Raw genomic sequence first — 144,179 nt, forward strand, 5'->3', positions numbered from 1 at the left:
CAGGAAAACAACAGAGTGCCAGCCTGTGGGCAGCTGTGGGTGGCACTGGGGGCTGGCTCTCGCTCCGCATTCCAGGTTCTCTGGTTCTCAATCCCTCCTTCTGGAAGAACGACCGCTCCAGGGGGTGAGTGACTTTCAAATGACTTCTTAGGAGCAAATCACAGAACACTCAGGAGCCCACGTCTCTCAGGCCCTCTGCCGGAGGCGCCTTGAGGGGCAGAATGCCGGCTGGAGGCCGGATGCTGCCTGCCTGGTTCACACAGCCCAGCACTCAGATTGGTGTTCAAATTTCTAAAGACTGGGAGTCTACGGGAGAAGGACAGCTCGTGCCAGGCGAGAAGTAGTGAGGTTTGAGCTCTGTTGCAGCATGGTGTCTGCAGCGCCTCCAGCTCCCAGAGCTGACCGAGCAGGTGTCAGACCCCATCCCGAAAGCACGCCCATGGGCCTGGAATATTAGCCATCTGGGTGGGGTGGGTGGGATGGGTGGGGTGGGGGTGGGGTGGAGAGTAGGGTGGAGGTGGGTGGGGTCAAGGTGGGTAGGGTGGGGTGGGTGGGGTGGGACTGGGTGAGGGTGGGGTGGGGTGGGGTGGGGGACCTATCGTTTCAGAAAGAGCCTCGCGGTGTTAGCATCAGCCCTGGGCCTGCAGCCAGGTGGCCCTGCCGTGATCCTCAGGTTCGTGTGTGGCTGTAGTGCTTGGCTGTTCTCATTCACTTGGTGACATTTGTGGAAGACACAGTTGTTTCTCCCACGGCCAGCCTGGGGTTCTGGGGCCTGAGGGAGCCTTGGCCTGGCTCCCTGCTCCCGACCCCCAAAGCCCCATGCCCCAAAGGCCTTGCATAGAGCTGCTTCTCTCCTGCGTGTTGCAGGGCCTCCTGGCACGCAGCTTCCACTCTGTGGGTGTCCAGCCTGCCCAGCTCCGGGGTCCACTGAGAATGCAGGCTCCTTCCCTCCCTGCCAGGCCCTCCCGAGGTGCACATGGCAGGAGGCTCAGGCACCACCAGGGACTATATGGCCACCCCCCGCCACTCCCCAGCCCCTCCTGTCCCTCGGCCCTGCCCCTGGCAGTGTAAGTGCCAGGCATGCGAGGCGGCCAAGAATGGAAGGGTGGGCTTGGGGAAATGTGGGGCCCTGGATAGGGCCCCTGCCTCTGCCCATTTCTCCTCCCCTCTGCACCAAAGCTCCAGGCTGGTCAGCATCACCAGCTTGCAGAGGAGTGGGCCCCTGGGTGGAGTCCCAGCGCCCTCTGGTGGTCATGATGGGGCAGCGCAGGCACGCCCTGGATGGGGACCTGGGCCAGTGCACAGGGGAAGGCCCTGCCATCAGCTGGGGGCTGATCCAAATAAATATCAGAAGTGTCTCCAAGGAAGGGTCGTCCCACAGATGGCATGTCGAGACCTGACGGGTACAGTTAGTGCGGGCAGTGTCGCCCCCTGCGTCCCACCCGGCACCTGGCCTGGCTCCCTGCGGAGAGGGGTCACTTAATTCTCAGATGCCAGGGGTCAAAAAGGAAAACTAAAAGCTGCCGCGCTGGGGAAACTGAGCCTTTAGGGGGAACAAGGAGGTTGAGCTCATGAGTGGTTGGAACGCTGAGGGTCCCAGGGCTTAGGCCCTGCAGAGGGTGGCCCATGGGGCCCTGAGACCCCGAGCAGCCCCGCCTATTCATCTCTCCCAGGTTCTGTAATTTCATGTAAACAAGCCAGCACCCCTCTGGGACCCACCGCCGCCAGGTCCTGAACAGCTGGGTGGCCACACCTGAGCTGTTTATAGGCGGCTCTGTGTCAGCCCTGAAGTCTAGGGCTTCAGTCAGAAACAAGCTTTTTCGGGTCAGAGACACGAGTTTAAAAGGCTGTCGTCTGCCTGAGCACCAGGCGGAGGGCGCAGCCTCTGCTCTCAGGCAAATCCGGGGCTTCGCAGATGGACCCCTGACCGCGGCCTGGCACCCACTGGCCACCCCGGCAGGGTGCCTGCTCTCTCAAAGGCCCCAGCTCTCAAGGGCCTGGGAGCTGGGAGCTCCCCTGGCTGGCCTGTGGCCCCCCCCACCCCCCCCGCCACCTTCACCAGGACATCTGGTTCAGTGTGTGTCTGTGTCTGTGGGCCAGACCGGTGGATGCAGGTACATGACTGGTGGCAGCTCTCCCTGAACGGAATGGACGGTGTGGTGAGGCTGGCCATACGCTGATTTGGAGTGAGGTCCAGACCACGCCATCAAGGACACCCAGATCCAGTGACCAGAGCGGCAGCTGCCACAAAAGAGCCAGCTGGGCTGTAACTGCCATGCCCCAGGGTAGACCACACACAGCACCCCTTGCCACGTCTTCTCTGACGATACGAAGGGCTGGGGCGGGGGGGACCTTCAGACAGGCAGGGGGCCCTGGGGCACTGGAGGGGAGGCAGTGATGGTGATCGGGGCAAGGGATTGAGCGACGGGGTGCACATCCCGTGGGAGCGGTGGAGGGCCTGGAGAAAGCACTGGCTGTTAGTGGTAAGTGTCTGGTTGGGTCCACAGGTCTCGGTTGGCACTGAGAGGCCTGTTTCGGGCACCAAGGAAAACCTTAAGGGATCCCCGCTCTGCCTGCCAGTCTCTTCACGCCCAGCGGGAAAGCCACCTTGCTGCCCCTGAGACCAGGAGAGGGTGCGGCCCTCCTCCTCAGGCCCTCTTCCTCTCCTTCCTGCCCTTGTCCTCCGTCAGTGACAGCGATTCTGAATCAGGCCTGAGGTTCTCGCTGCGCAAGTTAGACTGGAAGAAAAGCATTTTCCAAGGTCGCCCGCCCAGGGCAGGAGCCAGGGGCGAGTCTTCCACTCTGGGACTCACGGTTCATGGTGTTCATTAACTCACCCGGGTGGCGGGGGGGGGGGGGGGTGCCCAGGGAGAAGACCAGACCTCATACGGCCGTGCCCCCAGGGTCCCTGAAGGCAGCTGAGAGCACCAGCCAAGTTCTCAGAATGAACATGGCCATGTTCGGAGTTGGCCTCGATTGGGAAATGGGGTCACATGGAGTGGAAATGACTTTGACCTTTACTCACAATTGGAAATAAGTTCTCCTAGCCTTGGGGTTTCACTGGTTCATTGATTTGGCAATCCCACTTTCTTAGAGTGGACACCAAGGACATGGCCACAGACTGGCGTGTTTTCCAGTGGTTTCTACAATCGCGCAAACCTGGGCAGTGGCCTCCGCATCCACCGCTAAAGAATTAAACCAATTACTTACTGTGTGCTGTCCAACAGACACCACTCTGCTATGTAAGATGACACAAAATAGTCAGTGTCATGAGAAACTATTCACAACATACTATTACATGGGTGAAAGCTGTTTCCAAAACATTACATACAGCGGAATCCCAATTGTGTGTAACTGTGCACACACATTTGCATGCAGGTGTGTTTGTATGCTGTGTGTGTGCATGTGTGTACTTGTTTGCATGTGTGTCTGTGTGTGTTCCCATATGTGTATACATATGCATATGCATTCTTAGAAAAAATTGGGCAGGATACACACTGACATCTTCCCAGTGACTCTGTCTGGGTGGTGAACTTACCAAGTGACCTCAGCTGTCTCATGACAATTTAGTAGTGTGAGCAAAAATAAAACATCTTAACTTGAAAAGGTTTAAGGAGTTTTTTGTGTTGTTTTGTGTCCCCTCTAAGCCCATCCTAATGGCTTCGGTTACAGTAAGTCTGGGACAGCCACCGAGACGCTGCTGACCTGCGGCCGTGCGGGCCCTGCTGTTGCCGCCACTTCAGAACCTGCCGTGGGCTGTTTAAAAGAGCATTGGCGAGGTGGTGCATCTTCACCTCTGAGGGAGCCCTCAGAGAGGGGCCCAGCAGGTCCGGGTGAAACGGATGGCAGGATGTCCACCAACTGATGAGACTCGCCTTTCCAGACTCCAAGGCATTCCCCAAATATTCTCATTGTCGGGCGACTCCCGGGCTAAGCTGAGGAGCCAGGCTCTGATCTCAGATCCGCACAAGGTGAGCGGCGTCCTGAGTGGGCCATGCCCACTCTTCAGGCCCAGGCCCCCACATGTGATAGGAGGGATCGATCCCCAGACCGAGGTCAGGCCCAGCTCCGACATTCCTAGCTTGTCTGACCAGGTGCCTGGAGAACTGCGATGTTCACTGGGGCAGCGCTGGGACCGGCTGGGTCTGTCCTTGCTCTGTCCTCGCTGTCGCTGCAGGAATGCCACGCGGGGGTCTCTCTGTAAAGAGTGAGCTGGTGGAGGAGCGAGTGAAGTGACTGAGTGACAGCGCGGGCACTGCCAGGGCACCACTGCTGCTGTGCTGGGCCCACAGGCCTAGCCCAGGGAAGCCATGTCCCTGTCGTCGGGCGCCACCTGCTGGGCAGCTCTGAAACTGCCGTCAGGAAGACCCACCACAGGGCCTTGGAGCCCTGTCTCAGGAATCAGCGGAGAGGAGGGGCCCTCGGTCTTCCTGGGAAAGTGAGGGCCGCAGCACCCCACCTCCCAGGGACTGCTGTTGGGCTCACTGTCTTGGGGAAGAGCAGGGGCCTGACCCAGATAATCCCGCAGAGGCAGGGCGCTCAGGAGCCTCCCCCAGAGCAGAGAACCTCCAAACAGGTGAGGCAGAAGGAACAGCACCTGGAGACGGCAGATGAGGAGCATGCGCACGTGACAGCAGTTTCCTGGGACCCCTCACTTAATGTGGTCTTATGTTTTCAACAAAAAAGGGGGATTTTCAAAATGTGGGGCTCACTGTGAATTGTTTCTGTGCCTTCATAGGACTTCACAAACCAGCAACACTTCATGCCTGTGTCCCACATCGTGGCCGACAGTGCAGGTGGTCATGGGGGCTTTGGGAGCTAGGGGACCCATGGCACCTCGGCAGCGATGTCGCCTGCTTCGAAGACGTGTGGAAATGACATGACGGGAGGAACAGCAGAGAGAGCAATGACCAGATCAGCCATCAGGAAGAGCGAGACCCTCATCAGGGAGGGCAGTGACGTGGGTGGAGGTGACCCTGGTAGGTGACCACGGGTGGGAGGCTCAGGCAGTTTCACCTCTGGTTCTTCCAAGGATCTGGGTTCTCAGGAAGCAGCATGAGGAGAAAGGACCCTCCCTCCTCCGCCCCTCCCCCCCCCCCCCCCCCATGGCTCCCAGAGCTGGGGCAGGAGGCAGAGCAGCAGACCTCCCAGGCCGGCACTGTGGCTGTGGGCTGTGTGAGGACAGGCGCGTGGAGGACAGGCCCAGGTGCAGGGACTTTGCTGGGCGCAGGCAGGTTCGGTCAGCAGGAGACACTGCAGCCTGGAACCTCGCCCCCGCCCGCCCGCCCACCTCAGTGCCAGGACGGGGGAGGTCTGTCATATGATCTATGCTCCCACCCGCCTGGTCTCAGCCCTGGGTCCTGCGCCCCACCACCAGCTCAGGGTAGGACACAGGTTCAGTACTTGGTCAGCACCCAAAGCTACCTTCCCATCTCAGATCTGAGTCCCTCCTCCAAGTCTCTGGGACCACAGGCTGGTGAATGCTGCCCTGGCGCCCAGCTCGTCGATGCCCGTCTGGCCATCATGGGGCTGAGGATCCCTGAGGGGCACAGCCAGGCTCAGGGCAGATTTTCTTGATTGGACCCAACTGAGACCACAGACGGCTTGCTGCCCCTCAGCACAGTCCCCAGGCACATCGGGGGCAGGGACAGAGTGGAGTCACAGCGTCCAGGCCGCGGCCCGCCGCACAGCGCCCCCCTTGGGCTCCCCTTCTGTGGCACTCGCTGAGCACGCCTGGCTTCCCTCCAGCCAGGACTGAAATCATCTTCAAACGTGGAAACACGCTTTTCACTGAGGCCTGTCAGAGGACACAGGCAGACTGGCCATGGGTGGCACCTTCAGGGACTCGGCCGCAGCCCAGGACAGACATGGTGGAAGGGCCCACGTGAACTGCTCCCGCCTCCCGGGGCCATGAGGCTCTGCTTGTCACAACACCCTCGTGCCCACGATGCGGGGACACAAGTGTGGAGAGGTGCACCTGCTCCCAAACCCAGACCCCCACTTCTCCCCAACCCTCGAAGGTTGTGGGCCACCACTCGAAGCGAAGACCAGGTTTTAGACCAAGTGCCTTATGCGGGGAACATGGACTAACGTGAAGGAGACACTGGGCGTTTCAGATCCTTAGGTTGTAACTCCATCCCTGTTCAGTTTGTCTCCCGCTGTCGGCCTCCCCTTGCCTTCTTCCTTCCTGAGAACCAAACGGAGGCCCTGGTCCTCACATCGAGGGAGTGGGGAGACCTTCCAATGACATCTTTGTCTGAGAAGCAGGGCGAGGGTGTTTGGAGGGTGCTGGCCCGTCGGTTCCACCTGTGCCAGAGTCCCCAGATTTAGAATATGTGCTGCAGGTGAGCCACACTGTGGCGGGACCTAGGCCTCGACCCTGCAGCATGCTGTCCCACTTAAAGGAGCAGCCTCACCACCCTCACTCCTGGGGGAGCACAGGGTTCCCTCCCAGGAAGGGCATGGGATCTCAGGCAAGGAGCCCCAGGCCCATCAGCTCCAGGGACAGAGGGAGATGTGCTCCTGGGGGCTATGGAGGTCATGTGCTCCAACACCTTACTGTGTCCTCTTCACAGGGTAAGCCCCTTTTTCCAGACAAGAAAGGTGGAAGCAGTGAAAGCCGGCCACCCGAGTCCGGTGCTGACACCAACGCAGGACCAGCCTGGGGACAGCGCCACCATGCTCTGTCTGTCCACATGGGCGAGAGGCTCTGGTGAGTGTGAGCATGGTACAGGCATCCATGTGTGTGCGTGTGAGAGACAGAAGACACCTGGTTTCTTGAATGTTTCCTTTTTTTAAAAGATATTATTAATTTCAGAGAGGAAGGGAGAGATATAGAAACATCAATGAGAAAGAATCATTGATGGGCTGCCTGCTGCACGCACCCTGACTGGGGATCAAACCCACAACACGGGCATGTGCCCTGACCGGGAATCAAACTGTGACCTCCTGGTTCACAGCTCAACGCTCAGCCACTGAGCCAAGCAGGCACACTGACTAGGCTTGAATGTTTCCTTTAACAATGTTTCCTGGAGTGCTTTGTTTTTAAAAACACTTTACTTTCAAAACAGGTTATGAATTATGCCCAATTTGTGCAACATGGCAAATGCTGCGGGTCCACTGAGCATGTGGCACACGGGTGCGGGCAGACCCTGGGGAAGAAGACAACTCGTTTCCAACAGAAACCGTGCTATGACGCCGTTGCGGGTCCGCAGATGCAGGCAGCCCTCCAGGGCTGAGACCAGGCCTCCCTGCCCTCATGCACCTGGTCAAGGCCACGGCGGCCCCGGGGGACACCCAGGGAAAGAACAGTGTGTCCTCCGGGGACATGGCCATGCTGTCCACGGGGGAAGAGGCGGCTGGGACGAGTCTGAGTGGACAGATAAAATAAAGGCTGCAGACAAAAGCAGAAACTTCAGATACTTTATTAATACATCTTGTACATTACAATACAGGTCAGAACACAGTCCAGCACGGAGTCACACAATGATACACAGCAGACATTTCCAACCCTCACTCCCGCTCTCCACATCTATCCTGAGAGGCTGTCCCAGTGACGGGCGCGTGGGAAGTGGGGTAAAGCGAGGCAGCACCCCCTGCCAACGGGAGTGCAGTGCACTCGGTAGGACGGACACACGAAGTAGGTCAACCCAGAGGAAGGAAGCAGTTGGCCGGCTCCGAGCACGCACGGTGCTCACAGCTTCACACGGGTCAGCGGAGCTGCCCACACCCGCTGCAGCGGCGCACTAGGTTGGGAAGGGTCCCAGGCAGCCTGAGCCGGCACCTCCCAGCAGAACAATAGGCGCGGCTACTACTAACACTGAACTCATGCAAAAGCGGTCCTGCAAAGTAGAGGGCAAAACAGAGGGTTAATGACACGCCAACGGCTGCGGCAGGACGCAGGCCTCCTGGTCACACTGCAAAGTAACAGAACCCAATGTTATTCTCTCCAACCGGAGACCTGGGGAGTAAGTCAGGCGTGAACCTGTCAAAGCAAAGCTGCTGGTCATCCAGGTGTCCACAGTACACACGGAGCAGGAGCAGCCCCACCTCGCAAAGGAGGGCGTGGGCAGAGATGGGCACCAGGGGCGGAGGTGGAGGGAGGACTCATCTGGAGAGAAGGCGGGGGGGGGGGGGGGTGGAGGGAGAGCGGAGGGGTTCGTGGGGAGTCCCGAGGAGGTAGGACCAAGAGGCCCGACCTGGCCCAGCCACCCGAGCAGCAGGAGCAAGGAGAGAACCAGTTCAGAAATGAGAAAACATTGGTTGGGGACTTGGTTGTTGTTGAACCTGAAAATTAAACAGTGGAATTAAAGCCTTAGTTAAAACCCTCACAGAGGAAAGACAATTCTGGACCCCTCGCCTGTGAAAAGCAAAGCTGAGTTATGAAGTCCAAGGACCACCTGCTCTTCGGGCGGCAGTGTGAATGCGCACACAGAAGCCCTGCGTGGTGTCCGCCTCCTGCAGGACACAAAGCGATGCAGACAGTCCAGAGGCAGCAGCGCCCACGGTGCTCGCCCCGGGCTAGAAGCAGCGGGAGGGAGCCCTGCTGAAACAGGCGCAAGGCAGCTGCCAAAGGGTATTAAACAACGACACACCGAATATGTGAAAAGAATACATCTGCCCACTCTGCGGAACCCACTAAAATTTAAAAACCACAAATGCTTCTTTATGCTTGTATTTTTCTGCATGCCTTTTAAAATTAGTAAAATGAAGCAAGCAGAACGCCCAGCCTGGGGGCCTTTCACATCTCAGCGCTAGAGGTGAAAGCGCCTCACTAAAAGCGCTGCCTCACTAAAAGCGCTGCTCTCGCTGTCCACCGACTTAAAGGACTTCCTACCAAAACACGGCCCTGAAAAGAGGTATGGTTTGTAAATATTCTCTGGAAAAGGAGGTCACTCCGCGTAAAGCCAACGACCCTTCCCAACCATCCATCAGCGGAAGGTATACCTGGGATCCAATATGAATCAGCAGGTTTTGCAGTTTCCAGTGCACAGAACCACGGCACTTTAAGTGATAAAAATTAAATACTAGTAGGTTGCAAAAGAACCTTACACAAAAATCCTTAGGATTTAATAGTAAATCAAGGCCACACGCCTTTGGAGAGTCCTTATTTAAGAATGTCCAAATAACACTTCACAATTTTTAAAAATAGTTGAAAAGATCAACTGAAATGTTCATTAAATAAATAAATAAATAAATAAATAAATAATCTAAACTTTTAATTGATCTGACTCTGTGGCTTCCTTCCTAGGGGGGTCTCCTGTCCCATCTCTTCCCCCCACCCATCCCTGTTAGTGAATTCCCCTTTAGAAAGAACACATCACTGAGAAATGTGTGAACCAACAATACCTTAAGTATTTTCTCTAAATAAACAATCACACAAGGGGGAGGCCTCTACCTGACTAGAGGGGAGTAAGAGCAGGTCTAACAGGACGCGGAAGCCAGGTGGGGGCCTACGAGCAGGGAGGAAGGGCCCTGGCAGCGCAGGAGCCCACAGCCATCAAGCCATCTGCAAGGACGGCCCAGCCGAGCGGGGCGTTTCGGACAGCCGAGCGCTGCCTCTCAGGGCTCCACGCACACGGACCTCACTCCAAACCTAAAAGTCCTCAATAGGGCCCCATCAGTCCAATGGTATACGAGCACGTCAAGCTTACCTTCGATTCAACAGAAATAAAACACAAAATAAACACAACAAAACTGAAAGCCAAAGCAAAAGACTTGACAGCTGCTCAAAATCAGCTCGATGAGTAGGTCTCACTTATCTACCCCACAAGAGCCACCTGCACTCCTATGGGCCAAGCAGAAGGGCCACCTAGTGCAAGATGGCTCTCCATCCGCCCTCCCACCTCCTGCGGGAGCGTCCAGCAGACACCTACCACGCCCATGCGCCCACTGCCCGCATGCTCCTCGACTGCACCTCCTGCTCCCAAGTGCGTGTGTCAGGAGACGGGCCATGATGACGTCTCATTACAGCAGCTTCCTTCTGCAAAATCATCCTCTCCCACAGCTCCCCTTCCTCCTGCCCCTTCACCCCACACCTCCTCGACTCCTCCTAGCAACAAAGTCCTCTGTTGGTGGAATTAAGCAAAATGCTGTGTGAAAAGACCCCAGGGTGCAGGATCTACACTCTGTCACAGTTCAGAGATGCTACAGAACCAATGATGAACAATTGTTTCTCAGGACCTTTACACATCATGATGAGGACGACCCAAATTAAAAGAGCTTATGATGAAGCCTGCTCCTCTCCCTCTCACCCCACCTCCCCGGGGCCGCGGCAACAGGCACCCACTTAGGATGCTGCCTGTCCAGACATGGGACCCTCAACATTTCTTTTGGGGAAAAAAGACAAGATTTTTCCTTTAGAAGAAGATCAGTATAAGGACTTAACAAATGTGGCCAGACCAACAGCAATGCAAGCTTATGCTCAGATAGGCAGCTAGGTGAACTTGTTACAGCACAAAACCAAAACAAGGTAATGCGAAAGGAAAGTAATGGCTCCACATCATCACCTACTGCATCTACCTTATGAGATATACTGATATTTACTGGCTTTAAGCTTCTTGAATTTGTGAACAAATAATACACAGGTCAGGATCAATGTATTGACTTACTCCCATCTTTATAAAAATCGGATATACACACGAACACGTCAACAATTATGGAACTGCATCCATTAAACTTTGATGAGACAACACAAAAGAACTAGCAAAGAGCTAAGGTGTTGCTGAATTGAAAACATCTCCAATAACACTTCAATTTTAAAAGGTCCGTATTTACACAGTGTGTTGGATGCATCTGCGTCTCATTTAAATGCATGATAAATAAAGAACAGAGATAATGGTTGCAACAGATCTTCCAAGAGGGCTCAGCTACGGTGTCCCACTTCCCTGCGAGAAATGCACCACGAATGGAAATAAAATCACTTTCTAGTGCTGCTGCTTTCCTTTTCAGCAGTTTCCTCCAAGGAAACTCAACTTTGTCCTCAGGCCAGCTGCACTGCAGGGTCCCCACCCCGCGGCCCCATGTGGAGCGTGCCCACCTGGGCTCTGGAAAAGGCCCACTTCCCCCTAGAGGACGGGGCATGGAGAAAAAGCATGCCCATGTGTGCAGACAGCACAGATACACATCCATGCAGCCATATCATATCATGCCAAACGCAGGCCCTGAAGCACCGTGAGTCTGTCTGAAGTAGCGTGGTGCCAGACAGGTTGGCTCGCCATCACTGATGGGAAGAAAGGATGCTACACACCCACTCTCCAGAGCCCACATGTAGGGTTGTGGCTTCCAAGCCACCGCACACTCAGACTATTTCAGAAAGCAGCAAAGGTTTGTTCAACTCATCTTGTGTGGCAGGAAGTCCTTGGGGACAGTCCATTGACTGAGCCTTCCTGCTGGCAACAGAGTGGGGAGTGGTCTGGGTCTAACTAGAGCTTCCAGCTACCTTGTCACTTCAATGCACTGCGCTACGCATTTCTCTGTGAGCTCCCCTGCAGCTGTGTGAGAGTGGGCAGGGAGCCCGCATCAGGCAGCTGCTGGGCAAAGGGCACTGACTTTGGGTGGGGCTGGCCAGTCAGGGGCTCTCAGGAGCAGGGTGCCACGTGCCCAGTGGGCGGTGTTCCCGGGGACCCTAGGAGTGCCTGCACTTTCCTGAGCTGACCTCTCCTGGGAGCGCCATCAGCAGCACCCTCGTTTTCCAGGCTCACTCAGCACACCATGCCATCTGAGAATCAACACTACACAAGGTCTCACAGGATCTGGATACTCCCCTCCAGTTCTGCTCACTTACTTTGAAAAAGTAAAATAAAACCTCAACTGTACAAACACGATGGTACAAGCTCCCACAACCTGGGTCTCAGCTCCCACGAGGAGGCCAAGTCTCAAGGAGCCATCTCTGCACAGGCCTCCGGGCTCCCAATATGGTCCCCGCTGGACGAACCAGACAGTAAGTGGCAGCATGCTTCTATTTCTATCACTTCTATGGATAACTCAGACGTGACGTCTTAGGTATAAAATACAGCTAAAAAGTCTAAGTGTACCCCAGTACCATTCACTCAGTCAGGTCCACGTTAGAGTAACTCCTCGTGAACTCCTCTGTGAGCAGAAATGCAGTAAGGCACTTTTCCACACTAGCCCAGAATAAATTCTCCTCAGCGTGCTCTGTGGGAGCACAGCCCCACCTAAAGGAGCCCACGCACAATCACTCATGGGTGACACAAACTTTGCTCTGGATCGCACTGTCCCTGTGAGACAGCCTCCCTCGCACCACACGCCGTGAAGAATGGCGTGCTGGGGTCTATGTCACCTTGCCCTCAGTCTACTGAAGGACACGCAGCGCCACTCAAAGGCCTTATAAAAAAAACAGATAATTCAAAGCAATGATAGCCAGCTTCCCCAAGAACGCTGCATGTCAGAGTCAGTGACATCTGCCGCTTTGGGCTGCATTTAAAGAGAAAAAAACCAACCAGGTCTGTTCAAGCCTCAGGCTGTCCCTCTGCCCGGTAGGCCCACTGTGCACCCCACCAGGCAGAGAGCTCCAGTGAGGGCCCGGCCAGAGCAGCACCCCGGCTTCTCTGCCCCCAGGGAAGCACAGTGGCAACCACCTGGTTCTCGCCCTATTTGGGAAGTTAAAAATGGGTGGGGAGTCCCCTCAGGAACTTGGAATATGCAACTGCACTTCTGGAACCTTTATAGGAAGCAGAATCTGCCACACCGTGCCCCTGCCCCACCCGCCCTCAGGCAGCTGTCAATCACAATCACCCACATTTTCGCCTGTTTTTACAAGCACCAGTAGAGGGCTTTCTGAGAAGACGCCTCTGGTCTAGCCTGCACTGAAGATAAGTGCAACCATTATCAAATATTCTTTGCTGTGGAAAGTACTTAGAATTTGTGCTGCTAATGTTCCTCCCTGAACCTAAGTCACGGTGAGCGATCGATCAGATGGTAAAATTACGAAGAACAGTGTCTACATGCATTGTAAGCACTTTGAAAACAAAAGAAAACAAAAACAGGAGTTCTCGGAAGTGGCCACAGAACTTGAAGCCATCAACACTGAACTCCAGCCTGCCACATCCTGCAACTTCAGCTCTCCAGGAACCAATGCTGGGCCACCCGGCGCTCTGGACAAGAGTTAGCAGATGGACGGAGACCTCGCTGGCGGATCCTGTGCCGGCAGCTTCCTTGAAGAAAGTCCACAGCTGTGTGTGCAGTGTAAGGTCAGCCTCCCTGCTAGAAATCACTCCACAATCAGGGCCACGTTTATGTGGGACAAATCGATCATGTGCCTGTGGAGATGGAAACGAATAGCCCAAGTTAAGTGAACTCTGCACAGAGCAGGCGACTTATAGAGGCAGGAGAAAGCTAGAGGGGAATGGTGGGCCCTGAGTGACAGAGCATTGGCATGAACACCAGGGACAAGAGTCCACATGAGAGGAGGCACTGTCCCCTGTGCATGAATATGCATCTATAGAGTGACTGGTGCACACACAGTAGCATGCGAAGCAACAGCTACGTGACCGAGAGCAGATCGCAGAGGAGAGGTCCCCGCCTGCACCCACGTCACCAAAACCATGGAATCCACCGCTACCTGTGGAACTTCTGCTGAAATGCTAACGCATGGGCTGGCTCCTTAAACTTGGCTATGGCTTTCCGTTGCTGGGGAAGCATCTGTAAACTCTAGAGGAAGGAAACAGAGAAACGTTTTAACATCGTGCTATATATGGTTAAAAAAAAACATGAACATGCAAACATTAGACTTAATACAAAATTTAAGTTCAGGCTGATACTTGGATCACTAAAACAAACTAATTCTATTTTGTGGGAATTTTTCTTACCCATCTAGATAATATATCCAAAAACTCTGTTCCAGAAAGTCATTCCCCTGACCAGCACTTATAACCTCCAAGCCTGGCATTAAGACCTCGTATCGTCTGACCACACCAGTTGCCCAATCTTCCCTCTAAACTTTCTCTGAGGCTTGGTGGCAAGTACCCTTGGAGAGTCACTCTCTGTTCTCAGGCATTCCCATCAGGTAACTGTCCATGGAATCTAGATTTTGGAAATACTATGCTCCTCTCCTAGAAAAAAAAAAAGTTTCTAGATTTCTGGGGTGCCTATCTCCTGTGTGTGAGTCGCCAATGTGAAGTGAAGGCATGAGCTTCGTTTTTACCATTTACCATATGAGAGGATTCGTGGGTGTGTGTCTGAGTGGTTTAAATCCCAATCTGATGGAGGACTATCCGTCAAGACAGCATAAATGGCAATGAAGTTCTTCAACCTCAAGAATGACTGGCTCTCCAGTGGTCAATACCCATCACGAGAACATTGCCTACAGTTGCCTGCTGGCTGCTCCCCTTTATTTACATTGTGGTGCCCTTTCAATAAGACAAACCCTCATTTTCTAGACTTAAGAATGAACTGTAGAAGTTGTCACAGTCAACCTATCAAGATGATAATATTAGTAATTTCTTTGAAAGAAGGAAAAACATGTTTCACTGAAAGTTGAAAGGCTAATGATCACTGGTTTCCACATTTTCATATAAACACAAATCACCCAGAACAGACCAAATGTTAAAATCTGTCTCAAGTCTCTACTGTTCACTCTGACTCCCCAACCCGCCCCCAAACAGCTTCCTGACTTGCCACACGGCTGCACTCACCAACCTTCCCGAGGTGCTATCCATTCTTTCGAGACAAGACGCCTTCAGAGAGTTTCTGAGAATACGTAATTGCTCTGCTATTCATCACAAAACACTAGCTGAAGTGCTCAAGTTGGCCCTTCCTGTGCTCACACTCAAGTCGCATCAGAGCCACGTGACTGCACTGTGTGGGACACTCCACTAACCGCAATGTGCACGCAGTACAGAAGCCTGGCCTCCCCCCCCCCCCCCAGGACCGTCCTCTTTCTGGGAGGAGCCTGTGTGTCTGTGCTGGACAAAGAAATGAAATGTTGTGGGGAATGAAACCGACTCCGTCCTGGCAGACCGATTCCATGCTTTCCCCTCTGGTCGATGATTCCTCACCTTCAGGGATGACCTTAAGTTAAAACGATACCAACTCTTTTAAAGACAACAAGAGTGGAACTGCTTCAAAGCAGCCCTGTTTAGGGGGGACCGTGTGCGGCCCTCTCCCCACTTGACAGCTCTGCAGCCCCCGGTGGCAGTCAGCCTCGCCCCAGGACATCTTTGCTCCTCCAGGCGCAGTGCTTCTAGTAGATAAACAAGTAGGACCTTATTCTGGAAGTCTCCCTATGCACGGTTCACTGGCACTCTTGCTAGTAAGGGGGCAGGCAACACTGTCCGGAGGGGTCCGAGCAGAAACACGGGAAAGTTTGCTGCAGAGCCTCGGGCAGCCCCATCCTACGCCCACTGTCACAGAATCGTCGGCACTTTCCCATCCTGCCTGGTCTCTGACACAGATGCTGCGTGTCTCCTGAGTTCCAACGGGTCTCCTGAGCTTCTTCATGCCCATCCACGTCCACCACCGGTTGTTCCATGTTCCCTGTCCTCCTCAGACTGATCCTTCGGACACAAGGGCTCCTCAGAGCTCTGCCTCCCACTGCCTCCTGAGAACCCACATGGCTTCCTGGCTTACTTACAATGGTTCCGAGACTCTCTGCGGGGCCTCCAGCTAACCTGTTTCCATGACAACTGCAGGTCCTATGGACCTTCTTTAAACCTGGTGGCGAGGGGTTCCGGCAGCCTACGTCTGACCATCCTGCTGTTTGCTTTCCCAAATGTTCTGAATGCAAAATGACTCACTCTTTCACTGGAGATGCCAACGTCTTCACGTCACCCACCAGCCCCTTTCCTGGCCAGTCAGAACCAGATGCAGTGGGTGTTCTTGCCAACGCATGTCCCCTCAGAGGTCAGATTCCCTGCGGTGAACCTGCCTTCCTGGCTGCTTGGGGGACTCCCGTCTGGGTGGATGGAGATGTTGTCTGAGGCTGGCAAGCTGGTGTCCTGAAGCAGCTGCACGAGGACAGCCCTCGGACAAGACCTGCTGATGTAGGTGCCCCAGCGGGAGGGGCACATGCGCTTTGTCCTCCCTGCTTTCACACGCTTTGTCCCAGTGACATGGGCCTCTGTTTCTTTAGCTTCCCTCCCTGCCAGGTTATGCCAGGGAACAATGAGGTGCGGGCAGTGTTTCCAGTCTTTTGTGACTTATGAGAGCCTGAGGGAAACACCAAGATTCACGGAGGTCAAGTGCTCAGCCTGAAAGTCGCACACAAAGAAACGGCAAAATCGGGACTTCTGCTGAAGCCTCATCTCAAAGCCCAACTCCAGCTGCTACCAGCTGCAGCCTACCTCCCAGCTGGTCAGGAAAACAATACAGCCACCAGCAGAGACATGGTAACGGCACAAGCCAGGCACAGGCAGGCCACATCTACGCCCCAGCCGTTATTACAGGGTGAGGGTTGTGGGGAACCTTAAGTGATCACCAACTCCACTCTTCTGAGGAAATGACTTTTTTTTTTTATACCATGGTGTTTCATTCATTATAAAATAACAAATGTTTAACACAATTTTAGGCACAAACCTGCAAACAGGGAAATAAAGATAACGAAGTGAAGGGGCCTAGGAGGCTGTGACGCCCCTGCTCCCTGATCCTGACAGCTGAGCGGCTCGGTCTTCCGGAGCAGGAGGGGGGCCAGTCCAGGAGCATGCACTCCTGCAGCCCTACCCCACGGCCCCTGCACCCAGAAATGCTGGTGACACCGCCTGGCGGACTCACACTCACCCTCGCATCTGAAATTCTGAAACTTGATACTTCTTGTGTCATTTCTCCCTTCTGGTTACAATATTCTAAAAAACCTTATCATTTTTTCTTATAGTGTAAATAATGAGTCTATAGACAAATGTCTCTTCAATGGACTTTCTAGAGAGGCTTGTGATTATGGTCTAAGGCAGTGGTCGGTAAACTGCGGCTCGTGAGCCACACAGTTTGCCACTCTATTGACTAATGAGTTTGTTGACCACTGGCCTAAGGGAAGAGCAACGTGGGCGCCTTGCTCCACACTGGGCAAGCCTCTCAGATTCCACAGCTAAGCAGCAGACCTTCCACTGCAGTGCAATCTACAGACCTTGGCACATAGAAACCCACACCTGAAACCTATATGATCATATTAACCAACTAGTGGCCTGGTGCATGGATTTGTACACACTGAAAGGAAATTAATTAGAAGAAATATTTCAATATCGCTATTTGCCCTTTCTCTGTAATAGAAGTGTCAGAAATGGAAGAAAATTAGTAAAATGTATATGAAAATAATAAATTGATTAATAAACAATAACAAGCTATAATAACTAAGATGATATAAACCAAAAACATGTTATAAAAACATTGATAAAAACAATGACTGATAAATTGATTAAACTTATTTTAATATCTCCCTGTATGCTTTAAGAGTAAAAACACTTTCAGAGTGCCTAATTTCCCTCATGATGAAGTATTTGAAACGTTAACTTTAATGTCACACACTCTTTAAACTCGAGAGAAAGCAACATGTAACTAACCATGTCCGAAAACGGGTTCAGGTAGGAATATTCCTACTCTGTCTAGAGCAGCCGTGGGCAAACTACGGCCCATTCGGCTGTTCTATCCGGCCCGCGGAGCCGAAAGAGTGGAGGGTTCTCTTGCTCTCCCCTCCGCTCCTTCACCACCAGCAGCAGTGTTAACATGGCAACGTCGGGAAACACAGCCACAGCTCCTTCTTCTGAGTGGGCGGATTTATATCCGCCCATTCAGTAAAGGAACAACCTCTCAATCTTCCAGAAGCTCCTTGTAATGCCCGCGGACGCGTCTCCCGACATCAACCTGGGAATGCATAGACACGTTATCGTGGTGATGTAGGGAGACACGCCCCTGGAGAGCACAGTATCGGAGCCTTTCTGAGGTAAGATTAAGAGCTCTACTCAAACACAATTTTTTCCTGTTCCCACATTCTGTACATCACAATGACTTGTTAATAAAAGAACAAAGACTTTTAGCTTTTAGGGCTTGTATCCACTGCAGTTTTTTTTCCCACTGCGGACGTGTGCAGCAGGGAAAAAGACACACAGAGGACATGTCACACTAGCCATGCTGCGGCTGCATTTTTTTGCTGATACGGATGTGGTATCAGTAACGCTACCGTGGCCACTAACCGCATGTGTTAGCGGCAAAACAAATGCATTTTGCGCTGCGTTTGCTTCTCCCCCTTGCGCCTGTAAAAATGCGTGCTACAGGGCATTTGTGTTAACATGCACCACTGCACATTAGCATCAACGCAAACATGATGGGAACCTGTGTACCCTGCATTAACCCTAGCTGCGCTGCATTGCAGTACTGCACCACACTGCAACGGCAGCATGGCTAGTGTGAACGAACCCTAATTCAGTGGGTTGAACAAAAAGATTGTATAGAAATGTGATGAACTAAAGATTTTATTACAAAATCGCTTAATTTCAGGGTTTCAGAAGTAATTGGACAAATGAAAAACTGAAAATCAAATGTTCATATCTAATACTTGGATGAAACCCTTTCCTGGTAATGACAGCCTGAAGTCTTGTACTTATGGACATCACCAGATGCTGGGTTTTCTCCTTTGTAATGCTCTGCTAGGCTGTCACAGTAGGGGTATATATATAAATATCCTGCCATTTCCAGCTTTTAATAAGAAAAACTGTTGCAATGGGCATTTAAAAGTGGCACTTGGTTGTTTTTATAGAGTCCAGTGGATGCAATCTGACATTGATAATGGGCTCTTTCACACTATGTGCACTGCGGCTGTTTTTTGCCAGTAACGGATGTGCTAGTGGTAACTACTGGTTACCCATGTTTTGCACTGCCCTAGCACCTCCCATACAAGTGTGTCTGGAAGACACAGCAATGTGCAGCTATGTGTGTTACCATAAACAAAGGGCCTGTGTGAAAGATACACAGGTTTCCTATGGAGGAAAGGGGTTGTTCTCTATGGTCAGGGTGTGCCTCTGTCCCATGTCTGAACTTTTTCAGATGATTTTGTTATATATATATATATATTTTTAGAAGACCAAAAATGTTATAGTAGAGCAAATTTAATCACTTGTTTTTATACTTTACTGTCTTATTTTAGTAAAGAATTTAATAAGAGAACAGTACTGTTGGTTTTAGCCCAATATTAAACATGAGTGGACCAAAGAAAAGGAAAGTGGACAGTGAATGCCGAGTGTTTAAGAGGGAGTGGACAACAAAATATTTTTTCACCGAAGTCCGATCAATGCCGGTATGTCTGATATGCCAGGAAACACTTGCAGTCTTCAAAGAGTACAATCTCAGCCGTCACTTTGCCACAAAGCATGGCAACTATGCTAGCAAGCAGTCACCTCAAGAACGGGAGGCTACTGCACAGAGGTTGATGGCTAAATTACAGGCTCAGCAAAATGTCTTTCACAGACAAACTGCAATTCAAAAGACAACTACCAAAGCAAGTTTTATACTATCATTCAAATTAGCAAAAGCTAGCAAACCTCTCTCTGAAGGCGAGTTTTTGAAAGAATGTATGATAGAGACAGCAGGTCTCTTGTGTCCAGAGAGCAAAGGCAAGTTTGAAAAACTCAGCTTATCGCGCAGGACAGTGATTCGTCGAGTGGAACTGATTGATGAAGACTTGGCCAGCAAGTTAAATAGTAAGGCAGAGTTCTTTAAATTTTATTCACTAGCATTGGATGAAAGTAATGATGTAAAGGACACTGCTCAGCTCTTAATTTTTATCCGAGGGATTAGTGACAATTTTGAAATTACGGAGGAGTTTTTAGCCATGGAGCCACTGAAAGGAAAAACACGGGGAGAGGACTTGTATGACCGGGTGTCTACTGTCACCGAGAAAATGAAGCTACCATGGAGTAAACTTGCTAATGTCACGACAGATGGATCTCCAAATTTAACTGGAAAAAATGTTGGACTGCTAAAAAGAATTCAGGATAAAGTGAAAGAGGAGAACCCTAACCAAGATGTTATTTTTCTTCACTGTATTATTCACCAGGAATCATTGTGCAAGTCTATATTACAACTTAATCATGTTGTTAATCCAGTTGTAAAGCTTGTTAATTTCATTCGAGCAAAGGGACTTCAGCACCGTCAGTTTATTAAGTTTCTGGAGGAAACTGATGCAGATCACCACAACTTACTTTATCACTCTCGTGTCTGCTGGTTGAGTTTGGGCAAAGTTTTCCAACTAGTGTGGGAGCTCAAAGAAGAGATTGGTGCATTTTTTGAAATTAAAGGGAAGTCTGATGAGTTTACTGAGCTGAGTGACAAGAATTGGCTGTGTGATTTTGCATTTGCTGTAGACATATTTTCACATTTGAATGAGCTAAATGTGAAGCTACAAGGAAAAGATCAGTATGTACATGACATGTACACTAATGTGAAAGCCTTTAAATCAAAGCTGATTTTCTTTTTCAGACAAATTTCAGACAAAGTCTTCACTCATTTTGCCACACTAGCCACACAGAAGGAGACCATCCAAAACGTGAAGAAATACAGCAAATCACTGGATGACCTGCATGCAGAATTCTGTCGTCGGTTTTCTGATGTTGAAAAATTGACCAGTCACTTCAACTGGTGGCCTGTCCTTTGTCACAAAACCCTGAAACAGCACCAGAAGAGGTGCAACTGGAACTCATCGATCTTCAGTCTGACTTTGTCCTAAAGGAGAAACTCAGCTCTCTTGAACTAAGAGACTTTTACGCTTCACTTAATGAAGCCACTTTTCCAAACATCCGGAGGATGGCACAGAAGATACTGGTGCTGTTTGGGTCAACCTATGTTTGTGAGCAGACATTTAGCGTCATGAACATCAACAAAGCCCCTCACAGATCCAGCTTAACTGACGAGCACCTCAGATCCTGAGAATAGCCACAACAAAACTAACTCCAGACTTTGATGCATTAGCTAAAAAAGGAGACCAACAACACTGTTCCCACTGAAGTTGATGTTTTAAAGACCAAAAACCTTTCAACCCAGTCTACATTGCCATCTACATCTACGTCCCGGGCATAATTGGGAAGTTGCACTAAAGAAAATGTTTAATTTACTGTTTACACATTTTGTTCTTTTCTATTTGTTTTAGTTTTAAATTATTTTATTATATTTTAAGTTTAATTTGAAAGGCTTTTGTACCTTTCCTTTGTTAGGCAATTTTATTTTGCCTTTGCCATCTTCAATATAAGGTATGTTATTGTGCTATGATTCCTCCATTTTTTGAAGTTTCAAATTATAATAATTAGTGTTTACATTCTTCTTGTTAAAATGTTTGAAATGAATAAAACTACTGAAATAATAAAAAAAAAGACCGTACCCTTTTATGTAATGATGTTTACTTTGAATTTATATTAGTTCACACAAACACTCCATCCATGCTTTTGTTCCGGCCCTCCGGTCCAGTTTAAGAACCCATTGTGGCCCTCGAGTCAAAAAGTTTGCCCACCCCTGGTCTAGAGTTTGTCCTTGTGATTTATTAATAGTTACTGCAAATGCTGGCATCACAGGACACTGTCTTCAAATTAATTTAAATGGAAGGCCAATGTCAGATGGGAACAAATATCTTGCATACGTGAGAAACATTTATTTTTAAATTGCCAGTGCGCATCATATGTACTGGGCAGTCGGTCGGACGGACGGACGTATAGTCAGTCACTTAGCCTTTTATATATATATATATATATGTCACCCAATAAATTTTATTAGAAAAGAAAAAAAAAAGGGACGCATTGCAGACACCACCACCACCACTATTATACCACGTGGACTCGAGGTGGCACCACAGTCCAATGCTCACAGGCTTAGCTGGGTCATCACAGCGGGAGCCCCCTCAGCTCCATCCCTGCCAAGTCTATTTACATTTAAAACATAATTATAACAAGACATTGTTATAAATATATTTTCAAAATTTATACTCACAATGTCATTCTAACACTACTGTAGAAGCTTGATCTATCAGTGTGGTTACAGACTTAGCATCTTAGCATGTGTGGCTGCAGCTTAAATAGCTACACCCTCACTCATAACCATCCCAGGAGCAAGACTGGCAAGAACGAAGAGCACTCAGCTCAGCCCCAGGCAGGTGCACAGGCTCTGGCAGAAGCTCTACACCCAGGGACTTCCACAGGACATGGGGGACCTCGCCTTGTACTTCCTTTTAAGGGTCAGTGATGTAACCTAGAAAACTTCTTTCTTGTTGTCCTCTTTTCCTCATTAAACAATCCAATATTGTTTTTGCTTCGCTTCAAGTATCCTCAAACTTTATTATTTATAATACAACTAGAGGCCCAATGCATGAAATTCATGCGAAGGGAGGGCAGGGGTGTCCCTCCGCCCAGCCTGCACCCTCTCCAATCTGTGACATCCCTCTCACAATCCATGACTGCTGGCTTTCAACTGCTCGCCTGCCTGCCAGCCTGATCACCCCCTAACCACTCCCCTGCCAGCCTGATCGATGCCTAACTGCTCTCCTGCTGGCCCGATTGCCCCTAACTGCCCTCCACTGCCAGCCTGGTCACCCCTAACTGCCTGCCTCTTCCGGCCTGGTTGTCCCTAACTGCCTTCCCCTGCCAGCCTGGTCGCCCCAACTGCCCTCCCCTGAAGGCCTGGTCACCCCAACTGCCCTCCCCTACAGGCCTGGTCACCCCTAACTGCCCTCCTCTTCCGGCCTGGTAGCCCCAACTGCCCTCCCCGAAGGCCTGGTCACCCCAACTGCCCTCCCCTGCAGGCCTGGTCGCCCCCAGCTACCCTCCCCTGCTGGCCATCTTGTGACGGCCATCTTGTGTCCACATGGGGGCGGCCATCTTGTGTGTTGGAGTGATGGTCAATTTGCATATTACCTCCTTATTATATAGAACTAGTGGCCCAGTGCACAAAATTCATGCACAGGGGTCGGGGGTGGTGTGTCCCTCAGCCCAGCCTGAACCCTCTCCAATCTGGGACCCCTCAAGGGATATCCAACTGCCGGTTTAGGCCCGATCCCACAGGGACAACCCCCTTGCAATCCGGGACTGCTGGCTCCTAACCACTCACCTGCCTGCCTGCTTGATCGCCCCTAACCACTCTGCCTGCCAGCCTGCTCGCCCCCAACTGCCCCCCCTGCCGGCCTGATTGCCCCCAACTGCCCTCCTCTCCTGGCCTGATCACCCCTAGCCGCCTCTGCCTCAGCCCCGCCACCATGGCTTTGTCCAGAAGGACGTCCAGAAGGTCTCATGGTCTAATTAGCATATTACCCTTTTATTAGTATAGATAAAATATGACATACCGCCATAACTATAACATATCTACCAGTATTACTCTATGAGAATACGTACTTCATGCAATAGGAATGCATCTAATACATTCCATTGTATATGTTGTAAGTAGTAGGAAATAGTGTATTTGTAGCAATAATATACACCCTGTGACTTCCCTTCCTGATTTGTGAATGGTTCCCCAGTTCTTTGTACGTTTCCTGGCCCCTAATGTATTTTTTTTTTTTTGGTCATTCAGTATAACTTTATTTACTGTTTATTGCACGTGATTTGATGTCTTTAATTTCTAACCACCAAAATTCAAAGGACTATTTTTTCCATGAAGTTTAACATAAACATTAGTGAATTCATCTATTCATGTGTTTTTATTATAAACATCTGAATTATTCACATTGTTATAGATCCTGAACTCATAAGCATGGACCATGCACAGGCTGTCAGCAAGCCAGGAAGCCATTCTGCAAGCAAACAGATACTCTGAATAAGGAGAAAAGTCATAGCACAATGTTTAATGTCCAACCTGAGTCACCTCAGAATGTTACATATATTGACTTCTTAATTCATATTGTATTGGGAACTCAACTGCTTGGTTGGTGATGGGGTTGACCTAGTTTGGGGAGGATTATTCCTGAAATAATTAAGGAAAGGGGGCTCAATCTTTCTTCTTGGTTGCTTGCTCCTCCCCAGCACCTTCACCTTTCTTCTTATCCTCAGCTTCTTGGGTTATCTTCTCCTTCACCTTCACCTCCTTCTTCCTCCTTTGCATCCTCAAATTCTTCCTTGGCACCTTCTTCCTCTTCCTCAGCCTCTTCCTTCTCCTTCTCCTCCTCTTCAGCTTCTCCTTCAGAGGGGGGTTCATCCTTAGCTTCCTTGGCTTTTGCAGCCTCAATGGTCTCCTCCACCTCGATCTGCTCCTCCTGGACGTGGCTGGTGTATTAAGAAGGGAAGGAGTGAGCGGACATCAAGCAGGAGCTGGTCTGTAAACCACCGTAGGCAGATCGGCCAAAGACCTGGGAACTCTGGGAGTAGCCGCTGGCTATGCTTCCCACGATGGTGAAACTGATCCGGGTCTCCTCACCTTCCAAGAGTTTCCTGTAAGCTGCAATGTCAATGTCCAAAGCCATCTTCTCATTGAGGAGGTCCTGGTATTCTTTTAAATATCGTACCATTTCACTCTTGGTAGTTCTCAACTCATTTTCTTATTTGTTGATTGTGTCCTGCAGAGCACTAATGTCAGCATTCTGCTTATCCTCCAGCTCTTGCAGCTGCTTTTCCAGTGCTTCGTTCATGGCCCGGCATGCTTTGGCCTTGAGGCAGCGGCTCTCGGACACCTCATCCTTGGCGGCATGCACCGCGTAGGTGTTCTTGGCAGCGCTCTCAGTCAGCATGGTGAAGCGGCTCTTGAACCATCCTCGGCATTCTGCATGTTCTTGGCAGCCAGGTTCTCGTACTGGGCGCGGATGTCCTTGAGCGTGGCGGAGAGGTCGGACTTGGAGAACACGTCCATCTCCACAGAGATCTGAGTGTACTGGATCTGTGCCTGCAGCTCCGCGATCTCCTCTTTGTGCACCTTCTTCAGAAAGGCAATTTCCTCCATCAGGCTGTCGATGTGCTTTTCAAGTTGAGCGCCAGCGAGAGCCTCCTCGTTTGCACTTTGCACGCCTCCAGCAGCCAGCCCTTGGCGTCCTGACGGTTCAGCACCTCTTCTTCGTAGCGCACGTGCAGGTTGCTCCCAGCCCCTTCCTAATGGGGTCTGAGGCTGCACCCATGATTCCACTGCCTTCTCCTCGCCAGGGACGGAGTGCGGTGGGGCGGGGCACAGGCATCCCATTTTCATTAAAATGTTCAACCCAGGCCCGCTCCACCAGTGTCCGCAGGCGGCCTGGGGGCAGACAGTGATCCTAGAGGCACTGGCCGCCCCGCCAGAGCTCAGCCACGATGGATGGTCCGGGGTGAGACAGCCCCACAAGGCCTCGTGGCTGCGATGTGGACTCGCTTCCTTAACCAGGGACCTGGCACTGGGCAGGCAGCAGCAACGCTTCCTCCCCAGCCCATGCTGGAGCGGGTCCCTGCGGCTTCAAAACCGAACTATGAGGGCCAGCCTCCCAGGCAGCAGAGGCCCTGAGCCCACCGGCTCTCCCTGGATCCCGCCAAGGCTTGCTTCCCACACTTGCTGAAAACCTTCTCTGTGCACTTGCCATAGTAATCAGTTCGGGCTGAAAGTACTGGGGACTCTGGCCGGCCTGAGGGGATTGGACGCCACCATCTTCTGGCTATGGGTGCCGCCATTTAGTGTCGGAGTGATGGTTAATTTGCATATTACCCTTTTATTAGATAGGATGACCTCTAATCCTTCTTCAGAACAGAAAAAAAACATGGCAAATGGGAGGGAAAATAGATCACTCAACAGATCTAGAACTCCAACATACAAAATTCAGTTTTCAGGACAGAAAGACCAGTGCAATGCAGCCACTGAACCTCCCTCTGTCAGTGCCATGGATTAAGCACTAGCCACACAGACTCCAGTCTGGAAAATGGACAGGAGAACTACCAAGGATGCACACTCCCCCACCACAGAGACAACGGGACACTGGGCTCACCGCTGACCTGTGATCTGACCCCAAATTCTTAGCTACTGTTGGTCTGAGGGTCTCTGATCAAGATGACCACATTTCTGCACCTGAAAACAATCCTCTAGTGTCAGTTCTATGCCTGCAAAGTAGCCCAATCACTACTAACTGTCAGGAAACAACTACCCCTATGCCCTGCCCACGCCACAGAAAGCCACTCCTGAGGACAGAGGCCAAAGTTCTTGGTTCACTTGTCATTACTACGTACAAATAAAAGGAACCCTAACATCTCTCTCAGAACCAAAAAGTGAAAGGTGGTGGAAAGGTTTAGTGTTTAGAAAAGTATTTGTTACTGTTCACTTTTAGGAACTCTCAACAGTACAGGGAGATTCCAAACACATCAAGAATGAATTACCTGTATCAGCTCTAGCCTGAAATGTTTCCCATTCACTCCTGGAGCAGAGAGCACTGTGTTACTCAGAAACCTTCTCATTAGTCAGTGTGTAAGTGCTCTGTCTCAGGCAGGCCGCCTGGGGCCTGGAGTGAAAGCACTGCTCCACCTGGCAGGAAGGGCAGGAGCGAAAGCACTGCTAGAGGAAACCAGGTGGGCTGCCTCCTCACTGGTTTACCGACAGGGTATAGAAGCTGCAAAGACAGGGTCCTGGGGAAAACCTGGTCTACAGTGGACTGGAGACCCACCATTTGCTGCCAGCCCCATGGAGACCCGTAAGCACTCAGAATTAGCCAGTTTTAAGAGACCAAAATACAGTCCACATTATTTCCTATTTGTAAAATCTAATCCAAGTCCCACAGCTGTTAATGTGAAAGGCTATTTCTGTAAATTAAGGTCAAGAAGGCTACTTTAAAAATTTTTAATTATCCTAATATATAAAAACCCTGGGTCGTAATGACCAATAATGACCAGAGGCTGACCAACCAGAAGTCAGTGCTCTATGCAAGCAAGCAGTAAAGGGCAATCAGGCAGGCAGGCAGAGGGGTTAGGGGTGATCAGGTAGGCAGGCCAGCAGTTAGGGGAGATCAGGTAGGCAGGCAAGCGGTTAGGGGAGATCAAGTAGGTAGGCCAGTGGTTAGGGGTGATCAGGTAGGCAGACGGCCCCTCGCCGGGCTGGCCCCGCCCCCAAGCAAGCTGTTAGGGGCAATCAGGCAGGCAGGCAGAGTGGTTAGGGGTGATCAGGTAGGCAGACCAGTAGTTAGGGGTGATCAGGTAGGTAGGCGAGCGGTTAGGGGCGATCAGATAGGCAGATGACCTTTCGCAGGGCTGGCCCCGCCCCCCAGCAAAGAAAGAGGGAGGCCCAGGCCAGCCAAGCCATTGCACCCCAGCCTGTCACCTGCAGAGGGAGGCCACCGGTGGCAGGGGATGGGGGGCAGCACTGCACAGGCCAGCTGCCTGCAGCCCGGGGAAGGAAAGCCCCGGTAGGCCCTGATCTCAGGCCAGGCCTAGGGACCCTACCCGAGAGTGAAGGCCGGGCTGAGAGACCCTCCCACCCACCCAGTGCACGAATTTTCATGCACCGGGCCCTTGTTACAAATAAAATGTGTGTGACTGGGAAAAAAAAAACTATATATACATGTGCATATGTGAACTTTAGGATAATCTGAGGATTTCTATATATACATGTGCATATGTGAACTTTAGGATAATCATCTGTTTAGTTGGAATAGTTATTCCATAAAGTTTATATGTAAGCATCTGAAAATTCCCAAGTAATCGAACTCTGGGGTAGAAGTTCTGACAGCAAGTGTGCACAAGAGATGTAACACCTGCCTCCTCCTTAAAAGCATTATTTTAACATGAAGTAGCCAGCACTTCACGATAAACCAGGAAGTGACTGAGTCACAGGCTGGACAACTGGCACAGGCGCCATGGAGCAGGTGCCCACCTGGATGGGTCCCACTGACATAAGCAGGCTCTTCAGCTGGGCGTCAGTGGTGGATGACGACAGGCCTTCGACAGACACAACGCAGGGCTGCGGCTTGCACTCCACCACCCGCAGGTTCTGCTTATTTGGCATCGGGCGCCCGCGGCCCATTGGCCCTGCTGTTCCCCGGCCTCTCCCATGCATGACGACCTGCCAACGATAGGAGGAACTGTTCAATTCAAAAGCTTTAGTTATTTTGCACAACTACTAAGATATACCAGTGAGCAAATAACTCAGAATCCATTAAAATACACCATGAGCTACAGGATTTCCTATAGTTTTTGCTGTGCTCAGAAAAGAATTTAATGTCTAAAGAGGATACCATCACCCAGCAAACATGAAAGGAAAAGAGCTGATTTGGAGCCCAGCAGGGACGAGGCGGCACCTCTGTTCCCTCCATGCTAAGGATGAAGCAATAGGTCCACGGGATCCAGCAACACACATCAGCAGCACACTTAGGGTTCAGGTTGGTCCTAATGGCCCCAGAGCCTGAGTTTCTCCCTCCGTACTCCAGGCCAACTCCACAGGGATGGTGCAACCCACTGCCACCATACAGGCACCACAAGCCACAACCTCACAGATCCAGCTCACGTGGTTAAGTACACATGTGCACTGGCACCCTGAGAACTGAAAGGCCACTTCTGTCACAATGGTCCCCTGGCTGCTACCCTTTACATTCACCTGCAGAGCTTTAAATCAAACCAAAAGCCCAAATCAAGGACACAGGGCCTCCACCCTGACCTCCAAAATTATGACATCACTGGTCTATGGTGAGGCCCAGACCTCAGGAGTTTCTAAAGCTGTCCAGGGTTCAAAACACTGTTCTGGGACCTTTTAATAAAGGGGACAGAGCTAATCTTTCTGGTCTGTTCTAACTAGGAAACAAGGCAGAGCACTGGTGCCAAGTGTTTCCTTGAAAACAGAACTCATCCAACACAGAACACACGTGAGAAGCAGCCACAGAGTGGGTGGAACCGAGCAGCACCAGACTTCCCAGGCTTCCTACCCAGACTTGGCCCTAGAATTTTGGGTAGAAAGAAGAGCATGCTGGCTGGCCATCTCCAGGGCACAGCTCAGGGCAGCAAGAAACCACCGCACCCTGGGTAGTGGGTGCTGTCCCAAAGCTGAATCATTAAAAAGTCATGACAGGAAGCATGCAGGCATTCCTTCCTGTCAGACCATTCTAGCATCACACTCACAGCACTGGTGAGGACACAGCTGTACCTTCTTGGTGGGGTGAATCCCTTGGATGCTCTTGATGCCCGGAGGGCCTGCTGAGTACACATGGGCCCCGACCGGCAGGTGCTGCGGCTGCTGAAGGGCCCCCTTGGTCAGCGTCACCTTGCGGGCAGGCTGCTGTCTCACTTCTGGAGGCTGGGGTGGCCGCTGGGGCTGGCCGTCCGGGTGAAAAAAGCCATCGCTCTCTTCTCCCTGCTGAAAGGAACAAGCAGCATACTGGTCAGTATCTGCACAGCCAGACATCCCTCCCCACCATTGGACAGTGTCCCACTGAGACACAAAACCATCAAACGCTAGAAAACCAAACCTGTTGTTTCACTAGAGCCACTAGGACATTTCTCACCCGACAGTATTTGGGTTTAAATAACAGTTTTGAAATGAAAAAGAGTAAGATCTTGGATTAGTATACCCACTCAAGAGGTCTGTAATTAAAGGGAAAGCTGTTTAGCTCAGTAAAATATTGCTTAATTTGAAAAATACTTCATACTCAACATGCATTTCCCATCTGCAAGAGGGTGTGTTAGAATCTGAGAGTTTGAATAATCAATGATTTTAACTCTTAACTCCTATTTAAATTTAAGGGAAGCAGGCTACCATGCTCCCTCGTCCCCTAGTTGTGGTCATGAATCCTGGGCCGTGTCCAGCCCTTCCTTCCTCAGATACAACCCTCACATGGACTCTAGGCACAGGGGTCCTGTTGAGTCACAAGTGCCATTACCAACCAGAGTCAATAACTCAGAGGAGGAACTCCTGCATTCTAGTAAGAGCTTTACAAGTATCAGAAATCTAACTTTTTGCGTTTTACTAATGTTCCCTCATTTCAGGACCTTAAACACTATTAATCAGCGAAGAAGTAAGCACACACTCAAGCTACACTGAGAGTCCTAACTCCACCGGGTAGCAAAAAGCCCTCCAGCTGTGCCCGTCGGCCACTTTCAGTGTGAAGTGTAGCATCTTCCCAGCAGGGAGCTGGTGACCAGGACGGAAAAGTGGATACAAGAAAGTCAGACCTGGACCTGCCAAATTATGTCATCTTAACAGAAATGGATGCTTGAAGGTGAAAATAGATTCAGACTTCTATGAGCACTACACTCTGCTCCCGACATAAACAGAAACATAACAGTCAATGGCTAACCTTCCCCATGCAGACTGCTGAGTTATGCAGTATTTCCAAGAGGAGCTTGGCAAATTAGCCCAGAAGCAGCCCCTATATTTTCTGTCTCTTTTCCCTTTAAATGTATCTTTTGAAGACAGTTTAATGGAACAAAGGGAAGGAACAGGGGCTGGAGCAAGCCAAGAATAGGTAAAATGTTTGCAAAAACTGTCCAAACTAATGAGACCTAAGGAAAAATGAGATTAAAAAGTCACAGACAGTCTTCTGGCTATGGAAGCATGGAGAGAGCAGCAAAGCCTGCCCACGCCCAACTCGAAGCATATAACTGGGCAAAATAAGAATTCCAGGACTTGGAAGTGGAGCAGCAAGAGCAGTGGATATAGGGCTGTGGGATAGGAAGTCACAGAGAGCTGATCTGAAACGTCAAGCAGCACTGTCAGTGAAGTCAGTGGAGGGGACAGGAAACACCCACAGATCTGATGGCCTCTGATCTTGGTCCTATTTGCAACAATAGTCGACCAGACAGAAGTCCGAGAAACTGAGGAAATTCTGGCCATGAAAGAGCTACTGAAGGTGTAGGTAAGTCCTTCCCATGCAGCTGACAGGGTCTCAGGCAGCTAGCAGGAAATAAGAGCCTGAGTGGACTGCGAGTGCCCACTCTGACCACACAGATTACCTCCAAAGGGCCCCAGGAACCTGGACACAATCTCTTCCTGATCAAGTGACTGACCACTGAGCTATGCAGCAACAGGGCCAACCCCTAGGAAACCAGGCTAATAAGAATAAAAAATGGACAAAAACTATTTTGAACTGAATAAAAATACAACTTATCAAAATCTAGGGAATGTAACCGGCCGGTGTGGCTCAGTGGTTGAGTGTCGACCCATGAACCAGGAGGTCATAGTTCAATTTCCAGTCAGGGCACATGCCCAGGTTGCAGGCTCCATCCTCAGTAGGGGTTGTGCAAGAGGCAGCCAATCCATGATTCTCTCTCATCACTGATGTTTCTATCTCTCTCTCCCTCTCTGAAATCTGTGTGTGTGTGTGTGTGTGTGTATCTTAATAATAAAGAGCTAATATGCGCTAATGGTCGGGATGCCATAATGCATAACGATTGATCGCAGGAGGCTGCCTGCACGTGCGAGGCGAGGCATTGCTCCGGAGACAGAGGCTGAGACGGGGCTGAAGCGGGGAGGCACCCAGAGGAGGCAGGACCATCCCATGCTGGGGAAGGCGGGGGTGAGAGCCCATAGCACAGTGGTTCTCAACCTTCCTAATGCCGCGACCCTTTAATACAGTTCCTCATGTTGTGGTGACCCCCAACCATAAAATTATTTTCATTGCTACTTCATAACTGTAATTTTGCTACTGTTAATGAATCGTAATATAAATATCTGTGTTTTCCGATGGTCTTAGGCGACCCTGCTAGCGGTTCTCAACCTGTGGGTTGCAACAGTCCTTTGCCACCCACCGCTCGCACTCAGAGTGCCACGCCACCCACCTGCCAGGGGAAGGAGCACAGAGCAGCAGGCAGGAGGCTTCCATGCTCTCCCTCCAGCGCCATGACGGGGCGGAGCCACCATGTTGTTCTGGAGACAGGGCGTAAGCAGGGAGGTGCCTGGAGAAGGCCAGAGGGGTTGGGGGCTGGGCCAGGCGTGTGAAGCTCTGCATAGAGAGGTTCGGGTGGATGGGCGGGGCTGCGCAATTTAGTGTGCTGGGCTCCTAATATATACATGTATATATATATATATATATATATATATATATATATATATATATATAATCTAGGGGATGCAACTAAAACAGTTCTATCAGAAAGGAAAAGACACCTATAATCAATAACTTAAACTTTTATTTGAATAAACTAGAAAAATACAAAGAAATCAAACCCAAACAGAAGAAAGGAAGTAAGATCACAGTGAAAGGCAATGACATAGTAAACAGAAAAACAATAGAGAAAAATCAAGAAAACCAAAGTTGGATTTTTGAGATCAACAAAATTGATCACCCTTTAAAATGACCAAGAAAAAAGAAGAGAAAACAAATGACCAAAATTAGGAACAGAAGAGGGATTATCAGAACGGGTACTACAGACATTAAAAAGGGTGACATGAACAACTTTATATCAACTAATTGGATAATTTCAATGAAATAAACAAACTTCATAAAAGATGCAAGATAGCAAAAAGAGATCATTAAAAATCTGAGAAGAGCCCTAGCTGATTTGGCTCAGTTGGATAGAGCATCAGCCTGCGGACTGAAGGGCCCCGGGGTCGATTCCAGTCAAGGCCATGTGCCTGGGTTGCAGGCTCAATCCCCAACAGGGGGTGTGCAGGAAGCAGCAAATCAATGATTCTCTCTCATCATTGATGTTTCTCTCTCTCCCTCTCCCTCCTCTCTGAAATCAATAAAAAAATATATATTTTTTAAAAATCTGAGAAGACAACCAACTCATTAAAAACCTCCCAGAAAGAAATGTCTAAGCCCCAATGGATTCAGTGATGAATTCTATCAACTATTTAAAGAAAAAGACCACTCTTTCAGAGAACAGAGGAGAGCCCTGCCCAGCAAGTCAGCCTGAGCACCGAAGGGTCATAGGTTCAATTCCTAGTCAAGGCCATGTACCTGGGTTGCAGGTTCAATCCCCAAGCCTGGTCAGGGTGTGTCCAGAAGGCAACCAATTCTATGTGTCTCTCTAAATCCATCTCTCTCTCTCCCCCCCTTCCTCCCCCCACTTCTCCTCCCTTCCACTCTCTCTAGTGATTCCCTCACGCTCTGCCCCATCCAATTTGATGCCCCACCCAAGCTGTTTGAAGCAGCTTTTCCATATGAATGGCCTATCCTGGCTCAGGCTTCAGACATTGCTAAAATCTCTTACACAAGCAGCAGCTGGAGTCAGCATGCCCCAAACTTATCAATAAAAGGCCCAAGACCCAGCACTAGCACCAGCCTACCTTGCATCACATCTGGGCCTCACCTGGGGACTTCCTAGCCCAGCTGTGGGCAAACTACGGCCCGCGGGCCGGATCCGGCCCATTCGGCTGTTCTATCTGGCCCGCGGAGCCGAAAGAGCGGAGGGTTCTCTAGCTCTCCCCTCCGCTCCTTCACCACCAGCAGCAGTGTTAACATGGCAACGTCAGAAACACGGCCGCAGCTCCTTCTTCTGAGTGGGCGGATTTATATCCGCCCATTCAGTAGAAGGAACAACCTCTCAATCTTCCAGAGGCTCCTTGTAATGCCCGCGGACGCGTCCCCCGACATTACCCTGGGAATGCTTAGACACGTTATCGTGGTGATGTAGGGAGACACGCCCCTGGAGAGCACAGCATCAGAGCATTAGCTAAAAAGGAGACCAACAACACTGTTCCCACTGAAGTTGATGTTTTAAAGACCAAAAACCTTTCAACCCAGTCTACATTGCCATCTACATCTACGTCCCGGGCATAATTGGGAAGTTGCACTAAAGAAAATGTTTAATTTACTGTTTACACATTTTGTTCTTTTCTATTTGTTTTAGTTTTAAATTATTTTATTATATTTAAGTTTAATTTGAAAGGCTTTTGTACCTTTCCTTTGTTAGGCAATTTTATTTTGCCTTTGCCATCTTCAATATAAGGTATGTTATTGTGCTATGATTCCTCCATTTTTTGAAGTTTCAAATTATAATAATTAGTGTTTACATTCTTGTTAAAATGTTTGAAATGAATAAAACTATTGAAATAATTAAAAAAAAAAAAAGACCGTACCCTTTTATGTAATGATGTTTGCTTTGAATTTATATTAGTTCACACAAACACTCCATCCATGCTTTTGTTCCGGCCCTCTGGTCCAGTTTAAGAACCCATTGTGGCCCTCGAGTCAAAAAGTTTGCCCACCCCTGTCCTAGCCCAATACAAGTAGCAGCCATCTGCAGATCACTCTGTGGTTCCTGCCAGGTGGCCCAAGGCAGTGGCAGACTTTGCACCTCCCAGGAAGCCCCAGAGCCAGTGTACCCAGTGGACATCTTCAGACCATACCAGAGTATAACTCTACCATCCCCAAGCAACACACTCAAGGGGCAGATTCAGTGAGCACCAAAGCCCCACTAAAGCAAGTCCTGCTCCATAGTGGTGTCTACTGCACAGCAGCTCTTTCATTGCAGACATGCCTGGTCCTCACAGCCAGTTGGCCTGGAGGTTAATTCCTCCCAGTGACACCAACAGCAATCAAGACTCAACTACAACAAGACTGTGCAACCAGCCCACACAGGGGCACACCTAGAGTGCCTAGCTCAGGTGACAGGAGACTGAGCCACTGAGCCCTACAGGATACCTAATACACAAGGCTGCTCTACAAATTCCAGGAGACATAGCAGCTCTACCTAATACTCAGAAAATAACATGGGGAGGCAGCCAAAATGTGAAGACAAACACCACGAATGAATGAAATGAAAGCAAGCAAACTCCTGGATACAGAGTTCAAAACGATGGATATAAGATTGCTCCAGGATCTTAATGAAAGCTTCAAGGGACTTAGTGAGACTTTCAAGGAAATCAGTGAGAACATCAAAGACAAGAAAAAGTACCAATCAGAAATGAAGAATACACTAAATGAAACAAAGAACAATTTGCAGGGATTCAAGAATAGAGGATTTTGAGACACAAATTAACAATTTGGAATATGAGGAAGCAAAAAATAGCCAATGAAAAGAGCAAAAAGAAAAAATAATCCAAAAATATGAAGATTAGTGTAAGAAGCCTCTGGGACAACTTAAGTGTACCAACATTTGCATTATGGGGGTGTCAGAGGGAAAAGAGAGCAAGATATTGAAAAGCTATCTGAAGAAATAATGACAGAAAACTTCTCCTAACTGGTGAAGAAATAGACTTACAAGTCCAGGAAGAGCAGAGGAACTCAAGGAGGCCCACACCAAGACACATCATAATTAAAATGCCAAGGGTTAAAGACAAAGAGAGAATCTTAAAGGCAGCAAGAGAAAAAGCAGTTAATTACCTACTGTTGCTGATTTCTGAAAAGAACCTTTGCAGACCAGAAGGGAGTGGCAAGAAATACTCAAGGTGATGAATAGCAAGGATCTACAATCAAGATTACCCTACCCAGCAAATAATCCTATCATTTAGAATTGAAGGTCAGATAAAGAATTTCACAGTCAAGAAAAAGCAAAAGGAGTTCATCACCACCAAACCAGTATTACATGAAATGTTGAAGGGTATTCTTTAAGAAGAGGAAGAAAACGAAGATGAAGAAGAAAAAAATAATAATAAATCTAAAATATGAACAATAAAATGGCAATAAATACATATCTATTAACAATTGAAAATAAAAATAAATGAACAAGAAATCTAATGAACAAAATGAACTGATGAATAAAATAGAATCAGAGGCATGGAAACATGAAATAGACTAATGACTCTCAGAGGGAAGGAGGGTAGAGGGGTGGGAAGAGATTAAGGTGGTGAAGGCCTGGGGTAGGGCAGGTGCTGGGTGGAGGGGTACAAGGGGGGGGGGAGGGGGACATATGTAATACTCTCAACAATAAAAATTTTTTCAAAAAAAGAATAGGCTTTTTTCCCCAAATGAGAGAACAAGTCTTCCTTTTCAAATTCTTACCAAAAATTTTTAATTCCAGTTATTTCAATTAACACTGGGAAAGAGCCAAACTATTCTTCACTAGTTGTGGCCAGACTCACCCAGGGACAGATCAAACTGAATGCATACATTTATTTAAGAGTCTTCTAGAACTTAAGCATATGGTTACAGCACTGAAAGATATAAATTAAAAAATACTGTCGATTCAAATCAGGAATTTCAGAATTCTGTTATCTGAACATAAGGAAATAACTGGTCATCTGTGGATGGCAGATTATATTGTAGTCCAAAAAAGTGGTTGGGGTCCCAGGGCAGCCTCTTGTGAATTCCTCCTCCTATAGGGCCTATACCATTCCTTCCACAGCAGTGTGTTTAGACATGATTTTAAATATTTCACTTCCTCCAAACAGATGAGAAAAAACTAAGTTAGGGCCCGGCAGGCGTGGCTCAGTGGTTGAGCATCAACCTATAAACCAGGAGGTCACGGTACGATTCCCAGTCAGAGCATATGACTGGGTTCCGGCCTCAATCCCCAGGGGCAAGAAGGAGGCAGACAATCAATGATTCTCTCTCAGCATTAATGTTTCTATCTCTCTCTCTCTCCCCTCCCCTTCCTCTCTGAAATCAATACAAATATATATTTTTTAAAAAGAAGTTTGGTTTATAGTATACCAAACTAGAAATATTTTGTTGTTTTTTTCCCCAAATTATCTTTTAATGTACCATAAAATGTATTTTAGATTGGTTTTTCTTAAATATAAAGAAAGCTTTATGAATTAAGAAAGAGTAGAGAATACTTTTTATCAGCTTAATCATTATAAAAAATGCAGTTTGTAGCCACCATCATGAGCAGGACAAATTTATTTATAACGAATGGTTTAAATGTACAGATAAAAAGGCCTATTGATACTGTCAGGGCACCCTGCAATTTGACAGATCAAATCTTATTTTCATTCTTAAAGCCCATGAAGAAGTGATATCGCTGACATGCATTCACTAGTGAGCAAATTGATTAATCCCTCGCTATAGAAATCTCAACTCTTGATTACACCTATCAGACACTAAGCAGCATTATTCTAGAGTGACAACACTTTGACAAATTCCCCAACCATTTTTCTCAGCCTTTGTGGCCCTGCTAGCTTGTATTAACCCGATGAAAAATTAATTTTCCTTATCTTCTCCTAAACCCCAAAGTCCAAATCCGCCAAACTGGCAACTCTTTCTGTAAAGGTATTATGAAAACCTCTAAAAGATTAATTGCATGTCTTCAGGTGACATTAAATTAATTTCTGTACTCATGACAGACACTTGATAGTCCGTACTGAGAGGACAGATAACATTGTCAGGACACACCGAAGGACAGTGGTTGGGGTCCCAGGGCAGCCTCTTGTGAATTCTCCCTCCGATAAGGACCCCCTCACTGTCAGGGCCATGCACGATCTCACAGCCCCCAGACCTCCCCGCACAGGTTTCTATTAACCACAACAATGCTGGGCCGCCCCCTGTAATCTTCAGTTCACTCAGAAGCCGGACAACAGATGATACGCATGCTATACGAAGTTGCTAAATACAAACACATTTAAGGCTCCATTTTGTCTTTGAAGGATAAACACTAAGGAGAAATAAGCAGGCTAACATTCTCATTCAGGCTCCTTCCTTGGTCAATTCCCTAATTAAAGCTGCAGCCTGAGGCGAGAACACGTCCCCTTTGCAGCGTTCACCTATTCTCTGCAATAAGCTACCCTGACATATGGCGAGCACACAAATATTTCAACAATGTCCATCTAGAATGCTTCCTATAACATTTCGGAATGGGTCCACATGGGCTGAGCTGGGACAAAATACAGAGCAGACAGACCTCAAAGCACTTGGGTTTTTTGGAGAAGAGCTCGACGGGCGCACACACTGGATTTGACAGCAGGTGGCAACATGGCACAGAGACTCAGGGCTCTCTCTCTCAACATTCTCTCTCCCTGAGATTTGTTAGGTTTGGGGAAATCTTTAAGAAGCAAAATTAACTGGCCTTTGGAGGAACAAAGCAAAGCCCTGAGCCTCTGAGGGAGTCATATTCCAATTCCTGCCACATGAATCTTGGTCTGAAAAGGAGACAACTGCTAATGTGAGTTCCTCCAGCCACAGAGCCACGAACTCAGACTTCCAGAGAGAGCCCACCGCAGCGGTGAGGCCAGGCTCTGCAAGGCAGAAGCTTCCTGCCTGCCCTGGCTGAGAGCAGCAGATGGGCAAGGTGGGAGTTGAGCTCGCACGTCCTGAGGTGCCTCCCCATCCACACCAGAGCAGTGTCTTTCCCACTCAGTTTCCCTCACTGTCTGATCTTCCCATCACAGGCATGTCCTCTGACACCTCATGTCCAACTGCCTTCCCTGGCCCTGGCATGGCTTTCCCTCAGTTAGAAAATGGGCTGTGGCTTCTTTGCCACAGGAACTTTCCACGTGCTCTTCCTCTCTGCCCAGAGGGGCTTTTCCTTCCTGTGCTCTCCTCAGGCAATCAATCAGCACCTCCTCTCACTCAGTCATTTCTTCAGGTCTCCCTATCAGACACTCACAACACCAGCTGTCTGGAGCCTGCACAGTACTGGGGGCTAAGGAGCTGCTCTTTCTTTGCAGCTGCATGCGGAGCTCCTCAGCCCCAAGTCAGGTCTATTGTGACAGCCACTGCCAAGTGCACCTCCACCCCTGCCATGGAGGGCAGGGCCTGAGACCTCCTCAGGACACCCTCCTTCCCTGCAGTACCTTGACCTCACTCCTGCCAGAAGAACATGCTTAACACTAACCTTGGTCCACAGAGACTCATTTTAATACTTAAATAGTGGTGTTTAATCCTCTTGGAATTCTCACACAGGACAATCATTCAAAAAATGAATTTGATGCAGTACAAAGTATTTTCTACTCATGTTGATGACCTATTTCAAGAAATGTAATATACAAAAGAATCCAACCGATGCAGGAGATCTCTTGATTCACCTTCTGTCTTGGAACTCACCCTAGATGGACGGACATGCTGATAGGGCTCAGATGCAGTGACACCCAGTAAGCAAGTCTGGGTGTTCCCCTGGAGGACACAGGGCTGCTGCAGAACTGAGGCCCAGAAGCCATAAGACGAATCTAACACTCTGCACCAAAAAGCAAGGGTGTGTCCAAGGAATGCTGGGGACACTCCCAAGGACAGCACCAGCTTACCAGGGCACTCCCGTGCCAACTGAGACCATTCCAACACCCAAATAAATAATACTAGTAACAATTCATTGTATAAAATAAGAATTCAAATCCCATGTTGCTGTAACAAATGAACAAATAAATAAGCGAGGGCAAAGAGAAAGCTACCCTCGCAGAAACATGACAGATAACAAGCAGAAATGCAGCACTGGCCCTAGAAATGTCAGTGCAGTTAACACGCTGCAAATCCACAAGAAATGGGATCGTTAATCTCAAAGCTCTTCCCATGAATTACTTATCAAGTACAAAGGGTAAGACTATTGCTTAAAATAGAGAGACTTGGCCGACACCACCTGACTCAATGATCAAAGTGCCAACACTGGACAAACCACCGGTAGGACTACTGTGAGGAGGACACAATATCCTTCTCTGCATCTCTGCTAAAAACACTAGCCTGATACCCATCATGAGAAAATGGGAGACAAAGCAAACTAAAGGGCATTTGACAAAATATTTAGCTAAGTCTCCTCTTTAAAAATGTCTGAAGAGCCCAGCCGGCACGGCTCAGTGATTGAGGGTCGACCTATGAACCAAGAGGTCACAGTTTGATTCCTGGTCAGGGCACTTGCCTAGATTGTGGGCTCAGTCCCCAGTAGGGGGCGTGCAGGAGGCTGCATGTACTCATCCTTCACACCAACCTTAGCAATTTCATTTATAGACTAGAGACTGAGGTTCAGAAAAATGAAATAACTGTTCAGGGTCCAAAGGGCAATTAATTATAGACAATCATCCGAACATGGGCCAGCATCATGTACAAATGCACACTCTCGGTCCTGGGGAGGCAGCGCTTCAATTTCCATGCTCCGTGAACAAGAATTTCCAAATGGCCACAACAAGCAGGATTCAAGAGAGAACCCATGAAGAAAGTGAAGAATGACTGTGAGTGGTAAACCTAGACAAGCATGGTCACCAGGACTGTGAAAACCAACATCAAGAAAGAAGCCATACTAAGCTCTTTGTGAAAGGCTTCCTGTGCTCGCCATGCACTCGCTACAACCAAGAGGAAGGAGGATCATGAACTAACATCACTCAAAGATAAGCAACAGAAGAGCAGACTAAAAACCTGCCTTTAAGTCGCAGGCTCTTTCACTTTTCAAAAAACCCAATTTAATAAAATCTAAGTTAAGTTATTTGATTATAAGTAACGCAATATGGAAACCGACAGAAGAGAACTCTGTGCCGAAGCACCATCACCTCACAAGTCAAGCACAGAAAACCACCTGTTGTGGCTGTAAGGCACTTGCAATCTGTGCTGGTGTGAGTGCGAGGCACCTGCTCCCTAACCACCCCAGGGACACACCTGACTGGATCACCAACAGGGCACTTTTAGGAACAACGCTGCAGACTGACTCCTGTCCTATCCACAGTCAACAACTTGGAACAGGAGACCACTGATGCAAAGAGTAATGTAATGAACTACATCGATGCCAGCTTAGGTCAGAGAAGGATCTATACTAATAAAAGGGTAATATGCTAATTAGACCTGAAGTCTTCCTGATGTCCTTCCAGACAAAGCCACAGTGGCAGGGGCTGAGGCAGAGGCAGTTAGGGGCAATCAGGCAGGCAGGGGAGCAGTTAGGGGCGATCAGGCTGGCAGGGGAGAGCAGTTAGAGGCAATCAGGCCAGGAGGGGGGAGTGGTTAGGGGCATTAGGCAGGGGAGAGCGGTTAGGGGCGATCAGGCTGGCAGGCAGAGTGGTTAGAGGTGATCAGGCAGGCAAGCAGTTAGGAGCCAGAGGTCCCGGATTGCGAGAGGGATGTCCTTGATTGGAGAGGGTGCAGGCCGGGCTGAGGGACCCACCCCTTCCCGTGCACGAATTTCATGCACCAGGCCTCTAGTAAAGGAAATAAAACAGACTCCCAAGTAAACCTCTCTAAGAAACCTTATAAATATGATACTTACTGTACTTTTGTACTAAAAGGATGTAAAGAAGCTCATTGTGAACATACAAGAACACAGAAATTAATATTAATAATTACCAATTAGTTAGTTATGAACCTGAAGTGCATAAATAATACCCTGCACAGGTACAGTATATAAGCTAATCCTCCCAAATTCTAAGACCCTGTCAGAGCCTTACTGGAGTTGCCAGTTCAGACCTGGACTCACGGCCTAGCCCAGGGCATTAATGCCACAGCTGACAAAAGAAGAGAAGGGACCAAAAGGGAAAGAAATTAAAGTCAGAAGAAATGTGCACACGCAACACTTAAGAGAACTGTTTCCTTTTGTATTGCCTGAAATAAACACAATTAAGAATATGCTCTCTTAAAAATAGCTCCTACCCACACATAACACACACACACACACCCTGGCCATTAGAAAATACTATTTATTCCAGGTCAGAGAGACACAAACAAGGCATTTACTAGGTGTACTGGTTAATAATGCCGATTTTTTTCAATAGATGGAGTTACACATATGTTGATATATATGCGATTTGATATGTATGCTATTTTGTTGTATTGACAACAAGCTTCAAACTTCATATGTCAAATTTTCTGAAGGTGTTAACATCATAGATATATTTATGTTTAAAAATGTTGAACTTCATGCCAATAAAAGAGCATTTGTGGGAAGTTTTAATTCATTACTTTATTTTTAAGAAAAGTGTTGCTGAATACTTCAGGAAGCTTATGATGAACATGCTCCATCTCAAGATACTTGTGAACGCTGGTTTAAATGCTTTAAAAGTGATGATTTTGATGTGAAAGACAAAGAACGTCCAGGTCAACCGAAAAAGTTTGGAGACCAACAATTACAAGCATTATTGGATGAAGATGCGTGTCAAACTCAAAAACAACTTGCAGAAAGATTAAACGTTGCTCAGCAAACAATTTCCGATCATTTACAAGCAATGGGAAAGATTTTAAAGGAAGGAAAATGGGTGCCACATCAACTGAACGAAAGACAAATGGAAAACCGAAAAGTCATCAGTAAAATGTTGCTTCGACGACACGAAAGTCTTTTTTGCATAGAATTGTGACTGGCGATGAAAAGTGGATTTATTCTGAGAATCCCAAATGCACATAATCATGGGTTGATCCAGGTCAACCATCAACATCGACTGCAAGGCCAAAGAAGACAATGCTCTGCGTTCGGTGGGATCAGGAAGGTGTGGTGTATTATGAGCTTCTAAAACCATGTGAAACGGTTAATACTGATCGCTACCGACAACAAATAATCAATTTGAACTACGCTTGGATCGTAAAATGACCAGAATGGGCCAGAAGACATGGCAAAGTACCATCACACACTTCAAAACCAGTTAAAGACACGTTAAAAGCCTTAACTGGTTTGGCTCAGTGGATAGAGCATCGGCCTGCAGACTGAAGGGTCCCAGGTTCGATTCTGGTCAAGGGCATGTACCTTGATTGCGGGCACATCCCCAGTAGGGGGTGTGCAGGAGGCAGCTGATCAATGTTTCTCTCTCATTGATGTTTCTAACTCTCTATCCCTCTCTCATCCACTCTGTAAAAAAATGCAATTAAAAATTAAAACAAACAAACAAAAAAAGACACGTTAAAAGATCTTGCCTGGGAAGTATTAACCCACCCGCTGTATTCACCAGACCTTGCTCCTTCAGATTACCACTTGTTCCAATCGATGGCACACGCACTTTCTGAGCAGCACTTCAAAACGTACAAAAGAAGTGGAAAACTGGGTCTCTGAATGGTTTGCCTCAAAACAAGAAAAGTTCTATTGGGACTAGTATCTACAAATTACCTGAAAGATGGGGGAAATGTGTAGCAGCGATGGACATTACTTTGAATAAAGCACTTCTGATGTTTCTCTTGAAATTATTGTGTTTTCTTTTATTACAAAATCCGCATTATTAACTGGTATACCTAGTATCCTAGGAGTTGAAAGTAGCCAACATGCTACTGGAGGAACTGTTTGAAAAAATCCTCATGGAAATTGCAGACAGGTTGGTTAGTTAACTTATTACTTAAAAATTAAAAAGAGCTAAAAAGCTACTCCAATGGTTGGCAGATAGTTATTTTCATGTAAAATTCCTGTTGTTTTTCTGTGTATTGTAAAATTATACAACATAGTTTTAGAATATAGCATGATATAAAAAATTTTTAGCCTGTAGAAAAAAAAAGAGCAAAAATTTAACTAGCTCAATTCTTTGAAAGAAAAGGTGTTGATTCATTTGCAAGCTGTTCTTCGACACAGAGCTAGCTGAGCCCCCAGCTCAGCTGCCGGCCCACCAGAACCCTGAATACACTTGGCCCTCACTTTCTACCAGCCACAGCCCGCCCATGGAGGTCACTGGAAAGATCTATTCCCGACCTTGGCCCCATGCCGCCTGTTTATAACTCAAGGGGAAAAGTGAGACACTGACAAAGTGTGCTTAAAACAAAGTCAAAAGCAAAAGGCCACAGACACTGGAAACTGATTAACTTTTGAGTTCTCATCTAAAAATAACAAAGGCATATAATGGTAAAGTAATTTGATGGAATATAGGCCATCTGCTAATCAACATTTTGAATCACCATGAATGGAGGTGAGAAAAACAGATTCAAGAAAAACAAAATTATAGGTCCTATTAATATGGAATTTCTAATCCATATTACTCTATCAAACGTCTTAGTCGACAAGCACAGAAATAAAAGCAATTAATACTGTACTAAGTCAACTGCTCACAAGTTGTTCCCAAATGAGCACAGCACAGGACATAATGCCACACGTGCCTCTTCACAGTCCTCTGTGCACTGTCCTCCCTGGAAGGCCTGCAGGGTACAGGCTGTGGTCTGTAAAGGCCGGCTTCCCCTTTCTTCTCAGTTTATAGACAAACCACACACACCAGTACTGTGACAGGACAACTGCACGGACCACCCAGAATGTGCTGCAGAATCCTGTCAGCACAGCAAGGCTAAGCCCCCTTCTATAAAAAAGCAGGTATCTACACATGGCTTCTTGAAAGGACAACCTTGTCCCACGGACATCTGTTTGCCTGTTTAAGAACTGAATTGTCCAACCCGGGCTGGAAAACAGCAATGACTGCCTTAGCCTTAGGGAGAGTGATCTAAAATGGCCACCGTCATAGGGAGACAGACAAAAGTGTGCTTACCTCTGACCTGCAACCCAGGTACTTGCCCTTGACCGCGAATGAAACCCATGACCCTCAGGTGTGCAGGCCGAAGCTCTAATCCCTGAGCAACACCGGCCAGGGTCACCGTGGTCGCACTTTAGAACTCTGCTCATCCTGTTGCCCCTGAATCTAAAGCTACACACAAGTCACTTGCTTTGTGGTAAAGGAAATTTTGTGTTTAAAACAAACTTCGTAATTCTACCACAAATTAGCCTCAAAAAGCATCTAAAACTGAGAAAGGTCTAAGTGAAGGACAGAGACAACTGAACACTATGGTCAGCATGGAAACGGCAGCTCTCACACCAGCCTTCCCATCAAAAGGGCTGGTCCACGGGACTGTACAGAAGCAACCTACCTCCCTCTGCTCACACACCTGCTTTGGGAATTAGGGCATCCTAAGTGAAGGATGTGGAGATTCAAGAGGCACAGTGACCTCGTCAACTTACCCCAGCTGACAACTTAATCACCCTGACTTTGGAGCTGACATGCGGCCCATCTCCGCCACCACTGTTTGCCCGGTGCATGACAGTCCTTTTGGCGCCGGGCTTGGAATCTGGGGGCCGGCTCTGGAGGGCCGTCACTCGAGCGGTCTGTGCTGGGGGCAGCTCGTCCCCATCCTCAGGCTGTGCCTGCAGGACTTTATGTCTCAAGTGCTTCAGTGGTTTCACCGGCTGTCCCGAATACTGCATGTGAGCACCAGATGGCACAAAGTTTGACGTTTTCGGCTGAAGACTTGAAAGAGCAACATCTTGGTTTTTCACGAGAAGTCTGTTTTTCACATTCTGTCGGACCTGGGCACCAGGGAAGGGTAGCAAGGGGTTTCCATTGGTGGGCAACGGCAACGCTGGAAGCTCTTCCCGCTCCACAGGGGCCCCGGGGCTGCAAAGTTGTTGCTGCTGCTGCTGCTGCTGCTGCTGCGCCAGCCTCTCCAGTAGCTCCTTCTTCCTGGCTCCAGCCTGCTGCTGCCGGCGCATCTCCTTTTGCTTCAGGATCTCCTCTCGCAGGCGCTTCTGCTCTTCTATCTTTAAGCGATACAGCCTCGTTTCTTCATCTTCATCGGGAAACTGGAACAGAGAACACCCACGGTTTACTTGGCAGCGCCAGACAAGGTGACGGTTCCAGTGTATTTCTACAAACTCAGAAAATGCAAATTATAAAACCCTTTCATTCAAAATTTGAAAAACACTTTGTAACTTCTTCCTCTGAAGAGGGGGAAAAATTATGCAATAGCTAACTTGGAAAATCTTATCAGAATATTAAAAATGAAAGAATGTACATTTCCTTTTATTTATAAGTTTGAAGCCAATTAAACCATTCATTTAAGATATCAAAATATGTTTCGAATGGAAATAGCCACAGTAGGGGCCACACAGTCACACAGGTTTTATCTGGCTCTTCTCTGACGAGCCAACAAAAGGTGGGTGTAAATGACCTGAAAGGGCCTGATTAGAACTATTGATTTTTCGTACAGAATTTCAGCCTGATCTCAAACTCATTTGTCACAGAATAATTGGTTGTAATGAACAGCACAAGTCAATCTCTCTGACCTTGAACTCATGCACTCTCCTCAGAATCAAAATGCTGTCAATGGCAGTATTGGAATATTAATGCTATCTAAGGAAAGCTATAATATGCCAGCCCCAAACCATTCTGAGAGTCTACCAAAAAATCTCACAGAAGTCTGGTAAGTTTCACCAAAACCATGCAATAAGGAAAGTTTATTAAAAGTTAGGCATTTAGCCCTAGTCTGTTCAGCTCAGTGGACAGAGCACTGACTATGGACTGAAGGGTCCCGGGTTCGATTCTGGTCAAGGACACATACCTCTCAGTTGCAGATTCAATCCCCTCTCCAATTGGAGAGTGTCCAGGAGGCAACCAATCAATGTGTCTCTCTCACATCTATGTTTCTCTTTCTCTCTTTCCCCCTCCCTTCCACTCTCTCTAAAAATCAATAGAAATATATCCTCAGGTGAGGATTAAAAAAAAGAAGTTAGGCATTTGTTAAAAATGGCAGTAATTTTCTTTAAAAGCATCACAGATACACTCGATCCAAAGATCCTTCACAAAAGATTATAATAGAATTTAATCTATCTAGAGGCAAGCTATTAACAAACCAACCTTAAAAATTAGAAGTTAAAACCAAAATGTAGCTGCAGACCCTACTGGTGCCCCCAGAGCCCAAGCACTTGACCTACAGGACAGAGTCGGGCCCTCATCAGGGCTTGCTTGTCATTTTAGAAGCAATTCTGACCAAGTCAGCTATCTAATTGAAAGTTTAGGGCAGATGTGAAATGGCAAATCTGAAGTTAGATGAGGCCACACAGGTAGGTGTAACAAGTGGACAGCACTGAAAAAGTGCAGGGGCCAGACAGCTGGAGAGTAGTGACAGGTCCAGGGCCCACTGCCTCAAACGCAGTAACAGTCACTGAGATGTGTCCCCAAGCAACCAAGAAAGAGTTCAAGTATGTTCAAGAACATAGCTGGGAATACTTCTAAATAGGTATGTCCTTTATCATATCATTATTGATTGGGTGAATGTAAGAAAATAAACTACAAAACAAATAGAAGACATTTTAAGATGTAAAAAAATTTTACTTCTGGTCCATTCTCTGTGCACAGAAAACTGAAAGCAAACAAATGAAGACACTGCGTACACATGGTCACAAGGCTATGCCTAAAAGGCCACTTTTGTACTTTTATTTAGATTCTGTCATAAAAGTGCATATAACCTAATTTTTCTGAACCAGTTTGTAATGAGTGAAGAGCTGGTTATGTAAAGTAAAAGCAGGATAAAAATTTTAGCCAAGATTTCTTTTTATAAACTGCCCCAATTCAGTCTGTAAATCTACATTATTTTTTCATATATTTGATTTTAAAACCAAAAGTCACCCTTCTTCTATTAAGAGCTTATTAAATGTCAACTCCATATTTTGACTTTATATTGACACTTCTGATTAGTAACACATTACAACTGCTTACAATTTATTAGCAAAAAATCTGACTTCCCTTCACATTTAACTATTAGTGTTGACTGGTTTTTATATAATTAAGAAAACATGACTTGCCTATATTTTTATCAAAGGACATTCTTCATGACATTCTTTTATATTAACACATGACACTAATTTATAATATTCTACGTAAATTTTATCAATACCATGTCCCAGGCACATGTACTCAATGGCTAACGAAATCAAGGCTTGTGAGAAGTGAAATGTGAAGTGACTTGCTCAGGGACATGGTGTGGCGCTGGTGGGTCATTCCAAGGGCATGTTTCTCGCCTATGCTCCACTAGACACCTAGTCCTAGTTAGAGCCCAGGACTTACAGACACTGCACACAGCATGTATCTGTACTTCTGGCAACAGGCTAGGATTAGATCTCGACTGCATGGAAGCATGAGACAAGTGCAGACATTTCCTTTCCAGGAGCCCAGTGACGCAGATTTTGCCAATATTTAACAAGAGCTAATTAAAAAGTCCAGGACCAAAATCTGTACTAACCCCACTACACAAAAAAATAATCAAGTGGCCACAACTCAATCAAGGTGCAAATAAGATCTCAGTTGGAAACCATGTCACATACCGACTTTCATGTACTCTTTATTCTTATATTTATACCTACTGAAAATCAGCAAGAATGGAACAAGTCAAAATAACCACCACCCCCAAAATATCTATTTTAAGGTCAAAAAAGTGGTCCTCTCTTCTAGCCGTGCACAGTGTAAAATGGCCCATATTGAGAACCAGCTAAATAACTACAGCTCACAGACCGAATCTGGCCTAGCATTACTCTGTCATCAAGCTTTACTGGAACACAGCCACCCCTGATGATGCTAGAACTGTCTGTAATTGCTTTTGTGCTAACAATGCAGAATTGAATATTATGAGAATCAGTTTGGACTATCAATTCTGACATTTTTATTATCTGAACCCTTTAAGGACTTGTTTGCCAACCCCCAATATATACAGACTCTACAGCATACAACTTTTAACTGTGCAAGTGCATAAATACCATCTAATATTGAAACCAGTGAGAATGAGGGTATATGTTATATGAACATGACCGTGAGGTTAAAAGAAGGACCTAGTTGAGAAAAAGTGGGAAGATTTGGTGATAACTCGCCGGATCAGAGTGAACTCAGGGGTACAAATGGATTATAAGACTTCCTATTATTTTTTAATAGCAAAGTCCTACCTCTGGTTCTGCTTTTGCTTCTTCCTTAGGTTGACCCTCAGGGCTAACGGGCTTGGCCTTCAAGTCCGTCTTCCCCTGTGTGTTCCTAGGCCCAGGTCTCAAGGGTGGTGACATGCTGCCCGTCGGCTTTCCATGAGCGCCAGGTGTGGATGCACCACGACTGTTACTCAGTTCCATGACGTGCAAGGGCGCTATTGGTAACTCACGCAAGTTACTGTTTCTGGCGGCAGTTGGCTGCAGCTGCTGCATTGGCCGTTTGGTTACATTCTGAGACGTCGTATTCTATCACAAGAAGACATAAATTCAAATGACAACAAGAATCTTGGGAGGACCACAGAAAGGCACATTAGATTATTAGGTGAAAATACTCAGAAATCATTCTAATTAGTGACTTCTCTTTCAGGGGCAGACACTTCTCCCGCTGGTCAATATGTTTTTCAAAATGAATGTTCCCTGCTTAGTGCAGAAGCACACCCTGCTGTTAAGGACTGGAACCCCTAAGGGGGCAATAGACAGACAGGCTCCGAACTGTGGAACTCACAGCGGGGCACTGCAGGTGGGTCTTGAGTTTGGAGACAGAGCCAACAAGAGATTCCACCTGCATAAGGAGTTGGCAGCACCTCTTCTACTAGGTCCCCTAAGTTTACAGTGGACCAAGCAAAGATTCAAGCATTAAGTCAGTGCCCTCCCTGGAGGAGAAAGATACCCGTGAGTTTTCTCCAAGAGGAAACACTTGGTTATGTTCATCCTTGGGATTGTTAACAGAATCCCAACACCTGGGTGGGTGAGGGAGCCGCGCGGGGCGGGTTTACAGATGTGAGATGGCTGGGGGATTCAGTTCTCAGATCGCTCGCTGGCATCAACACGTAAGGACACAAGGCCAGGCAGGTAGGTGGCTTGCCACTGCTCTAACAAAATAAAACCCTAGTTACAAACCACCGTCTTCCCAGATCCGGAAATCCTTTCTTATTTCTGTATCATTTTAGTCTCATTGTTACTTTAAGAAACAGGTATGAGAAATTTTGAGATTGAAAGTAGCTAAATGACAAGCTTGAAGCTTGAGATAACAAGGGACAGTATAAAAAGAAAAGCCAACTGTCACCTTAGAGCCTAGAACTCTAACCATTAGACTCTTTATAAAAAGGTTATTTAATGGAAAACAGGTGATAACTGCCGCAGTATTTTTGCAGCAAGGATTCAGGAATCTGAAGAAGGGGCTGACGAATAAATGGATACTCTATACAAGAAATATACATTTGGAAGGCATTGGGGGAGCCAGACGCAGGGTGGGAGGCCTCACCCTCTAGTGAAGTGGGCTTCCTGAATCTCCAGACACACGACTTTTTATTTACACATTTTTTCCCTTTAGCAAAGCAAACATACATATCAAAGGTAAGGTTTGGTAAACAGTAAAGGATTATCAGGCTAGGGGATCGCCCTGAGCCATTCAGCCAGCAGCAGGTAATAATATGCAGATTTTCAGCCCTGCTGAAAAAGTCCATCAGCCTTTTGAGGACTTTTCCCATTTATTATGACCTGCTGGTCTTAGCCTCCAGCAGATAACAGTGACTACTGTCTTTTATTTTTAAAGCAGTATACTCCCCAGTTTCTTTCCATGCATGACCAACCACACAATTGCTGATGGTCCCCGAGAGTGTATCCTCACAAATAAAAGCACAATTAAATATAAGCTCCACGAAGGCAGGAAACCTGCCTCTTGCTCACTGCTGTATTCTTAGAACTAGAGGAGTGCCAACCAAGAGGACATTCAATACATTCTTCCTGAATTCACTTGCTTATTTACTCACAGCCCAAGGAGATCATCTGTGCATCGAAAAGTAAACCACTGGCAAAAGGAGAGTGACTGTCACCCGAAACTATTTTCGGAAGTTATGTGTCTGTTAATTACTAATATCATCGCTACAGGAATACGCAGATAAACAAAAGTAAGAAACTGAAGTAAACAACATGAGGAGAGTCTTTCAGGCACAAAAGAGACACTATTAATTTCTGTAGTCAAGAAAACCAGTTTCCTAAGTGGTTTTTAAACATGCATTCACTGCGGAAAAAGGCACTACATGTGCTTTGTTAATTAAATCAGAACTAGAAACTACTCTGGCTCGGGAGTTCTGCCCCTGATGTTGTGACATGAAAGGCATCGCAGACGGCAGGAGACAGGTGGACACTCACATGCCTCAGCCCCTGGCGCTGGGGGCACTGCATCCGACTGCTGTTCTGCTGAGGCTGAGCCGTCTGCATATGAGGCCTGAACTGGGGCTGCGACATGGGCATCAGAGGTGGCGGGGGAACAGACAGGTGGTGGTGGTGCTGGTGCTGCTGCGGCTGGTGAGGAGGCTGGTGCTGCGCCTGGGGGGGCGGCGGGTGCTGTGGAGGTGGCTGCAGCGGGGGCTGCTGCTGAGGCTGTGGCGGAGGCTGGTGGGGAGGGGGTAACGGGGGGTGCAGAGGCCCCTGCCGTGCCAAAAGAAAGAGAAACAACAGCTTATAAATGCATATACTAGTTATGTTCCAATTCAGCCCTTCCCTTAGAAAACGCAACACCAAAAAGAAACTTGAAGTGGTACAAATTTCATTTCAGATTTGTTGATGGAGATAATGATATATATATATATATATATATATATATATATATATATATGTATATATATATATATATATATATATATTCCAAGTCCTTTTAATCTCAAAATTCCAAGGATTTGTCCTAAGGAGATTACTAAGGCTACAAACATAACCTCTAGGATGTTCCCGGCAGCACTGTCTCTAAGAATGTGTGCAACACAGCGACGCCGTAAGTGCAGCCTATGAGCGGGTCTGGTGTGCAGTGACAGGTAATTCCCTGTCATGAGAGGAACATAACCACAGGCTCCTGCGGAAAAGCATGCTGAGGATGGGTGCTCTGAAGAGCCTGAGAAGCATGAGCACCCAATGTTAGTGGTGACTGTTTCAGATGTCGGGTTTACTTTCCTCTTTAAATACTTATCTCTACTCGAATGCTTCTGCAATGAAAATGTAGTCACTGTATTTTTTTTTTTAAATAAAAAGAAAAACAGGGAGGTAGAAAAGGGTAAAGGTATAAATGGTAATAGAAGAGACTTGACTTGGGGTGGTAAACACGCACACACAAAAAAGAAAAAAAACATTTTATCCTCCTCTAACACCCGAAATAATCATCATTTTCCTCTTTTCACTTTAAATGCATCCTCTGTGTTCCTAAACAGCTGATTCCAGCATCCCACCATCATGTATTTAATAGTATGCTTCAAGTACAAACACAAGTGCTGGGAAGGAGGAGCTCACATCACACATCAAGGACGCCCATGAGAGAGCTCACCAGCAGAGGGCACTCAACTCATCCAACCAGGAGGAAGGAACAGCAACACTTGCTCCAGGGGCAATCTTCCACTGCATATTGCAGTAATATCAGCTGACAACTTTATTTCCCCATAAACCTTTTACGACTTCCAGTGATGAGCAAAGATATTGTCAAAATACATCCTACTTATATTAGCAGTATAGCCATTAATAAAATTTAAAAATCTTAATACTGAATGTTTTCATTTCCCCAACATTCACAATCACCTTTTCCATTTCTCCTATGACTTGAGATAACCAATACTGTCAAGAGATTATCTGTTGTAAACAGTTAATAGCCTTATTCTTTAAATAACCTCCAGATCTTAGCAGACTAGAATAAAAATATGAAACTTTGTCTTCAAAAACACCAGACCCAGACCTGCAGCACCCTCCTCCTCCTCCTCCACACACGGCCCACCCGCTCCGAGTACCTGTAGGTTAGGCTGTGCATGTGTGGGCAGAAATGGCTGTCCAGGGCCCGGCAGGAAGGGCTGTCGAGGAGGAATGAAAGGCCGAGTGGCAGCGGACCCTGGCTGGCTGAAGTGCAGCAGGCCCACAGGACCTGGAGGCTGCAGGGTGGGCCTCACAGGCCTCTCTCGAGGGAACACGGGCTGCTGTCCTTGCTGATTAAAAGCTGGTCCAGGCTGAGTGAATGGTAAGGGACTGGGCGTGGGCACAGGGTGAGCGCTGCTGAGAAGTGTGGGAGGGGGTGGCGGTGGTGGGGGGCTTCGCTGCTCCAGAAAGAGATGACTCGGGAAACGAGGTTCACCTGAAACTGAAAGGCACCAGGACGTCACCCTCTGGCTGTGCAGAACGTGTGCTCCAGGCAGAAGTGCTAGGGCACAAGAACTGGATGCTTAACAAAAGCTCCTCACAGAAGCTAAATACAGTTTAAAACAGAAGTGTGTCCCGGCCCATCACCCACCACAGCTTGGTTCCGTTACTCAGCACTGTCCCTTACCTCCTAAGAAGAAGGGGTCTCGCTCCTGGGGAGGGGGTGGTGCTCTCCACTGGTCCTGCAGAGGAAGCCGTGGGGGCTGGCTAAAATTGTTGGGAACCGGTCCAGGGGTGTGCTGTGCGAATTCTGGAGGGCCCTAAGGAACAACAGGGAAAGAAGATGACAGGCAGGAAAATATACTGTACATGGAGCCAAGTTTTCCCCTGAAACATCAATTAACTTATCTCCCATATTCCCAGTTTATAACTACATGTTAACCAAGTAAATGATTCAGCCATATGAAACAGTCAAACATCAAAACACAGCATCTGAAAATTAATTCCTTGTTTTCATATGTCTACAGCACCAAAAACATTCTTTTTAAGCTTACTGAAATCCGGGTGACTATTGACCTTCTTGCCTTTTCGTCCGAAAGACACAATGCCTCATTTGGACATTCCTGATATTTATCTTCTCAGACATGCTATTCTTTGCTATCTTTTTAACACAACCATAAGCTACAGAGCTGCTTTACTTCAAAAGCAGGGAAAATAACAGAACTTATACTATAACAAAAATCAGCAATCTCTAACAAAACAGGAAAATGTGAAATGTATAAGAAACCACGCTACTACAAAAGAAATATTACATAGTTGGATTCCACTGGATAAAAATTTCTAAACTCCTAAAGATTAACATTATTTAGTAGCTAAATGTTTACTAGTAAAACTCTATAGGTAAACTAAAATTACTTTATTTTCAGCTGGTCTTTCGAAAAGTGAAAGATTTTTAAAAACAAACATGGGCTTAATAATGCCTCACATTTTTGGATGCATAGAAAGAAGGCCTCACCTTGGGGTGGGGGACAGAGGCAGGTTGGAGGGAGTCAATAGGGGGAAAAAAGGTCATATGTAACACTTCCAACAATAAAGATTTTAAAAGAAAGAAAAGTCTCACAATTTTTCCCCTCCTCTAGAAAGAATTCATTAATTATACACATCATCAAAATAATTTCTATTTAATAACACCTCATTCCTTGAAACTCAGCCATTATTTCTCAACTTTTAAAAAAAATAATAATATTTATTGATTTCAGAGAGGGAGAGAAAGGGAGAAAGAGATAGAAACATCATTGATGATAGAGAATCATTGATCGGCTGCCTCCTGCAGGCCCCACACTGGAGATTGAGCCTGCAACCTGGGCATGTGCCCTGACCTGGAATCGAACCGTGACTTCCTGGTTCATAGGTCAACATTCAACCACTGAGCCATGCTGGCTGGACATTTCTCAACTTTTTAAAACCACACTCCCTTCTCATAAAATTCTAATGCTTCTTCTGTCATTTTATTACTAATACTGTTCCCTCTAAAAGTGACATCATTTTAAAACATTTAAAATGCTTTTGCAAACTACATTTGCCTTCCTTCTCTCTTTACGAATGTGCTCGATCCATGGCACTGTAAGAATAATACAAAATGAACACTAGTATAAACACAAACCTGTAAGATCCATGACTATATGACGTTAAAAAAATTAGGTTTAAGCACAAATATTACATCTTTATAAAAACAAATATTAGGTACTTATTAAAACACTAGAGGCCCGATGCACGAAATTCATGCAAGGGGCTCGGCCCTCGCAGCCCCGGCTTCATCCGGAAGACCAGCCGGAGGACGTCCAGAAGGTCATTCGACTGTTTGGTCTAATTAGCATATTAGCTCTTTATTATATAGGATATGGAATAGGAAGCCCCCAAGATTAAATTCTTATAGTCTTTGTTACTTTAGGTGAAATCAAGGGAATTCTCACCTTACCAATGTTTGACTTTAGGGAATGTCACTTCTCACCTCTAGATTAAGGACATCAACTAAGAGACTACCAAAGCAATAAATGTTCAGTAACTAAGAAGTGTAAAATCTATAAGTGAGAACACACAGTGGATGCAATCATATTACATTAGAAAGCTTCTCTATGCCCAGTAAATGTACACATTTTCTCACTTAACTTGAGACTTTACCAATATAATGCTTTGACATGGATATTCTTCAATATTTAATACTTTTACTATGGTAATACCACACTAGAAAAAATGCTCTGATGGCGTGGCTGTCGCACACTGTTACTTATCAAATATGCATGAGGACTTCCAATGAGCTTGCCTCCTTTCTGCCATGGCCCCATACTTTCCTCTTGTTCTAAAAAGATTTTTATTTTGTCCTGGCTGGTGTGCTCAGTGGTTAGAGCATCGGCCCACGCACCGAAGCATCTCCTGGTCAATTCCTGGTCAAGGGATTCCTGGGTTACAAGTTCAATCCCCGGACCCAGGCAGGGCCCATTCAGGAGGCAACCGATTACTCTCTCTCTCTCTTTCTCTCCTCTCCCTTCTCCCTCCTTCCTTCCTTTCTACTCTCTCTAAAAATTAATGGGAAAAATATCCTCAGATGAAGATTTTTAAATTTTTTCTGATTTTCTGTTTGAAGTCAATGAAATAGGTACTGTGCATTTATTTGCACATGTATTTCAACAGGTAACTAGACAGAATATGTGTTATTAAAGGATTTATCAAATATAGCATTAGTATCCTATCTTCAGTTTCATATATCTCTTTTCTCACATATAAATGTATTTCAAAACATGGTTTAAAATCATCTTCAAAACTTTCTGATAACAAATTAGCAATCAAAGTCCTTTTTTTTTTAATGTTTAAACCATTTATCTTGAAGTGGCACTGAAAATAAAGTTACAAATTGCCTGCCCTCTGTTTTGTGGCAACCTTTGACTGGTCACCTGCCTCCACACATGCAATGTGGCGACCAATCAGCAACCCTCACCTGCTGAATAAAGCCCTCTTTCACCTAAGCAGCGGATTCAAACTGCTTCCATCTATACTGGACTGTCCCTCTTCTGGGGGAGGGGACACCAGGAAAAAGTTTCAAACAGAGAAGTACAGAAGGGACAGGATAAAATTCATTAAAATAATTTACAGTGAGAAATGCAAAACCCACAGATCACAAGCATGCTCCTAAGACATGAGCGGGACAGCACTACAGCCTGAAACAAGCTACTAATGTAAAAGGTCAAAGAAATCACTGAAATTTAAATGTTAAAAATGAGAGTTATTTTTCATGGGGTTTTAGCTTACAAATTAGTAAAATATTAACACCTACATGAAGACAAATGACAAAACATCTTCAACCTTTTAAAGTGCAATAAATGATAGCTCTCCCCAAATACTGTACTGTGGCCATTTATAAATGGATGGGTGTGGTCTGCACAGGAGAGAGGTTTGGGGGAATGGATCTCAGCAGTGCAACGGCGCCCATGCAAAGCCCCAAAAAGCCACTCTGTATGGAAGTGGCCTATCAGCAGGGGTACTGCTGCTGTAGGGACGGTCCAAGAGAACTGGTCTGGAGAACCTCAGGGTCCAAGCCAACTCTGGGAAACATTGGGACTCTTCATGTTCTTAAAATCATACAGCAAACTGAAAGACCACTCTATTACTACCTCTGGTGGGATTTTTCATTTAAAAAATAGGACAAGTATGCTGAATGACAACCAGATGGAAACATTGGCCACTGCGCCTATACCTGTGTCAGTCACCACTATGGAATGAGCTGTCTTGACTTTCTGTCTTGACTAGTACACACGGCTTTCTTCCTTAATTCATACGAGAAGCCCTATTGCTACTTTTCTTACCCGGCGCACAGAGAATTGGAAAATACCTGGTTTCTCCTGAAGTCTGTGGTCCTTTATGAATTCCATGATTGCACTTTACTGCCACCCGTCTTGCCCTGCTGCCGAGGCTCTGAACAGTGCTGGCTGGCAGCGGCCGTCTCAGGGCTCTATATATCCTTCCCCCGACTCCTTCCATGAGAGAGTGACTTCCCAGTCCTCCCACGATAGGTTTTCTCATTACAAATAAGGCCAAACGCAGCTGGAAGAGCAGACTGGCTTCCCCCATTGCAGGCAGGAGGTCTGCCAAGTTTAGATTTTGACTCTGCCATGGGCTGAGCTAAGAAAAGTGTTCTTTACCCTCTTCACCCTCTTCTGGAAGTGCCTGCTGAATTACAGGAACAAATGCAAAGAGAGACTGAAGTGGTTTAGTTTTCAACAGGAACTTCAAGATGTCTAAGAACTAGGTACCTTATTTCTTGGGTCTCTAACCACTTGCAGATTTCCTGGGAGATTATTTTAAATATTCATAACTTCTAAAGACATTTTTTGGTATTAAACTGAAAATATATTGGGATCACATATCTTGGCCCCTTTGGAATTTAATATTGTGATTTTCATCACTTCCCCAAACCATCTTTTCTTTATCCTTGTGCTGTCTAACCAGATACACACAGGTATTCAAATGTTACTAAAATGTTACTCTTTCTTCAACAGTAATATTTAACCAGAACTTTATTCTTTATCCTAATAAGTGAGAATGCTCGACTGATGGACCTGTGTCTCTGGCCTTCCCACTCACTAGCACAGCCTTGAGCACATGACTGAACCTCTCTGCGCCTCAGTATTCCCATCTGTAAAACAGCCCTATCTCCTAGGAGAAGTTACAGAAACATGCACAAAGTACTTAGGATAGTCCCCAGCAATAATGAAACCTCACTGTGCCTGGCATTGTCATTTTTATGCCACATTTTTGCAGACAGCATTCCACCATAGGTGTAATACACAGCTTCTGACAATTATGTGTTTCCTGATCAAGTGAAAGACAAATCAGCATAGGTCCCCTTCCCGCCCCCAATTGCCCGCCCCCCCACCCCCCGTCGGCCTGGTCGCCCCTCATGGTCCCCCGACTGGCCTGGTCGCCCCATGCAGACTGCTGTTCAGTCGTTTGGTCGTCCCTCACTAACTCCCCCTGCCGGCCTGGTAGTCCCACGCAGTCTGCTGTTCAGTTATTTGGTTGCCCCACACAGCCTGCTGTTCAGTTATTTGGTCATCCTTCACTAACAACCTGGTGGCCTGGTCGTAGGCAGCCATCTTGTGAGGGCATGAGGGCTAATTTGCATATTAGTTCTTTATTATATAGGAGGTAATAATAAAAGCCTAATATGCTAAGTGTCACTATGATGCCCACTGACCACGAAGGGGCAGATGCTCCAACTGGTAGGTTGGCTTGCTGCTGGGGTCTGGCCGATGGGAATGGGCGAGACAGGCTGGACACACCCTGGAGCCCTCCCGCGGTCCCTCCCTGGCTCTGATCATTCACCAGTGGGGTCCCTCGGCCTGGCCTGCACCCTCTCGCAATCCGGGACCCCTCTGGGATGTCGGAGAGGCGGTTTTGGCCCGATCACTGCAGGCCAGGCCAAGGGACCCCACCAGTGCATGAATCCATGCACTAGACCTCTAGTATAGATTGTAATAGCACTGGCCAATGTGGCTCAATGGTTGGAGCATGCACCCGGGGGTCTGGGCAGTGTCTGGGGTTTGATTCACAGTCAAGGGCATGTACCTGGGTTTCAGGTTCATTCCCCACCAGTCATGGAGAGTGGGGAAAGCAACAATTAATGTGTCTTTCTCACATCAAAGTTTTTCTCTCTCCCCCTCCTGCCCTTCTACTATCTCTGAAAAACAATGGAAAAAATATCCTCAGGTGAGAATTAACAAAAATAAATATACTAAAGAGGTAATATACAAATTAACCCTCAAGCCCTAACGCCATCACAAGATGGCGCCATGCACAGTGGGGCGGTGACGGGCCGGCTGCTCCACATGCCTGCCGCCGCAGTTCCCGTGGCCCCGCAGGGGGGAAGGAGGGGTGGGCAGGAGGTCCGCCTGTCACTGGGATTCCCCTGGCCGCGCAGGTGGGGGCGGGGGTGGGGGGGTCCGGTGCAGAGTTCCCTCAGCCCCACCAGGGAAGCAGGTCCCGGCTGCTGCTCCGTGCGGCTTCCACCGGGGTTCCCTCAGCCCCGCGCTGCGGGGGCGGCTCCACGGAGGGTCCTGCAGCTTAAGCTGCTTCCATCTGCATGGGCGCAGGCAGGTCTGATTCTCGCGGGATTTTGAGGCACAAGCAAGTGGGCGGGGACTTGACTCTGAGTCTCCCAGCACAGGCAGACTTGACGCTGTGTCCCCCGTGGGCACCAGCCCAGACTCTGACAACAGGGAGGAGGGAGTCCCATCCCCCACGAATCAGCCAGAATAAGCCGTTGGTCAGCCAGCTCTCAGAGGCCTGACAGCCAGGACTCTCATTCACCTGCATCCCAGAGCCTGACAGCAGGGAGGTGGGAATATGTGTAAAGAGCAACTATTGACACAACATAGCTCTGCAGCTGAAAGAAGCCAGCGTCATCGACAGAAAATGTCTGAAGACCAATGTGCCTCTGAAGCTGAAAGAAGGCAGCATGGACAACAGAATATGTCTAAAGAATAGTCATCAACAAGTACTACCAATACTGGTAGGAACTGCATTCTCAATGAAAATGGAGTACATGAGGATGCAATTCTCGAACATAGTTGTGGTAGAATGACTGTTAGATGTTAATTTTGCCTATCACTAAATTTCTCTGATGAAAAACCATCTGATGGAAAATTTACTCGATGTTGTAGCAAAGGTAAAGTTTGTCCAAATGATAAACATTTTCCAGAATACCCAGCATATTTAAAAAGATTAATGACAAACAAAGATTCTGACAGTAAAAATTTCATGGAAAATATTCATTCCATAAATAGTTCTTCTGCTTTTGCTTCCATGGGCGCAAATATTGCATCACCATCAGGATATGGGCCATACTGTTTTAGAATACACGGACAAGTTTATCACCGTACTGGGACTTTACATCCTTGGGATGGTGTTTCTCAAAAGTTTGCTCAACTCTATATTTTAGATATGGCCGAAGCGACAAGTAAAAGATTAGCAATGCCAGAAAACCAGGGCTGCTCAGAAAGACTCATGATCAACATCAACAACCTCAAGCATGAAATAAATGAACAAAATTGTACAAGATGCTACATGAGGTAGAAAAGGAAGCCCAATCTGAAGCAGCAACAAAAGGTATTGCTCCCACAGAAGTTAACAATGGCGATTAAATACAATTATAACAGTGATCCAGGTAGATATAATTCTCCCCATGTAATCGAGGTTGCAATCATATTCAGAAACAAAGAGGGAGAACCTCTTTTTGAAACGGACTTGCTCATTCATTGTAAACCAGATCCCAATAATCTGCCACGAAAATGAATCAGTATCCTGTTTCCTACATTAGATGCAATGACATATCCTATTCTTTTTCCACATGGTGAAAAAGGCTGGGGAACGGATATTGCATTAAGACTCAGAGACGACAGTGTAATCGACAATGATACTAGACAAAATGTAAGGACACGAGTCACACAAACGCAGTATTATGGGTTTCATCTCTCTGTGAGGGGCACATTCAATCCTATTTTAAATGCAGGAAAATTAACTCAACAGTTTGTGGATTCATATTCAAAAATGGAGGCCAATCGGATAAATTTCATTAAAGCAAACCAATATTAGATATATTAGATAGTGAATCCAAATTACGAACGGAAGATGACACTGACAGTATAGTTAAGGCAGAAATTCCAGATGGAGACCAGTGTCCTCGACTTTTTCAAATTGTAAAATCAAATATGGTATATGGACCATGTGGAATACAAAATCCAAATAGTCCATGTAGTCGGATATCCCCCGAGGGGTCCCAGATTGGAGAGGGTGCAGGCCGGGCTGAGGGACACCCCCCCGCCCCCCGCCCCATACACGAATTTCATGCACCGGGCCACTAGTAAAAATATAAAGCCATTATACACACAGATATCTATACCTAAATTTGCCCAAGTTATAAGAAATGGCTTTGCTCTAAGGATGGACGTCAAGAGTGGAAATTGCTGCGGGACCATGGGTGCTAACAGAACACAAAATGGTGCTTGGGGACTTTGTGGAAAAATGGCCGCCTTCCTTCCGACCAGGACATTGATGGCTCATCCGTCTGTGCTAAGTCTTCCTCCCCCCACCGGCCAGGCTGCATTTCCCAGTCGGGCCTGCAAGGACTGGCCAAGTTTTGGCAAATGGAATGTAATCAAAAGTAATGGAGACCAGTTCCATAGCTGGTCAGTTAAAACAAACCTGCCTGACTGATCCCCACTTTTCCCCTCCTGCCAGAATGAAGTAACCTGCGGGTCAGAGGAAGGAGTCTGGAGGATGAGAACTGAATGAAGCCACTTCCCAGGGCCAAGCCGTTGAGGGTCTGGGAGTGTCAGCCAGTGGTCTCTGGCTGATATCCCCGTGCTGGATACCTGGGGCTGTTCCCCAAGACTGTCCCTTCAAATGGTCTTCTACCCCAGGGCGGAAAACTCGAAAGTTCCACCCCTTCCTGCCCTGCACCCCCAATGCCCTTACCAATCTTGGGCACCCAGAACCCACCTGGGCTCTGCCGCCACCACCTCAGGCTCAGCCCACACTGCCGCTGTGAGCTAACAGCAGAGCTGTGTGAGTGGGTCAGTCAACCCCGATAGCCTGTGGGGCAGACACTCCATTCAAAAAACCTTCTGAGCAGTTACACACCTCACACTCAGCACAAAGTTAGGAAGCAGAGGGGCCTGGACCCACCTGGACACCTACCTCCAGAACCTCTACGCTCTCTATTGTTTGTCATCAACAGCAAATGGCTGAAATGCATCTTCACATCCCTTTATCTGTGCCAATGTTTGATAATCCCAGATGCATCCTTGTACGGAAATCCAATGGCTGACCGGAATGGACAGAAGGCATTGGCAGCTCTTACCTGATCAGCCTGAGGGACTGCTGAAGTGCTGGGACAGCCTAAAAGAAGCAGCTGACTCGAGTTGAGTAAACAAGGAAACTTCTGGCTCTGGAAGCTGGTTCAACAGAACAAGAATGGAAAAAGTGGGATTTTTGTAGGCATAACCTTGAACCTATAACAAGGTATGGTACCCTGGGCCGGCCAGGTGGAAGACAGCAGGGGCCAGGCTCCAGAGAAGCTAGCACAGGCCAAGCTGTACAGATGAGAGAGCTAACCCTGGGAGAGATGGACTTAGTTGGTCAGTGCAGTCAGACCCATTAGGAAGAAGCCCCTAAGGGCCAGGAGGCGACGGGTTAAAAAAAAGGGCAGTTGACACAAGATACTACTCAAAAGGCAAGTCCATGACCAGAGAGGGCAGCTGCTCTGGAGAGGACAGGAGGCCCTTCATAGTCACCTGGAGCATCAGTGGACAACAGTAGTGGAGAACCTGAACACTGAAATAAACATGAAATATTAAACTCTAAGGTCCTGAAAGCCACTCACAGGCTGCTCTCAGCGCTGCCTTTTGAGAACAGAAGAGACATTTCATAAAGGGGAGGTAATACTGTCCTCACGGCTCCGTTTCATTTTGGACACAGACGTCCTTTTCCTTCACAATTTACATTTGACCTTATGGAGAAGACTGCTCATTGCGTACCTAGTGCTCATCCTCACTGCTTCCGCAGTGACAGGACAACACTGTGCCCAGCTAAAAACTCCAAATTTCAAGCTGTAGCAAAGGTGGCCCTGTGACTGAGTTGGGCCAACGAGACAGATGGAACAAGACCGCCTTACAGGCAGCACCTTCTGCCCCACCTACCTCCTCTTTCGCCTGGAATTTGGTAATCCTATCTAATAAAAGAGTAATATGCAAATTGACCATCACTCTAACACACAAGATGGCTGCCCCCATGTGGACACAAGATGGCCGCCACAAGATGGCCAGCAGGGGAGGGCAGTTGGGAGGGACCAGGCCTGCAAGGGAGGGCAGTTTGGGGCAGTTAGGGGTGACCAGGCCAGCAGAGGAGGGAAGTTGGGGGCAACCGGGCCTCCAGGGAAGGGCAGTTGGGGGGGACCAGGCCTGCAGGGGAGGGCAGTTAGGGGAAAACAGGCTGGCAGGGGAGCAGTTAGGCATCAATCAGGCTGGCAGGAGAGTGGTTAGGGCAGCCTTGGGTAAACTACGGCCCGCGGGCCGGATCCGGCTTTCTATCCGGTTCTCTTGCTCTCCCCTCCGCTCCTTTACTTTGAATTTATATTAGTTCACACAAACACTCCATCCATGCTTTTGTTCCGGCCTTCCGGTCCAGTTTAAGAACCCATTGTGGCCCTCAAGTCAAAAAGTTTGCCCACCCCTGGGTTAGGGGGTGATCAAGCTGGCAGGCAGAAGCGGTTAGGGGCAATCAGGCAGGCAGGCAGGCGAGCAGTTGTGAGCCAGCAGTCCTGGATTGTGAGAGGGGTCCCAGATTGGAGAGGGTGCAGGCTGGGCTGAGGGACACACACCCCCACCGTGCATGAATTTCGTGCACCGGGCCTCTAGTAAATAAATAAATAAGCATGTGTGTGTATATATTTATACACACACACACACACACACACACATATGCGCAGGTCCCTGATACCATCACAGAATAGCCATACCAACTCAGAACTTTCTCATTTTTATGTAAAAACTAAGAAGCTTGGTGTTTAAAGTCACTGTTAACTGAGGTTTCTGTGACACGAGAACAGTGTGTCTTCCATAAATACGGTGGTGGCAAAAACTAATAGTGTATCTTCCATAAAAGCCGCAGCAAGAAACAGGCAGAACAAATAACTTTTCCTTAAAGAAGGAAGAAACTCGGGTTTATAGAATTACAAGTAAATTACCCAAAGTTACATTATCACTAAATAACTCAAGACATGAATCACATTTCAGCCTCTGGATATATAAACCACTCTTTCTTCCACGGCCCCTGCTTCTGCTGGGACCAATCTGTCTTCACATAACACCAAAGACACCTTGATGCCAAAGTGTGACACTCTGCCTGAGAGATCCTCTGGATGTGATCATTCATTATGTAACCTTCTATCATTTCATGGGTATCAAGGATAATAAATTACAAAGTCCCTCTATCAAATGCAGATTTTAAGACCGTTATTGCTTTGTAAATACCTCACTTAACATAACTTTTAGTACTAATGTTATTCTACCTTTTCAAAGAAAAGGCCACCTTAATCCTTTCCAATAATTTGTTTTGCTTTTCTTTATATTCCTTTAAAAATCCAAGGTAAGAAATTATTGTTCACTTTCATGTAATTCTTATACAAATTGTGCTCTCACTTTTTTGCATCTCTTGATAATTACATGATGCTATCTACACTAATCCTATTCAGGAAGAACTGATAACTTCCCTTCAAAAAAAGGATGGAAACTTTGCATAAATTGCTTAGCACGAAGTTAATCATATAATGCAGAGAATAAAGAGGCTCCAACAGCTATTATATGACTTATCAGCTTCCCTAAAAGGGTCAGTTGGTCTATTTTAATAAGACTAATTAAATACCTTAACAATATCATTGAAATTTCATGAATCTTTCAATAAATTACAACCTTCCTCTACATATTTTCATTTCTTAATCTCACTTAAAATGCAAAGAACTATATAAGGAACCAGATAACTCAAGAAGGCCTCTCAGTTAATTCTGATTAAATGGATTAAATGGGGGGGGAAAAAAACAGACCACTAGAGACCCCTGACTGACAATTAAAATTACAGCCCTCTATAACAATGTTAATCCTCTTATTTCAATATTGTTCTTAGATTTCTTTTTCCTTCAGGTTGTACCTGTAGGTTTTCCTAGAAGGTACTTTTATAGTCACAGATGCACTGCAAACATTTTGAAGCAGTATATGCCCAGTGCTAAGCCCATGCCACATGGACTTACTGCACAGCATGCAGTGAAATTACAACATCTTCCTTTAGTACAAAGTATTGTTTTTGATAAATGACTATTGATTTACATCCTATATAATAAAAGATTAATATGCAAATCAACCGAACGGGGGAACGACCGGTCACTATGACAAGCACTGACCACTAGGAGGCCGACGCTCAACGCAGGAGCTGCCCCCTAGTGGTCAGTGCCCTCCCACAGGGGGAGTGCAGCTCAACCACAAATCGGGCTGAAGCTGTCAGTAGGAATCCCCCGAGGGCTCCCAGACTGCGAAAGGGCACAGGCCAGGCTGAGGGACGCCCCCCATGCATGCACAAATGTCGTGCACTGGGCCTCTAGTTATTTCATAAAGGAAAAGCTCTTTATTCCTGCACCCCATTCTCCCCACGACAGCTTGCCCAGTGACAGGTGCTGCACAGCAAGCTTTTCCACCTTAGCACCAAGTGATGGTTATAGTCTGATATAGTGATGATTCAACTTGCAGATGCACTAACTGCTGCCCAGTTCACTGAGCAGCGTTTCAGGACTGAGAGAGGGAGGGAGGAGATGCAGCATGATGAAGAGACTCAGGCTGCCCTGGTTCCCATCCTACATCCTGCACCCAGTATGTGAACCTCAGCAATTTTACCTCCAAGCCTCAGTCTCACCACCTGTATGGTGGAGAAAAAGGTTCCTGCATATGCTGAGCACAGGCCCAGAGCAAGTCTGGAATATTGACCTCACTCCTAAATCTTCCTCACTGCCGCTGGCCTTCATCAATGTGCGCTCTAGGAGACAGATTCTCACTCAGGATTAATTTCAAAGGAGGCGGTAGTACAGGTTCTGTCAAAGAAGGCACAGACTGCTTGCTGTGAAACCCTCATCTGGGAAATCACCTACAGATAACCCACAATCCCACTCTAAGCTATTTGCAAACAACCATGTTCACACAAACCTAGACACAGATGTTTACAGTAGCTTCATTTGTAACAGCTGAAGACCAGAAATAATCCAATGTCCAAATGGGGAATGGATAACCAGTACATTCTTACAACAGAATAATATTTATCAGTGAAAAGGGATGCACCTCTGGCACGTGCAACCAAGTGGGTGAGTGAGTCCCAAGTGCACCTTGCTAAGTGAAAGAAGCCAGACTGAAAAGGCAGCATCCCACAGGGTCCTGAATGCATGGACAGTTCTGGGCACTGGGCACAGAACGGAGGCTGGGAAGGGCAGCAGGGAAGTTTCTGGGGAACAACACTACTCCCAGTCCTAAACATGCTAATGACACAACTGCACACACTTATTAATATTCACAGACATGTACATTAAAAACGACTAAATTTTTTAAATGAAAAAAAGCCTAATCTTTTGGAAGAAGTACTTTCAGGTACTGTATAATAGAATAGAGTCTCTTTCAAAATTTATCTTAAAAATATGTCTGTACAGAACTATGGGTCTTCAAGAACTCTGGGAAATAAATATTAACAAAAACAACTAGTGTGCTTTACAGGATACAGCACTAGAGCAGGCCACAGAGATCTTCTTGAACACACAGGAGTCCTGAGACTTCGAAATTCTGTGTTGTTAACATTTCACTGGGTGAATTACTCAATTACAGATGGGCAAACTGCATTCAAAGTTTAAGTCTACTATACACGCAACTATACACCTGGGCAGGATTTGTGGAAGGTTTTCATTTCAATCTAACAGTTTTACTTAGCCAAACATTAAACAAAATAGTTTACCAAACATCTTACAATGCAGTCTTTAAAACAGGACTGTATGGCTCAGTGATGATACAAGAACTGATCTCAGGATTTCCATGAGCATCCCCAGCCTTTGAGAGTTATTTGTATGGATCCTACTATACCCTATATGTCTACCAACACACAATGTATGCTGACAGGACACAAGGAATGAGTGCTACATTTTATAACCTCCACATTTAATCGCTGTTACAGTGTTTAGCTGCTCCTCCTACTGCTGCAGTTGGGAATTCACTGATATGATTAAATTTGATGGTATGATAATATATGGTAATCATGATTAATCAGAAACACACCAGCAAATGGAGGATGGTGGGTATTATGTCACCTGCATTTTAAAGTGCAGTCTCTCCATGCAAGCCTGACAACGTCTGACAGCTGGAAGGACCTTGTCCCACATTTCCTGCTACCACTCCTACATCTGATAAAATGCCCATCATCCCTTCCGCGCTTTAACTGCTAATCATTAGGAGGCAATGCAGGCAAGCGGTAACAACAAGACGGGTTCAAAAGAAAGACTAGTGTCCTAGATGGAATGATGCCGGGTTCACAGCTGCACGGACCACAATCAAGAAGAGATGGAATTGGATGCAGCAGTCTCATCAAACACGATTTGCATGAAACGCCACAAAGAACACATCCAGGAGCTGTCAATCACCACCACCTGGTCCCATGCAACCCCCCACCCCCACCACCACTACACATACATAAGGATACAGAATGCAGTCAGAACTACCTGTGAGAATTGTGCCTACAAAGGAAACACCAACAGAAATCTCATTTATTGGGTCTACCTAAGTAGTAATGTAACTGCTAAGAAAACTAATTTAAACTGAAAAGTGAAATCTTTTTTAACATAATTTTTAGTTTTAAAATAAACAAAGATCGCCCGGCCAGTGTTGCTCAGTGGTTGAGCATAACCTATGAACCAGGAGATCACGATTCAATTACCCGTCAGGGCACATACTCAGGTTGCCGGCTCGATTCCCAGTAGGGGGTGTGCAGGAGGCAGCCAATCAATGATTCTCTCTCATCATAGATGTTTCTATCCCTCTCTACCTCTCCCTTCTCTATCTCTCCCTTCTCTCTCTGAAATCAATAAAAACATACTTTTAAAAAATAATAAACCAAGATCACCAAGAAATTATTTAGTAGCCAAACTACTTAGTATTTAAGTGGCTACCCTTGAAATACTAGCATTTCCTGACATAGCAAAGCGAAAGCAATGACTGAATAGGTTTTAGAATACCCTAGGTCAGTGGTCGGCAAACTGCGGCTCATGAGCCACATGCGGCTCATGAGCCGCGGTTTGCCACTCTGTTGACTAATGAGTTTGCCGACCACTGCGTAAGGCATTACCCTTACCCAGAAGTTTTGACTTCAGGTTAAAGACATTAGTACATTATTAAAATGTTTTTTAAGTGTTTTTCCCTAAGGCAGTGGTCGGCAAACTCATTAGTCAACAAAGCGGCAAACCGCGGCTCGCGAGCCGCAGTTTGCCGACCACTGGACTAACATGTAGAACAAAAAAACACTGGGAACTAAAACAAAATTCAGACATAGAGACAGTGTCTCACATTAGGTTGAAAAACACTATCTCATATTAGGTTGGCCAATCTCTGCGATTTTTAATTTAAAAAATAGAGGCATTATCACTTAGCACAATTCCTAGGCATATTAGTTCTAAATTAAGAAGTTCTCAAGTTTTCATGAGATTGTCAAACAAAATGGGCTTTTAAGAAAGTAAAGTTTGCCAGTTTGGGGGAAGAGAAGGAAAGCCATGGCACTAATACCAACTGTACCACAACTGAGTGCCTGTCACATGGGTAATCTAGTGGTCCTGTGTCTCCTGTCTGCCTCTTCTACTCGTTAGTCAGTTGGGTAGAGCTGAATTCCAAAGAGTTAAATGCACAAATTTACATCTGTATTCTTGAAAACAAAAAAAGTAAACAGGTAATATATACCCGCTCTACACTACTCCTTTTATGGAGTCTCTAATAAATAGCAAGATAACTCAATATTAAATTCCTGTGTGCACTTATTTAACAACTATTCATCTGCACCAGGCCCAGGTGGCTCCACCGGGCACAGATCAAATGGGACTTCACAGAAGTTTCTCTACAAACCAGGTGCTCAGGAAATGAGTTGACAACAGGAAGCTGTCAACAAGAACATCACACCCCTCCCAGGAGCAATGGGAGCTCATTGTAGGGCTACAGCTGGGGACAGATAAGATCCCAGTGACCTTCGTTCTTGCTCCACAGATTTCTGTATCTTCTGTGTAACAAGAGGTGTGCTGACTCAAACATACCCTCAATGAATCTGAAGTTAGGCTTCCTAATTTGAATGTTTTATCAACTTATTTGTGTGTGAGTGAGTTCATTTTACAAAGCAAAATTCAGTTTAGTGAATGCTGACCGAACCAGGACAGAGCCCACAGGGTACAGGGCCATCAGTAAAAAATCTCCCGGGGACTGTGGCATCTACAACAACACAGTCTCCACTATTTGTATAATGTGATTCAGGTGAACACTAGCTTAAGGACAAGAATTGGGCTTTCTTTAACTGGCTCGGTCCGTTTTATGATTGGGGGACTAGCACTATGCAGAGCACGTGGCATGAAAAAGAAATTCACTAAAAGTTCACAAAACTACATTTACATTCACAGCAACAAGTTTAGCCTAGTAGTACAAAAGGAAAAAATAGTATTACTCAAAAAAGATCTGGCATAGGTAAAACAACAGAGAATGACCTAGAATTAACCTCCTGTCCCAACAATATTTTGATGGACATTTTAAAGACATACTCTATTGTATGTTTCTAAAATAGATTCCACATCTGATTACTTTCTCTGCAGGAGACTGATTACAGAAATAAACAGAGCTCTGCATTTTCAAGAACCAAAGTTCACTGCTTAAGACCTAGCATTCAGGGCTTTAAAAAAGATACATGTTAAACAGCAGCAAATAACTGAGCTGAAGAAAACATTTCTCAAATTATATCACCCATATGACAATGTCCTAGTGCAACTATTTCCTGTCATCCAAGCCAAAGCAGCTTGACAGGATCAACACCCTGGAGTACCATGTAACTTAAACGAAGTTCACTGCCTCACAAAGCATTTTCTCTCGTTATCCTCTGGTACTCAAGGATTTGCCCAATGGGAAAATACAAGTGGATGAAAACGAAAAATGATTATTCTAATTTTATATAAGTAAACAAATTTTTGCGAAAATATTGATTACATACATTACTTTCTTGTTCTTCAACTACAATTGCTTTTTCACGTCAAATGTTATCCCTAAAATGCAAAGTTTATTAAGTCCAATAATAATTTTAACACAGATGCTCACAATCCCAAGAAACAACAAAAAGAACTCAAAAAGCTAGTGCTTTACAATAACTAAGCAGTTAAATCACCTCACAGGAAAGGTGTATCTAATGAGTAAACAAACACATGCAAGCTTATCCTGGGGTGATGCAATTATTAACCTAAGCTATTTAGACAAACACTTGAGTAGAAAATTGTACTATATATCACCTGATTTTTAAAAAACTAGTTTTTAGAATTTGATAAGTAATTTAAAGAAAAAATTAGCAAAGAAAATGAAATCAGTAAGAATCCGTTTTAGAAACTGTATCATCCATAATAACTACAAATCAAGGAACTTTCTAAAAAAAAAAAAAACCTCTGACTTTTAAATCCAATATTGACTGTACTTTTAAGTAATCACCTGATTGTACATCTAGATCCTTCATTAAAACTTTTCACTAGCCTAGCCAGTGTTGCTCAATGGTTTGAGCATTGACCTATAAACCAGAAGCTCATGGTTTGATTCCCTGCCAGGGCATATAGCCAGGTTGCCAGCTCGATCCTGAGTGAAGGAAGAGGAGGAAAGGTTGCAAGGGGGGGAGGGAAGGGGGGCCAGCAGGAGCAGCCGATCAATGATTCTCACTCATTATTGATGTTTCTAGCCCTCTCTCCCTCTCCCTTCCTCTCTGAAATTAATATCTTTTATAAAAAATAAATAAAAACCTTTTGCTAAATGCCACCAACAAACATCTACTGAAATATCAAAGCTAAAGTTAAATAGGTCAGTCAGGTATTTCCTGAAAATCAGGTTGTCTAAACTAAGCAAAACATTTATTTTACATACAAATCTCATTAAAATTTTACATCTGATCTATTTTTTCCATCACTGTTTTCAGAAAGACCATGTCCTCACTGATTTAATAAAACCATGAACCACCTACAAATCAAACCAAAATCTCAAATATACAAAATTTACTTAAACATATAAAACTTTTTAATGGACATTTTTCTTCCAGTTAAGACATGCTGGAAGAATGAAGAGTTATGGAAAGTACAGGAAAGTATGTGTGTGTGCTTTCTTTTAAAGATATTTTAAAGACAAAACCTTCCTTTTAAAATATAAAACCATCCCAAGCTGGTGTGGCTCAGTGGTTGAGCATTGACCTATGAACCAGGAAGTCATAGTTCCATTCCAGGTCAGGGCACATGCCCCGGTTGCAGGCTCCATCCCCAGTAGAGGGCATGCAGGAGGCAGCTGATCAATGGTTCTCTCTCATCATTGATATTTCTATCTATCTCTCCCTCTCTCTGAAATCAGTAAAAACATATTTTTAAAAAATATGTACATCCTAGAGGCCCGGTGCATGAAAATTCATGCACTGAAGGGGGGGGTCCCTCAGCCTGGCCTCCGCCCTCTCACAGTACGGGAGCTCTCAGGGGCGGGAGGCGACCCGGCAATCAGGGAAAGGCAACGCCCCATCACACTTCTGCTGCTGCCACTGCTAGCAGCGCAAGCCTCAGCCAGCCCTGGTTACCTGAGCCTCGGGTGGCCCTGGGCGGCTGGGGGGCTCTGGGGACTGGGGGACTCCAGAGGCCCGGCTGTGCCGCATGCCTGCCGCCCCAGCAGGGCTGAGGGGACCGGGTGCTGCCATCTTTTGAGGGTGTGACTGTCAATTAGCATATTCCCTATTTATTAGATAGGATATATGTATGTATATACACATCTATAATAATAAAAGTATAATATGCTAATTAGACCGGACATCCTTCCTTCCCGACAAAGCTGCAGCAGGCAGGGGCTAAGGCCCTTGCACGAATTTCATGCATCAGGCCTCTAGTATATTTATATAAAACCAATGGTCATTAGGGCTTTTGAGGTTTTTAAAAACAAATAGAGACCTCATCATTATTCCCTAGAATGTCACATACATACCCACATGTACACAAATGCACTTGTGCCCATATACACTAAGCACACACTATAACAAAGCAAGGCCCTTCCTCACTTAACATCAAGCAATAAATAAAATCAAAATTCATATTCTTTAAGATGAAAGGCATTCAACTGATGATCCTGATTCAACAATCTTACAGTTAAATGCAATTAATCCCATTCTCAAAAATCCATTGACCTTAAGCTTTTTTTTTTTTTTTTAAATATATTTTATTGATATTTCACAGAGAGGAAGGGAGAGGGATAGAGAGCTAGAAACATCGATGAGAGAGAAACATCGATCAGCTGCCTCTTGCACACCTCCCACTGAGGATGTGCCCGCAACCAAGGTACATGCCCTTGACCGGAATCGAACCCGGGACCTTTCAGTCCGCAGGCCGACGCTCTATCCACTGAGCCAAACCAGTTTCGGCTGACCTTAAGCTTTTAATAAGCATTTTCCATTGCAAAAATTATGGTCAATATTTACAAATCTTTAAACTTTTATTCAGTTGGACCCACTTGTATTTGCTATATTAATATTTCTTAGTAAGTGTGTGCTCATTGTCTCGGAGCAGAAGAGCAGCTGCTACTCACTGGGAATCTCTGGGGTCCCACCGCAGGTCTCTGTTGGCTCGGGACTGGCAGCAAGGGCACTGTGGAAAACACCTCTCATTAGAAACACGTTGTGCTCACACCCAGACCAGCTGCTAAAGGAAGGCAATAGACTAAGTATAACATAAAACATACACGATGTGCACAACATATAACACATTAAGTTTCCATCAAGAGGAAGAGAAGGGCTTCTGCCTTCACACAATAGCACAAAAAGCTTGCATTTCCAATGTGAATTCCCATTTAGGGTTAGAACATTTCACAACAAAAGAACAACTTAATTTTTTTCACTTCCAGGTTACCCAGGCTCTCCAATCCCAGGCATATCTCCAACTCCACTCAAATACAAATTGAAATCTAAATCCTCTAGAGTCATGAAAAGAGTGAGAGGGAAGAAAGGTGAGAGTGAAGCAGGCAGAGCAAGGGAATATACAAGCTCAGGGTACCGTTACAAAGAACAACTACTATGCTAAGACTTTTCTTTTTGCTTTGTTTTGTTTTGAAATAAGCAGAACTCCCACTAACCTATCAGAAGGACAAGGAATCACTTTTCTAAGGGAGGATGCCAGGTGTTAGTTTCACACCTGGGGCCAAATTCGGTATGCTTAAGCTATATAAAACGTGTGAGATCTACTGATCTGGATGTGGGGAAACCCCAGCACCTAAGTAGTGACTGCTGTGAGTGGCAGCTATACCTCTCACTAAGATGTGATGCCCATCATCTGGGTAACTCTTAAGAGTGTCAGGTGTTATGGTCTGATCTGTGGCCCCTCCCAAATTCATATGCTGAAGTCCTACCACCAGTAACTGAAAATGGGGCTGTATTTGGAAAAAGAGGTGATTAAGGTAAAATGAGGTTAAGTGGGTGAGCCCTAATCTTCTGTGACTGACTGTTGTCCTTGTAAGAAGAGATCACAACACAGACATGCACAGAGGAACAACCAAGTGAGGCTACATACAGCAAGAATAAGAACAAAGCTTACCAATTAGAAATATAGTAATATTACATAATATTTTAAAATAGCGTATTTTAAAGAAATTTCTGGCAAGTAAGAAATAGAGAAATGATACAGTTTAAAAGTCAATCAAAACTGCTTTGGCAACAGAGTGCGGAGATGCACTGTTTATTTACTACAATTACTCTAGGTATCTATACACTAAGCCTTGTAATTAACATCACATGTCCACAGGTGTTAGTGTAGATGGATGTGCCTGTAAGGCCACTCGATCAAAGCAAAGTGCAACTGAAAAAACTTATTTTGATAAAATGTAAAAAAGACAGAAGTACATCCCTCTCTTAAGAGCCTAATCCAATGAATCAAAATTTCAAAATAAGAGTCAATTTGCAAGGCTTCATATAAAATAGCAACCAGCCCCTCAATCTATGTAGCTGGCTCTGGGTACATCGATTATATACCTGAAGCAAAATAGTAGACCATGAAGCAGAGAAAGAGAGTACCTTTGACCTGAAAAGATTATCATGAAAGTAAAGAAGAAAAAAACTACACATTAAATAATATAAAGACAGCATTTTTTAAACTACGTACCAAATTTTTAAACATTTTTTAAATAAACTGTATAAAGCCTCCAGCTGGCGTGGCTCAGTGGTTGAGCGGTGACCTATGAACCAGGAGATCAGGGTTCGATTCCCAGTCAGGGCACATGCGCATGTTGCAAGCTCGATCCTGTGTGGAGTGTGCAGAATGCAGCCAATCAATGGTTCTCTCTCATCACTGATATTTATATCTCTCTCTCCCTCTCCCTTCCTCTCTGAAATCAATAAAAGTATGTATTTTTTTAAAAATTAAAAAAATAAACTGTAAAACTCAATGGAAAAGAGGAGACAAAGAATAAACGCTGACAAGAAAATCTGAGAACACGTGTGACGCGCAGATCGAATCTAGCCAGGCCAGAGAGAAGGCATCTGTGACCTGTCCTCCTAGGGGCCCTGCAGTACACCTGGTCTGCAGGCAGGAAGACAAGTCTACCTATGAGAGAACTTAAAACTTGGACTGTCAACAGATCATTCCAGTTGAAACTTAAACTCCAAGTATTTGATATTTAAGACAACATCTTCTGTTGTTCCAGGTACTTAATGGATTAGATTAGCTTTCGATTCACTGCAACAACTGTAATAGTGAACAACTGAAGAACACGTTGAATTTCCATCGGAACTGGTTAATTACAATTTGATGGAACACTTCATCCTCGAAAAGGAAATGTGTGCCATCAAAAAAAGATATGTACACGCTTGTTACCTTTTACATGTACCTTCTACCTGCCTACAGCTCCGAGAACCACTAGGTTCCTCTCTCTTAGTATCTAGCAGGCAGCTAGATACTAAGCCTCTCTTAAGAGAACTGCTTTCTACTTAAGCTCATTCACTTGCTCTCTCCCTACACCAGCGAATCTCAAGAGCAAAGGTGCGTCAAGAAGAAGGAATGTGTTGCACAAAGCCCCGGCTTCATGATGAAAACCATTTCCCTTGTTCTGAGTGTAAAACTTGCCAGGAAGGTGACGTGCACTTACTGAGTCTGCACGAGCTCTGGGTGCCAGGCCTCTGTCTATGCCCATCAGGCTGCTAACTCAGCAAGGCACACGCCTTCACGTCTAGGAGACAGCCTGAGTCTCCTTAGCGCTCTCCCACTCTGCATGCTCTCCACCACTTATTTCCATCAGGCCACACCAACCTATGCACCTGACCAACCGCCAGATCTCCCTCACTGTGCAAGGAAATACGCAATGACAAAGGCTGACATCAGTAAAATCATTCCCACAGCTTGATTTCCTGCAGGCGCACGTGCTGGGCAGCCACTGTGGAAAGGGCTACTTTCGTGCACCCTACTTGCCCCCATCAGTGTGCGTGGGTCCCTTCCTCCCACAGCTACTAGAGCAGAAACAGGTAGTGTGCTAATCACACAGACTCTAACATGCCCTGCCCTGCAAGACAGTGAGGTCACTGAGTGATTCTAATATATGGTGGGGACAAGCGAAGGGGTCAGTCAGGGGGTCAGGGACCAACAGCGCTAACACCTGACCTTTCAGGTGTGTCAAACAAGAGCAATCTCCTGTAGCAACACAAGGATACTGACCCTCCTCTGCGCCCCCCCAACCCCCCACCCCCACGGCCAGCCTGCCACAGTTACAGCCCTCTGCTCTAAGGCCACAGCACAACTTCACAGCGCCTCCAGGCCACTGGCCCTCTCCACACTCCAAGTCCTATTCTCAGGCTTCTCCCCAAGTTCCGAAACTTCTCAACCACACCTTTGGAATTCCAAGTTCTCAGCCACCAGAACCTATGCTAGCCTCAGCCTGTTCCCTTCTTGCTCTAATGCAGTGGTCGGCAAACTGCGGCTCACGAGCCACATGCAGCTCGCGAGCCGCGGTTTGCCGCTCTGTTGACTAATGAGTTTGCCGACCACTGCTCTAATGGAAACCTAGCTGTCCCAAAGGATGATGCTGTTTTCCCTCACAGCCTTCCCCACTGGCTCTGGAGGTAGAGAGGGATCCTTCTTGGCCCTCAGTGCTGTTTCCACCCCAAGTGTTCCACACTAGCTATCTGATTCCACACCAGCAGCTTCCTTCAACTCTTACCTCCCTAATGAAGCCAGCCCAGCCCTACCTGCTCCATCTGTCAATAAACTGACATCCCCTAACCTGCCACAGAAATCCATGTGTTTATGGCTGACTGTCTGTTAGAACGCAGGACTATGACTGCAAAAAGATTGTCTGCTTTGTGCACCAACGTAACTCAGTGCCTGAGATAAAAGCATCGCAGCCCACGTGTGCTGGACAGAGGCATAAAGATGTGCTCCTGCCCTAGCCAGTTTGGCTCAGTGGATAGAGCAGTGGTCGGCAAACTCATTAGTCAACAGAGCCAAATATCAACAGTACAACGATTGAAATTTCTTTTGAGAGCCAAATTTTTTAAACTTAAACTTCTTCTAACGCCACTTCTTCAGAAAAGACTCGCCCAGGCCATGGTATTTTGTGGAAGAGCCACTCTCAAGGGGCCAAAGAGCTGCATGTGGCTCGCGAGCCGCAGTTTGCCGACCACGGGGATAGAGCATCAGCCCAACTAAAGGGTCTCAAGTTCAATTCTGGTCAAGGGCATGTACCTGGGTTGCAGGCTCGATCCCTGGCGCTGGTCAGGGTACCTGCGGGAGGCAACCAGTCAATGTGTCTCACACATCAATGTTTTTCTCTTTCTCTCTCCCTTCCTCTCTCTAAAAATTAATGTTCAAAATACCCTCGCCCAGCCAGCATGTCTCAGTGGTTGACCTATGAACCAGGAGATCACAGTTTGATTCCCGGTCAGGGCACATGCCCAGGTTGTGGGCTCGATCCCCAGTGGGGGGCGTGAAGGGGGGGGGGGGGGCGTGAAGGAGGCAGCGTGAAGGAGGGAGCTGATCAATGATTATCTCTCATCGTTGATGTTTCTATCTCTCTCTCCCTCTCCCTTCTGCTCTGAAGTCAATTAAAAATATATATTAATATATATATATTTCCTTGAGTGAGGATTAATAATAAAAGATTTGCTCCTTATCAAAGGCATGAAAACAGTTTCCTAGAGCCAGGAAATGGTAACAACGTGAGAGATTATCACTTAAAACTCATGACTAAAGGTAAATTTGCGCATGCACAACCCCCAGCTAACATGTGGAATCACAGAGAGCGCCTGAGTGGGACTTGAGGAAGCACCCTGCTGACTCTCCACAATGCCTCTCCTGCCCTCCAAGTTCAGTGCCTGCCACCCAATCAGAATCTAAGATACACATTTGTCAGCAAGCACCCAACCTGTGAGTAGCAGGAGTCTAAGTGGGTGGGGAAGACATCAGGAAACCAAGTTGTCCTTGCAGATTGGAGCATGACATCTCTTTGGCCATAGCAACAACAAAGGAGACACATACCTTGCACAGGCGTCACCACCGCTCCTTTGAAGTGGGGGTTTATGTGGATGTTCTTGGGCTGCTGTGGGGTCACAGGTGGAGGGGTCATCATCACCCTGGGCGCCTCCATCTGGGGTGGCACATGCATTCCTTGCTGAGGGGAGGGGTGGTGCGGATGCTGCAGGGGCAGCAGGGGCTGCAGGGGCTGCTGCTGGAACAGGCTTCGAATGGGCTGCTGCTGGGGTGGCGGTGGGGGGGGAGGCTGAGGCTGGGTTGGAGGAATTAATCTTGGAGAGTGTGTCTAAAACCACAAAAAAGACAAATTCACAGGAATCAACATTTAAAAGCAAAGAATAAGATTGGTGACATGTTACAGACTTACGCTGATGGAATTGTAAAAGTTACGAGTTAGAAGTAAGCTCATAGTAACAAGCTGTATGAGACAGCAGGCAAGGAGGCTGCTCCACCTGTCCCATAGGCTCTGCCATCTCACCATGCGCTCAATCTCAGGGCGAGGGGAGCAGACGTGGCAGTTCAACCAGCAGAACGGCCCCCAGTGAGCCACGCACCACACTGAGGACAGACCCAGGCTGCACCGCCCTCAATGCAAGGCTTCTCTATGGCTGTCCCTTATGGAAGGAGGTCTCTTCCTATAACTTTCTTCACAAGCGGTTTTAGCGGAATGGTTTTTACTGCCGAATACTAGAGGACGGAATTCATAGACCACATATGGAATCATTATACACTATAAACAAACTTAAGGAACTTCAGCTGCATTCCTACTACTAAACTTTACTTCCAGACTAAGTGATCAACACAAAATGCCATACCACAAAAGTATATTTTCATTTGTTCTAATTTTAGACTCAAGAAAACTATAACGTTACCACCACAGGAGGCTGTGTGGGGAGCAGCGCAGGTCTGTGGTCCTTCATGCGGCCCCTCTCGCTGTTCTCTCTTCTCTGGTCCCCCATTCCACGACACATTAAAGGACCTCCTCTCCTTCCGCCCCGCCTTGAACCATAGCGGCCCTGCTTATGCTGGCGTTCTCTTTCTTCAAACTCAAGCAATGCAGCTTTGGCTTCTGCTGAAAGCTCTGTGTGAAAAGATGTGCACGTGTTAGAAACATTCAGAGCGGGAACGAGACTCGCAGGGAGAACACACAAAAGAAACACGTGACAATGAAACTCTGCAACAGCAAGTGCTTCCCCACAACAGGCAACTACATCGACAGGAGTAAGCACAACACAGTGGCGAACCCAGCACACTGGGAAGACTTGTTCGATGGGGGCATGCTCTGCCATGGAATACAAGTGCCTCCTGTGTACAAAGACTGGAAGGTATTTTTATTTGGGACCACTAACGTACTGAGGGAGCTGAAAAAAGGGGCTCAAGTCAAAGTTAGCCACTGCGCTTCAGCTGCCGGGCAGGTGCCATCATGTTGGCCAACAGCACAGCTCAGGACCCGCTCCCCAGTCCCGCTCAGCACAGCTGTCCTAGTGAAACCAGCACAAGCACTGCTAAGACACAGGGACACAGAGACTCAGAAAAACACATACAACAGAACAGATTCCTGACTCTTCTGATCTTAAAACAAAACTATTAGTGAAAGCACTCCAACGTCAAATAATTGCCGTTAAGCCCCAGCCCACATTGCTAGTGGTTGGAGTGCCAACCCTTGACCCCTTGACCAGGTTAGATTCCCAGTCAAGGGGTCAAGAGCACGTACCGGGGTTGCAGTTTCACTCCCTGCCCTCCAGGGTTGGCGCGCCTGTGGGCAACAACCAACCAGTCCAGGTGCATGTGTCTCTTTCACATCGATGTTTCTCTCCCTCCCTCCCTCCTTCCCTCTGTGAAAAAGCAATGGAAAAAATATCCTCATGTGAGGATTAAACAAAAATAAAAAAAAATAATTAACGTTAATGTCATACAAAATGGAAAGCATTTACTATTATTACAAAGTTTTAGTTTTATGAAAAAATATATTTTCTGGGTGAAGAAAGATTTATATGCATGCCTTCTGATGAGGAACCATACCAAATGAGAGCAAAATCTCATTAGAGAAAACCTATTAATGCAAACATTTGTGGGACACCAGTAGGTGCTCACCTGTTTGACCAACACTTTAGAGTAGTGATTTTTCAACCTTTTACATCTCATGGCACATAGAATCTAATTACTGAAATTCTGTGGCACACCAAAAAATATATTTTTTGCCAATATGACAAAAAAAATAGGTATAATTTTGATTCATTCACACAGACAATCATCGTTGTGTTGGCTGTTGTCATTTTTTTTATTTGACAGGCTAAGGAAAAAGAGGTCAGTGCCCTGACTAGTCAAGTATTGCATGTTTTTAAAAATCTTGCTGCTCACTCATGGTTGAAAATCGGGGCTTAAGGGATACGAAACACACAGACTCTGTCTCTAAGAAACTTCAGGTGGCACATTATTCTAAAGTCCTAAAAGAAAAACTGACTTAAGTATGGTTCCTTTATTTCAAAATATTATCTGAGTTGTAACAATATATCTTACATTAACAAACATGTCCTGAGAAGCATTCTTACGCCTTCTTCCACAATGAAGGGTACATTGTAAATATTACCAGTTTATCTCCTACCTTAGGAATCCATAATCATCTCTAAACTCTTCCAAAATCTCTAAGCCACACTTCATTCCCTTGAAATGGTTTCTATGGTAACCCCTCCTCTTCAAATGAATCGTGGCCCCATTCGAAGGAATATTTAATCTCTTCTTAACAAGCACAGACTTTTACTCTAATCTTGACTACATGATTGGTTCACATACACATTTTATGCGGTGAATCAGCAATTATTTTTCTAGTGGTTCTAAGTGTCAAGATTAATTTCACTATCCCCAGTAATAAAATGGTTTCAAATGACATCTTTAATCAGCAAGTAAAAATGCTTTCCTCCAATTGAGACAAGCTGTCACAAAAGGTCACCAAAATATGACAGGATGGAAATCACATTTGTATCTTGAAATGAAATGTTAATTTTCCTTTAAGTGTTTTCTGTACTATGTCCAGATTCTAAAGGAGAGATATAGCTCAATGTAACAAGTTTTACACTGCATTGTCCCTTTCTAAAATGTGCTTAAGAAAAACGTGTTTACATACAAATAATTGTATAATGATTAGACTAATACATAATTAAAAGTATTTATAGAATACACAGTTTATTTGGCAAAGTAAAAACAACACACGATGATCTGGTTTTTTACACGATAACTGATCAAGAAATGTGCACAAAGCCTGCAAACACAAGGATCTGTGTAGATGCAGGGCAGTGTGCTGGCACTAGAGACCTGGAACTGCGTGAGACCAGATGGAACATTTCCCCACAAATCCTGTGCCATAAAAAAATTAACTGAGGATACAATTTAAAAGAGAACATCATGCATCACAAGATCTTTAGGCTGAAGCAATAAAGCATAATTAAACATAATAAATGTGCCAGTGAAGCTTAGAGTATCATAAAATCTAAGTGCCTACTCATAGATAATTTTTTTTAAAGCATAACTAAAATAAATGTAGTCTTTCCTTCATTGCTTGCACGGCTTCAAAGAGAATCTAGGTTCACTTCCTAGGCCAAAACAGTAGGCAGCTTGGAGCTTCTGTGCTGACATGTCAGGAAACTGGTTAAGGACACCCACATTTTAGTGATGGCTTCTGGCATTACCACTCAAAATAAGCCATTCCTTACACATATATGTTCTAGAAACAGAAACCCTTCTTAACTGGGTTCCACAAAAGAAGCCCTAAAGCATCCTTTGTGTGTAACAAATGAATTTATCTACCAAGTATGAAGTTTTGCACCATTCCTAGGAAAACTGAGAAACACACATTTTCTGTAATGTTTAATTCCCAGAATCCTGGATGAGGGAAAAAGCTCACTACTTAAGATCTTACCCTAACTAAAAACCCAAAAGTCTAATTCTTATTCAATCTGAATTCAAAATACGAAATCACCAACTCTGTATTGGGCTCTATACCTGCCAAGCCTGTCAGATATGAATTGCTAGTCTTCATTTTAAGACTGGCATCATATATTTGAGTGTGAAAATGATTGAATGTGGCCAAAACGCCCTTCTAAATCCTGAAGAAAACTACTATTACATATGCAGACTAAAGGCTCAGAAATGGGGGCGCCAGAGCCTCATTTCATTCTTTTTAAAGTGTGGGATATCCTCGATACTAATCAATGATTTCACAAAATAATTATTTGTATTCAAAATGCTAAAAGACATCATTTGACAAAAAAATATACCATATGAAATATGTATTCTGGTAGCAAATTATTAAAACTAAAACCCATTACGAAGAGTAGGTAAATAGCTTTATCAATCAAATAAACACGAGTATTTCTACACAAAACATAAAATTACTGTTTCCATCGCCAAAAGCACACAGAGGAGCTGTGAAGTAATTTCTAGTTTATCAAATACTGCAGCAGCCTCTCTCAGTATCTTTCTTATAAATAAAACTAACCTTTTGTTTGGGGAATGGGAGTGTTCAGGTAATAAGGGAGCTCACTGTTTTTAGAAAACCAATCTTTAAATGGACAGAAAAATCCTACTTGTGCTGGAAATAGTCCTAACTTTCCAGTTTCTAGAAAATGTATGTTTCCTAGGTTAGGGCTCACAAATACAGAGCCAAAAAAGATACTTTCAAGCCCCATTTTCATTTGTCCTATTATCTAACCAATCATCCTGCACCAATGCATTTAAAGCCCTTTTTTAAGTTGAAAGAATGATAAAAAGTCAAATTGTTTATGCTTAAGCCTCAATGCCTCTAAGGATCTCAGACCCTCTCCCCGATATGCAAAAGGGCCAACTTGCCCACCACTAATTCCTTCCAGCCTCTGGTCTCAGGATGGCATGACTATAAAGCTGCCAGATGCCTTGAAAAGGAAAAGATTCTACACAAATTCTGCAATAAAGAAAGTACAAATGATACTGAAAAGAACAAAGTGAGGCAAAGTTCCTGATAAAAAAGAGAAGCAGGAATTAAACAAACACAAAGTATGAACACAGACAAGCTGGACATCTCACCATTTCCAGGCCTGGATCAAGGTAAAGTGGACAGGGACAAGATGACCCAGCTGAGGACCAGGGGCTGTGCAAAGGCAGCCAGGGTCAGGGGAGAGTGACCCATGAAATCCACCATGGCTTAAAGGGAGCTAGCTGCAGAGGGAAAGGTTCCCGCATTCTTAATGGCGACTATCAAATGATTTCACAGCCTTAGCACATGCAGCTACCACAGTTATTATGACTGGATATATCTGGTTCCCCAATTAATGCAACAAAGCCAATCCCAGCTAACAAAGCCACAGAAACCGGATAATTCACAACCACCTGCCCCAACACAGGCACCCTCCAACATGGCACCTAGGCCATTTCCCTACTGAGCCGCTGCCCAGTGCCCTCTAGTGCTCTGCCAACGGTGCCATCTCGCCCTTGTCCATTATCCCAGCCCAAGCCTGAGCTGTGTGCTCCAGCAGGCTTGCTCTGTAATGCTACCATCCTCCTGCTGAGGGTACTTTTGTTTTTTCCCATGTGCTTCATCTTCTTTTATCCAAGGCCAACTTCAATCCTTTCTTAGAAATTTACACTGTCCTAGACTGACAACTTTATACCTTAACTTGAGAAAAGTCTAAGGAAATCTTGGGCCAAAAGGTAGAGATGGAAAAAACTGTTAGGGGGAGAAGTAGAGATCGGTACGATTCTAGAACAATCTCTCCACAAAGTTCATTAGTAAAGTAGCATGACATGACTGGCTCATGGCTGTTAACTTGTGCAACTTGGGGACTTAAGTGTCCTCACATAGAATTCATATCTGCTCATGTTTATAACTGAAAATGGCTACAAATCATGTTTTTTTGTTTGTTTTTTGTGTGTGTTTTTAAATATATTTTATTGATTTTTTACAGAGAGGAAGGGAGAGGGATAGAGAGTTAAAAACATCCATGAGAGAGAAACACCGATCAGCTGCCTCCTGCACACCCCCCACTGGGGATGTGCCTGCAACCAAGGTACATGCCCTTGACCGAAATCAAACCTAGGGCCTTTCAGTCCGCAGGCCAACGCTCTATCCACTGAGCCAAACCAGTCAGGGACAAATCATGGTTTTAAGAAGTAAAGGTAGTAACTAAGGGTTAGTTTCTTGACTGTTATTCTGACCAAGACCAGAGAGCAGGTACAACCCTCTAGCCTTCCATCTTCCCATCCTCCTCCTCGGAATATGATACAATATCCCAGCAGTTCTCAAAGTGCGGTCAGAGCAGCATCACCTGGGAACGCATCAGAAATGCACTTGCGTTGGGCTCCACCCTAAATGCCGGGAGTGGATCCCGGAATCTGTGTTAACAAGCCTTCTAGGTGACTTGCTCACTCATATTTGAGAACCACTGCTTTATTCTCTGCAACAGACACTGGAAGGAACTGTGGGAAGGCTCTCTGCTGATCAGCAACAGCCTACTATCAATCTTTAAGTTGCAGGACTTGCTCAGAATGACGATCAATTGATTGTGTCTACAACAAGTCACCTTGTGTTTTTACGGAATGACTTTTATAGCACCATAGCTCGGCTCTGTCTTCACACAGATCACTCACCTCAGATGGCATGCATAATAATCTATAAAGTCAACATTTCTTTACCTATTTGATTAATTGTAATAGTACTATGGAGGAAGCTGAAATGGGAATGAGGAAAGATGGGAGACAGCCAAAAAGAGTTACCCAAAGTTTCTGGAATGTTCCTTCTCTCTCGAGTTATGTCTGAGAGCCTAATAATTGTTCCTTCTTTCCTTTCAGTTTTGAAACGCAATCTTCCAGATTCTTCATCCTCATCATCTTCTTCATCTGATTCTTCTTTTATTTCCTTCTGCATTTCCAAAGTTTCCATACTCCCCTACATTGCAGACACACAAAACAAAGGGGAAAGTGAGTTCACCTTTTGAATTAAAATTGAAGAATATAAGTTTTTTATATTTAAGATGTAAAATGTCCTATTGTAAGGCAATGTGAGAAAATCTCAAACATTAAAAATTAACTTAATGTTAGAAAAAGATTATATTCCTACATGTTGCTAATTACACTTCAGAGAGAAGAAACATAAATTCCAACAACCCCTTCGGGCCTGGAGTCTGATCCAGATTCTAACAGAGTCCAATGTATTAACTAAGCTAACACTGGCGTTCCATGGGCTCACTCACTAGCATGTGACTCACCTGTTACTTACCTCAGATGACAGTACACTCCTTCCTTACACAGGCTGGGTGTGTCCTGTAATTGCTGACCCAGCCCCTTGAATGTCTGCTGCCCCTAAGACTCTCCATCTGCTAGAGGGCTGGTTTGTTTGCAGCCCCCAAAGTCTGCCCTTCATCACTCCCCTTCTGCTCGATGCCTGTCTGCAGCTGGCCACCACCACCTAAGCTCCAAATCAGCAGGACTGGTCTTTTTCCTCAGTCACTGCTTCTCACTAAAACCAGCTTGTACCTTATATTCCATTACATCGCTATTCCTACAAAAACTCTGCCTGATCTAGCCCCAAAAACTAAATGTTTCTCGTCATCAACAATGCTCAATGCGCATTTCAGTCATGTTCCTTTTGACACCAATCACTTTTCACCTCATATTAAATCTTAGTGACCTACTGTTAGATACATACTTAGTGCTAGGTTCACTTAAATACTTTTTATAAACTTTAAAGAAGTATCTTTTTATTTTCATAACTCATAATATTTATAACAGAACGAAAAATGAACTGCTTCACTGGCACGTGCACAAGAATAATATTAAACTAGCAATGCAATCATTTTGCATTCTTTCCCCAACATTTTCTGTGCAAGAAGATCAGCTACAAATGTACATACTACTCTTTGCTATAAATCCTACAAGTAGAGGCACATCTTCAGGAGCGCAAATGCCTGAAAATAGAATGATGAAGGTAAACTGAAACTTTATTTTAGGCCTAATGATTGCAATACCACCTTTTGGTATTCTATTCACAATACTATAGGGCTTTAAAGTACTAAAATCTTGACATTTTGTTGGTCTGATAGCATTATTTCTCTTACTCAATAGCTGTATGAGATGGATCCAGCTAGGTGTGCGCTGCACTACACTCAAACTGAACGCTGGTGAGCTCATTCTCCATCTCCATCCACAATGTTCCAATTTGTAACTTCTTAAATGTTTGTATTGATTTCTTTATTAGAGAGAGAGAGGAAGGGAGAGGGATCGAGAGATAGAAACATCAACGAGAAAGAAACATCATGGATTGGCTACCTCCTACACACTCCCTTACTAGGAATCGAGGCTGCAACCAGGGCATATGCCCTGACCAGGAATTGAACCAGTGACCTTTTAGTTCATGGGTCAATCCTCAACCACTGAGTCACACCAGCCAGGCCACAATGTTCCAACTTAATGTTTCAACCAAAGACTGGGAATCTGATTCTGAAGGTCCAGATGGGGCCTGAGATTCTGCATTGCTAACAAGTGTGAGGTAAAGCCCACATGCTGGTCTAGCAACCACCCCTTGCAAGGCCACAGAAGAGGAGAAGAAATGACTACCAACGAAGCAAAGACTCCATCACAACTGTCATTTCTAATTCAACCATCAACAGTAGTAATGTTCAAAGACTTCAAACAAGCTGAATATAAAATATGACAGAACCAAAACTAATACAGTTTATTCTTTACCCATACCTCCAGCTAAGAAATCTAAAGAGGACCAACGTGAATTGAAAACTGTTTCTTTGAAACAAATATAGGTGACCCTTGAACAATATGGTGTTGGAGCACCAACCCTCTGCATAGTCAATGTATTGAATATTTCCCCCTACCATCAAGAACAAGTCAAGAACACTTGCCCTCAAATATAAGGTCAATAAGGCAAAAGAAAGAAATAAAAGGACAGGCTGGAAATGAAGGATTAAACTGTGTTTATTAATAGGCAGCATGATCATTCATCTTTCCCCAATATTATTTAAACATACAATGCAATCTTCATCAAAATCCAAATAAATTTTAAGTAGATATTGACAAGTCAATTACAGACTTTATTTGGAAATTCAAAGGTCCTAGAACAGCCCAAACAACCTTGAAAAGGAGAACAAAATTGGTGGATTTACATTAACTGAGTCATGTCAAAGTAATCAGGACATGAAGTATTGGCAATGAAATAAAAAAAGAGATTCCAGAAAGAGATCCTAATTTAAATGGTTAATTGATACTCAACAGAAGCACTAAGGCAATTAATTCAATGGGAAATCAAAGTCTTTACAACAAATAATGGTGCAATGACTAATAAACATAGAGGAAAATAATGAATCTCATACCACACACACATTTCTTAGTTGAGACAGATCAGGGACCTAAGCTAAAAACAGCTAATACTATTAAAGCTTCCATAAGAAAACATGGGCTATTACCTTTGCAACTTTGGGGTAGGTAAAGATATCTTGGATCACATAATTAGTGTTCATCAAAATAAAAATTTTCTTCCCAGCCGGTGTGGCTCAGCAGTTAAGCACTGATCCAGAAACCAAGAGGTCACCAATTGGATTCCTGATCAGGGCACATGCCCAGGTTGTGGGCTCCATCCCCAGTGGGGGGGTATGCAGGAGACAGCCTATCAATGATGTTTCTCTTTCATCAATGTTTCTCTCTATCCCTTTCCCTTCCCCTCTTTAAAAAACCAATTTAAGACATACTGGTATTTAAAATAAAATAAATAAAAATTTTCTGCTCATGGTAAAATACCTTGAAGAAAATTAAAAAACAAGCCACAGGCTCAGAGATAATATTTATTATATATACATTGAGTGGCCAGATTATTAGGCATTCGGAGATCATAATAATCTAGCCACTCAGTGTGTGTGTGTGTGTGTGTGTGTGTGTGTGTGTGTGTGTGTGTGTATAAAATATTCATTATATACATACTAGAGGCCCGATGCATGAAAATTTGTGCAAGAGTAGGCCTTCCTTCCCCCGGCTGCCGACACCCAGGACCCGGGCTTCCCTTTGGCACCCGGGACCTGGGCTTCCCTCCTCCAGATGCCAGCAGGCACCCGGGACCCAGGCTGGCTTCCCTCGGGCCACCCGCAGGCACCGGGACCCAGGCTGGTTTTCCTCGGGCCCTGGCTTCGTCAGGAAGGATGCCTGGAATGACATCCGGAAGACGTCCAATCTAATTAGCATATTACCCTTTTGTTATTATAGCACACATTACCCTTTTATTATTATAGATTATTATATATATATATATATATATATATATATATATATATATATATATCTGCCAATAGACTTTATATTAGAGTATATACATATCCATCTATCTAGAATATAGACAGTATGTAGAGATACAATCTATACTGAAAATCTATAGATAATATACATGTATAAACAATACATATTTTTGTGTAGACTATATAAACTATGTATAGCATATATAGACAAAAATTTTAAAGACAACCTACTTTTTAAGAAGAGACTAAAAATGGATGCAAAGAAGATATATAAGTCCAGCACATGGAAAGGTACAAAACATTAGTTATCAGAGAACTACAAACTCAGACCATGATAACACACCCATTAGAAATACTAAATGAACAAGATTAACAATAGCAAATGATGGAGAACTGAGATCTCATACAGGACTGGTGGGAGTACAGAATGACACAACCACTTTGGAAAACCATTTGGTGATTCCATATAGAATTAAGCATAATCCTACCCTGTCCCAGTAATTCCACTCCTAGTTAATACCAAGTGAAAAAGAAAAGATACAGCCACAAAAGGAAATGGAAACAACCCAAGTAACTATTATCAGGATAAATGAACAAGTACTGTGCCCATCACTGAATGTAAATGTTATCACAACTGAAAAAGTAAATATTTAAACAGTGCAAAGATGTTTTTAAAGCTTCTCTCATCTCTTCCTTTATATGTGCCAAAACTAAAATAGCAACCTTTTTAACCATTTTTTAAGACAACAGCACAACTGGCACTGATGTGGTCGTGTAATTTAAAAAGCTGATCATCTTCATAATTACATTTTTCTAATTTGTTTTCGGTATAATGATTTCTTTGTATTAACCAATCAAGAACACTCATTTAAGTAAAAGGAGCAACCTAAAAGAGGCTTTTAAAATAAAATTACTTTTGAGTCCCATAACTCAGATTCTACTATGTACTTAAACACAACTCCAGAGATCAAGTCATCTGAAAGGCAGGACGCTCTCTACTGTTTGAAGTAACCCAGAGCCTTGCGCACTGCCAGGCAACACAAGCCAAGTACTGTTGGTTCATCAACACCCTGCAGGCATTTAAGAAAATGGGTCAAAAACTAGGAAGACACCTATAAGTGGCAAATTTAAGCCAATGATCCTCCCTGAGGACTTTGTAACTTAGACTTCTAAAAAAGATAGAATGACAGTCCTCCAAAAGCAAAGCCCTCCAAAAGATGCTGAAACGGCACAAGACACCAACACCTCCTGAGCACCTGAATAGGACCAGGCCCAAGTGTTCAATAATGGTCCTTCTGCCTGCCTGACAGTCAGTGATTCCACTCTAAGAAAACAAGCCAGCAAATCCCTGCTTCCCAGGGCTGGTAAAAGTCCCGAGAGCAAAAAGTGTTAGTACAAGGAATTGTCAATCAACACAAAAACGAGCAACATAAACAAGGTAAACCAACAATCAAGGACAAAAGGCTGAGAAAGTAAATGTATGCTGACTCTCCTAACAGGTGGTATAAAAAGACAAACTATTTCATCTGGATTAGATTTTACTTTCTGCTCTATAAACAGATTCATACTGAAAATGACTCAAGTGTTTTACAGGAGTGTTACAGCAACTAGAAATCCCAGGAGTGAAACAAATGCAGTATAGTTAGTTCTGTGCCTTCCAAATTAAAGGGTCAAGGTTTTAACCACCCTGTATTTCCATGTTGATAAAAGTTATTCTCACAGCAAAAACATTTAAAAATATTTGGTGTACAAAGCATAATATCCCCACTGTCTAGAGGCAATCACTATAACCATTTTTGTCTTTATCCACATAGATGGTTTTTGAGTCACACATATACCTACGCAGTTACGGGGAACTTAAGGAGAATTCTGTTATCTTGTTCTTCTCATCTGACATGTCATGAGCCTCCTTCCATGTCCAACAGAGAGAGGTGCCCTACAGTCCCTCTAAGACAGTGGTTCTCAACCTTTCTAATGCCGCGACCTTTTAATACAGTTCCTCATGTTGTGGTGACCCCCAACCATAAAATTATTTTCGTTGCTACTTCTTAACTGTAATTTTGCTACTGTTATGAATCGTAATGTAAATATCTGTGTTTTCCGATGGTCTTAGGTGACCCTGCTAGCGGTTCTCAACCTGTGGGTCGCGACCCACAGGTTGAAAACCGCTGCTGTAGAGCCTAAGACCATCAGAAAACACAGATATTTACATTACGATTCATTAACAGTAGCAAAATTACAGTTAAGAAGTAGCAACGAAAATAATTTTATGGTTGGGGGTCACCACAACATGAGGAACTGTATTAAAGGGTCGCGGCATTAGAAAGGTTGAGAACCACTGCTAAGGCCACCATTTACCTGACCCTCTCGAAAAATCTACATGGTTCCATTTATTCTCAAGGCTGCAAACAAATACCTGGTGTGATCTTTAAACACATCCGAGATTAACTCTTTCGAATGACTTCGTCAAAGTGGATGAAACCCCGGACTCTAAGGCTTTTGATACTGTCAAGAACAGTGAAAGGTCTGAGACTTTTACCCTCTTGCAGTCTAGTAAGGCAGCCTGCCACTGTTTTGTAGGTGCTGTGAGAAGACACGTGACTCCTAGTCAGAGACTAGGACAATTTACTTTTAACAGCAGTGGCATTTGGGCCAGCTTCCTGAGCCCAAATTCCCTCCGGACCACGTGAAGAGGAGGACTGGGTGATCCTGCACACAGGAGACCCTGAGTTGAGGGATACGAGTATGTGAGCAGAAAGCATGCCTGCCCCTTGCTCAGGAGGATGGTACTGTCTTTCAAGGCTGTTTATGTATCAGACATCCTTGAAAAGATACCCAGGAACAAAGGTAAGTCAACTCTTTGCTCACAAAACACGCAGACATGACAGACCCAAGGAAAATCGCCTCCTGGCAGTCACTATTTCCACAATGGTTCCTCAACTGAATGAGACTATACCTGACCAATAACTTTTATTTTTGCCAATATTAAAATAGGTTAAAATTCAAATTTTTGTTTTAACTTTTATTTTACTGAAGTTTTATATACTTTCTGATTTTTTTATTACTTTCCTTATTTTTTTATTACTTTCTCACATTATTTAACCTTCCTTTAGGGGCCCATCTGTATATAGTGAACATACTATATACTGAATATACTAACTTTATACACTAAGTATATTAATTCTTAGGCTCACATGTAAATATTTCCCCATTCTTGTCACTTGTCTGACCTTGTTTTAAGGGTATCTTTATATGACCAGATGACTCTTTTCCTTCATGGCCTAATACCAAGAGGAGCAGAGACAACCTAGTGCTCACTTCCATTCACTCTCTGTCACGTCCTTAAGAATAAAAGTCCCAGGCTAAGCAGGACACACTGACAACTAATAAAACACTACATCAAGCATGTCAAACTTGCCCTAACTGGTTTGGCTCAATGGATAGAGCGTCGGCCTGCAGACTGAAAGGTCCCAGGTTCGATTCCGATCAAGGGCATGTACCTTAGTTGTGGGCACATCCCCAGTAGGAGGTATGCAGGAGGCAGCTGATTGATGTTTCTCTCTCATCAATGTTTCTGACTCTCTATCCTTCTCCCTTCCTCTCTGCAAAAAATCAATAAAATATGTTTTTTTTTAAAAAAGCATGTCAAACTCAAAGGCTAACACAGGCCAAATAAACAAGGTTTAAGTTTATGTGGGCTGCAAAACAAAAGCTTCAATTTTCATAGAAACATATGTTTATTTCGATAGAGACATGCTGAATACAAAGGGCTGAAATAAGTGAATAATCGTTAACATAAATAGAACATTTTAATAAAAATAAATATTTTTTCTTGAACATTAACTTACCAGACACTGAATAACTGCACAAATTAATAAGCATAACGCAAATAAACCTATTTTTCTTGTTCTCTGAAAGCGAAATATTTCCTGTTGCTCACACCAAACAAGTCAGTACAAGACTGACTAATGACATGGCAATCAGCTGCTAAAATATTCGCTGCTAGTATCAGTGGAGAGAAATACTGTGCCTGTGCATAAGGGAAATGAATGCAACACGATTATAGTAATCAGTCATTAGTGAACTTTGTAGTTTATTATTAATAACTAGAGGCCTGGTACACAAATTCATGCACCAGTGAGGTCCCTTGGCCTGCCCTGCGGGATTGGGCCAAAACCAGCTCTCTGACATCCCCTGAGGGGGCTCGGATTGCGAGAGGGCTCAGGCCAGGCCAAGGGACCCCATGGGTGCATGATCGGGGATGCGGAGGGACACAGGAAGTTGGTCAGCCGGGGAGGGACCACGGGAGGGCTCCAGGACGTATCCGGCCCATCTTACTCATTCCTGATCTGCCGGACCCCAGCAGCAAGCTAACCTACCAGGTGGGGCGTCTGCCCCCTGGTGGTCAGTGCATGTCATAGTGACTGGTCGAATGGTTGACCATCTGCCCCCTGGTGGTCAGTGCACATCATAGCAAGTGGTTGAGTGGCCTTAGCATATCGTTAGCATATTATGCTTTGATTGGTTGAACAGCCAACCCGTTGACCAGACACTTAGCATATTAGGCTTTTATTATATAGAACTAGAGGCCCGGTGCATGAAATTAGTGCACGGGGCAGTGGGGGAGTCCCCACAGCCCATCCTGCACCCTCTCCAATCTGGGACACCTTGAGGGATGTCCGACTGGGGATCAGGCCTAAACTGGCCGTCAGACAATCCTCTCACAATCCAGGACCACTGGCTCCTAACTGCTCACCTGCCTGCCTGCCCGCCTGATCGCCCCTATCTGCCCCCCCTGCTTGCCTGGTCACCCCAAACTGCCCTCCCTGCTGGCCTAGTTGCCCCCAACTGCCACCCCCTGCCAGCCTGATCGCCCCTTACTGCCCCCCCTGCCGACCTGTTCGCCCCCAACTGCCCTGCCCAGCTGGCCTGGACGCCCTAACTGCCCCCACTGCCAGATTGGTCGCCCCCAACTGCCCCCCACCCCGCCGGCCTGGTCGCCCCTTACTGACCTCCCCCACCAGCCTGGTTGCCCCCAACTGCCCCTCCTACAGACCTGGTTGCCCCACACAGCCTGCTGTTCAGTCATTTGCTCGCCCCTCACTAAGTCCCTGCCGGCCTGGTTGCCCCATGCAGCCTGCTGCTCAGTCGTTTGGTCGCCCCTCACTAACACCCCTGCTGGCCTGGTCGCCCCACACAGCCTGTCCAGTCATCTATTCAGTTGTGATGGTCGCTTAGGCTTTTATATATATAGACTAGTCGCCTGGTGCACGAAATTCACGCACATTAAAAGGGAATTAATTAGAGGAAATAATTTAATATTGCTATTTGCCCTTTCTCTATAATAGAAGTGTCAGAGATGAAAGAAAATTAGTAAAGTGTGTATGAAAACCTTCCTCCTGTCAGAGTCTGGGGCGCACCATGGGACCCAGAGTCAAGTCCCTGCCCACCCACATGTGCTTCAAAATCGTGTGAGACCCAGAACCGGCCGCCCACCGACCCCCCCCCCCCCCACTGGGCAAGATCCAGACCCAGCCAGTCCCACCCTTGTCAAGCTCCGCCGGGCAGGGGAAGTAGCCTCAGATCCCCTGGCCCAGTGCCAGGACGGGGGGGCGTGGCCTGAGGTTCCCCAGCCCAGACCGGGGCGGGGGGCGTGCCTTGAGGTCCCCCGTCAAGCTCCGCCAGGTGGGGGACACGGCCTGAGATCCCATGTCAAGCCCCACAGGGGCGGAGGAGGGCGTAGCCTCAGGTCCCTGCTGATTGCTCGTTAAGGCTCCTTATGGGAACTTGGCCTCAGCTGTGGGTGCAGCCATCTTTGTGATGGTCAATTAGCATATTACCTCTTTATTAGATAGGAGGATTACATATAACAGGATATTATAAAAATTAAGTCACAAAATTTTTATTAAAACATTTCTTACATACAATTATATTGGTGGGCCACAAAAATATTCGTTGTGGGCCACATGCAGTCCACGAGTTTGTCATGCTTGGGCTACATCCACCAGTCTCCCTGCCCTGAGGGACAGCTGTGACTAAGGTGCAACTCATGAGATGGTGATGAAGTGTTGTAAGCAAATTCTGCAGTCCCTTTAGTCCCCTGCACAGCCCGCTGCTGGATGTGGCCCTGGGAGAGCAGCAGCCCAGGAGCTGTACCATCAAATCAGCATGAAGCCTGCACACTGATTACCTAGTGAGGACAATGCCAGGTCTAAAATGAATATTCAGTGAGTTTTCAGATTTACTGGTAAACCTAAAGCTAACACATCATTATTAAAATGTTTTCTTTTAATGCATGTACAGTTTTATGTGTGTACGTGCATGTGTACACATGCATGCTTATTTGGTTTTCATACACTGAAATCTTTTTTTTTTTTTTTAAATATATTTTATTGATTTTTTACAGAGAGGAAGAGAGAGGGATAGAGAGTTAGAAACATCGATGAGAGAGAAACATCGATCAGCTGCCTCCTGCACACCCCCTACTGGGGATGTACCCGCAACCAAGGTACATGCCCTTCACCGGAATCGAACTCGGGACCCTCCAGTCCGCAGGCCGACGCTCTATCCACTGAGCCAAACCAGTTTAGGCTGAAATCTTTATTCAATCTGAGATCTACTTTCGTACACTGAAGTCTTTATTCAATCTGAGATCCATCCTATCTAATAAAGACTGAATATGCAAATTGACCATCACTCCACAACAAAGATGGAGGCGCCCGCAGCCAATAAGGAGGGAATATGCAAATTGACACAACAAAGATGGCAGCAGCCGGGCCGGGATGCTTGCATCGTCGCCATGGGGGAGGGGCTGGGGTGGAGGGAGCTACCGGAGGGCAGCAGGGCCAGAGCAAAGGCGGAAGGCAGCAGCCAGGAGAAGGAAGGCCTATTCTTGCACGAATCTTCGTGCATCAGGCCTCTAGTATAGGTATAATTAAAGTGCAAGAAGATATCCAACTTTTCCCAAAATGATCAGTCCTTACTAAGGTTGTCTGAGATATGCTGTCTTATTTACTCACACATATTACAAGTTCATTTACTTTATGACTGGATCTAATCATTAATGTTCCTCCAAAGATACCCCATCATAAGACTGCAAGAATTCTTCATCCTAACAGCCATTAAAAGAGAAAAGTTTTTCACATATAGCTTTTAGGGGGTTTTCAGCATTTTTCATCTTGTTGACTCATGCTTAATTGTTTTAGCACATTTTACTATAGCAGTTACCTGCCGGAGGAGAAAACACTAAACACAAAGGAAGATGACCTTCCCCTGTGCCAATGAGAACAGAGCACAGCATGGAACCCAACTTCTGTGGTCAGTGAGGGGCTCTGCTCCAAACTCCAAGTGCCCAGAGAAATCGCTTTAATAAAATTAGCACTAAGGAAAGTAACCTAAAAAGAAAGTGACCACCTACTCCCATGGAGAGCCCGGGAGCAGTAAGGAGCTGGGATCACACCAGGTTCAAAACACTCTTACAGCAACAGAAGACAAAAGAACAGCAATTCAGTTCAACACAGGAGCTGCACTGAGAACCATAGGCTAAAGTCAGTTTCTTCATCAGCCGGTCTCTTGAATAAGAGATGATTCAGGTCTATATGAAATGTAAGGGGCATATCAGCAGGCAGGAGGCTCTTGAGGGCACCCAGCAGGAAGCAGCCAGCTGAGAGGGAAAGAAAGGCTCCTGCAAGTATTGCCAACAAGTGACTAGAAGATCTGATCCTATCTGGGGGAACTGGACTTCCAGCGTCCCTGTCCACCCCCTGACCCCAATAAAATGAACACTGGACAGTTACAGGCAGGCATCAAAGAGTGAACACACCATGGAGACTGAACAACCTTCTGTACAGTACAGAGGGAGAGGAAAATTGACTGTCCCAAATTAAACAAACTTCCAAAACCTCCACGGCAGATGAGACCATCAGAAACCAACTGACACCATTCCCGAAGTCACTGAGAGAACAAACATGGCCAAATGATGCTAATCAAAAGTCCAGCCAATAGACACTCAAGTACAGTCTGCAGTACTGGATCCTCACTGGCAAACAAAACTTTGCTACCCTTTTCATAAATTATCATCCTGAAACTGTTCTTACACAGCAATGTTTTATGAAATCTCACTGTGTTAATTTTAAAGACCCTAAATACTAGTAAATTGATTGTGCTTAAAGTATAAATTACCCGTCAAGTAATTTTCTAATGTTTTGTTAAATAATAAGTGATATACACTCGTTCCTAAGTACAAGTTTTTAAATCAAATTCCAATTCACTCTCAAGAACAGGACCAGCAAAATCCTTAAGATATAAGGATCTTCACACTTCTGAGTATAATGGGAAAAAAACACCAGAGCTGTTTGTTCATCAATGCAGACCTCTTCAATGTAAAATTCTGTGGTTTTGATTCGACCCCAAGATACACAAAATCCTCCATGTGCTCTCCAGAGTAAGCTAGAATGGACAGACCGTGCTCATGGTCAGCACTGCAGAGTAGGACCCACAACCACAGGTAAGTAAGCATGTAATAAATTAAACCCCATGGGACACACAGACATGCGATCTACTTGTGCTTGTTAGTCTAATAGTGAGGAATGAATGAATATGAACACCAGTAATGGCCTCCTTGCTGCAGAGCTGGGGGGAGGATTTCACAGTTTAAGTCCACATACCAAACACAGAAGAGGTAATGCCAGATTCCACCGTTGTGAACTATAAAGACAGGAGAAAGGAAAGAATGATGGTGGCTGTAAAGCTCCATGTACTGAGGTGAGCTGACACTAACTCACAAAAAGACACCCAACTACTCGGCTCATCTTTAAAGTTTATAACTCTCTGTAAAAATATTATAGCACTTTCAGAATTTCTAAATAATTTTTTTAATTCCTGAAAAATTTTAACACAGAAAAGTACTGTGAGTATATTCAATTGCAACATTCTTTTCTTTTTGATACCTGAATCTCAGACCACAAAGGCTGGCTAATTCAGATGGACTTTATACAACCACTGGAGGCCCAGTGCACGAAATTCGTGCACAGGGGGTGGGGGTCCCTCAGCCCAGCCTGCCCCCTTTCACAGTCCAGGAGCCCTCAGGGGATGTCCTACTGATGGCTTAGATCTGCTCCCCGTGGGGAGCAGGCCTAAGCTGCAGTCTGGCCACAGCGGCTCGGAGCAGGCACCCCTGTGTGTTGTGTCTCCGCTCCGGCCCACCCCCAGCCCCAACCACTCCGTGGCTGCTGGAGCTGGGGGCGGCATGCAGTCTCCTCCTGCCCATCTGCACGCGCAGCTCCTCCTGAGCCAGACGTAACACCTTAAGGCGTCCCGGCTAATTTGCATATTACCTCTTTATATATAGATAGATAGATGTGTAATCTCAGTGTAAGGATGGATGGAAAACTCACTAGAAATACTCTTCATAACAAACGACAGGAGTGCCACGATGAGGGTACACCTTGTGGGGGGCACACTCACATATTAAGTGCTTTCCAACTGTGGTTTGTTCCAATAAATTTAAGTTCAGAGAAGGCAAGGGCCATGCTTCATGCTTCATGTCTTTTAGCAATATTTGTAGCCCCAGTGCTTGAACATCAGTGAAGAACTGCTGAATTTACAAGGGAGAGGGCCAGATACAATTTGTCAATCATCTGATTTTACTGATAATCAGTAGAAAGAATAAAATGCTACAACTAGGGAATAACTAAGCACAATTTTAAGAAGCACTCTATGTAGTGACCCACATTAAGCTGGTTTACAAACACACCAGGAGAGCAGAGAGCACCTGTCCACACTCGGGAAGGATGACCAACACAAACCACTTATAAGGTTAGCAAAGAACAAGTGTCCAGGATGCCTTTTCCATGCCTCTATTTACCAAAACTTCAAACAGTTTTCATTAATATACCTACTGAACAGAAAGCATTCAAAAAGAATCAAATCAAATCAAATAGCTACTAAGATACTTAAACACAATCATGACTGGAACTAAACATTCTAAGATTCCACATAAACAAGCTGTAGGAAATGGGCCTCCATGACCCATCTCCAGAGTGGTTGACTTTTGATGGAAATGGTTGCTGAATTTCCCCAGGGCAAACAGAATGTATGCAGGAGGTAAGAGGATATAAGAACAAAGAACTGTAGCCAGCCAGCATCATGGTGGAAACCCCAGAGGTACCTGCCTCAATTAGACAGGAGGAGGTGGAGACAACTAGAAAAGGCCTCAGCCCATTTTTTTTAAATGGCCCAATGGGAGACAGCAAGACGTAGGCGACATATGAGGAAACAGATGACCCCACAGTACTCAGCCAATGAGGACCCAGAGGAGGGACTGAATAAACAGGCTGTGTTCGCTGCCCCAGGTGTGCCTGTACAACTGGACGGACACCCGCTCTTGAGAACTTATTAAAAGTCTCATTTTTGCCATACTTCTGTCTCCGAGTCCGTTACTTGAATTCAGACAGGTGAGGGTTTCTCACACAATCTTTTTGCAATTATATGCATATATGTATTTCATTGGCCAAAATCCAGCAATTGTTGAACTTTTTTCTCAAATGCAAGCTTCCTCTGAATGAGAACATAAGGAGAGAGGACAGAGCTCCCCCTGCAAGAGGCTGTGTACACCCTCTAACTCTGCAGGCTCTCCCACCCCCTGCAGCTCCGTGAACCATGCATTTCAGTGCAACCCCTGTGTCCTGAAAATCCCAAGATCCTACTGCAACTATGATCACATCCTTCCACATAATCTCGTAAGAGCTAGTTTTAAAAACTATCTCTTCAATGATGAATCACTAAAGACACATGAGCAGCCTTTCACTAGCACCTTTTCTGTTGATATTCAATTTAAAAACAGAAAGCTACTATGAAAATCATCTTTCTGAAATAAAAATCAGCAGTCTCCATCCACTTCCTGATCACAGATAACAAATTCCTGTGACATTTCCTAAACTAACCTCCCATCTCTTTATTCCTGTTTGGACAGTTCTCGGTTACAGAAAGGATGAATGAACAGGACATCAATCACTTTCAAATATTAGCACCTTAAAGATGTCTTTAGCAGGTCAATAATCTTTTCACCTTAGAAGGACTTTATCAGATCTTGTCTAAAGCCAGAATAAAAGCTCTGCATTAAGTACTTCTAACAATTGACAGTGTATCTCCACCACACAAAGCTGTTTTCTTCCTTAGGGTGCAATCCTCAAGGTCACAATTCTGTACAGCCTTCCAGAATGACAAAGGAGCATTACCTCCAGCCAAACAAGCTGTCAACACAAACTTTGTCACAGCTCAGATAAAGAAACTGGCAGACAGTGATAATAAGTTCTAATTTCCCTCCCTCCCGAGGGAGGGAAACAGATTTCAAATCAGTCTAGAAACCTGTGCCCTGGCAGCCAGGTTATCTTTGGCACACAAAGGAGAAGAACTCACTGTGAATTCATCTAAAGGCTCATTGATCTCGATGTCCAACACTTCGTCATTGTACAGCTGCTCCTCCTCTGGCTCTTCAACATACTCCATGTGGTCTTCTGTCAGCTCGGCATCCTGGCCTTCATACTGTCCTTCCTCCGGATACTCATGAGCGTACAATTCAGACCCATCTGACTTGTGATAAACTAGTTCATCCTCTCCTTGCTCATACTCAGATTCCTGTTCTCCAGACTGGTCATTAGTGTTGTCAGCCAGTTCATATGATGTGACCATGCTAGATGTGGTTTTCAGACTAATTGTGACACCCTGAGAACTAGAGGGAACAAAAATACAGAGAAAGGTGCCAATTAGAGTGAAGCTCAAAACTAAGTCATACATCAATTAACTGTTAAAAGGATAAACCTTGACTGGAGAAAAGTTATTCCAGTTCTTATAAATACACACTAACCCCAACAGTGACTGAAAACAGAGCTCGTATTCTATACTGAGTCAGCACCGCACACTCTCACAGGACAGCAGAGCCTGTGTTGCATACTGAGCCAGCAATGCACCCTCTGATGGAATAGCACCCCGACTATCAGCAGCTGCAGGTTATTTGACCAAGAGAATCAGATCAACCAGTTGGGAAAACAGGTCTGATGTGACTGGCAAAAGTTGAGGTCTGAACCTATTTCATTCTAACTACCAGAATAAAAAGGATGGCATGTTTTCTAAGATTTCAAAGTAAAAATAGGAATATTACTCTATAAACAAAAAAATCATAATTATAAAAACAATTTATTTTTTAAATCCATGGTGCAAATTATAGGTTCCTATTTAAAAATAAAAATATTAAAATGTGTATAAAATTACATTTTAATGTTCAAATAAAATTTATCTTAGTCACAAACATGAAAAATTTAGTTCATAATTTCTGAGCAACATACCAGGGTTAAAATTTTAAAACTGCAAAAAAATTCATATTCTACCTATTAAGTCACAAAAGTTAATAAAGTGTAAAATGCACTTAAAATACAAGATTTTGCAAATAAATCTAAGTCCCACATATTAAGTATCTAATCCTAATGAAACGTATACGCCACACAGACATTATGTAGTTTAAAAACTCCAAAGGTCTGTTTCAAGGCAACCCCACTGTGATGGTGGTATGTGGAGGTGAAGGCTTTGGGAGGTGCTTAAGTCACGAGGCTGGAGCTTCATGATGCGATTAGTGCCCTTATAAAAGGGACCTCAAAGAGCCTCTCTCCCCTTTTGTCACCTGAGAACACCACGAGAAGGCATCATCTGTGAACCAGAAAATGGGTCCCCACCAGACCCTGACAGTGCTAGCTAGCACTTTGGCCTTGGACTTCCCAGCCTGCAGAACTGTGGGAAGTAAATTTCTGTTGTTTATAAGTCACCCAGTTTACAGTATTTTACTACTGCAGCCCAAACAGACTAAAACAATTACATTCAGATAGTCAACCGGAGTCTAAAGTACAGTCCAAAGGAATTTCCAAAATGGCAATTCCCAAATGGTAATCAGCTAGGTACAAGAAAGCAAAAACAGCAACAGCAAACAGCAACAATCAAAATGACGAGCCCAGAGGCACTGCCCCAATCAAATATAGCAATTCCTCAAAACAGGAGTACATACCTGTGCTGAGCTTTCTTATCACCTGCACTCAGCAGAACCCATGGAGGTCATTAAATACAAGGCCAACACTGACTTTTAAACAGTTGATCTACTTATAGAAAAACATACCTATTTGTAGCTTTCACATCAGAGTTATATTAATATCCCACTTAGAATAAAATAATACGTTAAAAATATAATACATTAAGTTATCTCCATTATAATTATAAATTACAAACAGTTCTTATCAACTTAGTTAAATAAAGACAATTTTTAAGGAGTTAATATTGAGTACCTGAAATTTTCGTCATCTTCATTATCACTCTGTAAAAGATCATCGTTCAGCTCTTCATCTGACAAATCCGACTGATTCTAATTAAAATAAGAAATCTATGTAATGCGTGTCACTTCCGTAATAAGACTTGTTATAAAAGTGCAAAATCACGTTGACTGGATTGTTTCTAACCTTGTTATTAAAATATTTACCATTCAGAAAGTTTTCCCAGTTTCATGTAACCAGTGACAAAAATCGAGAAATCCCACATGTAGCATACTTGCTTACTACCCCAGACTAGTTTTTAGATGCACAGTCAAGTATAGAAGTTACAAGCATAATGATATTTACTATAATTCTAACAAAAAAAGGGAAGTCTTGTGGTGATTCCCTACAAACAAAAATTTTTCTTAAAAACACCTTAAAATTTTACTAAATGTAACACTGTCCTATATAATTAAGAGGTAACATGCAAATTGACCATCACGCCCTCACAAGATGGCTGCCTACAACCAGGCCAGCAGGGGGGTTGGGGAGGGACAACCAAACAACTGAACAAGCAGGCTGCGTGGGGCAACAAGGCCGGCAGGGAGGGGCAGTTAGGGGTGACCAGTCCAGCAAGGGTAGGTAGTTGGGGGGACCCAGGCCTGCAGGGGAGCACCAGGCCTGCAGGGGAGGGCACTTGGGGGGGACCAGGCCTGTAGGAGAGGACAGTTGGGGGGAACCAGGCCTGCAGGAGAGGGCAGTTGTGAGCGATCAGGCCAGCAGGGAGGGCAGTTAGGGGTGACCGGGCCGGCAGAGAAGGGCAGTTGGGGGAGACCAGGCCAGCAAGGGTAGGCAGTTGCGGGGGGGACCAGGCCTGCAGGGGGGGACCAGGCCTGCAGGGAAGGGCACTTGCGGGGGACCAGGCCTGCAGGGGAGGGCAGTTGTGGGCAATCAGGCCAGCAGGAAGGACAGTTAGGGGTGACCAGGCCGGCAGGGGAGGGCAGTTGGGGGGGACCGGGCCTGTGAGGGAGGGCAGTTGGGGGGGACCAGGCCTGCAGGGGAGGGTAGTTGCGGGGGGGACCAGGCCTGCAGGGGAGGACAGCTGGGGAGGACCAGGACTGCAGGAGGGGACCAGGCCTGCAGGGAGGGCTGTTGTGGGCAATCGGGCCAGCAGGGAGGGCAGTTAGGGGTGACCAGGCCGGCAGAGGAGGGCAGTTGGGGGCAACCAGACTGGCAGGGGTGGGCAGTTAGGGGTGACCAGGCCAGCAGGGGAGGGCAGTTAGGGGTGACTGGGACAGCAGGGGAGGGCAGTTGGGGGCAACCAGACTGGCAGGGGTGGGCAGTTAGGGGTGACCAAGCCAGCCGGAGAGCAGTTAGGCATCGATCTGGCTGGCAGGAGAGTGGTTAGGGGGTGATCAGGCTGGCAGGCAGAAGCGGTTAGGGGCAATCAGGAAGGCAGGCAGGCAAGCGGTTGTGAGCCAGCAGTCCTGGATTATGAGAGGGGTCCCAGATTGGAGAGGGTGCAGGTTGGGCTGAGGGACTCCCCCCCACACCCGTGTATGAATTTCGTGCACCGTACCTCTAGTCTATGTTATAAAAAGCCAGTGGCCGGAACGCCAGAATGACCAAACGGCTGGTCACCAGGAGGTGCATGGAACACCTCTCGGTCCCTCCCCCCGGCCCGTGAGCCGCTCGCATGGCATGGCATGGCTCGCGGCGGCGAGCTACCGCACATGGCGGGTCTGTGGTCCCGCCAGCGTGGCAGGTCTGGGTCTCGCGCGACTCACACACTGGGCCTCTAGTCTTAAAATAACATTTAGTGACAATAGGAAAATGCCAATGATACAACACTAAATTTAAAAGAAACAGTATTTAATATATATAGTAAAGTATATATAAAATCATGGAATAAGAATGAAAGGAAATATGGCAAAATGTCAGTCGTGAGGGTTTATATCTATTTTTTCATTATTTTTAAATGTTATTGAACTCTGATTCTTATAGAGTACAAAGTATTTATTTTACATTAGAAAAGAATATCTGTATATTTGAGTATGTTTATCTTTAAGCTTATCTCTGAATACTCCCAAAAAGTGAATTCCAGATCCAGTATGCCAAATATTAACCCCAAATATGAAGTTCCTTCAAGGCAAGTGGTAGTTTTACAGTTACCACTCTCACAAACTCAATACCTGCTTGAGTGCCTTGGACAATATAGGAACTAAACTATTTATTAAAGAATCTACTGCTTGAGTTATAGTTATCAGAGATTTTACTAACAGTAAATTAACAGTCAGGTATTTGTGTGCTTAAAAATTCAATTCACAAAATTTTAATCTATACCCAACTTTTCAGGAATACATCCCCTGCAGAAGACGTATTCCTATATTTTAAATGTAATTAAATGACTACCATTTAGTTTCAAAAAGATCTGTATTTCTTACCTTTTTGCCAGATAGCAAATCTTCTCCAAGTAAGTCATCTTCAAGTTCACTGGAAAGAAGGAGACACGCCAATGCATCATCCTATTACATGCTGAGAATCTACCCAGGATTTGGGGGCTTGGGTACTTGCACATTTTTACATTTGCTATACTTTCCCTTTTCTTTACTAATAATAAAAACTTATTTTCAAATATATAGGGAACACTGGTCTTTTAAGTGTGAGAGGCTTTGCAGTAGGAGGTGGCTCTCACTAGACCTCTAAGCTTAGTTTTTCACCTCAACATGGGATCTTTTTTTTTTTTACCTGTTCAGTAATCGGTAAAACAATAAATTATAACAAGTAGTATCTGTGCTTTCTCCTACCTTTAAAAACCTACAAAACATAGGAAAAGATGCCCAATATCATTAACTAGAAAAATTAAAAACCACTGAGAGCGTGTGACACTCATTAAACTGCAAAAACTGAAAAAATTAAAACATGGAACAATCATGCTGATGACGACATACAAGTAAATCATAACTAAGGGAGTTATCTCTGTGTGACATGGAGGTCCTAGCAGTCATCTGCAATCTTTTGTCAGCATGTTTATGTTCTGAATGATGGGAACAGGCTTTCTCACAAAACAGAAAATCTTAGCAGACTTGAGAAAGGCATGTCATAGTTTTGTGCTATTCTTGCAGATATATTTTTTTATATTTTAATTAAAAAAGAATAAACCATACAGGAAAACATTTAGACATTTAATTATATTACTAATAAAAATCTATTTAAAGACTTTTTACTGTTCAAGGGAACACAGGCTGCAGACTGGAAGGAAATCTCTACAAGCACAAAAAATAAATTTCCCAAAGTATAAAGAATCACTAAAATCAATAAGGAGAAGACAACCCAAAAGAAAAACAGACATAGATATGAAAATATAACGGACAGAAAAGAAAATCCAAATGATGAGTAAACTGCTAAAATACACTTTCTATTTGATTCAGCCCCCATCAGAGTCTTTTAAACAAAAATCAGTTACCACTACTTACCAGTAAGACCATTTCTTTTACAGGTGAATTTGTTCTAAGCTCTGAGTAATTTTTTATAGGTTGAGAGTCACTGGAGAGGAATGAACTTTATAAACTTAGTCTACAGTATGAGACATAGTTTCCAATGTAGAGTATTCTGTGAAGCTTCTGGGACTCCCTAGTTTCCCGACAGGAATCAGTGTCTTGTTTTATAATACTGTTGTTCTTTAGTCAGAGCTGTTCACCTTTATGTTAAACTTTCTGACCACAACCAAAGTCATTTTCACATTTGCAACACAGTATTTAAATGGTAAAATTTATACAGACAGAATCATCATCATTTGAGAACTCCACCTCCCAGCTTCTGTCCCGTGGACTTCTCCCAGGAAACATCCCTGTGCCGTGTGCCATTGCTTCAAGCTCCTCACCGAAAGTAATCACTACACTGAAATGACATCTATTGTTACTGGGGACTTTCCATTTACTGTCAGTGTGAGAGAGAGAGAGAGAGAGAGAGAGAGAGAGAGAGAGAGAGAGAGAGAGAGTGTGTGTGTGTGTGTGTGTGTGTGTGTGTACGTACACACACGCACTCCTAAAAAGGTATTTTCATCTTCACAAGGAATCAGGAAAATACAAATTTAAAATACATATTAAAATGGCAAAAATTGTAAAGTCTAACAAATATTGGGTAGGATGTGGACAACAGGAACTCTTGCAGAAAAGTACTCCAAAAACAGCTCTGGGTGTCCACCAAGTCAATACCATCGATGTATAAAAACACAGAGAGAAATGAGACAACCAGTGTCCCACTGACCACCCTTTAGATAACACAGCTTCTACCTGGAGTGCCCGTCCTTGTCCTCCAGCCCACTTGGGAAGAGCATCAGGGGGCCAACACACTGTTTTCAGAAAAGATCTCTGCGTAGCCAAGTGGCAGAATGAGATAAATCAGCGTGGACTCTGATACACACAAGCAGGTGTCCATACCTGTCCCAGTCCTCATCTGCAGCCCTTCTCCGCCAGGACCGCTCTGCACCAGGCTTATCAAATTGGTCAAAGTCATCATCTGTGAAGGAGAGGCCATGAAAGTCAGTCTTCCCAAATTAAAACACATCCACATCTTCAAATAGTGACACAACCTTTCTTTTGAGGATTCCTGGTATGACATTTTAAAATACAAAAGTTCCATATATAACTCTTATAAATACTTTAGCCATTTTTAGTAATTAAAAAACTTTAAAGTATAAAGCTACTCAAAGAAAATCAATTTATTGAACACTATTAGAAAAACCGTAATAGAACAGTTTTTTATCATAAATTTCAATAAAATATTTTCTTTATAAAATGATTTAATGTATATTTTTGCTACAATTGCACAAATGGGAAACAATTGCTGATTTCCTAATAGTTATATTACTTTTTGTAATCTTTACATTTTTCCAAATGAATCATGGAGAACAAAGACCATCATTAAGGAAGTCGTTAGGATAGTGCAGCGAACACGACAGGAACGTGACACAAACCACGCATATACAGTACACCCTGAACAAGGCAGGGGTTGGGGCACTGAAACCCATCAACCCCCACGCAGTCAAAAATTCGTGTATAACTTTGGTCTCTGCCAAAACTTAACAGTCATTCTTCAGTATCCACTGGAAATTGGTTCCAGAAACCCTTCAGATACCACAATCCACCGATGCTCAAGTCCCTTATATAAAACTAGTGGCCCGGTGCACAAAATTCGTGCATGGGGGGGGAGTGTTTCCCTCAGCCTGGCCTGCACCCTCTCCAATCAGGGACCCCTCTAAGGATGTCCTACTGCCGGTTTACAGGGATCGGGCCTCAACCAGCAGTCGACATCCCTCTCGCAATCTGGGACTGCTGGCTCCTAACTGCTCACCTGCCTGCCTGATTGCCCCTAACCATTCTGCCTGCCGGCCTGCTCGGCCCCAAATGCCGCCCCCCCCCACCAGCCTGATCACCCCCAACTGCCCCCCGTGCCAGTGTGCTCGCCCCCAACTGCCCCCCCTTCCAGCCTGCTCACTCCCAACTGCCCCCCTGCTGGCCTGCTCGCCCCCAACTGCCCCCCCCCGCCAGCCTGCTCGCCCCCAACTGCCCCCCTGCTGGCCTGCTCACTCCAAACTGCCCCCCCCCGGCTATCCTGATCACCTCCAACTGACCCCCACTGACATCCTGCTCGCCCCCAACTGGACCCCCTGCTGGTCTGCTTACCCCCAACGGCCCCACCCCCCCACCAGCCTGATCACTCTCACAACTGCTGTCCCATCCTGGCCTGATCAACCACAACTGCCCTCCCTTCTTGGCCTCTAACCGCCTCTACTTTGGCCCCACCACCATGGTTTTGTCCAGAAGAACATACGGAAGGTCTCCTGGAAGGTCTCCCAGTCTAATTAGCATATTACCCTTTAATTAGATAGAGACCTGGTGCATGGGTGGGGGCCAGCTGGTTTACCCTGAAGGGTGTCCCAGATTAGGGTGGGGGTTCCCTTGGGGTGTGGGGCGGCCTGGGTGAGGGGCTGAGGGCTGTTTTCAAGCTGGCCACACCCCCTTCAGGGTGGAGGTCCCCACTGAGGTGCCTGGCCAGCCTGAGTGAGGGGCTGATGGTCGTTTGCAGGCTGGCCAAGCCCCCCAGCGGAGACCCTCACCCCATGGGAGTGTGGCCAGCCTGGGTAAGGAGCTGAGGGCTGTTTTCAGGCTGGCCACGCCCCCCGGTGATCCAGGCTCCCAGCCCCTCCTTTTTTTCTTGTTTTTTTTCAGTGCCTCCTTGAGGGGAGGTCAGGGTCGGCTGGAAGCAGGTATCTGGGATTTATTTATCTTCTATAATTGAAACTTTGTAGCCTTGAGCGGAGGCCAGGGCCGACCAGGGCAGGTGGGAAGCTTGGCTTCCTCCATCGCCGGGATCAACCCAAGCCTCCTGCTCGCTCCAGCTCCGTGGCTGCCGCCATCTTTATTGGGTTAATTTCCATACTCGCTCCTAATTGGCTGGTGGGCGTGGCTGGTGGTGTAGCAGAGGTGCGGTCAATTTGCATGTTTCTCTTTTATTAGCATAGATCAGTGTAGACTAGAGGCCTGGAGCACGAATTCCTGCATGGATGTGGTCCTGCTGGCCGCTCCAATGGGGGCCGATCGGGCTGGGCTAACGGGGGTGAGAAGATGTGGGGGGAGGCCAATCGGGGCCGGGCCAGCAGGGGCAGGGGGCCACAGGCAGTTGGCTGGCCGACCCACCCCTAATGGGGGTGGAGGGCCAGGGGTGGGGCTGGCCAGGGGGAGGGGCCATGGGAGGTTGCAGGGGCTGATAGGGGCCGATCAGGCCGGTTGGCTGCCACAGTGCATGTCATAACAACCAGTCGCTTGGCTTTTATATATATAGATGGCCTAGCACAATGCTTACAGTCTGCCCTCTGCATCTGCAGATTCCCAACCACAAATCAAAAATACTGTTTTTGATCCATGGTTGGTTGAATCTGCCAATGCAAAACCTGGGGATACAGACTGCCAACTACATATTTATTGAAAAAAACCCATATGTAAGTGGATCTGTGTATTTCAAACACATGTTGTTCCAGGGTCAACTGTACTTTTAAATTCTCCAGCAGCCACATTTAAAAAGTAAAAGGAAGCTTAAAACTTTAACAAGTGAAATTTTAAAACATATTTTATTTAACCAGAATATCAAAATAATGTCATTATAGCATGTAATCAGTCAAAAAAATTAATACTTTACATTTTCCCCACACTACATATATGATTTGCACACACAGCATGTTGCACATCTAATTTTTTTAATCCTCACACAGGATATGTTTTTTTTATTGGGAGGGGGGGGGCATCAATGAGAGAAAAAGCAATCGGTTGGCTCCCGTATGTGAGACTGGGGATCAAACCCACAACCTAGGTATGTGTCCTAACCAGGAATCGAACCTGCAACCCTTCAGTGCACAAATCTAACAATGCACCAACCAACTGAGCTACACCTGCCAGGGGCTCCTAACTGAATGACAAACTCACTAGTGGGGCTCACCAGTACCTGTGAACTGGCAGAACAATCCATGAACTTGAAAATAAATCAACAGAGACTGTACAGTGCAAAATACGGGTGCACACAGAACACTGTGCAGTGTGCATGTTAGGCCATCAAACAATTCTTCATAAATTTTTTAAAAATTAAAATCATACAAAGCATAGTCTGTAAAATAAAATTAGAAATAATAATGAAATAAAAACTAGAAAATTCACAAATACATGGAAATTAAACAGCACACACTTCATCAACTAACAGATCAAAGAAATAATTAGGAAAATGAGAAAATACTTTGAGACAAATAAGCACAGGATGCAGCAAAACCCGTGCTTGGAGGGAAATTTATGACTGGAAATATTTTCCTAACTGCTAAATGTAAGCAACTAATTCAAGTTGTTTTTTAATCTGCAGGTCAAACAAAATATGCCTCTGGCTATTCTGACAAGCAGCCAAAGTATGACCTGTGAGAAAAGCAAACAGAATCAAAACAGCTGTTTTTACTGCTTTCCCTTCTACCTCCTGCTGGAGTTTCAGTGAATACCACATATTTTATGCTTACTTTCTAAAGGGTTTCTACGTTCCTTTTCTTTCCTCCACCAAATTATATACTTCCTGAATACAGGGGCATTCCCTATCTATGAAAACATGAACAAAAAGTTTTGCTCATGGCTTCATATTACTACACAGTGAAGGAATTAATACTTACTCACAATCGCCCTTGACAGATATTGCTTAAATTATAGCACCCAATTCTGCTGAAGCCAGAAAACCCTTACGCCAAGCTAGCTACTAATGATGATCACTGACAAACACTGCTTAAAAATGTACAACCCTTGCTCCTAGCCTAATCTGATTCAGTGGACTCTAATTTTTGTTTTCCAGCTTCCCAGTAATTCTGACAGACAGCCAGGGTGGGAATCCTCATGGCCCCAGTCAACTGCTATCAATCAGAGCAGACCCTTCAAGAAGTAAAGCTTAACTGCCATCTTGTCACATAAATACTTCCTAGAATGAGTTAAATCCCACAAAAGTCAAAATTAGAAGCCAACATCATGCAAAACCAAATACTTCTCCAAAAGAAAGACCCCATAACATGTCCTTAAAAATTGGCTATAAACTTATCCTATCTAATGAAAGAGTAATATGCAAATTGACCATCACTCCAACACACAAGATGGCTGGCCCCATGTAGTCAAAGATGGCTGCCCCCATGTGGACACAAGATGGCCGCCACAAGATGGCCAGCAGGGGAGGGCAGTTGGGAGGGACCAGGCCTGAAAGGGAGGGCAGTTGTGGGCGATCAGGCCATCAGGGGAGGGAAGTTGGGAGGGACCAGGCCTGCAAGGGAGGGCAGTTGTGGGGGATCAGGCCAGCAGGGGAGAGCAGTTGGGAGGGACCAGGCCTGCAAGGGAGGGCAGTTGTGGGGGATCAGGCCAGCAGGGGAAGGCAGTTGGGAGGGACCAGGCCTGCAAGGGAGGGCAGTTGGGGGCCACCAGGCCTGCAGGGAAGGGCAGTTGGGGGGGACCCAGGCCTGCAGGGGAGAGCAGTTGGGAGTGACCAGGCCTGCAGTGGAGCGCAGTTAGCGGCAAACAGGCTGGCAGGGGAGCAGTTAGGGCATCAATCAGATTGGCAGGGGAGTGGTTAGGGGGTGATCAGGCTGGCAGGCAGAAGCGGTTAGGGGCAATCAGGAAGGCAGGCAGGCGAGCAGTTGGGAGCCAGCAGTCCCAGTAGGATCGGGCCTAAATGGGCAGTCGGACATCCCTCGAGGGGTCCCAGATTGGAGAGGGTGCAGGCTGGGCTGAGGGACACACCCCGCCCCTGTGCACAAATTTTGTGCACCGGGCCTCTAGTTACAAAATAAGGAAGTGCAAATTAAGCAACAGAAACTAAGGCTAGAACTGAGGCCATGAATCCTGTACCCTTCATTTATTCTACAATTATTTCTTGAGCTCTTAAAGTATTCCAGGCATTGTCCTACATACTTGGCATACAGGGATGTCCAAGACAACAAAAACCTCTACCCTTGAGTAGGTTATAGTCTAAGACAGTGGTCGGCAAACCGCGGCTCGTGAGCCATATGCGGCTCGCAAGCTGCGGTTTGCCACTCTGTTGACTAATGAGTTTGCCGACCACTGTCATATACTACCCTTTACCTCTTTGCACACAATATGCCACAATTGCCTAATCCTCACAGCTTCCAACCACAGAGTAACATTTAGTCTAGTCCAGTGGTCGGCAAACTCATTAGTCAACAGAGCAGCAAACCACTGGTCTAAGAGGAAGAGACAAACAATAACCCCAATACATATGTATGTAATCTAACTTAAGGTATTTATTGGGGAAAATAGAGCAGGACAGCAAAGATGTAAAGTAAGGAGGGGCGTGAGCAGGAACAAGACATGATTGCTTTACGCAGGCAGCTCTGGCTGGGAACACAGGGAGCTGGAATAGCTGCTGAAGGGGATTAATGTGGAAGCAAGGTGATCGATCGATCATGTGTATGTATACACACTGAAGGGGAAAGTGATCTCAGAAGAGGATGAAGAAAAGTAGGAATAATTATTGGGAATCAAGGGCTTAAAAGGCAAAGAGCTGGGACTCTGAGCTTGGAATCCCGACTCTTATTGGAAGTAAAGCAAAAAAAAGTTTGTGTTGAAAAGGCAGATGGAGCCCAATTGGCATGGCTCAGTGGTTGCGCGTCGACCTATGAACCAGGAGGTCACGGTTTGATTCCCAGTCAAGGCACGTGCCTGGGTTGCTTGCTCGATCCCCAGTGGGGGGGGTGAGGGGGGCGTGCAGAAGGCAGCTGGTCAATGAGTCTCTCTCATCATTGATGTTTCTCTATCTCCCTTTCTCTCTGAAATCAATAAAAATCCTATCTAATAAAGAGGGAATATGCTAACTGACCCTCATGCCATCACAAAGATGGAAGCACCCACAGCCAATAAGGAGGGAATATGCTGACTGCCCCACCCTCAAAGATGGCGCCGCCCACAGCTAAAAGATGGCGATGCCCAGTTCCCTCAGCCCCACCAGGGCACCTGACTCCAGTCCCACAGTCCCCTCAGCCCCCCAGCTGCCCAGGACTGTCCCAAGGCTCAGGTAACCAGGGCCGGCCGAGGCTTGCACTACTGGCACTGGTAGCAGCAGAGGTCTGATAGAGCATCGCTTCCCCTGATTGCCAGGTCACCTGCCACCCCTGAGGGCTCCTGGACTGTGAGAGGGGGCAAGCCGGGCTGAGTGACCCCACCTCCAGTGCATGAATTTTCACGCACTGGGCCTCTAGTCTATACTAATAAAAGGGTAATACGCTAATTAGACAGGATAGACTGGATGTCCTTCCACACGTCCTTCAGGACAAAGCTGCAGCAGCTGCGAGGGCCAAGGGCCAGCAGTGTGGGAGAGGTGGCGGCACAGGAGAGGCAGCAGCGCGGGAGAGGCAGCAGAGCAGGCCGGTCCAGCACCGCGGCCCCTTTTGCAGAGGCAGCAAGAGAGGGAACTGCGTGGCCCCAGTCCCAGTGCTGCCCCTTCCATAGCAGCAACAGGGTGATGGGGGCGGCGCCTTCACCTGATCAGCCCGGCTGCCTCCCACAGAGGGAGGCCAGACTGCGGCTTAGGCCCGCTCCCCCTAAGCTGTCAGTAGGACATCCCCTGGGGGCTCCCAGACTGTGAGAGGGGGCAGGCCAGGTTGAGGAACACCCCCCATGCACGAATTTTTGTGCACCGGGCTTCTAGTCCTATGTAATAAAAGGGTAATATGCAAATAGACCAAATGGCAAAACAACCGAACAACCAATCAAAGCATAATATGCTAATGATATGCTAAGACTGCTCAACCATTCACTATTTGTGCACTGACCACCAGGGAGTAGACAATCAACTGGTTGACCAGTCGCTAATACGTGCACTGACCACCAGGGGGTAGATGCTCCAACTGGTAGATTAGCTTGCTGCTGGCGTCCAGCAGATCAAGACTGAGTGAGATGGGCCAGACATACCCTGAAGCCCTCCCGTGGTCCCTCCCCAGCCCGATCGTGCACCGGTGGGGTCCCTCAGCCTGGTCTGAGCCCTCTCGCAATCTGAGACCCCTCGGGGGATGTCAGAGAGCCAGTTTCAGCCCGATCCCGCAGGCCACTCCCCTTGGGAGGGTGCCAGACACAGGGCGCATGGCTGGCAAGCGCCGCTGCTGCAGTGTGAGCCTCTCCCAATCAGGACTGATTGGGCATGAGCCGGCAGCAGGAACAGTGGGGCCAGGATGAGCAGGAGCCACAGGCAGGAGCTGCAGGTGGCATCAGACTGCGGGTTTCGGCCCGATCCCTGCAGGGACCCCACCCATGCAAGAATTCGTGCACGGGGGGAGGGGAGGTGTCCCTCAGCCCAGCCTGCACCCTCTCCAATCTGGGACCCCTCGGGGGATGTCCCACCCTCTCCAATCTGCACCCTCTCCAATCTGGGACCCCTCGGGGGGTGTCCAACTGCCGGTTTAGGCCCGAGATCGGGCCTAAATAAACCTACCCTTTTTGCTCCAACGTGACTTTTTTAAAAAATCAGATGCCAATCCTATCTAATAAAGAGGGAATATGTTAATTGATCCTCACGCTGTTGCAAAGATGGAGGCGCCCACAGCCAATAAGGAGGGAATATGCTAATTGACTGTCACGGCCTCAAAGATGACGGCGCCCACAGCCACAAGATGGCGGCCCCCAGTCCCCTCAGCCCCACCGGGGCGGCAGGCCCGCTTCGTGCACCTGTCTCCAGAGTCCCCCAGTCCCTTCAGCCTCCCAGCCACCCAGGGCCAGCCCGAGGTACAAGCAAGCCTCGGATGGCGGCTGCCCAGCTGCCTAGGCAAGCCTCAGACCAGGGCCGGCCCGAGGCGCAAGCATGCCTCAAATGGTGGCTGCCCAGCCACCGAGGGCCGCCCGAGGCTCAGGTAACCAGGGCCGGCCGAGGATTGCGCTGCCGGCAGTGGCAGCAGCAGAGGTGTGATGGGGCATCGCCTTCCCCTGATCGCCAGGTCGCCTCCCAACCCTGAGGGTTCCCAGACTGTGAGAGGGGGTAGGCCAGGCTGAGGGACCCCCCCCTCCAATGCATGAATTTTCATGCACCAGGCCTCTGGTACTTGTATATAAGTATTTCTGATGCCAAGAATTAACCAATCAGATGCAACCTTATTATGCAACATGACCAATAAAATAAGACGCAACTCTGTTATATGATCTACATATTTATGGTTCAAAACAGAGCATTCACACCAGACAGCTACTGTTGTGTTAGCTGTTCTCGTTTTTTTTTATTTGACAATCTCAGGGAAAAGAGGTCAGTGCCCCTGACTAAATAGGCATTGCATGTTTTAAAAATTCTTTCAGCATACCAGTTAAAAAAAAAATCACTGCTCTAAAAGTTCTCAACCTCCTATCCTAGCTGGTACAGTGGATAGAGCCATCGGCCTGTGGACTGAAGTCCTGGATTCAATTCCAGTCAAAGGCACATGCCCGGGTTGTGGGCTCAATCCCCAGTAGGTGGCGTGCAGGAGGCAGCCAATCAATGATTCTCTCTCATCACTGATGTTACTGATGTTTCTATCTCTCTCCATCTTCCTTCCTCTATGAAAAATAAAAAATATACTTAAAAGTTCTCAACCTCTTTTCTTTTACCTCAATGCCATTCTCATGTATTGTGAATCATTATCAAAGTCAAACCTCAGTATTTTACTGGTAAGGAAATCCAGACCCTTTATTTAAACAATAACTAGAAAAAAGGTCAGGGTAATGTTTAAGAACTTTGAAAGTGAGCATATTAGCCTTACAGTATTACATGAAATTCTGAGTAACCAAGCAAAATGTTCAGAAAGAGCCCACACCTATACCATGTTGCTTGAAAAGTAATTTCTCCTCATTGTTTTAAAATCTTATTTATAGGGCCCCTGGACAGGTTCTCCTCACATGAACTTAGTGTTTTGTTTACACAGTGTAGTGCACAAAGCCATGTTTGTCTTGCAACTGACTTTCCTCTTCCGGTGTTGGGAAATCAATAGCTGACAAGTCCTGACAGATAGCAAGGCTCTGCCTCCCAACATGGAAGCTATCAAACCCGGACCCCTGAGTTCTCAATCATCCTTGGCAGCCTGGAAGAGGACTAGTAGTCTGAGCTTGGCCAACTGGGTGTTCCCATCATGACTTAGAATCTAGAGGAAATGACACCCATCCCTCTTTTTTAAAAATTAATCCTTCTAGCCCTAGCTGGTTTGGCTCAGTGGACAGAGTGTCGGCCTGGGGACTAAAGGGTCCCAGGTTCAATTCTAGTAAAGGGCACATGCCCGGGTTGTGGGCTTGATCACCAGTAGGGGATGGCTGAGGTAGCTGATCAATGATTCTCTCTCATCACTGATGTTTCTATCTCTTTCTCCCTCTCCTTGCCTCTCTAAAATCAATAAAAATATCTAAACTAAGAAAAGAGAAATAGCAAATTGACCATACCTTCACAACGCCCACCAGCCAATCAGGAGTGGGTATGCAAATTAACCCAACAAAGATGGCTGATTAATTTGCATATGCAGGCACGGAGCAGCCAGGCGGGGCAGGACGCCTACTATGAGGGGGATGGTGGGGGCGGTGGGAGCTACAGGAGCGGCGCTCCGGCCGAAGCGGAGAAGACTGAAAGCTCCAGCCGGAGTGAAGACAGAAGGCGGCAGCCAGAGCGAAGGTCTGGGTCCCGGGTGCCCGAGGAAAACCGGTGCCGGTGGAAAACCGGTACCAGCAGCCAGGGGAAGGAAGGCCCATTGCACGATTCTTCGTGCAACGGGCCTCTAGTATAATAATAAAAAAATGAATCCTTCTAAAGGACCAGCCACTACATTAAAGAAATGTCAAAGAAAGGGACAGAGCCCTTCCTGCAATCTCCCTTCCTCCCACAGATAGACTGTGGTGCATGCTGTGGGCACTGGGCACTCCACAGGTGCAGAGGAGAATGTCAGCAACGCACTTCCTAGAGGCCTTCCCTGCTGTCCCTGAGTTACAGTCTGCAAGGTAAGGCACTAATAGGAGGCTTGAGTCACAATCATCACAGCTGTTCTCAGGAGGCAGAGGCAGGACACACACAAGGCGACAAGAGGTTCTCAGAGGTCAGGGAGCTCTTGGAAACCATGTGCTGCATCTGGGCTTGTAGAAGCTTCCATAGCGGTGGCTTCTCAAGTCTCAATAGCAACAAAGGTCAGCTCCTCCAGTGCTGCAGACTTAGCCAGCCTGGGAACTCTCCCCTGTCCTCAGTCACAGGGCTTCCAGGCAAGGTCCTTGTATCAGACCCACAGAAACAGAGAAGGATTTCCTGATCACTGCCACCTCCAGCCCTGCCAAGAGTTGTAAAAGCTCGGATTCCTGTATTAAAACCCTCCATACCTGGAAGGTATAGCACAGCTTCTGTTGTCCTGGCTGATAAAACTCAAATAAGCCGGCATTACTGCAGAGCTGCACACAAGTCCATTCTCCTCCAGCAAGCTAGCATTTTCACATTTCTTAATCCATGCTAAATCCTCCTTTTACAGATGTGAAAACTAAGACTAACAAGTTAGTAAACAACTGATTTCAACTCAGGTCTACCAAGTACTGAGCTCTTGAACTTATTTAACAAGCAACCTGAGAAACACAGCCTCTGATTTCCTATGTCGAAATATTACAGGGCAGCCAGGCCTTCCTTGAGTGTAGGTAGGAAGATCACTCACACATGGTACCTACTAAATCACGCAGGCAGAATCATTCTAACGGACAGGCAACCTGGTGGCCCACAAGACACATGCTGTCTTTAAATTATGTTCTTTTTTTTTTTTAAGTAATCAACTTAATTGCCAATATTTTAAAAATAGAACTATATGTAAATATAGAATTCCGTTTTCTCTCAAAAAAGGAAGAAAATATCAAAATATCTAGAATAGTGGACCCAAATTTACCACAACTAAATCAACTGAAGATGTACAGCATTTGGCCAAACAGAAAGAAGATTCCTGCATTTATATGAAAAGTAACTCATGAGGGAATGGCACCACAGAGCCTGCCTGGGAGAAAAGACCATGGGTGCCTTCTTTCTCCAGTCTTTGTTGTCCTAGTCTTTTGCTTGACTTTATCAACTACCAAGGTACCTATCCTTCAAAAACAATCTCAAGGAACTGTCTCACTATTCTTACATTTTTTAAATAAACGAAGTCAAAATTCAATAGTAAGAGTTTCAGAAGGTTAAGAACAGAGGAAATGAAAAGCAGAAAAACAACAAGAAAATTCCGCAGAACTGAATTGAAGGATGCTTATTTCCAGACTAAAGTGTCAACTAAATGCATGGTACAATAAAGACAAAAGACCTATGCCAATGACATTTTGGAACATGAGAGGAAAGGAAAAATATAATCAGAAATAAAGAACTGTCATTAGAAATTCTCACGAGCAGAACTGGAAGACAATACAACCAAAAATCTAAGGAAAATGCATTCAAATCTACAGTTCTAGATCTAACAAATCATCATTCAACTGAAAAGGTTAGAATTTGTTCATAATACATGGGCCTCAAAAAATTTACCTTCAACACACCCATTCTTAGAAAGCTGAGCGTTTTACTTTATGCTAATTAATTTGAAAATATATAACAAATAATAATTTTTCCAGAAAAATTTATCAGAATGACCAGTGAATGTAAAAAGCTAAACTGACCAAAGATAGAAGGAACTGAAAAGTAACTTAAAGAGGCACCAGGCCAAATTGGCTTTGCAGACTCGAGTTGTTTCGACATTTAATAAAGAGATTTTTACACTGCCCCAGAAAGCTTCACAACTCATTATAGGAAGCCACTTATCTTGTAAAAAACAGGATAGCACATGTGCACAAATAGAAATGAAGACTGATCTTTTACAATCATAAATGAATCCTAAAATAAAATCAACAATACAGTAAAAAGAATAAAATATGCAGAACAAGGTTTTGAACCCAAGAATGCAGTGCTGGTTCAACATTGAAAATCAATACATTACTCTATATTGCAAGATGAAAGAAGGGGCCTCATCAATCACCTCAAGAAATATAAAAAAAAAGCATCTGATAAAATTAAAACCCAACTCAAAAAACAAACATTCTTAGCTAAACAAAAATATCAGAAACCTACAGCGAACACCATACTCAATATTAAAAGAACACTCAATTTAAGTCGAAAAAGATGACAAGACAAAGACACCTGCCATCACCCATATTATTCAGCATTACACTGGAGGACTTGACAATGAATGTTTCCAGAAAAAGTATAAGAAAAAGAAATGAGATATAAATATTAGAATAGAAGAGATTGCAGATATGACTGATTGCAGATAAGCCAGTTGTATATAATTCAATTACAAAAACACTTTTCTATAGATCAGTAACAAATTTGAGAATGTAATAGGATAAATAAACCTATACCATCCACAATGAAAACAAATATAAAATATCTAGGAATTAAACAAACAAAAAAGTAGAACTATAAAAAGAAAATTGTACTACTGTAAGTTCCATTGGGGCAGGAATCTCTCTGTGGTTTGTTCAGCATGCATCCAATCTCTTAGGTAAGTGCCTGGCACATTCAATAAGCATGTGATAGATGACTGACAGACATAAAAGAAGAACTTAACAAAGGCATTCTCATTGCTGGATGAAAGAACCCATAAGGTAAAAATACCAATCATTCCCAAGTTATGTTAATAAATACAATGAGATCCTAATAAAAATTTCAGAATTACAGAACATGAATGAAGATTCAGAAGTTCATTTTGTTAAATGCACAGGGCTAACCAAGGAATTTCTTTAAAAGAACATGCTATTTAATACACACACAATGAAGCAATATTTTTTAAAAATTATAAATGGTAATTTAATATGTAAAAAAGATGGATAAGATGGAGAATTCAATAAATCATATTAGAACTGTGAGAAGCCCCAAATTCACACCATACCCAAAATGAAATCTCATATGGAATAAAAGTTAATTTTTTAAAAAAGTAATAATAAAGCAAAGGAGCATAAAAAACTAAAGCATACAGGAACTCTTGGCATGGCTACACCATTAGGGAAAAAAAAACATTAAAAATATACAAAAAAATTCTTTAAAACGAGAAAGAGATCAACCACTCAATTAAAAAAATACAAATGATACAAGCAGGCAGAAAAATAAATACAATGTATGAAAACATACTTTCACTAGAGACAAAAAGAAATATAAGTTAACAACATTGAAGCTATTTTTCTGCCTCAAGATTATAAAAAATATAATAAACTCTTAGGAAGTGTATGGGAAATGGGGTACTCTCATACATTACTAACGGGACCAGCCTTTTTGAGGAAAACTTGGCAATAGCTATCAAAATTGTAAACATATGTAATTTCCATTTAAAGCAGTATCTACTCTCCAGAAATAATGGTTTAAGCACACCAAGACGTGTCTATAGATGTTTGGTGCAATGTTTTCTAAAGCAGTGAAAAAGTATAAAGACTGAAACGGTTAAACAATAGTGGGTCCAAACGGTGCTCACCTACTGGGTGCTCACTTACTGTAGACTCCCAAAGCTCGCAGGGCCTAACCCTTAAATGGACAAAGGGACAGCAGAATGCTACCTGGTTCCAGTCTTATTGTTAGACCACAGAACTGTAAATGTACACAGAAAGCAAAAAGGGGCTCGTAAAGAAAGCATTCATTCTCCAATTCATCTACGTGGCAAATACTTGCTCAACCGACAGTCCCCACAGGGACCGTGAAACACAGGGCTCCTAACAGACAGGCTGCACTCGGGTCCTCATGGGGCTCACAGACTACAAGGAAAGGGAGATTATAAAGAAAAAAATAACTAAGTAACATTATAAAACGGAGTAAATGTCCGAAGAAAACCCAGGAGCCAGAGAACAGTGGGGAAGGAAGCACAGGAGCAGGAGGTGGACATACTTGACACAGAACGAAAGCTCCAGCAGGGGCGAGGGCGGGGCAGGATGTGCGGAAACTAACTTTCTGGGGTCAGGTTTACCAAGAGCTTTCCATCTGTGTATTACATTCATTGTCATTCACTAACGCGCCAGTTAAAAACCAGAAACGTGAGAGAATGGCACCCAAACAAGACGTATTGACCGGGATGTTCCCAGACCGCACCCCGAGAATGACAGCAAATACACCATTCTGAGCCCCAGAAGGTCGCCCGGAAGGTAAACCATGTATTTCAAAGTTCAACTGGAAAGATCGAACACGTAAAAAAAAATAAATAAAAATAAAAAGACCTAACATCAAAGTTGGCAAACTGCAGATCACATCGCCAAACGTTTTGACATTTCGGCCAAAACTCCAGGCTGGTGACAGTGACACGCCTGAAAGAAGGCTCTGAACTCGACACGAGTGGGTGTTACTGTTTCCATGACGACCGCGCCTCCCGAACGCTGCTGTCAAACTTCCCATTAGCCCTAAAAGTCTCTCCAAAGACTTGTTCCGTATTAAAAAACAAACACAAAACCCCTCAATCAACAAAATGTAATTTCGCCAGAAGGTGGCTTTCTGAGGTGTGAGGTCCCGTCAGGCACTTCCGCCGCCGAGCAAGACGCGCGGCCCGGTAGTCCGCACGGGTCCCGCTCCCTCCGTGCGCGACGCCACGCAAACCGCTAACAAGTTTTCATCGCACAGGCGAGGAGTCCACGGGAAACACGCGGCTGAGGTGACCTTCGGGAGCGCGCCGTGTCGCGCCAGCGCCGCGCCCGTTCGGGGCTCCACACCTACCCGAAGCGCCAGGTCCCCGGCGGCGACCCCTCGCCTCCCGGGACAGACCGGCCCTCGCCCGCTCCGGGGCCTGCGCTCCGTGCGGGCGCGGCAGCGGTGGGGCCCGCGGTGGCCACAGGGATGCGGCCGGGCGCAGCTGTCCAGGACCGTCGGCTCACGTACCTGCGGCGCCGGCTCCTCCGCCCGCTCCCAGAGCGGCCGCCATGCTGCTGCGGCGCCCGCTTCCGCCTCGCCCCGCGCGCCAGCTGGGGGCCGGGGCCGCGGCCGGGGCCGGCGGGCCGGAATGGGGACGCGGCGAGCGAGGCGGGTCCGGTCGCTGGCCCTACTCCTCCGCGGGGAGAAAACAACAAACTACCGTAACATGGCCGCCGCCTCGCCGCCGCCGCAGTGCACGCCGGGAGGATGGCGGCCGGAAGGCGCGGCGCGGCGGGGGGTTAGGGCCCTCAGAGGCCGCGACGCCTCCGAGCTGCCTCCGAGCCTCCTCCGAGAGGCCGAGGCCGAGTGCGGAACAAAAACGGGCTGGCGGCCACCCCGCTCCGCTCCACAAACCCAAACGTTTGAAGCGGGGACGGGAGCGGCTGCCGGTCGTACTTTGGTCGAAGATTCTGTCGTAAGCGCTTTGCAGCAGCTGCCGCGCCGTGCTTTACGGCAGGCGGATCTCCCGTCGATAGTGGGAGCGAGTAGGCTGCGTGCAACTTGCTGGGGCCCAAGTTTAGTGTCTGTGTTTGAACAGTGAGGCGGAGAGCCAGGGCGGGAGTAACTGTGGCCGAGCTGACGCGGAAAGGAGCGCAGACGGCTCCGTCCGTCTGCAGGGCCGCGTGCCCGCGCATGCGCACTGCTGGGCCCGCTGCCGGGGGTCTGCGTTGGGGCAGGTGCGCGGGCCCGGGTACACGAAGCCCAGTTCTCGGTGCTGCCCTGAGACTCGTTTAGGTATCGGGGTTTAAAGAAGAGCCGGAGTCTGCATTTCTGAGCAGCGAAAAGCTCATAGTACGAGGCAGTCATAAGTGGCCTGAAGTAAAGGGTGTTGGGGGAGTAGGCAGCGACCAGGGAAGGCTGAAAGCTACTTGGGACCAGGCGTCCACAGAAGGCTCTCTGGTTGTCAGCATTTAGGGGCGAGGAGAGGGGATGTAATTGGATCTTCAAATACAAGCTGCAAACATTGATTCCAAAACAGTTATGGTGAGGGAGAGAGGGAAAGGAAAGGGTCATTTTACGTAGAAAGAATACAGAACAGAGGCTCAGAGATATCGAGTGGCTTGTGTGGTTGAGAACTGGAAGCGGATCCTGTGGCGGCTGGAGTGTTCGGATAAGTTGGAAAGGTCTTCAAGGGCCAGAAGGCATTCTTCTGAAGCCATGGAGTACAGAACGGTTCTAAGAACAGAAGTTACGTCGTAGGATTTGTGTTTTAGAAAGATGTCTCTGACAACACTAGAGAGAATGGGCAGCATGGGTAGGCATGAACTGGAGGTATTCACCCCAGTTAATAACAATCTAGTAACAATTGCAACAGTCCCTGAAGGAGAAAGGTTCCTGGATGTATAGAGAGATGGGCAGGTGAGGAAACAAGTGTAATCAGGTGTGAATGGTAGCAACAATTGAACAAATAAAAACTCAAACACAGCCAACAGTATGGTGGTTACCAGAGGGAAAGGTGGTGGGGGAGGTAGTAAAGGATGAAGGAAGTCAAATATATGATGAAGGAAGAAAATTTGACTTTGGGTGGTGGCCACCAATATACTAGTACAGATGATGTATTATAGAATTGTATACTTGGAACCTAGATAATTTTTATTAACCAATGTCACTCCAACAAATTAAAAACAATTTTTAAAGGAAAAGTTTAAACTTTTAGAAGTCAATCTTATTCAAACATTCAATTAAGAAGGAATATATCATGGGCAAGCAGTTCTAAATCCAATACATCCCGTTTGAGTTGGGTGGCAGATAAATTTAAAGGAATTTCAGAAAATAGAGTACAGTGCCCCCCCCCCCAAAAAAAAGTTAATGGTAGAATCTTAATGGCCAAAAAAAATGTTTACTTTAAAACTTTTTCAATTTTTATATATGTTTGAAATTTGTCATAATAAAATGCTTGAACAAAATAAACATTCCTTGTTTTATAACTAATGTAATACCTTAAAAATAAAAAATGTTTATAAACAACTTACTTTGATTCAACTGCATGTAATTGATGCAAAAAAATAAACAGTATGCTTGGCAAGCAAAGTCAAGTAACTGTCTCCATCACAAAGCGCATGAACACATCTAGATTTTTTTATCATTATAGATTTTTTTTAGAGAGGAAGTAAGGGGGAGAGAGAAAAAAAACAAACAAACATCAAGTTGAGAGTGAAACATCCATTGGCTGCCTCTGGCAGGGTATCTAACCCAAAATCTGGGTATGTGCCCTGACTGGGAATCGAATGGGCGACCTTTTGGTGCACTGGACAGTGCCCAACCAACTGGTCCCCACTGCCCAGGGCTAACACACCCAGATTGAAAATAGCTTACATTCCTGATCACCTCTATTTTTTTTTTTTTTTAATCTGTCCAGGATGGAATTTCTACCTCGGAAGTTATTTTCCAGGATAGTTACACTGGTGATTTTGAGGAGGATGCTTCGAAAAAATATAAATTCACAAACCTGAAACAATCTCATAGATACTTTGTAGCCATATTATACTTCTGGAAAGACATGTATATCAGCTAAAAACCACCTGAAACTAAATTTCTCTAAGACTAGAGTCTCTAAACTTTTTTGATCCAACACCCATTGGAAAAATGTTTGAGCCTGGACACCAAATATTTGAAGATCTTGATAAATTACTGTGAGTAAAGGTTTAATGAACCCATCTACTCTACAGACAAATACCACTTTGAGTAGATTTTCTGCCTTGTTCTAGAAACCTGACAAAGGTGGAATGTCAACTGTGTTACACAGTCACACTGTGTCCCAAATGCCCTCTGGCTGGTTAACTGCTTCTGGCTGCAGAGGGATGAATAATCCCTAGGCACCTGTCAGGAAGCCATACCCTTAGGCTCTCTTTACCTGAGTGTGGAGATTTAATAAACTCAGGTAACTATTACAAGAGATACCGGTCCCCAGGGGTGAAGGGTTTCTAAGCCAGAGCAGCTCCCACACCCTAATCTTCTTGCACCTTGTGGAGAGTGGCTACAGCGTTTGGACAGGTTCAAGCCTCGGACTGACTTGTGGCAAAGGCCTCCCAGCACGGTTATAGCCAAAAGGCTATGGTTGTAAGCTTGACTTTATAGTCCGAACGAGACCAGTGTCCCATCTGGCCCCAACTGTATTCTCTTGTCTGCCTTCTTCAGTCCTTCACCGCCCCTCCTCAGGTTCAGCCCTGGCCATGCTGGACGCGGTTCACACCTGAGTTGCACTCTGGGTGCCAAATAACGGTTCCTATGTGGGGAGCTCATGCCCATGTGTACGGAATGCAGCAAAGGCGCCTGATACTGCACTGAGGGATTCTTCTCCATCTTCCTAAATGAAGCTGCTGCCAAGTGTGACATTATATGAGTGTAAATGCTAGACCTGAGTAGACCTCCGATTGAGCACTTATGATTTCATACATATCCTAGTGAAAATGCAACAGTTCAGCTTTGTTTTTAGTTAAAAGTGAATACAGAAGCTTTCCTCTTCTGTCAATATGATGGACTGGAAATTCTAGGGCTCCTCCCTCCTGCTACAAAACAGATTCTGCAGAAAACACTTGTGGTGGTTGTCTTACTGGGTTTTAGACATTAAAATTTCAAGGAAGCAAGAAAAAAAAAAAAAAGCAACACCTGAGCAATCAGCAGTGAGCGTATAAGAGAGGCAGGGTTTCCCCTAAGGCAAGGCGCCCATTAACCCTGCTGACAGAAAGTGCATTCTTGGCCCCTATTGGGGAGAGAGAAGATGAACATGGGCTTAAGCCCAAGATTCTGGAAGAACTTCCTCAAATGATGCTCCCACGTTTTTCATACACAAGGGAAGAAACTGATAATAATCAAAAAGTATGAACTCTAGATTGGCCTCCCAAGGACCTCAGATATGGGAATTACTCAACAATATATGAAATATTTTAGGAAATAAGAGATGGGAGTGAGAAATCAAGAAGAGATCCCACAGTGACCAGAAAGCCCTCTAGCTTCCCTTTCTTCCAAACTTTCCGTTTCATAATCTGTTCTTCAAGCCATTGGGAGGTACCCGTGGTGACAGGACAGGTGGGGAGGTGGGAGGGCTGTGAGGCATAGACCCACACCCTGCAAGACAGCTGCCCCTGGGGGTGGCAGAGCTGAACAAGGAGGGCTGTGGGCTGGCAGCTAGGGCAAGGGGCACCTGAGCAGAGGGAGGAAGGGATCCACCCAGGGGCGCAGTCCAGCTCGGGGAGCACAAATGGAGTGGGTTAGGAGCACATGGTCCCAGGCGCTGTATTTGTGCCAATGGCAGGAGTGGAGTTGAGGGAGGAGGAGAGGAAAGGAGTAAGGTCGATGTCTCCTGCTTACAGGCATGGTGTCTGGAAGGTAGATAGCAACACGGGATTCGGGCCCAGACCATGGGCATCTGGGCAGCGGAGGCACAAATGTGACTGAGGTGCCACCCTACCCCAGGGAAGCCCAGTCTGGCCTCAGCCAGCAGCTCTGTGTGATCACGTGAGAACAGCCCAGCCCCAGAATAAGTCTGCAAGACCAGGCCCTTAAGACACAGTCTCATTGAAAGAAGTCACAGAGCCAGCCCCGGCCTGAAGATACCACCCTCCAGGCTGGCACTGTGGTTCTAACAGCACCCATGCATTTATTCCTCAAGTACTGACAGTTGATGGGGTGGAGAAATCGGGCCATGCATTCTTGCAACTGAAATATTAAGCTTGTGTTTATCATTGTGACTAATTGCAAATCTCAGGAAGCCACATGGTTGCCCCGAGCATTTGGGGGTGCCTTTTATGGACCTTAGTTTCCTCATTTACACATGAAGGGGAGACACTAGTGTTTCTGGGGTGCTGGCATGGGCCAGGGCATGTGCAGACACTACGGGGGCGGCTCCAGGAGCTTTGAGAACTTGAGGAAGATTTCAAGTCCTGCTGAGCTTTTTAAAAAGAGAGAAACTATGTCCCATTCCTTCTAGAACAATAGGATTGTGGGACAGAAGGCACCCCCAGCCTTACCCTCTGCCCCATCATCCTGGGAGATGTCCCTTAGGGATGAGCATGTGGCAGGCTGGTGGGTGAGGGGCCCTCGGACATGCCCTGCAGCCAGGTGAGGTCCCTTCCTGCCCTGCGGCGAGGCGAGGCCGGGAGGGCTGGCCCTGAAAGAGGGTGGTGGGCTGTGCTTTCCCTGAACCTGGACAGGGAGGAGACAGAGCCCAGAGATGATGGCGGAAAGCGTCGAGTCCGGCTAATATGGTGTGCAACCCAAGGATGGTGTTTCCACCAGCAGAAGGAGCGGGAGGCGGATCGCTGGCTTCTGAGCAGTCTAAACAGCGCCATCTGAACGCGTCCACCAGATGTTCGCTCAGCATGCCACTTGCCTCCAGCTGCTTGTCTCAGTGCGACAGCAGCCTAGGCATCTCTGGCCTGGAGTCCTCCATGTGGCTGACAGGTGAGGAGAGAGGAAGGGAGCCGGGGCCAGGGCTGCAAAGGAGGGTCTTGGGAGTAACAGCATAGCCGGAGGATCTGTGAGATCTTCAAACTCTAACGTTACCTCAAAAAGAGCGTTGAAGGTCTTTTCTGGGAAAAGTTGATGATCAAAAAAAAATGGGATCTAAATTTTGTCCATAAAAAAGTGGCTTGTGCACCTGCACATCTGCTGAAGGAGGGCGAGTGTGCCAGCACCGGGTGGGTGGGAAACGGGCGTCAGGCCAGAGCTCGCGCTGGGTGGAAACTCAGCTCACCTGGACGGAGAGCAAGGGGAATCAGAGGAAGGAACTCGGGGTCAGAGTACAAGGGGCACAGGCCCAGCTCCATGGAGGCTGAGGGAGGCACCACCCCCTGCAGGCGACAGCCGGCACTGAGCTCTGCAGCGAAGCGCAAGCACCGGAGGGAGGGAAGGGTAGTCAGTGCCAGGCTGCAGGCGAGGGAGGCAGCTATCATTTCTCACCCGTGACCCAATGTTGGTTAATACTTACAAATAATTTATTTTTCTACCAGCCAGAGTTGCTCAGTGATTAGAGTGTTGGCCCACACACGTAGGCCTTCTTTCATAGATCACTGTCAGCTTTCTGAAGAACAGGATGACCCTATAAATAACATGGTCATCAATGGCATGATCCTGACTTTGCTTAGGAAAAACTGTTTTGTCTTGGGTTGCTTGTTCTGCAAAAACAGGATGTGGTAAATGTGCTTAAAAGTGGTCCCGCACAAAGGGTCGGGGCTGCTCTCTGGACTCCCTGCATGGAGAAAGGCAGAGCAGTCGCCGGCCGGCTATTAAAGGCTCCCTAAATTTTAATTTGGTCTGGACTCCAGTGGTTGTTCACTCATGCTCGCTCCACAACATTTGGAGGCCCCAGCGAGATAACCAGCCTTTGCCTGGTCCTGTGACTGGAGCCCACCGGGGTCCCCAGACTCTCCGACCTAGGGGGAGATCTCTGAGAGACTTTCCTCAGCCCCGGGACTGGTAGAGGTCAGAAACCCCGCCTGCTAAATTTCCTGATTGACTCTGATCGGAGCCGCCTGGACCTGGTTCTTACCGGTAAGAAACTTATTTCTGGTTCTGTGGGCGCCCATCTAGGGTCTCTGGAAGGCTGGACGCAGCGCTACTTCCTAGACCAGATCCCGGTGCATGACGGTGCCCAGCAATCCTCAGTTGGTTGTCTTTGTCTTTGTTATTCTGTGTTATTGTGGTCTAATTGTCTCTACCATTAGAATGGGTCAGTCTGCTTCATGTTCTTCTGTCTGTACTCCCCTGAAATGTTTTTTGAAAAATTTTCAGGAATTCAAGCGGCGAGCGATTGATTACGGAGCCTCCGTTAATGCTTTTGATTTACAGAAATTAAATTACAGCGGGAAGGAGCGAGCGAAGGGGCGGAGGTGCGGGATGGGAATGGGGAAGTGCTGGCACAGGAGCACTGCCGTGTAAGTCAAAAACTCAGACTGACTGATGTATAAATGTAAGTGTGAGGGTCCGTGTGAAGTGAAAGCTACTTTGTGCCATCTGGCTGTACACATGAGAGTATTTGTTATATCTTTTTGTTGTTTAATTTGTTTAAAGACAGTGCACCTCCCTGCTTTAGAGGGAAGACAGTAGAGAACTTTTAATTGCTTTTCCTTGATTTATAATTTTGCTGTGTTAGTTTAAAATTTTGGAATTCTAGGGTTAATTTGTGAAGGTTGCCAATCCAGAGAAGTTTAAACAAAGGCTTGTTGGGTTAAGATTAGTCATAATTAACTGCTTTGTAGGCTGCCTTTTTCAGCCCTGCTGGCAAACAGAATCATGTAGTCCCGAGAACTGTGACCTACCTGCCCTTCCTGATAGATTTACAGTAGGTCTCTGGGCAAGGAAGAGAGCCAAAAACTACTCTGGAGCAGGTGTGAGAAAGGGTAGAGGCGGTGGAATTCACTCTCAGCCTGCTGAGATAGAGAAGCCCTAGGCTTGGGGATAGGGAGATGGTTGGAGATATCAGAAGTGGTAAAGGTTGAGATCTTCTGGAGCCTTAGAGTAAAGAAGGAAAATCTGGGAGGGAGAGCAGCTGTTCCTTAAGTGTAAAAAGCCTGGTTATACAGGATCTCAGACCGCTTGCCTTATGTCCCCTGCTAAGGACAGAGTAAATGGTTAATGCAGAAAAGGGGGGTTGTCGGCGGGAAGAGCAGGGAGAGAAAGGTTTTTGTTGATTTTACTGGCTACAACCCGCTCTGCTGGCATCCTTAGTTTCTTGCTTATATGAACTATTTTGGCTTCAAGGCTTTCTGCAAAACACAGTGGATCTTCTTCTGCCCCGTTTTCTTCTCTTTAACCCTTCCAATACACATAAAGAAAATCTCGTTGTCCGAGCCTGGCAGGGAGAGGTTACTGGGTACTTCTTGGGTGGTGGTAGAATATTCAGCAAAGGAACTTTAAGATATAATATCTTTAATGTTACAACTAGTTTAAGTTTTAAAAATCTCTGTCTGTCAAAAAGAAATATTTTTGAACTAAATTAGACCAATACAATATGTAGGTATATTTTCTTGAAAAAGTACATTTAAAGTGTGTTTATAAGTGTTAATCTAAGAAATTCTGGCTGTTTATTTTTAGAAGTCATTAAAGGATTGAGGTTTCAAAGAATAAGGAATACTGAGTAGAAGGTCTGAGGCATGGTTATGCATTTTTAAAGGACAAAGAAAGAAGGTTTGAAGGTTAATTTGGAAGTGAAAATTGATAAAGGTTGTGTATGTAATAAGAAGGAGAAAAGAAATATCGAAAAGGAAATCAAATAATACAGGCCAGTAAGCCAGGAAGAGTAAATAATTTGCATTTTGCCTCCCTAAACAGGGGGTAAATAGCTTATGCCAAAGTACTTAGGGAGGGACTGATAAAAGAAATCTAACAGTTACTGTTTGTTCAGAAAATATTACTTTGGAAAGTCCATAAAAAGGACTGGCAAGGAAAATCCTATCTTAAAGCAGGTCAGTATATTCTTCTCCTTATACAATTCCTCTGAAATTTGGCAATACTTAATAAATAAATCATAGCAATACATTTCTTTGCATAAATTCAATAAGACCGGTTTCCAATAGTAGTTTTATTAACCAGAAACTTTGACTGGAGTATCATGTTTTAAAGAGCCCTGCCTGAACTCTGAAGACTTGAAGCCAATAAGAGTGCCATGGAGAAAGTCTGGTATCCTGCTTGGTAGCCCTGAAAATAGCTGGTGCTGGAGCATCAGGCCCATACCCTACCGTCACTGGCGGTTGGTCAGAGTACAAGGGAAGCAATAAGGGTGCCTCTGCGTCCCTGCGGGACCCCCATGCACTCTGAGCCGCGACGAGTAGGAGGGCTGAGATGGGTCTTGAAGCCTAAGGCATGGGCCTGAGTAGAGCCACTACAGGTGAGGATTCACCTAACTCAGCAGATATTACAGGCAGGCCTGACGGCAGCTGGATGACTTGGCTTCCTGGCCCTACGGGGCATATTAAGATTAAATCATGAAATTCCAGCAAAGGTAGTCAGTTACCATTCTTGTTATGTTTATGCAAACAATCAGGCCAAATTAAATACAATAGATAAATTAGTCTTGATTTGGCTCTTTTGATAATCATGGGGGTAATTTTGAGGAGAAAAATTCTATTTCAATAGAAGTTATTGAAACCGAAAGGTTTTCTTTCCAGACCATTTGTTACAGTTTGTCTCCACCAGGTCACAAGCCCACCTCCTTCTGTGCCCAGGCCTCATCATCCCTCTGACAGACAGCAAGGATCTCTTGGCTCTGGGAGAAAACTCCGCCCCTCCTCAGCACGAAGCAGCTACAGAAGAAATTCAATGTCCATTTTCCCTAAAAGAATTGAGAGCCAGGATCCTTGAGGTAATATATTAGGCAGTTAGACAGATATGAGCAGAGCAAGGACGATGGGCCAACTAGCACTACCAGATGTAATTAAGTCTTTCCATCCCTACCTATGTGAGACAAGGGGACTCCCCAGAAGCAAGAGGGAACGAGGCTGCAGATAAAGCAGCCCGGGAGGCTGCCCTAAAACCAGTGGGGCCTCTACAGATTCTAGTGACTCTTCCAAACCCTGACCTAACCACCTCACCAGCTTACACACAAACCCAATCTAGAAAAGCTGAAATCCATAACCAATCTTTACTCACGTTCTTACAGGCTTTACAGTCTACCCAGAAAGCAGTCCAGAAGCATGTATACCAACTTCTGATCCGGTCCACCCTTCCACCCTGGTGACTCTGTTTGGGTAAAGAAATTTGCCACGCAAGGACTGACTCCTACCTGGAAAGGACCACCTCCACAGCAGCCAAGGTCGACGGGATCCCGACGTGGCTTCATCACACCTGGCTTAAGACAGCCCAGGTGAAATAGAGAGTCCAGGACTCTTCAGACCCTCTAAAGATTAGTCCTGGCCCTCATTCCGGACCCTTATCTTATAAACAGGCCCACTGACTTTATTCAGCAGAGAATTAATTCTATCAAGCTTATGGTCCTCAGGGGTCAATATAACTCCCTCGCCAACAATGACCCAAAAGAGTCAATGATTTGACTCATGTACATGAAACCAGTGGGGAATGTTAGAGAGTGGGAATTTTTGAGCATGCTTACTACTACCATTCTGGGGAGGCCGTGGACTCTGCCCCAGATAGAGTTGTCAGTGCTGACACCAGGCCAGGCCTTGAAATACAGTTTCATGGCCCCTTCCCAGCACATAAGCCTTCTTTCATAGATCACTGTCAGCTTTCTGAAGAACAGGATGACCCTGTAAATAACATGGTCGTCAATGGCATAATCCTGACGTTGCATAGGAAAAACTGTTTTGTCTTGGGTTGCTTGCTCTGCAAAAACAGGATGTGGTTAATGTGCTTAAAAGTGGTCCCGCACAAAGGGTCGGGGCTGCTCTCCGGACTCCCTGTGTGGAGAGAGAGCAGTCGCCGGCCGGCTATTAAAGGCTCCCTAAATTTTAATTTGGTCTGGACTCCAGTGGTCGTTCACTCACGCTCGCTCCACAACATTGTAGGTTGGATTCCTAATCAAAGGCACGTACCTGGGTTGCAGGTTGGATCCCTGGCCCCAGTCAGGGTGCATTTGGGAGGCAACCAATGGATGTGTCTCTCTCACATCTCTCTCTCTCTCTCTCTCTCTCTCTCTCTTTCTCTCTCCCCTCCCTCTCTTTCTCCCTTTCACTGTTTCTGGAGGATCAATGGAGAAAATATCCTCAGGTGAGGATTAACAAAAATAATAATTTATTTATAGGAGGAACTGAGGTCCGCATGGTGGAGGTGTGAAGGCGACCACTCGGCCTCTGCTCCTGCATGTGGAGCAATGCCCCACCCCCAGTGTGCACACTGCCAGGTAAAGAGAGGCAGGCAGTCTTCTTCTGGGTTGGGACGGAGTGGCTGGAATATATTTGTATCCAGAGATAGTAATCTTCTTGAGTGGAATTCTGTATTCATGGTGTTTGCCTCCCTCTACGTTTCTACCGGGGTTTTGTGTGTCAGGCTGGTTGACACCTCAGGACACTGCCCAGCTGGCCCACCCTAGAGGCAGTGCCCAGTGTGCCCACCCTAGAGGCGGTGCCCAGTGTGCCCCAGCTTTTCTGCAAACAGTTATTTCCCTTTGTAATTACTAAGTATATTGTGGGCAGGTGCTTCAAGACCATGTAATTTGTTTCTAATCAAACACTAATTTGTCATGCATTGATGGCTCTTGCCTGAACTGGTGGTTATGCTGGGTGCCAAGCCATGCTTTTGTAACTCCACAAGTGTCTACAATTATTACTTGTAATGCTCCTTGTAAGAAGGAGCTCCTACTAGTTCCCATTTATTTGTTTATTCAATTATTTCTGTATGTCAGTATGAACTCACAGAACCTTATTTTATTCTATGGATTATAATCTATTATAATTTAACTAGAGGCCCGGTACATGAAATTCGTGTACGGGGGCGGGGTGTCCCTCAGCCCAGCCTGCACCCTCTCCAATCTGGGACCCCTCGAGGTATGCCCGACTGCCCATTTAAGCCCGATCCCAATGGGCAGTCGGACATCCCTCTCACAATCCAGGACTGCAGGCTCCCAACTGCTCGCCTGCCTGCCTTCCTGATTGCCCCTAACCGCTTCTGCCTGCCAGCCTGATCACCCCCTAACCACTCCCCTGCCAATCTGATTGATGCCTAACTGCTCCCCTGCCAGCCTGTTTTCCCCTACTGCCCTCCCCTGCAGGCCTGGTCACCCCTAACTGCTCTCCCCTGCAGGCCTGGTCCCCCCCAACTGCTCTACCCTGGAGGCCTGGGTCCCCCCCAACTACCCTTCCCTGCGGGCCTGGTCACCCCTAACTGCCCTCCCCTGCAGGCCTGGGTCCCTCCCAATTGCCTTTCCCTGCAGGCCTGGTCGCCCCCAACTTCCCTCCTCTGCCAGCTTGGTCACCCCTAACTGCCCTCCCCTGCAGGCTTGATCGCCCCCAACTGCCCTCCCTTGCAGGTCTGGTCCCTCCCAACTTCCCTCCCCCCTGCTGGCCATATTGTGGTGGCCATCTTGTGTCCACATGGGGGCAGGATCTTTGACCACATGGGGGCAGCCATCTTGTGTGTTGGAATTATGGTCAATCTGCATATTACTCTTTTATTAGATAGGATAGAGGCCTGTTGCACGGGTGGGGGCCAGCTGGTTTGCCCTGAAGGGTGTCCCGGATCAGGGTGGGGGTTCTCTTGGGGCGTGGGGCGACCTGGGCGAGGGGCCTGTGGTGGTTTGCAGGCCGGCCAGGCCCCCTGGCGACTCAAGCAGAGGCCCTGGGATCTGGGGTTTATTTATCTTCTACAATTGAAACTTTGTAGCCTGGAGCGGAGCCAAGCCCTCTGCTTGCTCTGTGGTGGCAGCCATTTCTGTTGGGATTTATGTATCTTCTATAATTGAAACTTTGTAGCCTTAAGCAGAGGCCTGGGCCGGCCAGGGCTGCAGAAGCTTGGTTTCCTCCATCACCGCGGGCAACCCTAGCCTCCTGCTCTTTCCAGCTCCGTGGCTGCCGCCATTTCTGTTTGGGTTTATGTATCTTCTATCATTGAAACTTTGTAGCCTTGAGTGGAGGCCTAGGCCAGCAAGGGCAGGCGGAAAGCTTGGCTTCCTCCATTGCCGGGGAAACCCAAGCCTCCCTCCTGCTCTCTGGGGCGGTAGCCATCTTGGTTGGGTTTATTTGCATATTCGATCCTGATTGGCTTGTGGGCATGGCTGGTGGGCGTGGCTTTAGGGTGTAGCAGAGTGATGGTTAATTTGCCTATTACTCTTTTATTAGATAGGACTAGAGGCCCGGTGCATGAAAAATCATGCACTGGAGGGGGGCGTCCCTCAGTCTGGCCTGCCCTCTCTCACAATCTGGGAGCTCTCAGGAATAGGAGGCGACCCCGCGATCAGGGGAAGGCAACGCCCCCATCACACCTGTGCTGATGCCACTGCTGGCAGCGCAAGCCTCGGCCAGCCCTGGTTACCTGAGCCTTGGGTGGCCCTGGGCAGCTGGGCAGCCGCTAGCCGAGGCTTGCCTGCACCTTGGGCTGGCCCTGGGAGCCTGGGGGGCGGAGGTGACTGGTGCCGCCATCTTTGATGGCGTGGCAGTCAATTAGCATATTCCCTCCTTATTGGCTGTGGGTGCTGCCACCTTTGTGAGGGTGTGATGGTCAATTAGCATAATCCCTCTTTATTAGATAGGATTGTCACAGATTTGGCCATTGGAAAACATTTCCAGTAGGATCTGGTATCTATTTCCCTTTAGGTTTAATGTATGTTGTGGAGCAAATGTTTGTGTCCCCCCTAAATCCATATGTTGACACCCTACCCCATGGGATGCTATTAGGAGAAGAGGCCTTTAGGAGTGAGGAGGTTATGGGAGGCCCTGAGTGCGGAGTCCGCACGAGGTGGGATTGATGCTCTACAGGGGAGGACACCAGCGCTCTCAGCCGTGTGAAACATAGGAAAGGAGCTGTCTGCAGGCAGAGTGACCTCACCCAGAACCCATCTGTCCCTGGCCAGTGTGGCTCAGTTCCTTGAACATTGCCGCATGCACCAAGAGTTCACGGATTCGATTGCCAATCAGGGCACACGAGGGCTTGATTCCCATGGGGGACGTGCAGGAGGCAGCTTGATGTTTCTATCTCTCTCTCTTTCTCTTTCTCTCTCTCTCTCCCTCCCTCTTTCCCTTCCTTTCTCTCTCTCTCTCAAACCAATAAAAACATGTTTAAAAAACAAAAAAGAACCGATTCTGCCTGAACCGAACATCCAGGCAGTGCCTGCTGTGTAAGCCTCCGGGCCTACAGCAGTCAAAGCCTACACACTGTTTTCCAAAATCTCTGGGCAAGTGCTTTTCTTGCCCACCGCCATGTCTTTATGTTGTCTATTTGTAATACAGCCACCTCCTCTGTGTGTTTGTAGTTCTTTGGGGTTCTTCCCCCATGTTTCATGATTGACTGACATGTGAAACACTAACTTGGTTCTAAAGTCAGAGCCATAGGAGGGTGGGCCTCCCCCTCCTGGACCCTGCCCTCACTGCCCGACCTCCCACTGCTCCACCCATAGGTAACCATGGCATTTGGTTTAATTTCTCCTTCCTGAGTTTCTTTTTTGTTTGTTTGGGGTGTTTTGCACATGAACAGGTCACTCGCATGTTTTCTTTTTCTCTTATTTCCTGAGTGAAAGGAACTCCAACATGCGCGCGCGCACACACACGTTTGCTCATTCTCTAGTTTGCAGGGCCCTGTGCTGTGTTGCATCTGGAGCTGTAGGCCGCGCATTCTTCCCCCTTGGGAAGGTGATTGCCGTGGGTCTGCCCCTTCTCCTGCTCTTTTCCTTGGACACTCCCTCTGCCGTGGGTGCTGTGGGCTCAGGGCTCACGTCAGGAGCACAGAGCCCTTCTAGCCTCAGACGCTGTCACAGGCAAGTCCCTGGCTGGGCCTTTCCATCCTGATTCTCCACACCGTGGAGGAAGGACTCATTGGCTCAGCAGCCCTCCCACAGAATGATGGAGACAGATGGTTATTAGGCAGGGATGCCCTCACCCTCAGCCCGATCTGGACACACGGTCGCAGGGCCCCACGCTGTGCACATGGCACTCAGCAGCAGGCCACGTGCCCTACTTATGAAACCAGTAGCTGGAGATGAAGTCTTCTGTGGAGGGCAGAGGGAGAGGCTACTGGAACTGCAGCAGGCGCTTCAGGGTGTCCCTCAGCGATGCCCAGGCCCTGGGGTGGCGCTGAGAGCAGAGGGAGGCAGGCAGCGGGCTCGGTATAGGAAGGCACTCCTGGCACCCTGGGTACTTACAGAGCTTAAAACAGCCCTCCCTGGGGGCTGGGCTGGTGTCTGAGCTCCCAGGTAATATTAGGGTGCAAAGATGAGCAGGGGAGCCCCAGGGTCTGCTCCCTGGCTTCCAGGAAGCCAGCTGCCAGTCACCTAGTGCAGGGAGCTGTGCAACCTGCAGTCTCCCTGGGAAGGCCCAGCCACAGGCTAGAGAGCGGGGGTCAGCCTCCCCGCCTGCCCAGCCATCGCAGCAGAGAGGGAGGGAGGAACAGCAGGCCTCAGGCCTCCGCTGTGGGTAACAACGCATAGAAACGAGTCCTCTGTAAATAATTCCTACTTGTTTTTATTTGACCTAATTGTAATTATTTTTGGATCTAAGATGAGAAAATAATATCTTTTTATTTTTATTTTAAAGAAATGGACATTTGAAACACACAGAAGGCTGTGAAATGCCAGGTGCACTTGCCCTTCCTGTAACCAGCCTTCGGCCTCACACAAGTCATGCCCTTCCTCTCTGCCTCCTGTCCTCAGGTTAGGTGGGTGGTAATAGGTCCATTCTCTGGGACTGTGCATTTAGATGTGCTTGGCATTGGGTTAGGGTTGATCAGTGCCAGCAGCTTGATTACTCCCATTACCACCACAGTCACCACCACCACCACCACCATCACCACTTTCACCATCACCACCACCACCACCACCACCACCATCACCACCATCACCATCACCATCACCACCACCACCACCATCACCGCACCACCACCATCATTACCACCATCATCATCACTACCACCACCTCAACCTTCCAGCTATTGCTAGCGGAATGTGCACACTCTGAATTAGTCTGACAGCATGCAAATAACAGTAAAGTCCAAACAGCTGGTTAGTACCAGGTGATGATCAGAATCCAGCTCCTAACTCACATGCTCTTTTCGTGGTACCAGGGATTCACCTGGGCTGAGGCTTATTGAAAATTCACACTCCTGGGTCCTCCTGTTAGTCTATTTCAGTAGGTTTCTGGGGGAGCCCAGGAATCTCAGTTTTAGAAGCATGATGAATGATTATACCACAGGCATTCCTTCAGCTTACACTTTCAAAACAATTGTACCAGACTGGGCCTGGAGGTGGAGGGCACGGGTAAGACCCAGAACCTTGTGCCCAGCTCCCTTAGACCAGATACAACATAAAGCCTGTCATTCATCCTAATTTGTAGAAAATAGATAAGAAATAAACTCATCCACCATTCATTTACCCAACATTACATAAGTACCTACTCATACCTGCCAATAGCTGCTATTCCGGTTATGAGTTAGTGGAGAGAAGGTGAAGATCTGCCCTGGCCAAGTGGCTCAGTTGGTTGGAGCGTCGTCCTGTGCACCAAAAGGTTGCAGGTTTGATTCCTAATCAGGGCACATTTCTAGGTTTCGGGTTCAATCCCTGGTCAGGCCACATACCGGAGGCAACCGATGGATATTTCTTTCTCACATCTCTCTCTCTCTTCCTCTCTCTCTGTCTCTGTCTCTCTCTGTCTCTCTCTCTCTCTCTCTCTCCCTTTAAAATCAATAAAAACATATTCTTGGGTGAGGATTAATAAAAGAAAGAAAGGAGGAAAAGGTGAAGATCCTTGCCCTTATGAAGTTATAGTCTAACTGGGAGAAACAGAAAAGAAACAACAATTAACTTAGTAGCACATTAGGTGCTAAAAGTGCCATGAGTGGGAGGAAAGGGAGGGAAGGGTGGCAGAGAGTGGCTGTAGTTTCCCACTGGTAGTCATTGAGAATGCGCAGCTGCAGCAGAGACTCGCAGGAGGTGAGGGCCTGGTCACAGATGTCAGGCAGAAAAAGAGGTGGTGCAAAGGCCCTGAGGTGAGGCAGGATGGTGCCCAGAGGTGGGAGGAGCAGCAGCAGCATCTGCGTGGTTGGAGCAGCTGTGCTGTGGGCCACAGGGTGGGAAATGAGGCCTGAGAGGTCAGGACTGTTCTAATTAATCCTATATAATAAAGATGTGATATGCAAATTGACCTTCACGCCATAACGATGTCACAAGATGGCGGTGCATCAGGGATGGGGCCGGCGGCTGCTCCGCATGGCTTCCCTGTGGTCCAGTGGGGGCATGGGGGTCTGCTTTGCGCGGCTTCTGCCGGGGTTTCTGCAGCCCCTCATGCGTGCCGCGGGGGCGGGGCCCGGCGACTGCTGCGCATGGCCTGGAGGTGGGGCATTGCGCGGGCATTCCAGGATTCAGGGCTGTCCCATGTCATGCTGGCCATGCGGGGTGGGACTCCAGGACTCAGGGCGATTCCAGGGGGGTGGTTCCCAGGTCTCGCGCGATTTCGCGCGACAGGTCACTAGTATATATATAAAAATATATTTCCCAAATAGTTAAACAGGCTCTTTTCATACCATTAAATGTTTCCTGCACTAAAGTATTGGGTGGCCACACTCACCAGAGTTGTTTTCAATTGTGGGTCGCTCACTACAGGTAAGTGGGTGATGAAGTCAGCTCAGTGGGTCATGACCAGCATTTTAAAAAATGGAAGCATAGAACAGATTAAAATCTATTGGAGCGCATTGCACCAGCTAAGGTGCTATTTCACAGAAACTGTTGCTTCCCAAGTGTAACAGGAAATGAATGGAGCAAAGGCATCGGTCAAAAGTGAGCTGCGAATCTTATGACTCAAATCTCTGCTTGGGCTACTGAATGAAATTAATTAGTGACCGAAATGCCCTGTGTCCAAAAATCCACAGGCAGCTTCAGGCATCACCTGGGCACTCAACAAAGGGACAGGAGCCTTATCCCTGCTGGAGGTAAGTGGCCCATTGGTGCTGATGACACGGAGGGGAAGGGCGCCACCTGCAGGCTGCCTGGCTTAGGTCACTGGGCCACCCCGACTGTTTTCTGACAAGCCACCCTTCCCTCCCTTTTTCTCCCACTCTAATGTGCTATTTAGTTAATTGTTGTTTATTTTTCTGTCATTTGAAGCCGGGTGGGCTTCATTGGGGGTGGTATAAGGATCCATAATGTGACAAAAATAAATGGACCTTAATACAATTGCTACCCAAATGGGAAATAGGCTATGTTAAAAAATTAACGACTAGCAACTATGAAACTTTATTTTTATAGTGGTAAAATATACAAACCATACAATTTCCATTTCAATTATTTTTTTAAAAATATTTTTTATTGATTTCAGAGAGGAAGGGAGAGGGAGAGAGAGATAGAAACATCAATGATGATAAAGAATCATTGATCAGTTGCTCGTGCACGCCCCATCCTGGGGATTGAGTTGCAAACCGGGCATGTGCGCTGACTGGAAATCTAACTGTGACCTCTTGGTTCATAGGTCGACGCTCAGCCACTGAGCCACGCTGCTGGGCTCAATCATTTTTAAATGTAGGGTTCAGCAGCATTCACATTGTTGTGCAACCGTCACCACCACCCACCTCCAGAACCTTTTCATCTTCCCAACAAACACGAAATCTGGTCCATGAAATTAAAAGGTGCGATTCATGGTTTTTAGTGTATGATTCTTGAGTTCTGACAAACACGTAGTTATATCCTCACCACGTCAACCACAATGTGGAATCATTTCAAACTCCCCAATTCCTTCCCCAGTCCCAGCCCTGGCACCCCTGATGTGCTGTTTTGCCTTTATTCTGTCTTTTCTAGGGTGTCATGTAATTGGGATCACAGCAGTGGACTCTTGTGCTGTGGCATCTCCTAAGTCGGGCGTTTCTGCACCGCGCAGTGTGTTTGAGACTCAGTTGCGGGGCTGGGAAGATCCATGCACAGTGGATTTCACTATAGAGATGAACCCCACTTTCGTTTTGCACTCAAGGACAAGTTGGGCTGTGTCCGGTTGTTGAAGATTAGGAGTAAATTGCGATGCACAATCATATACATGGTCTGGGGTGAACATACGTGTTCATCTCCCTTGGGTAAGTAGAGAAAAGCTGGGTAATGGGCGAGCATACGTGTAACTGCAGGCACTGCCACACTGGCTCCCTGAGGGGCTGGGCCATGTCTCATCTGCCACAGCCGAGTGAGAGAGGGCCGGTGCTCTAGGTCCTCACCAGCGCTTGGTGTTGTGGTATTAATTTTTTTTTTAATTTATTGATTTGAGAGAGAGAGAGGGGGGAAGAAAAAGAGAGAGGTTTGTTGTTCCACTTATTATGCATTCATTGGTTGATTCTTGTATGTGCCCTGACCGGGGATCAAAACTGCAACCTTGGATCATCAGGACGATGCTCTAACCAGTTGAACTTCCTGGCAGGGCCTTTAGAATGTTTCCCCACCTAACAGATATGTAGTGGTGTTTCCTATGGATGCGCTTGTCTTTCCCTAACATGACTGAGGATGGTGAGCATTTCTTCAGGTGCTGATTTGCCACCCATATATCTTGGTGCGAACCTTTTGTCTACCTTTAATTTGGGTTGTTTGTTTCTTAGTTCTTAGCACCTGTGTGAAATATTTCCCCCACTCTTGTCCTTTCCTAGTCATCAGTACCAATAAAAGAGCAGTGTCTAATTCTGATGAAGTCTGCTTTACCATGTTTTGTTTTGTATGTTGTGGTTTTTGTATTCTAAGTAATCTTTGCCTAACCTAAAGTCACAGATTTTCTTCTAGATGTTTTCTGATTTCAGGTTTTACATTTAAGCATATTATCCACTTTGAGTTGATATTTTTTCAACTCAAAGTGGATAATATGGGTCAAGTTATGGGTCAAGGTTCATCTTTTTATTAAAATACTAGAGGCCCAGTGCACGAAATTTGTGCACGGGGGGTGGGGGGGAGGTGTGTGTCCCTCAGCCCAGCCTGCACCCTCTCCAATCTGGGACCCCTCGAGGTATGTCCGACTGCCCATTTAAGCCTGATCCTGGTGGGATCAGACCTAAACGGGCAGTCGGACATCCCTCGCACAATCCAGGACTGCTGGCTCCCAACTGCTCGCCTGCCTGCCTTCCTGATTGCCCCTAACTGCTTCTGCTTGCCAGCCTGATCACCCCCTAACCACTCCCCTGCCAGCCTGATTGATGCTTAACTGCTCCCCTGCCAGCCTGTTTTCCCCTAACTGCCCTCCCCTGCAGGCCTGGTCACCCCTAACTGCCCTCCCCTGTAGGCCTGGTCACCCCTAACTGCCCTCCTCTGCAGGCCTGGTCTCCCCTCAACTGCTCTCCCCTGCAGGCCTGGGTCCCTCCCAACTGCCTTTCCCTGTAGGCCTGGTCGCCCCAACTTTTCTCCTCTGCCAGCTGGGTCACCCCTAACTGCCCTTCCCTGCAGGCCTGGTCGCCCCAACTTCCCTCCTCGGCCAGCTTGGTCACCCCTAACTGCCCTCCCCTGCAGGCCTGATCACCCACAACTGCCCTCCCTTGCAGGTCTGGTCCCTCCCAACTGCCCTCCCCTGCTGGCCATCTTGTGGTGGCCATCTTGTGTCCACATGGGGACAGGATCTTTGACCACATGGGGGCAGTCATCTTGTGTGTTGGAGTGATGGTCAATCTGCATATTACTCTTTTATTAGATAGGATAGAGGCCTGGTGCACAGGTGGGGGCCAGCTGGTTTGCCCTGAAGGGTGTCCCAGATCAGGGTGGGGGTTCCCTTGGGGCGTGGGGCGACCTGGGCGAGGGGCCTGTGGTGGTTTGCAGGCCGGCCATGCCCCCTGGCGACCCAAGCAGAGGCCCTGGTATCTGGGGTTTATTTACCTTCTACAATTGAAACTTTGTAGCCTGGAGCGGAGCCAAGCCCTCTGCTTGCTCCGTGGCAGCAGCCATTTCTATTGGGATTTATTTATCTTCTATAATTGAAACTTTGTAGCCTTAAGCAGAGGCCTGGGCCGGCCAGGGTGTGCGGAAAGCTTGGCTTCCTCCATCGCCCGGGGCAACCCTAGCCTCCTGCTCTTTCCAGCTCCGTGGCTGCCGCCATTTCTGTTTGGGTTTATGTATCTTCTATCATTGAAACTTTGTAGCCTTGAGTGGAGGCCTAGGCCAGCAAGGGCAGGCGGAAAGCTTGGCTTCCTCCATTGCCAGGGAAACCCATGCCTCCCTCCTGCTCTCTGTGGTGGTAGCCATTTTGGTTGGGTTTATTTGCATATTCACTCCTGATTGGCTGGTGGGTGTGACTGGTGGGCATGGCTTGTGGGTGTAGCGGAGTGATGGTTAATTTGCATATTACTCTTTTATTAGATAGGATTTTTCTGATACTAGAAGTAATGCATACTCATGTAGGAAACTTGAAATAGAGAAAAGAATAAGATTGCCTGCATTGCAGACATTAGTGATGATCACTTTCAACTTAATGTATTTCTTTCATGTACAGGGGTGGGCAAAAGTAGCTGTATAGTTGTAATCAATTAATACAATCTATATATACAAAAGCCTAAGTGACCGTCTGACATTTTGACCATCCAACCGCTAGCTATGACATGCAATGACCACCAGGGGGCAGATGCTCTGGTGATTTGGCAGCTGCAGTTCTTGGGTGACGCACCCAGAACCAAAGGAGAGGAGCCCAATTCCGGGGTGCATCACCGGAGAACTGCCCTCTCACAATCCAGGACCCCTTGGGGAATGTTGGAGAGCCAGTTTCACCTGATCCCTGCAGGCCAGGCCGAGGGACCCCACTGGTGCACAAGCCCATGCACTGGGCCTCTAGTAAATAATATTATAAGAATAAACTCTGTGTTTCACATACTCACATACTATTTCATTGTAAGCACTTATTCGTACACTCTTAGTTAACATATTCCTTTTTTAAAAAGTCTCTTTTAAGAATTTTCCTTATTACTGAAATAATCACACATTGGGTCCAAGCTCCTCCACTAGGGATGGGACCTCTTTGGACACTGGAAACTGGAAAAAAGCCATGAGCAGCCACAGGTAGATGGGACATGTTTTATTGCAGACAAAGCAGCCAGCCACCAGCTGTTCAGCAGTGCATTTTAGACTGACTCAAACAAAAGAGGCTTCTTGCCAGATAGGGACATCAGTGTAATATCAACTAGTTACCTAACTGAGTCATTATATAAAGGTGCGCTGCACAGTGTGTACCGTGAAACTGCCGTGTCATTGCCTTTGTGAGTGAGGATGGCAAATGGGCCTTTAACATCTGACATACTCCTGTCCAGAGCCCCCACAACTACTTAGTGCATAAAACTAAAAAATATAAGGCAGCAAAAGAATCCCATGAAAAATGTCCTTAATCACACAATTTAGAGACAATTCACCTGTCTCCTTTCAAGTGCTTATCTTGAAGGCATGTCTAGGCATTATTTTGGTGACTGTCTAGAGGCCTGGTACACGAATTTGTGCACGGTGGGGTCCCTTGGCCTGGCCAGAAATCGGGGCCGATCGGGCTGCGGGAGGTTGGCTGGGGGGAGGGGCTGTGGAAGGTTTGCCAGCTGCAGAAGGTTGGCTGTGGGAGCACACTGACCACCAAGGGGCAGTTCCTGCATTGGGCGTCTGCCCCCCGGTGGTCAGTGTGTGTCATAGCAACTGGTCGTTCAGTCATTTGGTCACTTAAGCTTTTATATATATAGTTTATATATAACCCTATGACTATTTTATAATGTAGTTAACCATTCTGATGGTGATATTTAAAATGTGTCCTATGGCCCAGCCAGTGTGGCTCAGTGATGGAGTGTTGACCTATGAACCAGGAGGTCAAGGTTCAATTCCCCGTCAGGATACATGCCCAGGTTGCAGGCTCGATCCCCAGGGAGGAGTGCAGGAGGCAACTGATCAATGATTCTCTCTCATCATTGATGTTTCTATCTCTCTCTCCCTCTCTGTTCCTCTCTGAAATCAATAAAAAATGTATTTCAAAAAAAAATGTGTCCTGTGTTTTTCTGTTCTGTATATTGCTGGAATAAGCAACCTTATCCATGTATCCTTGGACTTGAGATTTTTTTCTTGGATCGGAGTCCCAAGAGGGTCACTCATAAGTCAAAGGCTATGGACATGTTCACTGCTCTTGAGTCACTGGGATTGTCCTCTCCCTCAGAAAGGTTGAGTTGACTTATCTTCCCCCATCCAGAACCTGTGATTAACACATTTTTTTATGTGTGATAATTTGATTGGGGAATCACGACATCTCAGTTTAAGCTTTCATTTGTATCTGATTGTTATTGAGGCCACACATGTTTTCCAAGGTTGATTCTCCTTGGTCATGACCTCTTTGGTGATTTGTCTGTTAGTTCTCTTACCTGCAAGGTAGTATCTCTATTAGCTGGCATCCTAAGGCGTCCTCACCTTTAGAAAGAAAACATCACAATGCCCTGTCAGCCTGACATCCTCTCCTGCTTAGTCTAACATGGAGAAGAGAGAAGGAAATGTATTTCTATCAATCTCTGTGTTGTTGGCCTCTTGATTTCTTGAAAAATAAGAAAAACAAAGTAGAATTTTTGACCTTTGAATTCTCAATTACCAGGCCAAGCTTTCAAGACAATTAAGACATAAATATTCTTCATATGGGTTCTTGTCCTTCTTTGTCCATGATTGATACCTTGTGCTGAAGGAGCATGGTGATGTACAAAATAACCTTCTTTAAAAAAGCAAGTGTTAATAAAAGATGGGTTGTCAAATAAGTCCAGAAAGAAAACAACAAAGAGAGAACATAATTTGCCTTTCTTAGGTGTCCTAACAAGACCATGGTGGGCACCAGCACCCCTGGTCTCCTCTTGATGGCTGTCACATGTGAGCCTTGGGGTGGCACCCACAGGCGGCCGTCAGCACTGCGTGTGGACAGCTCCCCAACTAGGGACCACTTTTGGAACATGGGCTGAAATTATGTTTGAGAAATTGGGTCTCTTTCATACTTTGGAGTAATATATGACACATTTTATGAACATAAGATGTTCATTGGATTAATAATTGAATATAAGCTCCCAAACCAGCCAGGCCACCATTTGATTCTCTAATCTTCTTTCTAAACATTGCCAACCACTTTGGTGATGATGGTGAGGAGGAGGAGGAGGAGGAGGAGGAGGAGGAGGAGGAGGAGGAGGAGGAGGAGGAGAAGGAGGAGGAGGAGGAGGAGGAGGAGGAGGAGGAGGAAGGACATCTAGAGAGATTGTTAATGTCATAAGAAGGGCCTTTAAATAGCAATGCTACTGCAGTCCTTTGGAGAATGGCGGGAAATCTGAGCCCCTAAAACAGTCATCACATGGAGTGTTGCCTACATTCTCTTTGTTCCACTAATTCAAAGAGAAGCAGGGTGGGAAGTGGCTGAGTTTAAACCACACTGTGCAGGCCACTCTCTTTAGGAAAACAAGATTTCCAACTGAGCATTCATGAGGTGGATCACTGAAAAATTAGAACACGATGGATTGCATTGCAAAGGAATTTTCCATTGGGAAAAATATATTTCTTCTAAATATCAGCTTTTTTGTTCCTTTAAAATAACTGAGTTGACACAGTTGTCATAAGATCATTCTTTTTTCCCCTCAGTCCACCAATGCCAATATCTTTTTTTTTTTTTTTTTTTTTTTTTTTTTATCCTCACCCAAGGATATGTGTGGGGAAGCATGGGACTTGGTTGGAAAGTCTGTAAGGAGGATTCTCCGAAAGGCCGGGGGCCTCTGGGGGGACCTTGCAAAGGTGGCAGCCCCTGCCTTGACTTTTCCAGAAGAGTCCGAGCCCCGGGTGTTTTGCTAGAATCTCTCTGTTTACTCTTTAAAGACCTGACCTTGTAGAAGCAGGTGCTCTCTC

At 46.2% G+C, this 144,179-nt stretch overlaps 1 protein-coding gene and 1 pseudogene across 3 annotated transcripts; both read right to left on the reverse strand.

Annotated features, from left to right (window-relative positions):
* Positions 1 to 7,408: 7,408 nt before the first annotated feature.
* RBM33 (RNA binding motif protein 33) lies at positions 7,409 to 119,955 on the reverse strand. Of its 2 annotated transcripts, none has more exons than XM_080667107.1 (18): positions 119,729 to 119,955; positions 104,752 to 104,830; positions 102,754 to 102,802; positions 100,346 to 100,422; positions 98,436 to 98,748; positions 83,500 to 83,671; positions 77,628 to 77,836; positions 76,762 to 77,041; positions 71,834 to 71,892; positions 52,564 to 52,696; positions 52,034 to 52,377; positions 50,418 to 50,696; positions 48,228 to 48,509; positions 44,478 to 45,095; positions 28,987 to 29,193; positions 27,724 to 27,912; positions 13,583 to 13,671; positions 7,409 to 13,280 (listed from the first exon to the last, which is right to left on the reverse strand). In XM_080667107.1, the coding sequence occupies exons 1-18, from the start codon at positions 119,769 to 119,771 to the stop codon at positions 13,232 to 13,234; spliced, it is 3,471 nt and encodes a 1,156-aa protein (XP_080523233.1). In that variant the 5' UTR covers positions 119,772 to 119,955; the 3' UTR covers positions 7,409 to 13,231. The 2 variants fall into 2 exon arrangements, with proteins under 2 accessions (XP_080523233.1, XP_080523232.1); XM_080667106.1 differs by having other exon boundaries at positions 28,987 to 29,196.
* On the reverse strand, positions 23,905 to 26,540 carry LOC308245944 (neurofilament light polypeptide-like; annotated as a pseudogene). Its single transcript has 3 exons — positions 26,522 to 26,540; positions 26,238 to 26,275; positions 23,905 to 24,995 (listed from the first exon to the last, which is right to left on the reverse strand). The product of its transcript is annotated as a neurofilament light polypeptide-like (transcript).
* Positions 119,956 to 144,179: the final 24,224 nt, after the last annotated feature.

This window comes from Plecotus auritus (assembly GCF_963455305.1).
Source record: "Plecotus auritus genome assembly, chromosome: 4".
NCBI lineage: Eukaryota > Metazoa > Chordata > Mammalia > Chiroptera > Vespertilionidae > Plecotus > Plecotus auritus.

Bases quoted from the DNA above. Each gene is read 5' to 3' on its own strand.
- RBM33 (XM_080667106.1), bottom strand. From the start codon at position 119,771: ATGGCGGCCGCTCTGGGAGCGGGCGGAGGAGCCGGCGCCGCAG. The intron at 52,378-52,563 runs GTAAGGGACAGT...GGTGCCTTTCAG, and splicing joins AGACCCCTTCTTCTTAGGAG to TTTCAGGTGAACCTCGTTTC. The intron at 50,697-52,033 runs GTACTCGGAGCG...TTGGCACGGCAG, and splicing joins ATGCACAGCCTAACCTACAG to GGGCCTCTGCACCCCCCGTT.